General features: G+C 42.0%; 1 long non-coding RNA gene across 1 annotated transcript; it reads left to right on the forward strand.

Moving 5' to 3' along the window:
* Nucleotides 1-38,886: 38,886 nt before the first annotated feature.
* On the forward strand, nt 38,887-94,724 carry LOC126143579 (uncharacterized). The gene is made up of 4 exons (XR_007529749.1): nt 38,887-38,980; nt 59,711-59,874; nt 60,439-60,527; nt 94,594-94,724. It is a non-coding gene; the product is annotated as an uncharacterized LOC126143579 (long non-coding RNA).
* Nucleotides 94,725-144,179: the final 49,455 nt, after the last annotated feature.

The following is a 144,179-nucleotide window of genomic DNA, read 5'->3' on the forward strand; positions in this document are numbered from 1 at the left end:
ACGCGTGCAAAAAATCTTTCAACGTCCCGTAATTTCTCTTGTGCTCAGTGTCAAAATTGTACACGACGTTCAAAGTCGTCGCCATGCAATTCCTGGTGCATAGAAATATAGCACGGGTGCAATAGATGTTAATGTAGCATTCTCAACACCGACGTTTTTTAGATTCCCGATTCTCGCGCAATTTGTCTGCTACTGATGTACGGATTAGCCGCGACAGCAGCTAAAACACCTACCTGGGCATCACCATTTGTTGCAGGTCGTGGTTGACGTTTCACATGTGGCTGAACACTTCCTGTTTCCTTAAATAATGCAACTATCCGGCGAACGGTCCGGACACTTGGATGATGTCGTCCAGGACACCGAGCAGCAAACATAGCACACGCCCATTGGGCATTTTGATCACAATAGCCATACATCAACACGACATCTACCTTGGTAAACGGTCCATTGTAACACAGGTAATGTATCACGAAGCAAATACCGTCCGCACTGTCGGAATGTTACGTGATACCACGTACTTATACGTTTGTGACTTTCACAGCGCCATCTATCACAAAGAGTAAAAAAGTGGTACAATTAAAACATTCATATTTCTTTACGTACTGTACGAATATGTATAAAAATGGGGGTTCGTATTTAAAAAAACGCAGTTGATATCCGTTTGACCTATGGCAGCGCCGTCTAGCGGGCAAACCATAGTGCCATCTGGTTTTCCCCCTTCAAGCTAGACGAGTTTCGTTCTTTGTAGTTCTTTCGTTTGATGCTTATTTCGTAAGATATTTGGTCCGGTCATTATCAATGGACCACCCTGTAAATGTCCTACTTTACGCACCACAACTTCCTACAATTTCTGAAACTTCTCTGCAGCCACATAATTATACAATGTTAGCGAACAAAGAAAAAAAATCCTCATAAATTCACAAAAACACGGTGCAGACACATCCTGGTGTGCATCCAAAACACCATGTCACGTCCATAAGCGTCCGGCCGGAATGGTCGTGCGGTTCTAGGCGCTACAGTCTGGAGCCGAGCGACCGCTACGGTCGCAGGTTCGAATCCTGCCTCAGGCGTGCATGTCCTTAGGTTATTTAGGTTTAATTAGTTCTAAGTTCTAGGCGACCGATGACCTCAGAAGTTAAGTCACATAGTGCTCAGAGCCATTTGAACGTCCATAAGCACATATCTCTGCTGGCTACCATCAAAAAGTGCAAACAACACTGCTGGCCATTAAAATTGCTACACCTAGAAGAAATGCAGATGATAAACGGGTGTTCATTGGACAAATATATTATTCTAGAAATGACATGTGATTACATTTTCACGCAATTTGGATGCATAGATCCTGAGAAATTAGTACCCAGAACAACCACCTCTGGCCGTAATAACAGCCTTGATACGCCTGGGCATTGAGTCAACAGAGCTTGGATGGCGTGTACAGGTACAGCTGGCCATGCAGCTTCAGAACCGTACCACAGTTCGTCAGGAGTAGTGACTGACTTATTGTGACGAACCAGTTTCTCGGCCACCATTGAGCAGACGTTTTCAATTGGTGAGAGATATGGAGAACGTGCTGGCCAGGGCGAAAGTCGAACATTTTCTGTATCCAGAAAGGCCCGTACAGGACCTGCAGCATGCGGTCGTGCATTATCCTCCTGAAATGTAGGGTTTCGCAGGGATCGAATGAAGGGTAGAGCCACGGGTCGTAACACATCTGAAATATGACGTTCTCTGTTCAAAGTGCCGTCAATGTGAACAAGAGGTGACCGAGACGTGTAACCAATGGCACCCCATTCCATCACGCCGGGTGATACGCCAGTATGGCGATGATGAATACACGCTTCAAATGTGCGTTCACCGCGATGTCACCAAACACGGATGCAACCATCATGATGCTGTAAACACAACCTGAATTCATCTGAAAAAATGACGTTTTGCCATTCGTGCACCCAGCTTCGTCGTTGAGGCGCAGGCGCTCCTGTTTATGATGCAGCGTCAAGGGTGACCGCAGCCACGGTCTCCGAGCTAATAGTCCATGCTGCTGCAAACATAAACCGCAGTCGCGATAGGCTACAATCCGATCTTTATCAAAGTCGGAAACGTGATGGTACGCATTTCTCCTCCTTACTCGAGGCATCACAACAACGTTTCACCAGGCAACGCCGGTCAACTGCTGTTTGTGAATGAGAAATCGATTGGAAACTGTCCACATGTCAGCACGTTGTAGGTGTCGCTACCGGCGCCAACCTTGTGTGAATGCTCTGTAAAGCTAGTCATTTGCGTGTCACAGCATCTTTTTTCTCTCTGTTAAATTTCGCGTCTGTAGCATCTTCGTGGTGTAGCAATTTTAATGGGCAGTAGTGTACTACTCCTTACTGCGGCTGGTCGCTGACCTAATTCGAATGTGTGCCAATTCTTTATCACTGTCGTAAATTTTTCTATAAAAAATTTTGGTTCAGCACATAGTGCACTGCTACCCTTTCACACAGTTTTATTGTCTTCATTTTTTTCTGTGTGCACTTAGACGCAGAACTTGTCTTTACTGAACGCTAAATTCACTTGTGCTTCTACGTAGGGTACTTCAAAGCCACCGTACGGTGCGTGTTGGAGGGTACCCTGTACCAATATTAGTAATATCCTTTCCTGTTCCACTCGCAAATAGAGCGAGGGAAAAGCGACTGCCTATATCCCTCCTTATGAGCCTTAATTTCTCGTTCCTAATCTTCGTGGTCCTTAAGTGGAATGTATGTTGGCGGCAGTAGAATCGTTCGGAAGACAGATTCAAATGTCAATTCTCGAAATTTTCTCAATGTCTTTCTCAAAAATAACGTCGCCTTTCCTTCAGGGATTCCCATTTGAGTTCCCGAAGCATCTCTAGAACACTAACATGTTGTTCGAACCTACTGGTAACAAATATAGCAGCCCGCCTCTGAATTGCTTCGATATCTTTCCTCAATCCGACGTACGGATCGCAAACGCTCAAGCAGTACTCAAGAATAGATCACTCCAGCGTACTATATGCGGTATGCTTTACATGTGAACCACACTTTCTTAAAATTCTCCCAATAAATCGAAGTCCACCATCCGTCTTCCGCACTACAGTTCTCACGGTTCGTTCCATTTCATATTGCTTTGCAGCGTTACGCCCAGATATTTAAACGACTTGACTGTGTCAACAGGACACTAACATTACAAGTTTGTTCTTCCTACTTATTCTCATTAACTTACATTTTTCCACATTTATTGCGAGCTGCCATTCATCACACCAACTACGAATTTTGTCTAAGTCGTATTGTATCTTCCTATAGTCACTTAACTTCGAGACCTTACTGTACAACACACCATCATCAGCAAACAGCTGCATATTGTTCCCCATCCTATCAGCCAAACCATTTATTTATTTACAGAAAAACAGCGGTCCCATCACACTTCCCTGGGGCACTTCTAACGATGCGCTTGTCTGTGATGAATACTCGCCTTCGAGGACAACACACTGGGTGCTGTTACTTAAGAGGTCAAATGTCGCTACATGCCTCGTTACCTGAATACAAATCTCACATTTTTATCGCATGCATGTTATTGTCACACACCGAAACAATGAAAATTAAATAGAAACACAAAACGTTTAGACACACAAACAAATGTCTGCAATTCCCCTTGTTCTGCTGGCGAAATCTGTTTCCCAGTTGTTGAATTATTCTAAGAATAATTTGACATATCTGATGTGGTGGACGCAAATTGACCTCTTGCTGGTTAGCGATTCCATTTTAGAGGCATTGGCGTACGCAAATCTCTGTATTCTGAATGGACCGCTGTAAATCGAAAAGAACTTACGGCATGGTTAATTCTGCTTGTTTTAGGGGCGGTGTCATTTGAGAAGGGTTTTTTGTCCGACCTGGAGTTGTCTCAGTTTTGTTCCTCTGTCTTCCTTTTTGTAGCCAATGCTTTTATATAACTCACCGGCACATCGGGCCGGCCGTGTGGCCGAGCGGTTCTAGGCGCTTCAGTCTGGAACCGGGCGACCGCTACGGTCGCAGGTTCGAATCCTGCCTCGGGCATGGATGTGCGTGATGTCCTTAGGTTAGTTAGGTTTAAGTAGTTCTAAGTTCTAGGGGACTGATGACCTCAGGAGTTAAGTCCCATAGTGCTCAGAGCCATTTGAACCATTTTTGAACCGCCACATCGACAACTGTTGCATGATTCGTTCGATCACGGTACCTGAAGTCCACTGACTCGCTGATGTTGTCCTTAGGTTGTCATTTCTTAGTAGTGTAATCAGCGAAAGTTTGATTGTGGAGTGTGGCAACACGTGCGTCACATGCTGGAAGGATAACAGAAGGATGTCCCAGTTTATGTGCTCTTTTGCACAATACATACTGCATAAACTACGTATACCCTTCGTAACCCGTTCTGCGGAATTCGACGTGGGACTAAATGAGGAAATGAAGATAGATTTAATCCTATGTGTCTTCAAAGAAGCTATGCATTTCCGAGAGCGCCCTACTTGCACCAAAAAGTCCTTGCTGAGTGCCTTGGATATTGTCAATGCTGTAGCTTTTCGCAATGATGTCAATGTCACAAACTTAGATGTTAGTTCTATAGCTACGAAAACAGAGATTTACCCTCTGCTTGTCGTGGAAATGGGACCTAAGAGTTCTGTGGCCTCTTAATGTTTCCATTTATCGCGAATGGTCGGATAAAGAAGCACCTGATAGTTTCCATTGTTGTGTTTCGTTCTTTGGCAAGTCTTGCATATGGAAAGGATGTTGTGGGTTGGCAAGACAGCTAATCCACTATGACAGGAAGCCGAAAGGCACGCGTTTAAGCTCACGCAGGCTGGCGTGAGGTCTGGAACAGGACAAGGAATTTATAGTAGCAAAAATAGTACGTAGCTGCTGGAATACTTAACTTTAATCCATAATTGGTGAACATCGCTCTTGACGGTACAATGTTTTACAGCATCAATAGTAACTGGTAATGGCGCCTTGCTAGGTCGTAGCAAATGACGTAGCTGAAGGCTATGCTAACTATCGTCTCGGCAAATGAGAGCGCAATTTGTCAGTGAACCATCGCTAGCAAAGTCGGCTGTACAACTGGGGCGAGTGCTAGGAAGTCTCTCAAGACCTGCCGTGTGGCGGCGCTCGGTCTGGAATCACTGATAGTGGCGACACGCAGGTCCGACGTATACTAACGGACCGCGGCCGATTTAAAAGCTACCACCTAGCAAGTGTGGTGTCTCGCGGTGACACCACAAAGGACCTTACCGTCTTTTTAAAGTGGAACATCGTTTTTAATTTTATGAGCCCCTTTCGTGAGACAAAATATGCATAACTCAAATGAGTGTACCACATGAGTTCGTATATCAGGTCTTCAGGTACGCAGAGGACCCTATACAGAGTCGTACACGTTCCTTCTGCATGATAAAATATCGTGCTACATAAAATTAGTGAATCATAGAGGCTGTTATATAATTTTCTGTTGCCATCTTCCAGAGACACAAGATACTGAATTTGTTTTGTTCCAGATCATACTGCATTGTAACTACATATCCAAAAGAGGATCTGGACAAGGCGGCAGCAATGACATTCGTAGAGGCTGGTATGTGTGTCAGTCTCCGTAGTTTTCCGTGGGTTCGTTTGATGTAAAAAAAATCGTGAAGTATTTTTTGGTCAGTGTAGATCATCGTTTTGCGTCTAAGTAGAAAATAACAGAAGTTTCGGAGCGCCCAAACTGCCGCAAGTGCTTCCAGCTCCGCGACTGAGTGGTTCTCTTCACGTTCAGACAACACCCGAATGCTGAATCCGATCGTCCTCTGACCGATGCCATCTTCGCTCTCAAACTCCTGAAAACACGCAACGCGTAACCCGTTTTAGCTCAGTCAGCGGCCATACAGAAATCCTTGCTGAGATCAGGATGTGACAGAATTGGCGCACTCACCAGTGCTGCTTTCAACGCCTGGAATTCTCTTTCCGGTATATCGTCCCATATCTAAGAAGTTTCCTTCCCGGTCAGCGCGCATGGACTGGGAGAATCAAGACTGTTGATTTGAATGAACCTTATACAGAGGTTGACTAACCCTAGAAGTCGTTTCAGCTGTTACCTAATGGTAATCGTAGCAAAGCGTTTAATTGTTTCTACGTTGTCTGGTGACATTACTTTTTCTGAAATTATGTGTCCCAGAACGTTGATCAATGGTCTGTCGAAATGAGATTTTCCTGCACTTACCGCGACACCGTATTCATTGAACGTACTTAATCAAAACATTTAGGACTCTACTACGTTCTTCACAGGTGCTTATCGTGATCAAGATATCACTGGCATATGTAATGATTCGCTGTTTTACGCTTTCGTCGAGGATTCTACGTAGAATGCGAATAAACGCTGCGGATGAAACGTTTAGACTGCAGGGTAAACTTTTACACTGATAGCGTTGGAGTGTTGCGTATTAAAGACAAGAAGGATGGAGTTCAAAGTGTCAGAAGTAAGGAGTGAGTATGATAGAAGAAAATACTAACACACTGAGTTCTTCTAGACTTTCCGGTCTGTCTGTCCCTGGAGCAATAATGGTATTAAGTTGGCACGAATCTACTACAGGCCTAATCGACCTATTCTTCCTTTCTACAGCCTGTAATGGTCTGCTGCATGACGACGAAGTGTGTTCAGTTATGTCTTTTCAGACATTTTAAGTTATTTCTGAATCACCTCATAGATAGTGGGATAGAATAAGATGATACTGTGAATTTGCGGTGTTCTTTAACTTTTAATTCACACTGAAGTTCTCGATTTGCCCTGGTTTTGTCAGAAACACATCCTGTGTACCACGCAGTTCTCTAGCTGAGTCTTGCCTGTCCTGTCTCTTTATATTTTCGCACGCCTGTATTTTGTTCTGAATTTCTTGATCAGGTTCATATTTCACCACTTTCTGTTCTTCTCTCCATCTTCTTACTTGACCCTAGAATCATGCTCATCTTGATTCTTATAACTCTCATTGTCTACACAGAGTTTCAGAAAACTCGCTGGAAGTCCTTCTCTGTTACCTTGTATAAAGTCAGTATTCCTCTACCAGTATGAGGGGCTGTTTCGTTTCCATTCAAGGAATAATAAGTTCAATTCCTAATTTTGGTGTGACTCGGAAGTTACCTTCCAGAGAATGTCCGTGGAGTACTCGTATAAATTCGATTGGGGTCCGTTGTGGAACCTCCGTGCATTTGCTTCAGATCGCTCCTCTTACCTTCAATCTCTTGACTTTGATTGAGGGCCAGGAATTTCTTTTTCAAATGCTGCATCTGACATAGCCGAAATCTGGTTTCTGCTGTCCTCGATTCACCTAGCATTACATTGCTAACTGATATTTTAATTATGAGATGGTGATCTTCAGTGGAATTGTCCTTCATTTCGACAAGCAATCCTGCGTTATGTCAGCATAATCTAGAGCATAATCTAGCATACGGTGATGACTCAGTGCGATGGTTTCTGCAGCTGTTTGTGTAGTCAGTCTTGCGTCCGTCTCCCATCATTGATGCGAGGGACGAGGATTCCTGTCCTCATTTCTCTGTTTTGGCAATCTAAGTTCAGTAACTTCCACCCGTTAACCACCTCTACTTCCACTGCGCCGTTGTCGTATTGAGGCTGGTTCCACTTTCCACTGTTATTTTACTGCAGATTCCACTCCCTCACGTTGTCTGGGTAACGACACCCTGGACGCCGGGTATAACACTGCTGTGGGGAGCTGTCTCCTCCCCCTCTCGTCTTGTTCTTATACCCTTCAGGGCCATTATTATGATGTGGTGCTCTGCCAAACTGGTTGTTGTGAATACTGCTTTGTCCCTGGCCTCTACTACACTCAAGCGCACTGTCTTCTTCAAATGCGATCTCTGATTCTCTTAACAGGTTTTTGAATTCGACGGCATCGTTACCATACTTTCCTACTAGTGACTGCTGGTGTCGCAAAGGTAGTTTCATATAACAGAAGCGAAATATTTCTCTCGTTCTACACCGTTTGCCCAAGAACTCTTTCTTCTCCACTGTTGTGTCAAACAGCTTTACATCATGTATCTAGACGCCTCAAGATCGTTATACATTATTATCTCCTGTTATTACTCTTCCGTTGCTTTGGACCACTAAGTGTCCAAGCATGCCTCCCTAAATGCGTCATAAGTACTGGACGTGGCAGCAATGCCTCGCATTTTATCCGCTACGTTTCCCCGAGATGTTCACAAATAAAAAACAGTTTCAAGTTCAAACGTCATCTTGGTGGTAATGGTGCTTCAATCTGAGAAAACCAAATTCTTCAGATACAGCGTCATTCCGCTGTCTGTAATTTTGGAAAATTTGCATCGAAACAAAATGCTTGAAGTCATAATCCCCTACTTCATTCGTAGCAACGCTACATCTTGATTATTTGTGGATACTGGTGCTACTGGATTGGAAATCCATGACACGTTTGATCCACAAGCAGTGCAGATTCCTCCAACAGACCTCCACATCAGTATATAATTGTTTGTCGTTTATTATTCTACACTGTTATTCCTCAATTGTTAACTCAGGATCTGCAAGTCTTCTATGTTGGTCTTTAGACGTTAAATAATCTCTTTTGCCATTTACTATGCATGTCCTGTGTCTTTCTAAATTCCATCTGATATTAGACGTCTACCGTAGCCAGTTTAGTGCTATTTCAGCCTCCTCGCATTTCGTGAAACTGTTTCAACGAAATACCACGACTGGTTAACGATAGTTGTTCTGTGACCTCACTTAGTCTGGTCTCAGTGTGCTCTTTCATATCCTGAATTTTGTCTTTGTTTGCTTGAATAATCTGTTCGTCATGCGATTGCTCTTCCTGTAAGTTACGAATAGCCGTCTTGACCAATGGAATCCGATCTGTCTGTAATTTCACTGCCGACATCGCGTTTGTGAAATCTGTGGTGTTCTTAGAATTTGTATCGCATTTTTCTAGTGCTTTTCTGATTTTTTCGTTAAAATTCTTTTTTATCCATTCCTGAGTTCCTTTGATTTATTTAATTTGATTGCATTTTTCGACTGCACACTTATCTACTCTCCTAATCCTTTACAGCTTTTGCATTTACATACTTAGTTTGACCGGTTATCAGTTTGTAATTTTCAGCAAGGTCCATTACAGTTTTCGAATCACACGTTCAGTATGATTATTACACGTTTGTTATGTTCACCGAAGTCCTTGATGGTTTGCTTCATGAAATCAAACAACAATTGGAATTTATCGTTGTCATCTGCTGCACTGTCAATCCTGCTGACTGGTGACGAACCACGCGAGGTCACATTTTCGTGCCTAATGGATGGAGAAACTACCCTTTCATTGTAATCACCATGAAAATTTTGGACTGCTATCTCCACGTCAACATTTGGTGGAACTACATAATTCTCAGATTCGGAATTATCCAGAGAATTTTAGTTTTCTGGTTCCAGGATTCCGACATCAGATGTTCCCGTTTCTAAACCACTAGGCTCTGGGAGTTCTGCTCGTCCAAGTAATTCTTGCTCAGTTCTACCGTGCCTTGCGATTGTTTCATGTCTTTTCTGAACTTGTAACTTCCCCCTCACTTATCGACCTTAATGACAGTGAAAAATTAAACCGCATGTACCTAATGGAAATTTGGGAAAAGCAATCGTCACCGAAGTTAAAATGTCGGTAAAGAGGGAGGAAAGGGTTACATCTAAATGAAAGGAAAAATGCAAATGAAACTGGTGGAAATTAATTTGAAAAGCGGTAAAGTTAATAAAGAAAGTAAATGTGCGGCCGTTAAGTCAACAATTAACTAGCGGTAATTAGATATTTGAGATTTGGGGGAAATTACGGTCGCCAGTCCTAAGGACAATTACTATAGTAACTGAAAAAGAAAGATTATTACACATATAATTAGCACTAGAAGCGTGGCAACTGAAGGTTGACACGTGTAGTATGAAAACTGAAAGTTTGTCAGAAGTAATAAATTCCGCTACACCCTGACTTAATTTAGCAAAAGAATTAATAAAACCGGAAAATCGAAAGTTAATTTAGTGACTGAAGTTAATAGTGAGCTTTCTTTCTGAAGCACATCGAAATTCAGTAAAAAACGGTTAGTCTTGGACTACCTCAACAATCATTTCAAAAGCTACTTGAATCTACGCAATTTAGAAATAAGGGATTTAACTTTGAACTTGAATTAAATGATTCTGAACAATTAACAATAGTAAAATTTAGTACGTACCAAGCTGAGTTGCAGTCACAGGTAAGCTAAAATACGGTAACAAAACTCGCACTCTTAATTTGTGCTTGTGTAATCTGAACATTGTAGCCAGTTATGAATACTTTAACTGAACTTTGAAATTAAAGCAGTGAAATAAAATATTACTTTAATGCTGGGCGTTTGAATTTTAATGATACTCGGGTTCATTCCGGAAAATGAAGGGACCCTGCTTGGTAATGCAATTGGGACAATGAGCAACAAATGTTCACGCTAAGTTGCTGTAATTATAGTTACGAAAATGGTACAGTTTGAAAAGCTGAGGTCTGCCATACAGTTCTAAAACTTTACATGCTCCCAGTCTTCGTTGTTGGTTGATTGAAGGTTTGAAGCCGTCGACCGAGGAGGTGGCGACAGTCACTCATTGTCGGCCGTCGCTGTTGCAGAAGCTGGATGTTGGCGCGCCTTCTTCTCGACACGGTCACTAGACGAAACGGGCTCTTGATGTGCGCCAGCTAATGCTTCCCGTCCGCGACACCATGTCAGAAACTATCATCGCAAGTCGAGCGCAATTACATGCTGCCAAACCCCGAAAGCGCGGCAACTCGCGGGAGCTTCACACAACACACCTGCTCCACTCGCTACTCCAGCCAGACTCTCTGCTCAGCCCGCGCTCCACGCGACAGAGTTAACACTACCAAAGATCCTACACACTTTGATTCTTCACACGACCTATCGATGTAACCGTTCGATAGCAGTTTACCCTAGGCAAGACCCAGCGTAAAAATACAAATAATATTTACGAAACAAACCAATTATACATCGACATAAATGCATAAATGTATATATACAAAGACACAGAAATGTCATATATTCAGGTAACAAAAATAAGGAAACAAATTTATAGTATAATAGATGGAAATAGGAGGATATGCATTTCCGGCGTTACAAACTATCAAGTCGATTATCTTTTTGAAGCCTTATTTTACTTCGAGTTAACATACAATTTATGACAAATAAACATACACACATACAAACAATGCAAATGTAGTTTTTCTGACTTCACTCTGCGCTGCAACGAAAATTGTTATGAATGTTTCATATCGTATCTATGAGATGTGTTCTAAAAGTATATCCTACATATTACACAAGTATTTCTCCTCAACGGTTTTCTACGAAGAATGATGTGTAACAGGATGCAGGACAGAAACTACAAAACGACGCTGAAAATGTGGCAGTACTACAATACAAACATCGCGAAACTGAGGTCAGTTTTGATTTAACTTTGAAAACTGAATGTACATTCAAAGGAAAATCTGGAAACTGTTTCACAGGAGATCCACGAAACATCCAATCCCGGCAGAGTAATCCATTTCTATGTCCTTCGTGTGTTTGTGTATTCACGGTTTTTCAAATTGTTGTGCGTGTATGTGAAATATCAGACCATGCGCCGTAAGTTAAATGCCTAACAAAAGTACGCAACGGATGTGGGATGACGTGGAAAACAAATTAGACTAGGACAGTCAACCAAACGTTGGGTACTTTCACATATGAATAATCGCTTTCTACAAACTTAATGAAAAGTTAGGCACCTGACCAAAATACTTGTGTAAAATTCAGTGGCTGTATCACTCTTGAGGATCGTATACGGATGCTAACGACGACTAATAGTAGTAAATCGAAAGAAAGGTAGTATGTCAGATGAGTTTCATTATTTTTAACAATCAAAAAAAGCACATTGAACATATTTCAGCAACAGTGCTGATTGAGTGCTGAATATAAGCACGAGTTATTAAAAAATGAAGTTAATTAATTGCTTGATGAATGTTTTAAAAGCAAGGGAAAAGGAATGGAGCGACATTTCCTGCCGCTGATTAACGAAGGGTGATGCCCTTCGTAATCAACAATTAACGTGCGTCGTAAAATGAAATTGGGCAAGAAACTCCAAAGGCCAACTGCATCATGGCCAGAGCAAGAGTCGATAGTGTGATTTCCTAAACTGCCGGAGCTGATCTGTACTTATGGTTACGAAGCATGTGAGCTGCATCTTGACGAGTGCGACTGCTGATGTGATGGCATTGCTCGTATGCTGCATGACGGGCCTGTTTCTAATGACACGTCTGGTTGGCGAAAATGTGAGTACTCCAGCTCTGCGCTGAAATAGGTACCCGACAATCCCTGTTCAAATGCACGTTAATGAGGACAACTGTATGCGTCCATTCCAATGCAAAATCTATCTTTAAACTATCAAGCAAGCAAATCACAAAGGAATACTCTATTAGTGTGAATAAAGTTAGAAGGACTCTATTCACTGAAATAAGTGCTCCTGTTCATATGGTCATATTGAACCCACAGAGTGAAACTCTCATACTTGGATTTGAAAATGCTGAGTTTTCTACATTTTCAGAAATTTGAACCAAACTTCAATCAAATTTCATATCTAAAACAAAATTTAGTGTGACAAAGGGGGAGGTTAATCGCAAATCTGTCTACTTGGCTGAATGCTGAGGCAGAAGGTCATTCAGCAAATGTGTAGTACCAAGTAGAAATTGTCCATGAGCACACGCCAAGCCAGAAGTTTTCCTGCAATCGCATAGGGTGAGTTAGACAACTGTGTGATCGTTGAGTCTGACCAATCTGGCGTGTAAGTATCCAGAGGGGCCAGATGAGAGAGAAGAAGTGTGGTGCATATGTCTGCCGTGGGAAATTATGAAAACCCGTACCCACGCAGAGGGAAACACTTTAGAAGTGACTCTGTCTACAGAGTTGTCTTTCCTAGCGCGGAGAGAGAGAGAGAGAGAGAGAGAGAGAGAGAAAGGGCGGAGCCCTTTTCTAACACAGCGTAAGGAGTAAACCAATCTGACGGTTCCCCACACGATGACGGCGGGAACGACACCGCTGTGCCTCTCCAGAACACTGGAACAATGCTCTGCTGTAGTCGCCTCAATTCTCGCCGATGACAGCGGTGCAGCACCGCGATTCATCGTTGAACACAATGCGATGCCATTTATCAGCAGTCCGTGCTTCCCAGTCACGGAACGATTTCGAATGAAGCCGTTTGTGTTGTGGAGTCAACGACAGACTACCCGCGGGACGGTAATTCCTTTCTGCGGCTTCTACTAGTCTCCGACTAATGGTGTGCCACGAGAAGTTGTTTTGTAGAGAGTTTCACCTTTTCTTAGATGGCAGACAGAGATATGAAGGGGTTGAGATGTGAGTGGTGCACAGTACGGCGATCTTCTCCTGTGGTGGTCACGTTCTGTCGACTGGAACCCACCATCTCGTTACCGTGCAGTCCAGTGTCTGGTCGCTGTGATGTACTCATGCTCCAACGATTTGGAAATTGCACAGTTCGACCAACTGGCCAAGCCTACACCCGCTAGGATCCCCTTCCAGACTGCATTAGGTGCTGATAACGGTGCCTCATGCGAGCACGTGGCATCTGCGCCTCCTTCACAGACGCCACTCAACCCCTGCAGCTCCTTACACAGCCTGCCAGGTCTGGTAGCAACAAACAATGCGAGCAACACCAATGCACTCTGTCACAGATAACTGTATGTCTAATCACTCACAAAGCCGCCTATGGTGTGCACGTGAACGAAGATACATCGACATCCGACGACGCCTTCTGTGCTTCAACTTTTTATTGTCAGGCAAAGTATTTGCGGATTGCTGGAATGGAAACTCGGTGTCTTGTGAAGTTATCTGACCTTCGTAGATATGTGGATGAAGAAATTCACCCAGTATTTCATAATCCATACTTTTATAGTGTTTATGTAGCATTTCTCAGGTAGAACAATTTAGTGAAACGTTCAGTAACTTTCTGTTGAGTCATCTTTGCGAGCTTTGCAAATATGTACCCAACTACTGCCTTTCTTTGTGGAACAGAACCATATGTACATACTGTCCTGTGAACTAATGTGTCGTGAAGAACGCAAGCGGTTTCTTCTTAACGTCTCCCTCCTCTTGATGGATACTGCACAACGTTGATCTGCCAGCCATCCTCCATCCGACACTGGGTTGTGAAGAGCTGCAAACTAAATATAGTAACACCAGAACTGACCTTGTGCGTGTGTCAGTAATTTTCCTCAGATTTTTTTATGTTATACTGCCGTTACAGTGGTTCCATGTCGCCATAAACCTACACCAGGCGTTCCTTTATGCATTGCACTATTTTTGATCGAAGTTTCCACCGCAAAGATCTCTCTTTTAGTCTTAGAAGAAGCGTAGCTAAGAATTTTGATGACATGTAATTTACTATTTCGCAAGGAAAGAGGACATGGATTGCATTCAGTGACTGCATGCAGTACATTTCTTCCATTCCGAATCAAATTCCAATAGTATCTCTTTGCAAGCTGAACAGGTTTATAATTCACACTCAAGAGCGTAATTATTTTAGCGATACTTTCCGAAGTTTATTCCGATAGCTTTCCACGTTATATGTACTGGACTCCACACGCCTTACTCGAATTATGCCTACAAGGAATACTCTAGTTATACTAATGTGTCCCAACCCAACTGAACCATGAATCTTTCCGTCGGTTCGGTGGGTTGCGTGCCTCAACGGTAGAGATAGCCGTACCGTAGGTGCAACCACAACGTAGATGTGTCTTTTGAGACACCAGACAAACGAGTGGTTCCTGAAGAGGGGCAGCAGCCTTCTCAGTAGTTGCAGAGGCAACAATCTGGGTGATTGACTGATACGGCCTTGTAACATCAACCAGAAAAACCTTGCTGAGCTGGAACTGCGAACGGCTGAAGTAGTCCGCGCAAGGACTATTCTTAGTGGGAATTAGTGAAGTTCGCTGGCAGGAGCAACAGGACCTCTGCTCAGATGAATACCAGGTAATAGATACAATATCAAACAGGAGTAATGTAGGAGTGGGTTTAAGAGTGAATAAGCACATAGGAAAACGGGTAATCTTCCGCGAATAGCACAACAAACGCATTATCGTAGCCAAGACACGAAGCCCACAACTGCCAATGTAGTACAAGCTTCTATGCCTATTAGCTTCACATATGGTAAAGAGATTAAAGAAATGTATGAAGAGATAACAAAAATGATTCAGATAGTTAAGGGAGACGAAAATTTAATTGTGATCGGGGACTGGAATTTGGTAACAGGAAATTAAGAGAAGGAAAAATAGTACAAAGTAGATGAATGTGGATAAAATTGCAAAAAGGGAGAAAATTAAGGAAATGGGATCTGGATAAACTGGAAGAACCAGACGTTGTCCAGGGTTTCAGATGGAGCATTAGGCAATGGATGACCAAAACAGGGGAAAGGAATACAGTAGAAGACGAATGGGTGCCTTGAAGAGATGAAATACAGAAGGCCTAGCAGAAACCCTCTGATAATACTGAGGATATTGAATGTAATTGCTGAAAATATAAAAATGTAGCGAATTAAGCAGGCTAAAGAGAATACACACGTCTAAAAATGAGATTGACATGAAGTGCAACATGGCTAAATTGGACTGGTTAGAGGACAAATGTAAGGATTTAGAAAGGCATTTCACTAGGGCAAAGGTAGATATCACCTACAGGAAAATAAGTGAAGCCTTTGGAGAAATGGAAGTAGCTGTATGAAATCAAGAGCTCAGATAGAAACCAGTCCTAAGCAAAGAAAAGAAAGGTGAAAGGTGGAAGAAATATATAGAGGGTCTACACAAAGGAGATGATCTTCACGGCAATATTACAGAAATTGATAAGGACGTACCTGAAGATGAGTTGGGAGATACTACTGGGATAAGAATTTGACAGAGCGCTGAAAGACATAAGTCGGAACAAGGCCACGGGAGTAGACGACATTTCTCCAGAACTATTGATAGCCTTGGGAGAGCCAACCATGACAAGAACTCTCCCACTGGTTCACAAGATGTGTGAGACAGGGAAAATAGCATCAGACTTCAAGATGATTGTAGTAATTCCAATTCCAAAGAAGGCAAGTGCTGACAGAAGTTCAATAACTCACGGTTGCAAACACTAACACAAATTTCTTACAGGAGAACGGAAAAACTGGTAGAACCTGACCTCAGGGAAAATCAGTTTGAATTACGGAGCAATGTATAAACACGCGAGGTAATACTAACCGTGCGACGTGTCTTGGAAGACAGCTTAAGGAAAGGCAAGCCTACTTTTATAGCTTTTATAGATTGAGAGAAGGCTTTTGACAATGTTGATTGGAACATTTTCTTTGAAATTTAGAAAACAGCAAGGGCAAAATACAGAGAGTGAAAGAATATATATAACATGAGCAGAAACCAGATGGCAGTTTGAAGAGCCGAGGGGCACGAAAGGGAAGCAGTGGTTGAGAAGGGAGAGGGACAGGGTTGTAGCCTCTCCCCGATGTTACTCGATTTGTACTTTAAACAAGCAGTAAAAGAAACCAAAGAAAAATTTGAAGTAGGAATAAAAGTTCAGAGAGAAGAAATAAAAACTTTGAGGTTTGCTGATGACATTATAATTGTGTCAGAGACAACAAAGAACTTATAAGAGCAACTGAACGGAACGGACAGCTTTTGGAAAGGAGGATATAAGATGAACATCAGCAAGAGCAATAGAAGAATAATGGAACGTAGTCGAAATAAATCAGGTGATGCCGACAGAATTAGGTTTACAAACGAGACACTTAAAAAAATAAAAAAATAAAAAAGAAGGCCGGAGTAGAGAGGATATAAAATGTAGACTGGCAGCGGGAAGAAAAGAGCTTCAAAAAGACGCAAATTTCTGAACTTCTAATATAGAATTAAATATTAGGAATTCTTTTTAGAATATATTTGTCTGGAGTGTAGCCATGTATGGAGGTGAAACATGGAGGTCAAACAGTTTAGACAAGAAGAGAAGAGAAACTTCTGAAATGTTGTGCTACAAAATAATGTCGAATTTTAGATGGGTAGAATACGTAACTGATGAGGAGGTACTGAGTAGAACTGGGGAAACAAGAAATTTGTGGTACGACTTGACTAAAGAAGGGGACTGGTTGATACGATAAATTCTGAGACATCAAGGGATCATCAGTTTAGTATTACATGGACGTGTAGGGGGTAAAATCATATTGAGAGACCATAAGATGAGTACAGGAAGCAGATTCAGAAGGATTTAGGTCGCAGTAGTTATTGTGTTGCAAGGGCAACAGTCTGGATGATTGACTGATCTGGCCTTGTAACAATAACCAAAACGGCCTTGCTGTGCTGGTACTGCGAACGGCTGAAAGCAAGGGGAAACTACGGCCGTAATTTTTCCCGAGGGCATGCAGCTTTACTGTATGATTAAATGATGATGGCGTCCTCTTGGGTAAAATATTCCGGAGGTAAAATACTCCTCCATTCGATCTCCGGGCGGGGACTACTCAAGAGGATGTCGTTATCAGGAGAAAGAAAACTGGCGTTCTACGGATCGGAGCGTGGAATGTCAGATCCCTTAATCGGGCAGGTAGGTTAGAAAATTTGAAAAGGGAAATGGATAGGTTAAAGTTAGATATAGTGGGAATTAGTGAAGTTCGGTGGCAGGAGGAACAAGACTTATGGTCAGGTGACTACAGGGTTATAAACACAAAGTCAAATAGGGGTAATGCAGGAGTAGGTTTAAGAATGAATAGGAAAATAGGAACGCGGGTAAGCTACTACAAACAGCATAGTGAACGCGTTATTGTGGCCAAGATAGATATGAAGCCCACACCTACTACAGTAGTACAAGTTTATATGCCAACTAGCTCTGCAGATGACGAAGAAATTGAAGAAATCTATGATGAAATAAAAGAAATTATTCAGATTGTGAAGGGAGACGAAAATTTAATAGTCATAGGTGACTGGAATTCGAGTGTAGGAAAAGGGAGAGAAGGAAACGTAGTAGGTGAATATGGATTGGGGCTAAGAGATGAAAGAGGAAGCCGCCTGGTAGAATTTTGCACAGAGCACAACTTAATCATAGCTAACACTTGGTTTAAGAATCATGATAGAAGGTTGTATACATGGAAGAACCCTGGAGATACTAGAAGGTATCAGATAGATTATATAATCGTAAGGCAGAGATTTAGGAAGCAGATTTTAAATTGTAAGACATTTCCAGGGGCAGATGTGGACTCTGACCACAATCTATTGGTTATGACCTGTAGATTAAAACTGAAGAAACTGCAAAAAGGTGGGAATTTAAGGAGATGGGACCCGGATAAACTGAAAGAACCAGAGGTTGTACAGAGTTTCAGGGAGAGCATAAGGGAGCAATTGACAGGAATGGGGGAAAGAAATACAGTAAATAAGAATGGGTAACTTTGAGGGATGAAGTAGTGAAGGCAGCAGAGGATCAAGTAGGTAAAAAGACGAGGGCTAGTAGAAATCCTTGGGTAACAGAAGAAATATTGAATTTAATTGATGAAAGGAGAGAATATAAAAACGCAGTAAATGAAGCAGGCAAAAAGGAATACAAACGTCTCAAAAATGAGATCGACAGGAAGTGCAAAATGGCTAACTAGGGATGGCTAGAAGACAAATGTAAGGATGTTGAGGCTTATCTCACTAGGGGTAAGATAGATACCGCCTACAGGGAAATTAAAGAGACCTTTGGAGATAAGAGAACCACTTGTATGAACATCAAGAGCTCAGATGGAAACCCAGTTCTAAGCAAAGAAGGGAAAGCAGAAAGGTGGAAGGAGTAAAAAAACGGTTCAATTGGTTCTGAGCACTATGGGACTTAACATCTGTGGTCATCAGTCCCCTAGAACTTAGAACTACTTAAACCTAACTAACCTCTAACCTAAGGACACCACACACATCCATGCCCGAGGCAGGATTCGAACCTGCGACCGTAGCAGTCGCGCGGTTCCGGACTGCGCGCCTAGAACCGCTAGACCACCGCGGCCTGCTGGAAGGAGTATATAGAGGGTCTATACAAGGGCGATGTACTTGAGGACAATATTATGGAAATGGAAGAGGATGTAGATGAAGATGAAATGGGAGATACGATACTGCGTGAAGAGTTTGACAGAGCACTGAAAGACCTGAGTCGAAACAAGGCCCCCGGAGGTAAAATAGTCCCCCATTCGGATCTCCGGGCGGGGACTACTCAAGAGGACGTCGTTATCAGGAGTTAGGCCCCCGGAGTAGACAACATTCCATTGGAACTACTGACGGCCTTGGGAGAGCCAGTCCTGACAAAACTCTGCCATCTGGTGAGCAAGATGTATTAAACAGGCGAAATACCCTCAGACTTCAAGAAGAATATAATAATTCCAATCCCAAAGAAAGCAGGTGTTGAAAGATGTGAGAATTACAATCAGTTTAATAAGCCACAGCTGCAAAATACTAACACGAATTCTTTACAGACGAATGGAAAAACTAGTAGAAGCCGACCTCGGGGAAGATCAGTTCGGATTCCGTGGAAATACTGGAACACGTGAGGCAATGCTGACCTTACGACTTAACTTAGAAGAAAGATTAAGGAAAGGCAAACCTACGTTTCTAGCATTTGTAGACTTAGAGAAAGCTTTTGACAATGTTGACTGGAATACTCTCTTTCAAATTCTAAAGGTGGCAGGGGTAAAATACAGGGAGCGAAAGGCTATTTACAATTTGTACAGAAACCAGATGGCAGTTATAAGAGTCGAGGGACATGAAAGGGAAGCAGTGGTTGGGAAGGCAGTAAGACAGGGTTGTAGCCTCTCGCCGATGTTATTCAATCTGTATATTGAGCAAGCAGTAAAGGAAACAAAAGAAAAATTTGGAGTAGGTATTAAAATCCATGGAGAAGAAATGAAAACTTTGAGGTTCGCCGATGACATTGTAGTTCTGTCAGAGACAGCAAAGTACTTGGAAGAGCAGTTGAACGGAATGGATGGTGTCTTGAAGGGAGGATATAAGATGAACATCAGCAAAAGCAAAACGAGGATATAATGTAGTCGAATTAAGTCGGGTGATTTTGAGGGTATTAGATTAGGAAATGAGACACTTAAAGTAGTGAAGGAGTTTTGCTATTTGGGGAGCAAAATAACTGATGATGGTCAAAGTAGAGAGGATATAAAATGTAGACTGGCAATGGAAAGGAAAGCGTTTCTGAAGAAGAGAAATAGATTCAAATGTCAGGAAGTCATTTCTGAAAGTATTTGTATGGAGTGTAGCCATGTATGGAAGTGAAACATGGACGGTAAATAGTTTGGACAAGAAGAGAATAGAAGCTTTCGAAATGTGGTGCTACAGAAGAATGCTGAAGATTAGATGGGTGGATCACATAACGAATGAGGAAGTATTGAATAGGATTGGGGAGAAGAGAAGTTTGTGGCACAACTTGACCAGAAGAAGGGATCGGTTGGTAGGACATGTTCTGAGGCATCAAGGGATCACCAATTTAGTATTGGAGGGCAGCGTGGAGGGTAAAAATTGTAGGGGGAGGCCAAGAGATGAATACACTAAGCAGATTCAGAAGGATGTAGGTTGCAGTAGGTACTGGGAGATGAAGAAGCCTGCACAGGAGAGAGTAGCATGGAGAGCTGCATCAAACCAGTCTCAGGACTGAAGACCACAACAACAACAACTAGTTATTTTGAGGCGACGAGACTTGCAACGGACAGAGTTGCGTGAAGATCTGCATCTTCGGACTGAAGGCCACAGCAACGACAACAACAACATTGATATCTTCAAATGCAAAATGTGCATTTTGAAACCAGTAAGGTTTCATAGCATTCTTTACAGAAGCTGTTCACCGATGCTGCTTCTGCCTGCCAAAGGTACCCTCCATGATGGGATCTATGAAACGCGACGTGAAAAAGAAGTGGACGGATGCGGTATTTTCGTGGCGCACTCTGTACCAGTCCCGGTACCCGTACGCTGTGTCTGCGATCCTCCGCCGGCAGAAATTCGACCCGCGTTTTATATTAAAGTACTTTTCCCCCAGTTCTCAGCTGTGGAAATCGTTTGTGTGGAATATATGCTCACAATATGATCATACTTAAAAACTTCACGACTGCATGTCTAGCAAATGAAACTACCAAGCTCCAGAGCTGCGGGTTATCACTGTAAAGATTGCCTCATCTCTGATACACATATGATGTAGGTATAAAGAAACAGTGGGCACCTCGTATGCTGTGTAGAGAACATTCAACAAATAATTATATGCACCACCTATTTCGATATACTATAAGTAAATGTTATTTAGACTTAGACCAACTAATGCTAGGTCGCATAACGGGCAACAAATTTCTTCCTGCGAAGTGAATCAGCTGCCAGGTTTTCCGCTTCTTTCCATTGCATGTCCGTGCTTTGCAGATCCTTTGGGTAAGTTCAGTTTCAGGCCTTAGGTGGTTTTCCTCTACTTCTGTGTCTATCCTCTGCTTTCTAAAACAGTCCTGATTTCTGGGATTCTTCCACCTTTTTCATGGGTAGAACATGTCCCACGATCTTCAGTTCTCTTTCAGGAACGGTTTTGTACAGACAATTCTTCTCAAAGCATCATCATTTGGCAGGTGGTTGTGATGGCTGATCTTGAAATATTAGCTTCAAGCATAGTTGGAAAAAAACATTGAGCTCGTGTGCCGCTTTTGCCGACATTTTCCATGTCTCGCGCGCGTACGTGGCAATGATAGAGGAGTACAGCCGAGTACTGTGGACGTATTTATAGTGTCTCATCGACAAATGGATTGCCAAGATTGCAAAAGCTTTCCCAGTTCTGCTGGTGATGTCTGCATCTGCGTTCCCGTTATTACAGATAAAGCTCCCGATACATGGTAATTTGTCAACATCTTGCAATACCTTCTGTTGCACTACAGTTTGAGTAGATACATTTCCACTCTTTATGCACATTCTTTTCCTTTTATCACTACATATTTTTAGCCCTACACAACTGGCCATTGTATCCAGCTTGGTAGTCGTTAGTGTAAACTTCATGAGGTTCGTGTCAGAAGAACGATGTTATCATCAAAATCCAGATCCGCAATCCAAGTTTGTTCATTCAAAACTTATGCCCGTGTTGCAGTTAGTCACAATTTTTTTTTTAAATAGGAAGAAACCTTGTCATTAGCAAAGTAAGAAACATAAACATGTTTCTCAGTCCTGCTGCTGTGAAAAGAAGACTGTGCTCTGCACAAAATCCGAGATTTGTCAGTCAGAAACCGACTTGTTAAAGAAATTTGTCAGCAGTCTGCAGCCTGGTGAGCACCCCCAGTCGTCTAATTCCTTACACGCTGCATGGTCTCCTAGGACAATCGCAAAGAGCGACGTTGGACCGAAAGGCGTGTTAGCGAACCTGGTGAACAGACCTTGGATTTAAGGTAAAAACCTATTTTCTTCCTCACTAAATAAAAGTCGTACATACACAAATTACGGCAATTTATGATCGAAAATGCTAGTTTTATAGTCCCTAAAATACCCAATTTCATGTTAGAACCTGATTGTACCTCATTTTTTTAAAATCCTAAAAATACCTAAATTTCATGTTAGAACCTGAATTATCTAATTTTTAAAAATTCAGTCAAATAAAATTTGTATGACTAAAACTACTCTTCTGGCCTCCCCGGCTACTAAGAAAACAGTAATTGGATGATAACTGGTTTGCTTGCATGCGTGAACGCCAGTCGTGAGTCACACAGCGACAGTATTTACGCCAGGCTGTTACAGCCCCCCCCCCTCCCCCCTGCAACCGCATACATCATTGCTGCTGTTAAACTGTTTGAAGTATTTTACCCAGCCTTGGTCCATATCATATGTTTTGCTCATGCCATTAATCGTGTAGCTGAGACGATACGTTTCGAATTTCCACACGTAAATAAGCTAGTTTCAGCGGTCAAAAAGGTTTTTATTAAAGCACCTACAAGAATCCAGTTATTTATTACCACTTACACCAGAACCCATACTTACTAGCTGGGAAACGTGGCTAGAGACCGTGGAATATTAAGCGCGCATTTGGAAGACATTAAGAACAATGTTTTAAATTGCGAAGGGAGGCAGTGAGCATTACTTCAGCTAAAAATCTCCTAAAGCACCCAACAATTTCCAACGGCACTGAATACATAAAATCTCATTATGTTGTGTGGTCCCTATTATTAAAGCTCTAGAGTGTTCAGAGAAACCAGTCTACACGCAACTGCGATTAACAGAAGAGGTGACAGAAAAAATCAACTTAGTCACAGGTTCTACTGGTATGAATGTTAGTGACAAAAAAAAAAAAAAGAACAGTACTCAGCACCCTCTGCACAGTGGCTGACATATTATCAGGTAAATCTGCAGAACATGCGCCTAGCACCGTCATTTAAATACTCTCCGGTGACATCTGTTGACGAGAAACGCTCATTCTCGGCATATAAGATGCTATTAACAGCAAGAGATGCAATTTTTCAACGGAAAATCTAAACCAAGTGTTAGTTATTTACTGTGACTGTCATTGTGAACATGGACAATAACAAAAGGTGGATTTTTGTCAATCTATTTATCTTTCTAGACCAAAAAATGTCAGATTTTGGTCACCCATTATCTGATTTTTCTAACCTATTTTTGTAAATGATAGATCCTATTTTAGGTACCGAATTTAAGATTTTTAGAACATAAAAGTCCGAGATCTCCTGATGAATACTCGAGGGCTAAAAACTGTGATAGTTATTGGACTGGCAGGAAAAGCTTAGTGTGTTACTGATGACAGGGCAGACTCTTCTGCCAACAGGAATTTTATCACCACACGTCACACTTTCTGATGATAACACATTCTGTGTTTTAAACCGCTGATCCTCTAAAGCCGGTCGGTGTGGCTGAGAGGTTCTCAGTCTGGAATCGCGCGTCCGCTACGATCGCAGGTTCGAATCCTGCACTCGGGCATGGATGTGTGTGATGTCCTTAGGTTAGCTAGGTTTAAGTAGTTCTAAGTTCTAGAGAAATTATGACCTCAGTATTAAGTCACATAGTGCTCAGGGACATTTGAACCATTTTGATCCTCTAAACACTCCTTCGCCATCTTCGTCATAATTGTTGTTGTTGCGGTCTTCAGTCCTTAGTGTATTCATCTCTTGGTCTCCCTCTACGATTTTTACCCTTCACGCTGCCCTCCAATGCTAAATTTGTGATCCCCTGATGCGTCAGAACATGTCCGACCAACCGGTCCCTTGTTCTTGTCAAGTTGTGCCATTTCTTCTACAAAATTCTATTCAGTACCTCCTCATCAGTTACGTGATCTTCCCATCTAATCTTCAGCATTATTCTGTAGCACCACATATCGAAAGCTTCTGTTCTCTTCTTGTCCAAACTATTTATCGTCCATGTTTCACTTCCATACATGGCTACACTCCATACAAATACTTTCAGAAACGACTTCCTGACACTTAAATCTATAGTCGAATTTAACAAATTTCTCTTCTTGAGAAACGCTTTCCTTGCCATTGCCAGTCTACAATTTATATCCTCTCTACTTTGAACATCGTCAGTTATTTTGCTCCCCAAAACAGCAAAACTCCTCACTACTTTGTCTCACTTCCTAATCGAATTCCCTCAGCATCACCCGACTTAATTCGACTACATTTAATTATCCTCGTTTTGCTTTTGTTGATGTTCATCTTATATCCTCCTTTCAAGAGACTGTCCATTCCGTTCAACTGCTCTTCCAAGTCCTCTGCTGTCTCTGATAGAATTACAATGTCATCGGCGAACCTCAAAGTTTTTATTTCTTCTCCATGGATTTTAATACCTACTCCGAATTTTTCTTTTTTTTCCCTTTACTGCTTGCTCAATATACAGATTGAATAACATCGGGGAGAGGCTACAACCCTGTCTCACTACCTTCCCAATCACTCCTTCCCTTTCGTGCCCCTCGACTCTTATAACCGCCGTCTGGTTTCTGTATAAATTGTAAATAGCCTTTCGCTCCCTGTATTTTACCGCTGCCACCTTTAGAATTTGAAAGAGAGTATTCCAGTCAACATTGTCAGAAGTTTTCTCTAAATCTACAAATGCTAGAAACTTAGTTTTGCTTTCCTTAATCTATTTTCTAAGATAAGTATTAGGGTCAGCATTGCCTCGCGTGTTTCAACATTTCTATGGAATCGAAACTGATCTTCCCCGAGGTCAGATTCTTCCAGTTTTCCAATTCGTGTTTAAAGAATTAGTGTAAGTATTTTGCAGCTGTGACTTATTAAACTGATAGTTCGGTAATTTTCACATCTGCCAACACCTGCTTTCTTTGGGATTGGAATTACTATATTCTTCTTGAAGTCTGAGGGTATTTCGCCTGTCTCATACATCTTGCTCACCAGATGGTAGAGTTTTCTCAGGACTGGCTCTCCCAAGACCGTCAGTAGTTCTAATGGAACTTTGTCTACTCCCGGGGCGTTGTTTCGACTCAGGTGATTCAGTGCTCTGTCAAACTCTTCACGCAGTATCGTATCTCCCATTTTTCTTCATCTACATCCTCCTCCATTTCCTTAATATTTTCCTCAAGAACATCGTCCTTGTATAGACCCTTTATATACTCCTTCCACCTTTCTGCTTTCCCTCGTTTGCTTAGAACTGGGTTTCCATCTGAGCTCTTGATATTCATACAAGTGGCTCTCTTTTCTCCAAAGGTCTCTTTAATTTTCCTGTAGGCAGTATCTATCTTATCCCTCGTAAGATAAGCCTCTACATCCTTACATTTGTCCTCTAGCCATCCCTGCTTAGCCATTTTGCACTTCCTGTGGATCTCATTTTTGAGACGTTTGTATTCCTTTTTGACTGCCCCATTTACTGCATTTTTATATTTTCTCTTTTCATCAATTAAATTCAATATTTCTTGTGTTACCCAAGGATTTCTACTAGCCTCGACTTTTTACCTACTTGATCCTCTGCTGCCTTCACTACTTCATCCCTCAAAGGTATCCATTCTTCTTCTACTGTATTTCTTTCCCTAATTCCTGTCAATTCTTCCCTTATGCTCTCCCTGAATGTACAACATCTGGTTTAGTCAGTTTATCCAGTTCCCATGTCCTTAAATTCCCACGTTTTTGCAGTTTCTTTAGCTTTAATCTACAGTTCATAACCAATAGATTGTAGTCAGAGTCCACATCTGCCCCTGGAAATGTCTTACAACTTAAAACCTGGTTCCTAAATCTCTGTTTTACCATTATATAATCTATCTGATACCTTCTAGTATCTCCAGGATTATTCCATGTATACAACGTTCTTTTATGACTCTTGAACCAAGTATTAGCTATGATTAAGTTATTCTCTGTGCAAAATTGTACCAGATGGCTTCCTCGTTCATTTCTTAACCCCTTCACCTACTATGTTTCCTTCTCTCCCTTTTCCTTATCTCGAATTCCATTCACCCATGACTACTAAATTTTCGTCTCCCTTCACTGCCTGAATAATTTCTTTTATCTCATCACACGTTTCATCAATTTCTTCATCATCTGCAGAGCTAGCTGGCATATAAACTTGTACTACTGTAGTAGGCATGGGCTTCGTGCATATCTTGGCCACAATAATACGTTCACTATGCTGTTTGTAGTAGCTTACCTATATTCCTATATTTTTATTCATTATGAAACCTACTCCTGCATTACCACTACTTGATTTTGTATTTATAACCCTGTATTCACCTGACCAGAAGTCTTGTTCCTGCTGCCACCGAACTTCACTAGTTCCCACTATATCTAATTTTAACCTATCCATTTCCATTTTTAAATTTTCTAACCTACCTGTCCGATTAAGGGATCTGACATTCCACGCTGCGATCCCTTTGTCCTGATAACGACTCCTCCCGAGTAGTCCCCGCCCGGAGATCCGAATGGGGGACTATTTTACCTCCGGAATATTTTACCCAAGAGGACACCATCATCATTTAACCATATAGTAAAGCTGCATGCCCTCGGGAAAAATTACGGCTGTAGTTCCCCCTTGCTTTCAGCCGTTCGCAGTACGAGCACAGCAAGGCCATTTTCGTTAGTGTTGCAAGGCCAGATCAATCAATCATCCAGACTGTTGCCCCTGCAACTACTGAAAAGGCTGCTGCCCCTCTTCAGGAACCACACGTTTGTCTGGCGTCTCAACAGATACCCCTACGTTGTGGTTGCACCTACGGTACGGCCATCTGTATCGCTGAGGCACGCAAGCCTCCCCACCAACTTCAAGGTCCATGGTTCATGATTATCAGTTGAATTTGGGTGACTGCTTTCATAGAAATTCTTCGGCCGGCATTGCTGTTTACTTTTATTCAAGAACAGATTAATCGCTGTGATATAAACCGGTACCCGAGGTGGTTGGTTGCCCCGCAGTGCGAATGTGGGGCAAAATTTATGGTTCTGGCGATATCATCCGGTAACGAGGTGCATTTTTTTAACGTAACTATACCACAGTGGCGCATTTTGCTCCATGCACAAATAACATATGTCACCACTGTGCGCAAGATAGCAGCAGCTAATTTCAGATAAATCAAAACGGAAAAAAACAGAAAAAGTTGATAACACTGACCGCAATTCGCGCGACGTGCTGGTCGCTGCTGGTCTTTCCGCCGTTGATATCGGCTGAATTAATACGCGTCGCTGTGTTGCCGCAGCGGGCGTTATGGCAGACAATAGGGCCGCCTCGCCTACACCGCAGCGCCCTTTTTCCTTCTGACGTCGGCGCAGATACACGCCGCAGCAGTGCTGCGCCAGGAGCGAGGGGCCGCTGACCTGCTGGCCAAAACTTACCGTGTGCTAGCAGACCACGTCGTTGCTCTACTTCGGTGAGATTGTGTAACAAATCTGGCATTCGAGTAAACGTGTCAGCACATTTTGAAAATACTATTATAATACGGTATACTTGTTTTCTTCTCTTTCTTTGATTTTTCTTTTCTTTGCCTGTCAGCAGGCGTTGTAATACCTCAGGTTTTGGGTTAATTTCAATATACGTTCTGTAACTGTCATCTGTGAAATTGTTATTTCTCGCTTTCTGCCGTCATGTGCTTAAAATATTTCTATATCCATGAAGTTCTGTATTAATGTGAAATAGTAATTCCGCTTAAAAGTTTAAAATATTGTAATGTACGTAATGTTCTGCGAGAGACGAGCTATAAAAGGTATCGATTGGCCGCTGCGTGCCCTGGTACGCGACGAAAACCCAAAACAACGAACTTCGGCAGTTAGATTTGGACAGTTTGTCAGATGCCGAACTGGCGAAGCTACGTGCAGTGGACAAGAGAAAACTGTTGGCATGAAAAATGACTGAGTCCCATATTGGATGGTCTCCGTGTCACAAACTGTGGCAATTCTTTCGCCGTGTTACTGCTCATTACAAATTATACACGGAAGTATAGAGTGTCAAGACGTAAGGTACCTCTTCTGTTGAAGCCACGTTTTATTTCTTTATTTTTTAGTTTTACAATTTTGTATCGCGTCTGCCGATATCATGCAGCATTCAGTGAGTAAAGCGGCACTGCAGAACACACACACAGTCGGGAGTAACATCTCAGTTCCCACGCTGGCTTAGGCAGCCGGTGGACCAAATGGCGCTGCCAGCGGACTGTGGTGTCAGGCGCTGCGCCTAGGAGTGAGAATGCCCGTTGCGTCAGCAGGGAGATACCTAGGAAAGCGCAATTATTCCGGCGCGAAACAAGTAATCGTGCTTAATACACATTTGCCGATAAAATACAGATATTAGGAGAAGCATACAGGTCATAAGTAGTTCCTTAGAACAATACTACAACGTCAGAAATCGATCATCGTAAGAAGTAAATCAATAAAGTTCGAGCTATCTAAAATCTTCTAACGGCTATCAAACATCACGAGTGTAAGTACGAGTTAATGGCTGCGTGCCATACTCGCCAGTCACCGATAGGATGTCTTCCGATCTGCGAGGGTCGTACAGAGAGTAAAGAACGATTTAGCGTAATTAAGCAAAGAAGAAAGATATGGACACAAACTTTATTTACGAAGTTACAGTACGTCGCTCTACATTTCAGTGTACTCTCCACAGCTGTCAATGCACTTACTGTAACTACAGACCCATTTCTCCATTCCCATGTTACACTTCTTTCCCGCCAAAGATTTGAACCAGAATGTCACTGCTTGTTTGAGGTCTTCATCGTCTTCCAACTATTTGCCAACCAAAAATTCCTTCGAGTTCGGGAGTAAGTGGGATTCACTTGGTGACAGGTCTCAGCTGTAAGGACGTTGCTCAAAAATTTCCCTGTTTAAGACGATGGAAAGTACTTTCTGTGTTCATGCAGATGCTTTGTCCTCACCCTTGCCTACAACATTCCACACCTTTTAAGAGTAGTAAAGCAGTGCTCTTTGCCTTACTGCAGTAAGAATTTAATTTGAAAAAATGGACTACAACTAGAATTTAATTTGAGAAGGTGGCTGTTTAATTTCTGATTTGACTTTTATTTTAATTTACGCAACTGGTAGTATCGCCACTGAAAATGTTTTTGAATATAGAGGAAAGGTGCCTATTACAGGAGAGTTCACTAATGGAAGACAGCTAGATTCTAACTAAAATAACCGCTCAGGTTTCTTTTTCTCGGAAGCGTCACAACTTAGTCCTCACAGCGCGTGAGGCGTAGAGCAGTGAGGAAAACACCATTACGGGCATTGTCAAGAGTGCTTGAAAGTGTTGAATCTAAAGTAAGTGCTTCTAGGACCGTAATATCTGAAGCTGAGTAGCTGTTACAACAATATTCATTTGATTATATCCCTCAGTAATTACTCTTCCATTCGCTGCAGTGAACTGAACACTTTCAAATAGACAAGCGTAACTATGAAGCTAGGTTACTAGCGCAATATGTCCAGTTCCTAATATCCGAGTGTATGTGACATTAGGACACCCTATCTCAGCTACTAGGGTGGCAAGCTGAAGCTATCCTGTGTTCAGACTCAGCTTTACTAAGTGATACGACAGTAAGCTTTCTCTTTTTTTTTAATTTATTGGCTTCAGGAACGTGCCCATACAGCTATCTTAACCCTGGAAATGTTACACTACAGTTCGTTGTGAACTTCTGAGTATACATTATTTTACGTCGTAATCTGGCACGAAGTTCGTTTTGTAAGTTTTACGAAGTCGCCAGGTGAAGATGCTGTGGTGCTAATACTTGAGGGGCATCGTATTGCGTGATAAACAAAGCAAGAGGAAACCGTGTCCACATCATCTATTCTCACTATATTGCACGCATAAAATGCTATATACTGTGTGGAACTCATAGGACCATTTAAAACGCATTATCCCGAACACACAGAAACTTCGTGCACAAGTAACCCAGGTTTAGTACTAACCTCACTTTTGCTTACGATGTTATCTGAAGGGGCCTACTTGAGGGCGGAGACAATGGAACATGCTGTAAACGGTCTCGGTAAAACGGGACTCGTCCCATATAACAGGCATACATTTAGAAACGATGACTTCGAAATACACTAGGAATTTGACATAGAGGATACAAACAACGGAATAAGTTTGGGTGTGCATGGTATCCGACCAGCTCCCAACAACAGCAAGTCACATCAAGAGACACCGGCTCTACTAAAATCAGTACTTTTTAAATCTGTTAACTAGCTAACATCATCTCCATTCACGGAACGTTTGAAACAACTCAAAGAGAAGAAAGCGCTAGCGGGTCCGAAGGAGGCAGAAGTGAAAACATTTTTGATGGAAAAGAAAAAGTCTAAAATACAGGAAAGATACTCTCCAATCATTCAAAGTTGAATGTAAGTGACAACAATTCTTCAGATATGCAGTCTGAAGAAGAAGAACCTGAATGAATATTCTGCTGTGGTCGTTTACCTGCACGGATTTCTATCCTTGGTCTACCGAAGAATGTTAACATGAAAAGGAGCTTTTGTATGCCCTGATGCACTTCTTTTGATCAATAAACGCAAAAAAGTGTTGGAGGGGCGGTATGGAAGAGAATATTATTATTTCAGGTTTTGCCTGTTCTTTTATTGTTCGGTGTTAATCGGTATTAAGTGTTTTCTCTGACTGTCTCAATTAGCAGATGACTTGCATTTCGATTCAAACTGACTTGTTTGTACTTTATTTGTATTTACATGCATTGACTCTTGTGCAGAAAGGAGTGCAATATTCTGCTGCATCCATTTTCAATAAGCTACCACAAGAACTCAAAAATCTTAGCAGTAGCCCAAACTCTTTTAAGTCTAAACTGAAGAGTTTCCTTATGGCTCACTCCTTCTATTCTGTCGAGGAGCTCCTGGAAGAGCTAAAAAATTAAGCAAATTAAATTGCTACATTGTTGATTTTCTTCATTTAAACTTACGACTTGTCACCTGAATATGTTTTTTTTTATATTTCATTTTATCTGTTTCTAATGTGAGACGAGGAAATTTTCGCATCAGGCATGAGGATAATGCACTGAAGCGCCAAAGAAACTGGGACAGGCATGCGTATTCAAATACAGTGCTACCCACGCCATCCCATTGTTGTTGCCATCCAGGAGTCCGTTCATGCTCTTGAACAGCGTGGACGTTCAGTGGCGTTCATATGGACCCCGGGACACATTGGGATAGCGGTAAACGAACACGCCGACAAGTTAGCTAAACAAGCCACCCGCAAACTGCCGTTGGAGATCGGCCTCCCGGCAACTGATCTCCGATCGGTGTTACGCCGTCGGATCTTTGGGATTTGGGCAGACGAATGGCGCACTCTGTCTGTACCCAACAAGCTGCGGCGTGTAAATGAGACCACGACCGTGTGGGATTCCTCCATGCGGGCCTCTCGCAGGGATTCTGTTATTCTCTGTAGGCTCCGCACTGGTCACTCTTGGATGACGCATGGTCATCTGCTGCGTCGAGAGGACCCCCCCTCATTGTCGCTGTGGTGAAACCATGATGGTGACCCATATATTGTTGGAATGTCCTCTTTTAACCGCCCACAGGCGAACTTTCAATCTCCTGCGTGATTTATCATCTCTTTTAGGTGACAATGTCTCTATGGCAGATCGTGTATTAAGTTTTATTCGAGCAAGTGGCTTTTATAGGTCCCTCTAATTTAATTGCGTCACCCTCTTTCGTGCTGTCTCTTTTACTTTGTTTTGTGTTGAAATTTGACTCCATCCTAATCTTTTAGGCTGGATGTTTTAACGTGTTGCAGAGTGGCTGGCTCATCCTATTATTTTCGTGATCAGCCAGCCACAGTCCTCTGCTGTGCAGTTTTCATTCCTTCTGCCTCTGTTGCTGTGCTCCGTTTTCCGTGTTGTCTTACCATTGACCATGGGGCTTTTCTTCCCCCGGAATTTTTATTTTAGTGTTTCGCCTGACTGGTGGATGGTTTCACTGTGCTCTGTGTTTTTATGAAACAAGGGACCGATGACCTTTGCAGTTTGGTCCCTTTAATCTTTAAACCAACCAACCAACCGTGATCTGTTACCCCGGAATCTGCTACTGTTTCCCTAAAATAGTTGAGTACTACACGAACTGTTTCTCCTAAGCAGCACGTGGCTAGTCTGACTACCGCTCTTGCCAATGGACAGAAGACTTAATAACACACGCGCACACGTGCACACGCACACATAAGTAAAAACATAAAATCACAATTATAATTTTGTAATTATTTAGATACAAAAGCTACTCTACTGTTTTGACTGAATGGGTGTTTCATCATTGTAGCTATTCTAGATTTTCTGCCGTAAAATTACGAATGTTTTAACTGTTATGATCAAGATGAATCTGCTGAGTTACCTGTGTGTTAAAGTGAAGATCTGACAGAATCTGTACTATCAACGTAACTATTATGAATTTCCTTGAGTAAAATTGACTATTTTAACTGTTGTCAGCAAAAACTGTAAAACGTGATGTCAACCGAAAGATATGGAAACATATCAGCGAAACTCAGTTCCGTTAAAATATAACGATAGATCATTTAGCGACAGAACTTTTATATAAGGGCGAAACAAATAATATTTTGCATTATTACTTGCTATCAAGGATGTTCGAACTCACTGCTATTCTTAAATAGCTGGATAAAAAATACAATTGTAAGAAGGTTCTGTGTGAAAGTGTAAACTAAAATATATTTGGATTTATTGTTATTGCCTTGAGATAACTGATTCGGTTTAACGTTGTTTACTGTTGTTTTCGTGAAGTCTGCTACATTAAGTTTCGTTCTGATGTGAATAGTCACTGATGGTTTTGCATTAATGGCTGATACCAGCGATGTATGAAAGCTTCCTCAGGTGGGAAGTATCTTGTGCAGCAAGTGACTATTACAGGATCAATAGAGCATGAAATATTGTTATCCATAAGTAGCTGCTAAGATGTCAATGAGTCTTCGTGATAAAGAAACAAGTTGGTTTGAAAATTGTGTTAATTCCCACTGTCACTCAGATACATCATGTTGTGTAAACTGTACTGATAAAACCTTTTAAAACTCTTAAACTCTTTAGAAGGGAACCTGGAATGGGATGAACTGGATTAATATATAGACGTAGTTTTGAACATACCAATGGTCAGCAACGTACTGATGCAGTTGAGTAACATGTCACCTGCCTATTAATATTTCACTACTTTTGTCCTTACATTAAATACGCTGATTGGCCAGGACGTTGTGACCTTCTACCTCATATCAGGTATGTCTACTTTTGGCACGGATAACAGCGGCGACGCGTATTTGCATGCAAGCAATGAGGCCTTGGTGGGATGCTGGAGGGTTCTGGCACCTTATATACACACACTCAAGTCACCTAATTCTCGTAAATTTCGGGAAGGGTGGCGATGAGCTCTGACGCCATGTTAAATCACATCCAATACGGGTTCGATCGAGTTCAGATCTGATGAGTTGGAAAGCCAGCACATCAATTGGAACTGGTCATTGCTTGCCTCAAATCTCTCCTTCACACTCATAGCCTTGTTGAAAAATGCTACTGCTGTCGGGAAACGTGTTTGTCATCAAAGGGTGTAGTGGTCTGCAACCAGTGTACGATACTACTGGGCCGTCGTGGTGCCTCGCAGGAGCTCCACAGCACCCACAATGTATGGCCACGTGAACGTTCCGCAGAACAGCTTGGAGCGGCCGCCAGCTCGTCTCCGTCGCGCAGCACAGGCGTCGAGGAGGTGTTGCCCTGGAAGACGGCGGATTCGCGCACTCCCATCCGCGTGCTGAAGTAGGTTATTTATTTATTTAGCGTATGGCAAGTACAAATCACGTATGAAAAATCTAAAAGTACATAACTCTCAAAACAGTTACAATATCACAAACAAACATCTAGGTTAGAAATATAATCGATTGCACTGTTAGTCGCATCCATGAAGTCCCTTGTTGGCCCAGGGTAGGCCCTCAGAGGGCATTCTACCACGATATGGTGAATTGTCTGCCTGTCGGCGCCGCAGTCGCACTGTGGTGATGGCACTATGCTCCATTTGTACAAGGAGTCCACACAGCGGCCGTGGCTCGTCCTGATCCTGTTAAGGGTAGACCAGATTTTGCGGGGCAAGTCAAAGCCCCGAGGTCTGCTAGATGTTCCCAATAAGGTGTTAACCTGAGGCGGTGTCTTTTCCTCCCATTCTTCTCTCCAGCGGTCCTCAAAAATAAAAGCGTTCTTTACCAGATCTTTGGCACTTGCGAGAGGGGGGTGTCTGGATTTCAATCTATTTTGCTCTATTCCATTACTCAGGGTGTGGATAGGAAGATCTGGGCTATTTTGGATTTTTCGACACTCCCTGACAAGTGCGTGTTCTCTGCGCAAATGTGGCGGCGGGATATGGCTCAATACAGGCAGCCTTTGGACAGGAGTTGACCTGATCGTTCCAGAGATAATCCTCATCGTTTGGTTCAAGACTGCATCTACCTTCTTGATGTGAGCACTATTTAACCATATTGGGGAACAGTACTCTGCTGCAGAATAGACAAGTCCTACCGCAGAGCTACGCAGAACGGAGGCAGTGGACCCCCAACTAGTGCCACAAAGCTTTTGGACAATGTTGTTTCTAGTTCTGACTTTTTCAGCAGTGTTTACAAGGTGTTGTTTATAGCTCTATGTTCTATCGAGTGTCACGCCCAGATACTTTGGTGTTCTATTATATGGAAGAATGCCGCCATCAAAGCGGATCTTGACCTCTTTGTTTGCTAATTTGTTATTCAGGTGGAAACAAGTGGCCTCTGTTTTGGATGGGCTGGGTTGGAGCCTCCAGTCACGGAAGTATTTTCCTAGAGTGGTCAAATCGCTGGATAGTGCTGAAGTAGGTATCTGGAGTCATCAGACCGTGCGACAACCTGCCACTGCGCCGACGTCCAGTGCCGATGGCCACGCACCCTTTTCGTTCGTAGTTGGCGACGTCGTGGTCTTAACATTGCCACGTGCATGGGTCGTCGGCTGCGGATACCCATCGTTAGGAGTGTTCGGTGAACTGAGTGTTCAGACCCACTTGTACTGTGCCCAGCATTAAAGTCTGATGTTAGTTCCGACACAGTTCGCCGTCTGTCCTGTTTTACCAGACTGTCCAGCCCACGATGTCCGACGCTTATAACGAGAGGGGGGCGCCCAACCCCAGAAATCTGGACACAGTTTCATCTTGGTTTCGCCATGTATTGAAGGCACTCATCACAGAACTCCTTGAACGCCTGACAAGTCTTGCAGTTTCCGAAATGCACGAAGCGTGCCTCCGGGCCATCATAACCTGCCCTCGGTCACACTCAGATAGATAGCACGCCTTCCCCTTGCTGCACACAGACAGCACGCCTACTGATACTGTACGCCCCGTGCGTCTGTCTGACTAGCAGCCATTCCTCACCAGGCGACGCTGCTATCGCCTGTACGGGCGTATACCGATAAGAGGTCGGTGTCATGATGTTCTGTCTGGTGAGTGTAATTTGAGAGTAGTGCCCGTGTTCACAGACCGCTTTCTGAAATGAGGAAATGAACAAATATTCACTTGTTACATACAGGGTGTTTCAAAAATGACCGGTATATTCGAAACGGCAATAAAAACTAAACGAGCAGCGATAGAAATACACCGTTTGTTGCAATATGCTTGGGACAACAGTAGATTTTCAGGCGGACAAACTTTCGAAATTACAGTAGTTACAATTTTCAACAACAGATGGCGCTGCAAGTGATGTGAAAGATATAGAAGACAACGCAGTCTGTGGGTGCGCCATTCTGTACGTCGTCTTTCTGCTCTAAGCGTGTGCTGTTCACAACGTGCAAGTGTGCTGTAGACAACAATGTTTATTCCTTAGAACAGAGGATTTTCCTGGTGTTGGAATTCCACCGCCTAGAACACAGTGTTGTTGCAACAAGACGAAGTTTTCAACGGAAGTTTAATGTAACCAAAGGACCGAAAAGCGATACAATAAAGGATCTGTTTGACAAATTTCAACGGACTGGGAACGTGACGGATGAACGTGCTGGAAAGGTAGGGCGACGGCGTACGGCAACCACAGAGGGCAACGCGCAGCTAGTGCAGCAGGTGATCCGACAGCAGCCTCGGGTTTCCGTTCGCCGTGTTGCAGCTGCGGTCCAAATGACGCCAACGTCCACGTATCGTCTCGTGCGCCAGAGTTTACACCTCTATCCATACAAAATTCAAACGCCGCTACCATTGCTGCACGAGAGACATTCGCTAACGATATAGTGCACAGGATTGATGACGGCGATATGCATGTGGGCAGCATTTGGTTTACTGACGAAGCTTATTTTTACCTGGACGGCTTCGTCAATAAACAGAACTGGCGCATATGGGGAACCGAAAAGCCCCATGTTGCAGTCCCATCGTCCCTGCATCTTCAAAAAGTACTGGTCTGGGCCGCCATTTCTTCCAAAGGAATCATTGGCCCATTTTTCAGATCCGAAACGATTACTGCATCACGCTATCTGGACATTCTTCGTGAATTTGTGGCGGTACAAACTGCCTTAGACGACACTGCGAACACCTCGTGGTTTATGCAAGATGGTGCCCGGTCACATCGCACGGCCGACGTCTTTAATTTCCCGAATGAATATTTCGATGATCGTTTGATTGCTTTGGGCTATCCGAAACATACAGGAGGCGGCGTGGATTGGCCTCCCTATTCGCCAGACATGAACCCCTGTGACTTCTTTCTGTGGGGACACTTGAAAGACCAGGTGTACCGCCAGAATCCAGAAACAATTGAACAGCTGAAGCAGTACATCTCATCTGCATGTGAAGCCATTCCGCCAGACACGTTGTCAAGGGTTTCGGGTAATTTCATTCAGAGACTACGCCATATTATTGCTACGCATGGTGGATATGTGGAAAATATCGTACTATAAAGTTTCCCAGACTGCAGCGCCATCTGTTGTTGACAATTGTAACTACTGTAATTTCGAAAGTTTATCTGCCTGAAAATGTACTGTTGTCCCAAGCATATTGCAACAAACGGTGTATTTCTATCGCTGCTCGTTTAGTTTTTATTACCGTTTCAAATATACCGGTCATTTTTGAAACACCCTGTACATGGTGTGCGCTATTTCTGTAACTCAGTCTCCTTTCTTCCTAGTTAAAAGAAAGCCATTATCCACTTAGTACGCACTCTCAGTGCAACGTATACTCGCGTTTTGTGATGCTGACTGTGCCCTTCACGTACGTCTAACGTACTGATCCTTCGTCTTGAAAAGTTTTTGTCTCCTGCTTCGACTAATGAATTTTCAGTTTCTGAATTTGTCTCTTCTGTCTTCCTTCTCTTCAGCCTTCCCTTCTCCGTTGATAATTTCGAGAAGTCATCGTCTCGTCTAAAATTTTCGCATTTCTCTGCAAAAACACTGGAACGATAACTCGTCGGTCACTTCTTCGCTTTTCCCGTCTCTGCACGCTCAACTGCTTCCACTGCATCCGCGTTCGAATTCTCTCTCTAAATCACACCTTCCAACTAATACTACAAAGCAAATTGTCTCTTTTTCCACAAAACTGTATACATTCCACTGACAGAACATCATCTCATTTCTGTCCGTCTTTACATTTCGATGCCGCAGCCTCAGCTGTTCACTGATCATTATTTCGGTTGTCATTCCAAATTTCTCCGTCTCGATTCTATACCAAGAAAACATCTTCTTCTCGGAAAACAGTACTGATTTTTGCGTTAATAATGCGCGATATCCCTTCGATCCATGTTTACGTCTGAGCATCCAATCATCAACTTTCCACTGTCACTTGTCAGTTCTCTCTTAATAAAACTTCGCACAGTTTACATTTCTCCAAGTCCAAGCATTCTCTTGTGCATATAAATTACATGCAGTCGAAGTAACATAGAACACAACTACATATTTACAGAATACACTTAATTCCTTCACATTTACTTTAGAAAGAAGAGCCAATGACGTACGAATTACCTTAAACAGTGGATACATATAATGTTATCATTGAAATTCCCTGTGTTAGTTTGTGATGAAGAAAATCTCGCTCACAAAACCATTAAGAGATGAGTAAAGAGCTAAATGATATGTTGAAAACTCAAGAAACATGTTGGTCATGGCTCCTTGGAAACATTCCTGAACTTGATACTGATTGCTGTGACTCGTTTTAAATCAGGATTACTGGATCTGAATTCGCAGGTGACTTCATTTCATCCACGGAAGTCACGGAGCGGCTACGCTTTTTTTTCTGACAGGGAGAACGTTCGTTTTCACGGTGCCGACAAAAGATTTCCAGCGCACAGCCGACGGCACGGGCACCTGGCGCCCTTGACCTGCTTCAGTATTGACGGGGTCGCAGCCCAGCCGTGTTATGTGAAACGAAGTCGCCGTGGCAACGGGGCCCGGCCGTTATGCCTTTTGTGTGGCTGACGGCCAGTCACGCACGGGTCGGCGACCACGCGGGCTGCCCGTCCAGCGCCGCTGACGCCCAGCCAGAGCCACAGCGAGGCGCTCGCTCCAGGCAGCCGGCTGGCGCACTTGCAGTGAGTGTACTGGACAGCTCCACTGTTTATCCTGCACGAGCCCCCGAGTAACGGATGAAGTAAAAGTGTTTCTAAGAGGTCCCTCAGGTGTCAAACGAAACAGACCAGAAACCAAGTGTCGACTAAGATTTGTTCTTTTGCACTGTAAGACCGGTATAATATGTCGTCAACATAGTCCGCAGGGCGCTGTCTGAACCGAGACCTTCCTGTTCTGCACTGGAGCTTCAACTTGTTGTAGTCGCAAACGCAAAACCGTGCGGATACGTTAGGGGGCAGTAGGAGAGACTGTTCGTTCACATGAATTGGTTTATGTTTTATTTTTACGCCCTTCTGGGAAGAGGTATATTTCTGCGAATTTTTGTGTTGACTGCTGTATACTAACGTATTCTAATTTCGTTTGTGTAAACTTAAGCACATTTGCTTTTTGTAACCCTACTGTCACCATAGTAGCACAGCAGAAGTACTTAGATTGCACGTGGCGACTGCTTCGGTTAGGGTTATATTCTTCGTGGTTACGAAAACAACGATGGCCTGGAACACAGCTCGCTCTGTCCGGCGACCAGTATTACGTCGTGTTTCTTGACTTTCGGAAGGCGTTCCATGCAGTTCCACACTGCCACCTAATAAGCAAAATACGAGCGTACGGAATATCAGATCAATTGTGCGGTTGGATTTTAGAGTTTGTGTCAAAAACTCAGCATGTTATGAACGGATCTTCAGACGTAAAATTGACTTTGGATGTGTCCAAGGCAGTGTTACAGGGCCATTACTTTTAGCAATGTGTATAAATGACCTACTAGACAACGTTGGAAGATTCGTGAGGCTTTTCGAGATTGGTATTACATGCAGAGAACATAAAACCGACTCATTATTTTTGAAAAACTCTTGTTTATTTGTAATTACTGTTTGTTCTGCTGAAGGACATACGGAAACATGTGACGTTTCATCTATGACAACAATATAATTATGATTCGGAACAAAAATAAATTAATTACTCTTCCTACAAATCATAAAGAAATCAACTCCCAAGTATCTGACTGCGAGTTTTAAAAATTCCCTAACAACTCCTGACAATCGTTCTGCACTACTCCTCTGCGCAACAGACAAATTACCTCGTCTTGCCACTGCAGCTACGTGAAGAGCAACATGCTAAAATATTTCAAAAGCAATACTGCAATCCATGCAGAGTTCAGTGCGTGGTCGTAATAACTGCAATAACTACTCCCATATTTTGTTTCTAGAGAAATTGAATGATCAGGAAGGGTTTGGTCGACCAGCCTTTAAACGACGTAAAAAATAAAAGAAACCAATAAAGACTTTACTTTACTACACTCTCAATATAGATTATTTAAACACTTACAATGTTTACACAGATTTAACTATTCCACAATGTCTATAATCAATAAACATGTCTCTGGGCACAACAAAGATATGAATATATGTATGGATTCACAAATCCTACAAAATCCCTCCAGCGTGCAAGCAAGCAACAACTACTTGTAACAAAAAGTTATATTACTAAAAATCTTCAGTTAATACCCAAGTCTCCTCCGGCGTTACCAGCACGACCACGGCAGGCTGCAACTTCCTATATCGCGCCGCTTCTATTCACCGCAGGCAGCGTCCAACCACTGCCAACTCCTCTCAACAACTGTTCGCTCGTTGTTACTCGCGATAATAATATCTCAGACTCAGAGTTTGTGCATACACACCACAGCAGAATCATTGGTCTATTCTGCAAAGAAGTATTAACATACAACTTTCATGATCCCCACTCTCCATTTTTAAGAATTTTGTGGGATGATCCTCGTCTAACATATTCGCAAGGAGCAAATCCATAATTCTTATATAGCAAAACTGAGAAAAAAATATCAGATGTTTTACAAAATTGGTCGGATAGGTAAACATAAGCATAAGATTACAAAAGTCATGTACATAATAGGAAACTGATAAGCTGTACAATGCAGTCAAGAATAAACGATAAACAAGCATCATCTTGTGCATCTAAGTGAGCATCTCCACCTGACACCGATAGTAATTTGTTTGACAGGATAACAAAACGCTACTTATAATTCACCAAGAGCGTAAAAAAGTTTTTCAGTTGTGTAGCTTTTCGATTGAATTGCAAAGGCAAGCACTCGTATCTGCATGCCTTTGGCTGTAGTTCATTTGACACGATAAGGAAATGTTATTTACAGTTCTTCAAGATAGTAAAAATCATCTGGCAATAGTAAACTGGGTAAAGAAACACATTTTCGGTTCAGCTGACGCAGGGAGACCTCACACTTTTTCCACTGACAACAACACCAAAATATTAATATATTCGTTTGACGACACACAAGTTTGTTGTGTAAGCAGTCTGAAACTCAATACATACGTTATATCCTCTGACAACCAAATCAAAATATTTTAATGTGGCAATCCATTTCATATTCAGGTAAAGATACTGAACACAATCAGTAGTAATTGTATAAGGCATTACTGTAGCATGTTAAGTACCAAACAATTCATAAAGATCATAAAAGCACTGGTGTTGTATACCTTTGAGAGAACAGGTTCTCATAACTGACATAAATCAGTGTCGTATATGACACAACAGGAACGAATCAATGATTAAATGAATAACAGGAGGCTATATACACTTGAATATAAGTCAACATTATGTGAATAGGAATATAACCTCAGTGCTCAGTTAACGACTCAAAACACGATATAACCACAGATAATTCCATATGGGTGACAGGTTTTTTGAAGTACAGTTGTAAATATGAAGTTTAGGCCGACCACACAGTGACAAAGTTGTCCTATATAAATTCATTTTCTGATGTTACAGTACACAACGTACAATAAAATACAAGTTTTTATCCAGAACGTACGAAATGTGACATATAGCATCACTGGATGACATACAGATTTGACCAAAGACATCAGTGGTGTCATATTCAAACAATATTACAATTAATCATAGATCCCAATGTTGATATATATATATATAGTAGTTACAGTTGGTTTAAATTATCACAGTCAGAATTACAGGTCAACAAAAAAGGTAAAAGTTCATGCAATCCAATTTCTGTATTGCATACATAAGAAAATATGTGTGTGAGCATACATGCAACTCCTTCATACAGGTTATAAGGGATTTGAGCTCAAGGTATTGTAATGTTGTTACATTAATTTATTCTGAAAGCAGTGCTAATATTAAAGACCATAAAAGTGGGTTAAAAGCTGTGAGCTATGTGAGGAAGTTAACCTTGCATTACTGCGCAACTGTTTCACCAAGTATCCAGTCTAGCTTACCAAATTCCCAACGAGACTAACATTAATTATAATCTTTTAGTATTCATCTTACGATAACCGGTGATATATATATATATATATATATATATATATATATATATATATATATATATATAAAGACAATTTAAATAAAAAGAAATAAATCAGTTTATATTTGGACATTTATTTTAACATTGATCATTGTTCCGTTAAAATTTCAGCATATCAAACTTGATTCATAACTAAACTGATGCCTTGTTTAGGATTGTGTAAACATGAGTTTGTAATCTTACGGAACACATCAAATAGGGAGCCAAGATTGGGAGACTACATACAACACTGCATTCATAAAATAACACACGAAGAGCATTGAAACATATGCAAGAGGAAATTAACAACAACAAACCGATTAAATTTTCACCCAAAGGAGTTACGTTCGTAGCGCAATCCTGTCCGTCATGAAATTACCACACACTGGTATACTAAATTCATACTAACTCTCTGTGAAATCTTCCCGAAAAGAATAGCTGAGGTCTACTTTGATGTTTACACCACATGCTTCACGTGGTCAACTTGGTTTACACAAAGAGTGTAACTCCACAATAATTTTGATAATTAAAATAAATTACATCGAAACTCAATTTACAAAATAAAAACCTCAAACTGGTTACTATCGTCTTACTGTTAAACTGATGGGTCAAACAATTGTATAAGCACATGGTACTGGTCTCAGAAAGTACACCCCACGTGGGTTTAAAATAAAGAAAAGTTGCTATATTGAAAAATATTGTCAAGATGAGACGTTATAATCTCACGCACATTCGCATTTAAGATTGATGATCTTAGAGTTACTGATCAACACGTGGTTCCACTTTACTCACAAAGTAGTGTCAAAGCAACTACCAGAAGATATTCTGAACTTCACACTCGAATTACACTGCATTGCAATTTAAGATAACATTAGACATTTTAGAGCTAAACCTGAAATAAAGGTGATTAAATTTTCAGTTATCCTGAACTTAATAAATCCATTGTCCTACGGACTTATTAGACACGCGCTTAGCCGGAGATCTGACCACTTCAGACACACGCCGCGGACAGACTGCTCTGGGATCCTACCGAGCGTGCTTAACAGACACAAACGGAAGTGACCAGAGAGGCAGCTCCCTATACGAAAATGACAAGGGATGGACAGGACCATACTAAGAATAGAAACCTCTCTGCTTTTAGAAAGCGTAGCTACCTGTTCCGACGTTGGTCCTACTGTTCTCTAGCAGACAGCTTTGTCTGCTACCATCAAGCATGCAACTACAAATACATTTGCCCATTCATCCTCTCACACAGAAGGGAAGGGGGGTGACAGTATCTTATCATATACAGTATATAAAAGAAATCGGATGTAGGTTACGTATGAGACTGTGAGACATGAATTACATATAAACTGTGTTTTAAAGTGTAGTAGTGTGACAGATCGTTCTTGTTTATGTGTAAAAGTAACACGTTTCACTGCTCAGTCTCCTCCCAGATAGTCATAAACACCACAGTAAATTTAGAAGAGGAATTTATGCCGTAATTGAGAACATATTTAAGAAATTAACATGAAAGGAATCCAACAGAGACATTTCAGTATCACTGTCAGTTCAGATTTAATAAACACTTTTTCTTACAAATTTAACCATTCAGTAGGGGGAAGTGAATATTACAAGTAAATCCTTATTATTACAGAACAGTTATTTCATTTTTCAAAAATCATAGTAATGTCTGCACGATGTTCATCGAATATAAAACTGCAAGTAGCATCACAAAGTCACTATCGTCAGATGTTAAATGTCAAGTGGTCTGCGTGTGTAGAGTCAGGATTATATAGAGTTATAATCTTATGAAATCAGAATCGTATGGTGTCAATCTTATGGAGTCACAATGGAGTCATAGTCTTATGGAGTCAGAATGGTATGGAGTCAGAATCGTATGGCCATACAGTGTTAATCACAACCGCAAAATAAACACAGCACTCAAAAGACATATCTTATAAAGCAACTCATAATGACATAATTTACTCTAAGATGCAACACAAAAATGATGTATCCTCGAACTGTACAGTAGTAACTGAAAGAAATGATTTATTAACGGAAAATGAAGCAAATAACTTCCCTTGAGCTTCAGTGTTGATAATAATAAGGATAATAATAAGAGAGAGAAAAAAATCTTCCTCTTACAACCATTATCATGATAGAATCAGCACTGTATCACTGCTGTAGCAGAACCATAATAAAAAACCCGAAATAAAATTGTTTAAATAGAAAGACACTAAAGTATTGAAGTAACTTATTTTACAAAATTATTTACAATAGGCATGAAAGGTAGCTGACCAGCTTGCATCAAGGCGTAAAAATACTACAAGCTGAAAAGAAAAAGTTTTAAAGTGCATAACATATTTTTATATACAAGTCACAGATCAATGTTTTTAACGCGACAGACCACTGCAACATTTGTATTGTTAGAATGTAGCTTGCTCGCTATGTACGTTATCCTCCAATCTGAAAATATTGTTTATTTCATACAAATGCACAGAGTTCTGTGTTTTTTTTATTACTTCTGCAATAGGGGAAATTCACTTATGACCACGTCATGCACAACAGAAATACCTTTCTCAATTCAGATTCACTCATACACAGTATCTCATATAAAATGGAGCAAGCAGTTACACCACTATAATTCATGACCCACTTCACAAAATATGTACCTACAGACAAAATCATCTCATGTGATATCCTCAAAAACAACACAGTGCTTAACACAGTGAAGTCTGGACTCTAGATTATTAATATCAGACTTGAGTTAATCGCATACCTGAGATTTTAACTGTTCTTATTTCTTCGAACTTACGATTTAAATTGTTGCTAATCTCACTTCGAAACAAATTGCAGTTCTATTCCTGTTTGCTACTAGATTCCTTGATCTTGCCATTTATCTCGTCACGAAAAAATTTGAGCTTCTCTTCCTGTAGCTTGAAATTTTGTTCCTGTTTGCTACTAGAGTCTTTGACTTCACTACGAAATTCATCGTTAAATTTGTTAATCTCATCATTAAATTTGTTAATCTCATCATTAAATTCTCTAATTTCTTTACTGGATTTCCTAAACCATTTATTATTAGATTTTCTAATCTCATCAAGTTGAGGTAGTATTAACTATGTAGCATGATTATTGAAACAGGGTACGATAATATTATTTTGCTCTGTAGAAGTAGAAGCAATACCTGAATCTGTCATAACAAAATCGGAATGTGCTACCGTGTTTTGACTACATGAACTGAGTGTTGTTCCCTGCAGTTCGTCACGCATCACCGGCAAATAATTAATATAAACTCTGATTATTGACGATATTGTTCGTATGTTCCCTGAGGTCATTATGCCAAGAAGAATTTTCTACATTGTGCCTCAAAGTTTCCAACACTTCATTTGAAGCTACCTCTACAGCCGTGTTAATTGCTGCCTACGCTCTAGTATTCTTTGTAGTAGTAGCAATAAAGAAAATAACACAAAATGCAAAACAACTATCTTACGCAAAACGATTAACTTCATTGTTATAAAATTAATCCTGAACTAAGAAAATTGCTGAAATAAAGAGTTCTTAATTAATGTGAAGCAGTGCGCAAGCAACAAAAACGCTATGCAGCAACTACTGTCCAATTAGTATTGCATAAAATGTAAATGTAGTAGCAACACGAAGCATCTCTAATATGAAATTGTACAACGAATCGAAATCCTGTCAGGGTTGCCAGGTGAAACCCACTATTAATTGTTTTTAAGAACTTGTATATGTTTGTAATTAATATTTGTTATACTGAAAGATGTACAGAAGTATGTGATGTTACATCTCTGACAATAATACAATTATTATTGACAACAAAAAGTAACAGAAATTGATTACTCTTCCTCAAGTATCTGACTGCGAGTTTTAAAATATTTTCTAACAACTCCTAACAACTGTTCTGCAATTCTGCTGTACGCAACGATCAACCTTCTTCATCTTGCCGCTGCTACCACATGATCAGCAAAACGCTAGATATATTTCGACAGCAATACTGCAGTCCATGCAGAGGGCAAAGCGTGGTCATAATAACTGCAACAACTACGTTGATATTTTTATAGGGAAATTAAATGATCGGGTGAAGTGTGATCAACTAGCTTTAAACAGTGACCTTCACGTTCACACACGATCTGACGCGATCATGTGTGTGTGCCTCCGATACCAGCTGATCTATCCGACTGTAGAAACAATTTTATTGCAACAGTTACTCCTGACACAATGATCAAGGTTTCGGAACAACTATCCTATCGACTCGATGTGTAATCGGTGTTCACAATGAATAATTATAGGAAAAACTGTTTGTGTTTCTCTTTCATTTGGTGTATTATTTATAATTGTAAGGTGAATGTAATGCTACAAAGCCTTAAAATCCGTATATTCATTTTGAAACATCCTGTATTTCTGAAACACAAATTCAGGACGATTTTGACGCTGCAGACAGAAATTTGTTTACAATGATAGTTTTCAGTTACAGTTATTCACTCTTCAATCAACATTCAGAAAATGCTGAAGTGTCGTGTTTTGCTTTACTCTATGTGTCCTGTGGCAGGGTTCCTCAAATTTTTCCTGAAACCCTGAGCGATTAAATTCGTCCGCGGAACATTTCACGAAAAGGTACTTTACCTAAATACTTAGTTAATACTTTATGATGAAAACAGTAGATTAAAATACCAACAACTGAAAGGAACAGTAAGAGGTGGGTAGCAAAATTAAAAAAGAATATGCTATTCAATAATTTGTCGTATACTATTTGACCACAACGAAGGATAGTTTACTGAAAGGTGGGAGAAGATAAATTTGATTTTAATGCGATGGATGTGGCTGCCTGTTCCCTCACGGACGAATGACCGTCCCTTCTGGTATCACGTGACTCTGTGTGTCTGAAGGCTTCCGTTTTCGGAAATGACAACTAAGTGCCTGGAAACATCAGAACGGTCGCTCCTAATTCCAGTACTAAGAGAATTCTGTAATAACGTCAAACCAAAAAAGTGTCCAACATTTCCCTGAGAATTCATATTTGGTTTGAGTAACAGTACCGTTTCGCAAACGTACTCTGAGACGTTAGCGGGAAATGTTTAACATGTTGCGTTACTTTGGAAAAGTCATTCTGAATCCAATGTAATCGCTTATTGTTGAAGATTCAGGTACCACATATTTCAGGAAATTATTTTCAATACATAACAAAAGTACATGAAAACATTTCATATTACTTATTTAGTTTAATTTCGTCATATGACAGCGCCCGACAGCGCTTAACTTCGGTGATCTGACGGGAACCAGTGTATCCACTGTGGCAAGGCCGTTGCCATCAGTGTAACGTACAATGTGAAAAATGAAGGACCATTGCTTCGATATACATCTTCAACATGAAATCCAGCTATTCTTCCTGTCATTGCTGCTACTCCCGTGGCGCACACTAAGAGGTATTTAGTTTCCAGCCCCTATCAGTCAATATTTAGATCGTTTTTTTTAAATACCTTTACCTGTAACAGGCATCATTTGTGGCCCAGAAACAGCGAGTCTTGCTGCGCACTTTCTGTATAATACAGTCTGGCACGTGTCAGCAACTAAGCGAAGTGATTGCTAATATCCAAAATACGTCTACTTCCTGTATAATTTGATTTTTTTTCATTCGTCTGTGAGATGATGACCTCGGATATTGTCATACGTTCTTACTGAAGCTGGTAGCTTGATATTTGGGCCTACAATAGAAAGTCTTCAAAGTTTAACACTGAATGCTTATGAAAAATTCTGAACGTGTCTTGTCATTAAAATTACCCCGAAATTATCGGCCATAGTCCGCTGAAACTATTGTCCGAATTAGATATTAATAATTTGGATGTAGCGGCACCTCTATGCGCGCAACAAAGGGCTATGCTAGAGAGATTCTGAAAGATTTACGTTTAGAAACTACATAATTAACCATCGTGGTGTGTTGAGCCTTCAAATACAGACTCAGCTCCTGCAGGGCAAATGTTCTTACCATCTGTATGTAGCCTTCAGTGCATCGATAATATGACAATTCATGAGCTGGAATGGCAGAAAGACTGAATTTTGGTGATGCTGTTTCTGAAAATGCATGTTTTCAGAAGCAGATCTCGTTGCCTTACCAATAATCGTGTGAATTCTAAAGAAGACAGTAGCTAAGGTGCTGTACAATTAAATGCTGTTGCCCACAAAAATAAACCAATGTGGGAAAATGAGATATGTTTCCATGAAGCAACTCTGACATGATTATGAACAGGCTAGGAACACGTATCCGGAAGGATATACAAAGAGAAGTATGTGGAGTAATGAATTTATGGACACCGAAAGTGCTGAATAAGCATTATAATTATCCCAATGGTAGTACAGAATTAATTACCATCGTGCGCGAATAGAATGCATCTGAATCATGATGTTCAACATCCCAAATTTAAAGGGTGACGGTGATTGAACTCTATAAAATCAAATCGTTATAACTTCTTAACGGTTTGCGTTATGAAGTTTAAACTGCACAGTTGGTCGGGGGGCATGATGGAAATCTGCTTGCGCATGCGCACGTGAAGCTCACTTTTATTTAGAACGGTTCGTCAATTAGCAAAATTGGCGCATTTGGAGGACTGAGAATCCGCATTTCGCGATCGAGAAGTCTCATGTAGCTGTGTGGTGTGCAATGTCCAGTCACAGAACAATCTGTGCAGTATTCTTGATGGCACGGTGATTACCGAACGGTACGTGATGGTTTCGGTAGATGGTTTCACCCTCATTATCCAGAGTGACCATGATTTCGATAAGAAGTGGTTCATGCAAGACGGAACACGACCCCGTCGAAGCATGAAACTGATGTTCTGGGGGAGCACTGCATTCTAGCTCTGGGGCCACTCCGCTGCTCGACTCGCTGCGGCTCGCACCGTTCGTTCCCGCTCAGGCTGCGGAGGTGAGCTGATCGCTGCATGTTAGCGCTCGCTCCCCAGCATGTATGGAAGACGCGGAAAGGCAGGCAAAGCTGCTGCCCTGCTGCAATTGCTGAGCCTCGTGCTCGGTGCATCAGAAGACGGGGAACGCAAGAAGACGGCGGAGCGGAAGGAGCAGTGCTATCGCTGCCAAAAACTTGGCCATGTTGCCAAGTACTGCCGTAATGCAGTGGCGTGCCTTCGCTGTGCGCAAGCACACGATTCGCGCCACTGCGCCAAGAAAGACGCCACACGCTGCTGCGCCAATTGTGGCTGCCCTCATGCGGCGAATTACCGCGGGTGCAGCTACATCAAGAACTGGAGTCGCGGCGACAAAGCTAGACGGAGACACAAGACCACCAAGAACTTGGATACAGCCGAGGCCGTTGCGTCCTCGTCACCCCCCGCCCCCGGCGGATCCGTGGTGGCCGATGACGTGGCTGTACCACCGGACGCAGTCAGCGAGGCGTGCGCCAGGGTCCGCGCCGCCGCCGATGAAGAAATTGCCGCCCTCAAAGCCGCAATGGCGGAAGAGAGGGCAACACTCCGAGCCGAACTAGCCGAGGCTCGGCTGCTGGTGCACAGTCTCCGTGATGCATTGGGCAGCCAGCCCCACACAGCACAAAGAAGGATGCTGACACGCAGACTGCCGCCCCCGTGGAACCTGTAGTAATACAGGAAGCCACGAGGGTGGAAACACGAGACGCAGCCGCACAGACAATCATCGCGGCGAAGAACATGGCAACCCAAGTTATCACGGAGGAGGCCCCTTGCCCCCTCTCCAAGACGCAGTTGCAGAAGGTCGTGTCCATTCACTTGGACACTCTCAGGTCCTACAACGCCCGCCCTCCTCTCACGCCTGTCCAGTGGGAGGCTCTCTTCGTCTCAATAGAACAACAAGAACCAGAAGAAGAGAACACAAGCCAACAACAAGGGGCGAGGACCGCCGAGGACGCCGAAGCTGCCAACTGGGAGGATGTGACACATCCTAAAGTGTCACAAGCAGACACATACTAGAACAAGAAGAAGAAGAAGGACAAGAAGAGGTACCCTGACACCAGGAGGACTTAGAAGACTCTCCTCCTCACTGCGCCCGACACCCATCACCATCATCATCATCATCAAATATCCGCTCTGTCAGTCGCTGACTGACAGTCCCACGCGTTGACAGGGCCAGTCAAGTATAGGCCCCTAGCCGATGCATACCTGTCAATTCACATGACCTACCGCCAGTCTCTGACCGGCAATCATATGTACCCAAACGTGCACAACCGTCCCAGTTATTCCCAAACGTCCCAGTAAACTTCAACCCATCTAAGTGGAGTAAATGTCTAACCACAACAAACTCCCCCTTAACATCCTCAAGAAGAGGAATTCAAGTGCAAAGCAGCAGCAGCAGCTCTGGGGTACCCAGAGGCCACTGGCAAGAGCCTCGATTGTCTGGATCTCAACACATGCAACTCCTTTTAGTGGGGCCACATAAAAGGCAAATGTACAGCAATAACCCGAAAACCATTGTTAAGCCGAAAACAGCCATTCACGAGATCATCGACAGCATCGGTGTTCCGACACTTCAGCGGGTCATGCAGAATTTCGCTATTCGTTTGACCCACATCATCGCCAGTGATGGCAGGCATATCGAACATGTCATAAACTAAATCCGAATATCTGTAGTGATGTTTACATGCTGAATAAAGTTTTTTTTTAAAACCCAAGTTTCTAACTAATTTACGTTTTCTTCATACAGTTCAATAATTGTCACCCTGTGTGTCGTCGCACAAACGTTTATAATAGTAACACATAGTTCATCACCGTGATTTTAAGAGACAGAGACAGGGAGAAATCCAATACGTCACGCCTGTTCACGGGTAGACATAAAAAAAACTGGATTCTGGGTTCCCCTAGCAGAGCCGAAATGAAATGGAGCACAAAGAACACTAGATCCCCCAACATATCAAATGCAAAATGCGATATGGGCAGTTAGTTCGATTTGGTGTAGCTTCGAAAGTACATGAAGTCTTAGCAACGTCAATGAGACGCGGACGGACGTAGCAAGCAGCTATCTCATCACACACTTTGAAACATCATACCGAGTGCCTCCATCTCGAGACAAGCGTCTCCACTGAACACATTCGACGAACATGCGGCAGCCAGCGTCCGGAGCAGAGACCAAAGCAAACCGGAGTACGGAATCTATTCCACAACATGCCGTCCCTTAATTGAATTTTAGCAGCCACTCACCTCACTACCTGTCAAAGGTCAAAGTTTCGCGAACGACGAAGAAAGTTCTTCGAGAATGTTCATGTTTACTCCTTACGATATTCTGTGTAATATTTCTAACGCGGTTTCAGTTTTCTCGCCTTTGTGGTATTGGGTTTACAGTAAAATTGGTGCGCTGATGTCAGCAATGACCGGCCATGAAGTAAATAATTAATGTCGTTCCTGCTCTATGGTTGACAGGCTCTTGTGTGTATCGTTGTCCACTACGGAAATTAATTATCCTCATCAACTGAACATTTCATACTGAAACATTTGCGTAAATATGAACTTCACATAATTTCTAGGATTCTAAGCTCTTAGTCAACATTAGCACTCTAAGCCACCGCTGCCGTAAGTAAAATTTAACCAAATTTTTGGGTCTATATGGAAGCTTGACGAATTACTATCACTGATTCTAATGCGTTATTCAAATATGGTGATAAAATTTCGTCCTTTATGGTCAATGTAGAAATTGTTGCAATGGTCATAGTTGATTTTATATACTCCAGGAGCAGCATATTCTGCGATTTATGTTATGCCTGAATGCTTGAACCCAATTTCGTTATAAAATTATTATTTGTACGAAACCCACTTGGTCCAAGAATCATGAAAGAAGGCTCTATACATGGAACAGGCCTGGAGATACTGGGAGGCATAATGGTAACACAGAGATTTAGGAACCAGGTTTCTTATGAATTGTAGATTAAAAGTGAAGAAACTGCAAAAAAAATGGGAATTTAAGGTGATGGGACCTGGATAAACTTGAAGAACCACACGTTGTAGAGAGTTTCATGGAGAGCATTAGGGAAAGATTGACAGGAATGGGGGAGAGAAATACAGTAGAAGAAGAATGGGTGGTTTTGAGGAATGAAATAGTGAAGGCAGCAGAGGATCAAGTAGGTAAAAAGACGAGGGCTAATAGAAATCCTTGGGTAACAGAAGAGATAATGAATTGAAATGATGGAAGGAGAAAATATAAAAATTCAGTAAATGAAGCAGGCAAAAAGGAATACAAACGTCTCAAACATGAGATCGACAGGAAGTGCAAAATGGCTAAGCATGGATGGCTAGAGGACAAATGGAACGATGCAGAGAAATATCTCACTACGGGTAAGACAGATACTGCATACAGGAGAATTAAAGGGGCGTTTGGAGAAAAGAGAACCACTTGTATCAATATCAAGAGCTCAGATGGAAACCCAGATCTCAGCAAAGAAGGGAAAGCAGAAAGGTGGAAGGAGTATATTGAGGGTTTATACAAGGGCGATGTACTTGAGGACACTATTATGGAAACGGAAGAGGATGTAGACGAAGATGAAATGGGAGATATGATACTGCGTGAAGAGTTTAACAGAGCACTGAAAGACCTAAGTCGAAACTAGACCCCGGTAGTAGACAATATTCCATTAGAACTACTGACGGCCTTGGGAGAACCAACCTTTACAAAACTCTAACATCTGGTCAGCAAGCTGTGTGAGACAGGCGAAATATCCTCAGACTTCAAGAAGAGTATAATAATTCCAATCCCAAAGGAAGTAGGTATTGACAGATGTGAAAATTACCGGACTATCAGTTTAATAAGTCACTACTGCAACATACTAATGCGAATAGTTTACAGACGAATGGAAAAACTGGTAGAAGCCCACCTCGGGGAAGATCAGTTTGGATTCCGTAGAAATGTTGGAACAAATGAGGCAGTACTGACCATACGACTTATCTAAGAAGATATATTCAGGAAAGGCAGACCTAAGTTTCTAGCATTCGTAGACTTAGAGAAAGCTTTTGACAATGTTGATTGGAATACTCTCTTTCAAATTCTGAAGGTGGCAGTTGTAAGATACAGGGAACGAAAGGCTATTTACAATTTGTACAGAAACCAGATGGCGGTTATACGAGTCGAGGGGTATGAAAGGGAGGCAGTGGTTGGGAAGGGAGTGAGACAGGGTTGTAGCGTATCCCCGATGTTGTTCAACCTGTATATTGAGGAAGCAATAAAAGAAACAAAAGAAAAATTCGGAGTAGGAATTAAAATCCATGGAGTAGAGATAAAAACTTTCAGGTTCGCCGACGGCATTGTAATTCTGTCAGAGACAGCAAAGGACCTGGAAGAGCAGTTGAACGGAATGGACAGAGTCTTGAAAGGAGGATATAAGACGAACATCAACAAAAGCAAAACGAGGATAATGGAATGTAGTCGAATTAAGTCGGGTGATGATGAGGGAATTATATTAGGTAATGAGACACTTAAAGTAGTAAATGAGTTTTGCTGTTTGGGGAGCAAAATAATTGATGATGGTCGAAGTAGAGAGGATATAAAATGTAGACTGGCTATGGCAATGAAAGTGTAGTCTGTACTGTAAGTATTTGTATGGAGTGTAGCCATGCATGGAAGTGAAACAAGGACGATAAATAGTTTGGACAAGAAGGGAATAGAAGCTTTCGAAATGTGATGCTACAGAAGAATGCTGAAGATTAGATGGGTAGGTCACATAACTAAATGAGGAGATACTGAATAGATTTGTGGAGAAGAGAAATTTGTGTCACAACTTGACTAGAAGAAGGGATCAGTTGGTAGGACATATTCTGAGACATCAAGGGGTCACCACTTTAGTGTTGGAGGGCAGCTTGGAGGGTAAAAATCATAGAGGGAGACCAAGAGATGAATACACCCAGCAGATTCAGAAGGATGTAGGTTGCAGTAGGTTCATGGAGATGAAGCAGCTTGCACAGGATAGACTAGCATGGAGAGCTGCATCAAACTAGTCTCTGGACTGAAGACATAACAACACATGAAAGCGAGTTGTATGTACGTGGATTTGAATAGTGCATCTTATTTGATATTCGTCCTAGGTAAATTGTAAGTATTTAGGTTGTTCTATGTTTTATTAAGGTTTGTCTAGTAAGATGTATTATGTATTGTGATCGGTTTCGGTATATTTTTAAACAACACTGTTACGGTATCTGGGTCTGGATCAAATTATTGCTGTGTGCTGTGTAACAGAACGTTTTCAGTTGTTTTTGTGTAGCTGGTTGTTTTAAACGCAAACAGATTATTCCATTAACCATAGAGTGGAAGAAGGTGTGCTTTTGTGTTTTACAAAGGAAAGAGTTGGCATTTATTATATTATCTGTGTTGGTAAGTTTCCTGTATATGTCAAATATGTGGTGATTGTTGCCTTTGCTAATTTCAGGTCAAGGTAGCTTGTTGAATTATCTATGCCCAGTTCCACAGCAAATCTAGTATTGGGATGGACGTTGTTAAAAATGCCAAATGGCTTAATATTGATGCCTGTATAGTTTCCATCAGTCAGCATTAAAGTGTCATCTACATGTCTATAACAGTAGGTTAATTCACTGAGAATTGTCCACTGTGAACTGAAAAATGTTTCTTCTGCTGTGTTGAGAGATATATCTACAATTGTACCAGCTACACAGTTTCCCATAGCTGCTCCATTTGCTTGGGTGTAAATTATTCTATTGAATTCGAAATAATTTTGGGGTAAAGAAGTCTTAAAGAAATCTATTATTTCATAAGTTACTGTGATAGAAGTTTCTTTTTGTTGTAAAGTATTTTCTTTTATAATTTGTATTTTTACCTGTACTGGATTGTTAGTATATAGGTTTTTAATGTCAAAAGAGAGAATTATGCCATTACATTTGATTGCTTTTACCAAAGTACGAAAGTTTCTTTTGGTATGTTTCTTATTGTAGTATGTTCAATTTTTTACTTATCAAGTATGTTGGCGTTTTGAGACAGCTTACAACTAGGCACATCTGAGTCGATATTTTATGTCTCTTTGCTTGAGCACATAACATTGGCTAGTATGGGTTCATAATAATACAGGATTTATGTCATTAGTATTTCATCACTATTTTTGATATTTTTGTTTATTTGTGCTGCGTATTTGTTTGCTAAGTTATGTTGTAGGTCAGTGATATACTAACTGCTAGTTCACTTTCCTTTCTAATTGACACTCTTGTCATGTCAATTGCTATACTTTTAGTGGTTGTTAGATGTTTTGTGGAATTGTTGTGTAATCTGGGTTCTAAATTACATGTCAAGCCTTTGGTAAGTTGTTTTAGATTTGTGATATTTTTAATCCTTGTATGAAATTGGAATGGAGAGGGATAATCTTTCACCGTTTCCGTATGTAGTGTTGAGTTCGCTTTAGCTTATTAAACTTAATAATATAAAAATCCCTAATGTGTCTACTAGATAGCCACTTGTATACATTTAGAAATGTAGTCATACTTATATTACTACTTAAATGTAAGTGCGCAACGTTTACCTTCTGGTTTAACAAAACGCTCCTCAAAACCAACTCTTACAGACCCCAGGCAATAACTATAGGATGAACCACCCACATCTTCCACCTCCTTGACTTCTACCTGCCCGTTTAGGACCACTCTACCCAGTTAGCTAAAACACTAAAATATCTTCGACTGACAAGATGGAAACACCATCTACTGATATAATTGCGTAGGCTTTCGCGGCCAGAGTCAGACGACATAAAAGTGTTCTGCGTGTGGTACCGCGTCATAATGTGTAAACCAAAGCTGCTGGAGAAAAAAAACCAACGTTTCGGCCACGGCAGCAGCGGCCTTCTTCTGCTAGGCCGCATTATGATGCGGTACAACACCCAGAAAACTTTTATGTCGTCATCTAGTGATCATGCGCCAAAAAGCGAACAATACACTAAAGCGGGTAACAGGCCAAACTTGGGAACTGTGTCCCTCCTCTGTCCTACACACCTACAAAACCTTTATTCGATCCATCCTTCCCTACGCCAGTGTTACATGGATATGTTCCCTTCAAAGTTCTGTAAGTCCCTCCGTATCCTTGAACCTCATGCACTCCACCTCGCTTTCTGGATCCGTTTACCTTCCCCCACATGGATACTTTACCATCTCGTCAAATTCCCACTTCTCCTCACTCACATTCAACACCTACACCATCCACAATCTTGACTCCAATAAACCTTCAGTTTTCCCTCTAATTTCCAGTCGAAGTACGCAGCCATGCCTCTACGTGTATGTCCCAACAAGCCTACACCTGCATATCTTCCACATCCTCTGCCACAGAAACTACACCCGTTTCCCCCTCCTAGACCAGGAACTCCGTCCCGACATTTACCCTTCCTACCATCTTTTTAAACCACCCCACCTATTCTACCATATCAGAAACCCCTTCCCCTCCCATCCTCACATTTCCCTACCCCTTTTCCCCTTCCCCTTTCTCTCCACATCTCCTTTCGCCTTTAAATTATAGCCTCACCGGTACCCCTCCCTACACCTCTCTTCTTGTCTGGGCGGCCAATCCTACCACAACGATCCGAGGCAGCAGTTCTCCATCTTTATTCCATCAGTCTCCTACCCTCCGCAGCCACCAACGTTTTCGCCCCTCAACAAAATACTAGCTGTCCCAGGTCAGGTCATTCCCGTTTTAGTGACAGAGAACAGCTTGGTGGTAAGATGAGCATTTTTTACATCGTATATTATGTGAACTTCTGTTACTTTTCGTTTAATAGTTTACTATTACTGTCTTAAATTAAACATGAAGCAAGCCATGTTTCCTCCACATGTAAATACTTCGACTACTATCAACCTCATTTTTTTGGGGGGGGAGGAGGAGAGGGGGCAAGGAGGAGGTAAATATTAATAAAAAAATAAAAACACTACAGCAGCGAAGGGCCGATGGAGAGCGCTGTGTCCGCTTATACCACGTTGGGGCACACGTAGCGCGTGCACAAGGTCGGACTTTTTTGTGCTTTCAGCAACTCAGTAGATATCATATCGTCACGTTTGTTGCACGTGGAATGCTGCGGCCCAAGTGACGATGAATTTACGCCAGCAGTTGAAAGTCAGCCAAAGCAGGGGCAACCGAGCCACAAACCGCCACAGTAGACGAGTTTTGAAGTTTCATAATTACTAACTGCTATTACTGTTTACAGTAGAATATGAAAAACTGTGAATTGTTACAGTTCTTTACGTTTTAATGCACAAAAAATGTTAGTACGATTGCTAAAAGAGATAGATAACTTTAAAATATCCTGATAACAGTTTTTTTCAGTTTATTACGCGGACCCCGCAAATGTCCACCCTCCCTCCAACCCCCAATCTGCGAAGCCTCGTTCAGTGTCATTGCGTCAGATCCCGATTTACGAAGTCTATGACATTGCCCTGGAGTAACTGCTGTGGTCAAGGTGCGTCGAAATCGAATATATATGGGTTTTTGCTCGAACGAAAGATCACGCACTTTTTTGGAACACTGGAAACAAAAAAGAGCGTAGTTGATATGAAAATTATGAGGAACACTATTTAATTCTACGCAAGTTCTTCAAGCTGAAAATTACATTGCTTTAATATGGCTGTCGAAAAACCTATAGACACATTAACTACTTGTGACAGAGCGACAACGTAATCCGTAAGTTAAATTCAGCAATGGAATGATTCTGCAGTGGTTAAACGATCTGTAACCCAGCATAATAAATTTGAAGTAGACATGTTACAGAAAAATACCACAGCGATGTCAGATACCTTAAAAACGATCTGTCTGCTAGTTTCTCGTCTAATCTAACCGTGTAGTAACATTTCCGTTTTTACTTATCACAGCAAACATCGTCGATAATCTGTTTTGCAGATTCCGGTATTTATTTGACCTCATAGTTTTTATTCTCTGCTCACCCTTCATGGTTTCGAATCAACAATTTCTAGGTGCTGCAATAGAAAATCAACTCAACCTTCCTAGGTGCTGCAATAGAAAATGAACTAAGACCTATCCAACTTTCTGGTGAGGGACGACTATATATTGTTTTATTGTAATACCTGTTCACGTAATTGTTAACACCCTCCTGTAACTCCGTACGCCAAATAATTCGTTTACTGGCAGTGGTCCCTATATTCTGTACCACAATCTTTCGAAACTTCCTTCTGACGTAAGTACTAATATTTGATAAACGTGTAGAACAAAGATTACTTCTACCGCGAGAATTTACCTTTAATATCTCCCTTCATCCAACGTTATATGGCTTCCTAATTGACATAACTCGTCCGCTTCCCTGAGAACTGAGATTTCGATTTTAGATGTTCTTCAACTTTGTCGAAGCCTACTATGTTCTGCTCCTGTATTTTGCGCTACATGTAGTGTGCATAGAGAGATAATAGTACGTGACAACAATATTTTACAATGATTTAAAATCTACCTTATTATCAGCCAGAAGGGTATCTCGTTCATGAATCTTGATAGTTGTGTCTTTTCCGCTTAGATTTCTAATGTTCTACAATTTTGTATTACGTTCTTCGCTGTAGCAAGGAGATAAGTATCACACAACTTTGGCGATAGCTTGCAACCCTCAGTTAAATTCAAAATAAGTTGCTGATCTTCCACTTGTATTACACATAGTATTTTGCGTGTATAGTATATTACTGGTCTGCCTCTCTACATTGATCGTCTCAGGATTTTATTCCACAACCCTATACATAAGTTGACGAAGGCTTGTTCAGATACTGGACTCTCTCCAGTCATCCTTCTATTACTACTATCAATTGAGAGCTACCTGTCTGCTATCTTGTATGTAAACTGGCACTTGATAACCACCATCCAAAATTTCCTTTTGTTAGTACATTATTATAACAGCCTACAAGCCTAAGACGTCAATAAGTTCGTATCTTTGCTTCAGAATTAATTGCTATTGGCTTCTGAATTAATGTGTTGGTAACGCTTTGTTTGGACTTCCTGCGCAGTACTAATAACCTTCTAGTCGTCACAATTTCCCATGATTTTACTCGTTTCTAAAGTGTATCATTCACTGTTGCTAATCTACCTAAACTCTCGCTATTTTTTGTTTAGATTTGCTGGATCACCTTTACCACTCGTACCACGTTTCTCCTATTGCGCTACTTCCTTCTGTAATTGTAGTGTGTGTATTGTCATCAACGCAGTGCCTGAATACGATGGTTCTTTAGAACTCTCAGGAGAAACTTCCGTAGGCGTGTAACTGGCTGAACAATAGTTTTCTTTTTATATGTTGTATCTGTGTCTTTCAGGTGACATTATCTAGACTAAAGAAGGACAAAAGGACTAACGCTGTGTCTCAAAACATGTACGATGACTGCAGTTACTGCGAGTATGTGCTGTTCATGTGCTACGTATTTGTGCTGTTGAGGTGGGGCTGCAGGAACCCGCGTTACCGGTACCCACATACGAGCGACGTTCATGGTGTTCATCACATGGACACCAGTTGTGGTGATATGAAACAAGCCGTGGTGGACCTCTTCAGCTCAGAAATCGCAACTAGAGTTTTGTGGCCACCATAGAAGACGACATGAGGTTTGTACGTCAGCCTCCGCAATTTAAAAACTGCTACACATATCCATATAATATAGCATTGTTACGTTTACATCTTATGTAATGGGGTATTTCCTCTTCTTGTAGGAACTATTTTTAAGGATTTAGAGAAATTGTCACTAGCATTAACAGTAACAAGAAATGTTAATTGCCACTGAATAGAATAGTTTATCTTTTATCTTAATTGTTATTGTGATTTTCTCTTTATTATTTGTAAGTTGTAGCCTTCTATAACCTGACAGAACTCATTGACATAGGCGATAACATAATAATCTCTAACCAAGAGAAGGATTTTACATGTAAGGAATAATTAATATTGAAAAATTGAGGCGTAGCGACGTTTAGTCATCTCGGCCAGTAACGCTCAGAACAGAAATATAAGTCCTGGAATCACACCACCTTATCACAGCCGATGCTATCCCTAGGAATTCCCTGGTCCTCGTTATGGTTTAAACACCCAGCCATCTGTTTGATCAGATATCAGACAACACACTGCCCTTCGCGCTAGCCAGGTGGTGACTGAGTGGCACAGTCGCTGTGTTCCAGGGGAGGGCAGCTCGGCCTCTTCTGCCTGGTCTGCCTGCTGGTGCTGCTCATCGTGCTGCTCCGCTTCTCCAAAAGGCTCCGGCAACAGCGTGAGTTCAAGCAGCAGTGCAAAGTTCTCTCCGCGGTGTGAAGCATTTCGGTTTTCATACACTCCTGGAAATGGAAAAAAGAACACATTGACACCGGTGTGTCAGACCCACCATACTTGCTCCGGACACTGCGAGAGGGCTGTACAAGCAATGATCACACGCACGGCACAGCGGACACACCAGGAACCGCGGTGTTGGCCGTCGAATGGCGCTAGCTGCGCAGCATTTGTGCACCGCCGCCGTCAGTGTCAGCCAGTTTGCCGTGGCATACGGAGCTCCATCGCAGTCTTTAACACTGGTAGCATGCCGCGACAGCGTGGACGTGAACCGTATGTGCAGTTGACGGACTTCGAGCGAGGGCGTATAGTGGGCATGCGGGAGGCCGGGTGGACGTACCGCCGAATTGCTCAACACGTGGGGCGTGAGGTCTCCACAGTACATCGCTGTTGTTGCCAGTGGTCGGCGGAAGGTGCACGTGCCCGTCGACCTGGGACCGGACCACAGCGACGCACGGATGCACGCCAAGACCGTAGGATCCTACGCAGTGCCGTAGGGGACCGCACCGCCACTTCCCAGCAAATTAGGGACACTGTTGCTCCTGGGGTATCGGCGAGGACCATTCGCAACCGTCTCCATGAAGCTGGGCTACGGTCCCGCACACCGTTAGGCCGTCTTCCGCTCACGCCCCAACATCGTGCAGCCCGCCTCCAGTGGTGTCGCGACAGGCGTGAATGGAGGGACGAATGGAGACGTGTCGTCTTCAGCGATGAGAGTCGCTTCTGCCTTGGTGCCAATGATGGTCGTATTCGTGTTTGGCGCCGTGCAGGTGAGCGCCACAATCAGGGCTGCATACGACCGAGGCACACAGGGCCAACACCCGGCATCATGGTGTGGGGAGCGATCTCCTACACTGGCTGTACACCACTGGTGATCGTCGAGGGGACGCTGAATAGTGCACGGTACATCCAAACCGTCATCGAACCCATCGTTCTACCATTCCTAGACCGGCAAGGGAACTTGCTGTTCCAACAGGACAATGCACGTCCGCATGTATCCCGTGCCACCCAACGTGCTCTAGAAGGTGTAAGTCAACTACCCTGGCCAGCAAGATCTCCGGATCTGTCCCCCATTGAGCATGTTTGGGACTGGATGAAGCGTCGTCTCACGCGGTCTGCACGTCCAGCACGAACGCTGGTCCAACTGAGGCGCCAGGTGGAAATGGCATGGCAAGCCGTTCCACAGGACTACATCCAGCATCTCTACGATCGTCTCCATGGGAGAATAGCAGCCTGCATTGCTGCGAAAGGTGGATATACACTGTACAAGTGCCGACATTGTGCATGCTCTGTTGCCTGTGTCTATGTGCCTGTGGTTCTGTCAGTGTGATCATGTGATGTATCTGACCCCAGGAATGTGTCAATAGTTTCCCCTTCCTGGGACAATGAATTCACGGTGTTCTTATTTCAATTTCCAGGAGTTTACATTCTGTGTGCTCGTCTCAAAATGTGAAATTACACGTAAAGCAGAGATAAACAGTAACACAGCAAAAATCATAAAACAAGAAACATTAGACACGTTTCGGATTAGCTTTAATGTTGCTTTGCGGACTCTGTGCAAATTTATCTACGTTATGATTAAAAATAAGCGATAGGCACATAGAGAACAATTATATACATTTTTACGTTGTCATTGTGTGAAAGAAGGCGCCAATAAAAAGCCTAAAGGAAACAGTGAACTGAAAGTTAGGGTGAAATTTATATGGCATTAATACGAACAGCACAAACTAGTACAGTGGGCGTCCACTGTAATTCTACTGCACAGATTAAATTCGAGTGATGCCTTGTCTCACGTTAATGCATATCTTGATTCGTTACACATCCCTAAGGTTTTCCATTCTTCCTGGTATCTATGAAAGATGATGAATAAATGAATGAATAAATAAATTATTTGTAATTAACGTAGCGTCAACCACAAGGTCATTTTAGACGAAGAGCCAGCTCGTGTTACATCACGATGGGGAAATAAACCTAGGGTGACCGTTTGGAATGAACTGCAACGAAACTCTGGATGCACGGAGAGGAAGAGGCCGTTCGTCCTGAACTGCAGCCAGTTCTCGTTGTGTGAAAGCAAAGGACAAAGTGAAGGGCTTAACATTTAGGAGACTATTAGATGCGAAATAACCCAAAGGTAATAGGAGGTGAATGGGGTGTCTTACAAAACTCTTCATTATATCGAGACAGTACTTGGTTCCGCCGGAACTAATCTCTGAAAAGCAGGCGTGTGTAGAATTTCCCGTCTGGGTTTCCTCCGTTATAGAGACCAATCGAACTGTGAATCGCCAATGCCTTGGTATCAACGGTATAGTTATCTTTTCAGTTAAGCAGAGACACAACAGTCATGAATTCTCCATATTGAACTATTTACAGTTATTTCAAAGTAATGCCCCAGACTTCTGCGACGTGACGGCCAGATAACCTTCCGAAATTCTCTTTGTCACATTATATACTTCCATTTACAATCATACACGATTCTAATTGCTTACCCGGAGTTTTACAAAGCTTGGGCGAAACTACCGATATTTAATCACTATTCCACTGAGAAGAAATAGAGAAATTCAGTATATACTCGAACCTTCCACATTCATGACTTACACGAAAGTGTCTTCAAAGCCACAACTATTCTTGAGTTCCTTCTAAATTCGTGTGCTGATGTAGGGATCTGTTATCGAATAACACTTGATCCTTATTACGTTTCTGTATCCAGAACACAGACAACAGAGTGTCTTATGTGTCAATCTGCAGTGTTTTCTTACACTCAAATGTTTTATTTTCCTCGGTATTTCTTTGACAAATTTCTAGGATTTTATACATCATAATAGTAAAGTGTCTCAGTTCTGCACTTTATCTGACTCATGTAAGAGAGATCGTAATGACGTTATAATCTTGTCAGGATAAGTAAACAGAACTAACAAAAGAAATTTTCTTATTAAATGTCGCCTCTTATTTAAGATGAAAAGATTTATTTTGTTTAAGTGACTTTTCTATCTGTGCCATAGTGTTATTTAATCGTCTTTCTTCATTTGCACATTATCTGCATAACTCTCTGTCAAGAAGAAGTAGTTCATTGTAATGGGCAAAACAACTAGTCTCGTAATTTGCGACGATCTTATTCTTCCTTCTTCGCCTGCTGAATCATCTATACATTTCACTAACAGACGTTATTGAGATAATTATGAACCAAAGCACAATTTGGTTATTGTAGAGCACTCAATGAACTATTCGAACTGTATATAATTGGTATTATCTAGTGATAGGATTACGATACGTCAAATTAAAGATCACCCGTCCAAAACTGCTACAGGAGCAGAAGGAAAGGCTATGGCCTTGTTGGAGGACGATAAATCTATTACTATAAGGACGTCCCACCAGATAAATACATAAATATCGTAATTATGGTGAACCTATTAAGTTAAATGAATGTGCGTTTTCTCTTACTTCAATATTATTATTGTTGTATTTTTATACTTCGTCGGCAAACAGCGACATCAGGGGTTTATCTCTCAGAAATGCAGACTAGCTAGACTGCTATGTAAAACTCTTAGATCTTATTTCGGAGTTTATTAAAGTTTTCGTCGAGGTCACAACTTGTATTTGTTCAGTTAAGGTTGCACAACGCACTGCAGCGCATGTACCCGTCTGGAGATACAAACAGTACACGGCCTCTTGTCCAAAGCGTTGGGTGCGTGTCATTTAACGAGCGTTAGCAGCCTAACCATCTCACAGTATATCCCAAACGGCGTCTTCGTCTTATACCTAATTTTGCTGTACCCTGAAAGAAGTCTATCAGGAATTAAATAACTTAAAGGGGTCATTCAGAGACACGAATGCCAAGCGACATGTAACGTGGACTCACACGGCTTTACGGCATTCCGGCCCTGTCAGTACACAGTGGACTGACTGTCAACATATCAGTCTTCATGGTGTAGCAATAGCATCCCATCTTCCATTTACATCCGTGTTAAATTGATGTAAATTTGATCTTGTCTTTTGAATTAAGTGTCAGTTCCAGTATATCAAGAAATTTCAAACATATTACTTACTGTTCATAGAGGACTTTTAATTTTAATTACATTTTCAAATCTGATTAGAAGAACTACGGAGGAGAGGTAATTCACATGTACTACTCGGTATTATACCGGATAAAAGAATAAAAAGAAATAGACACAGGAATGAACGCAACTCGAGTTTTGAGCAGGAAAAATAGTCTAGTTTGGAAAAACAGCACAAGTTTTATTGATGCGTTTCGCTTTTTTGAGGTATCTTCAGAATTCGTGTAGGAACTGCCGGTAAATAATCAGTCTTAAGCAGTCTAAATTTTGGTATGCACCTTCAGCGAACGCATGCAGCTATGCTTAGATAGAGCCCCAGTCCCGTAAATATTGATGTACAAATTGTAGTGGCCGTGAATACGAAAATGACCGCGCGGACGCACGCTAGGCGAGACCGGCGGGCAGGCTGCCGCCGATGCAGCGGACAGAAACTCCACTGGCCTCAAAAGGCGAGACGCGCCAGTAAAGCTTATGCTCCCTTTTTGCGGTGTAGACCGTTTTCCCTACTGAAAATACACTGAAGAGCCAAAGAAATTGGTACACTTGCCTAATGTCGCAAAAGTCCCTCAACATGACGTGGCACGGACTCCACTAATGTCTAAAGTTGTGCTGGAGGGATCTGACGCCATGTACCCTGCGTGGCTGACCATAAATCGAGGGCGTGGAGACCTCTTCTGGACAGGACGTTTTAAGGCATGCCAGATATGGCCAATAATGTTCATATCACTGGAGTTTGGTGGCCAGTGGAAGTGTTTCAACTCAGAAGAGTGCTTCTAGAGCCACTCTGTACCAATTCTGGACGTGTGGGGTGTAGCATTGTCCTACTGGAATTGCGCAAGTCCGACGGAATGCAAAAAGGACATGAATGGATGTAGGTGACCAGACAGGATGCTTATGTACACTCTTTGGCATAAAACTCGACCGGCGGCCGACCGCTTCAGAGACTAACTCCGCGCCGATCGCGACATGGGACAAAAAATCTGGCCAACTCGCTAATTCTCTAAGTCCGGTTATCTGCACAATCTGGCAACACTGTAGACTGCGGCACTTCCTGGAGGAAAACTTGTCCCAAGATAGAGAGACTCTAGGCTTGATTACGCCTGTGGTCTAGTGGTAGCGTGCGTTGTTTCTGTTCATAATGTCAGTGGATCGAGAGCAGCTGGCATAAAATATTTTTATAGCCTCTTCTGTCTGAATGCTGAAGATGTGAATGTAATGGTAGCGCAGATTCAATCTGTTTCGCTTTGTGACACACCGATATCAAAATTTTATCTAGTAACGATTTTGCGGCAGATTTCCTGCAGACTGCCCTCCTCTGGACGCCGTATGCGGCAAAGCTCCGGGATCCATTTGCTGGCTACTGGCAGCGGCCGTGGCGACAGCAGCGGCGCTGCACTCCCCCGTTCTTTATCGAAAGCGCCTGCTACCGCTCGTCGCTTTTGATGATTTAAAACGCTTTATTATTAAATGTTGCTCCACAGAAAATTTCTACAATTTCCATTCACGCTCAAAAGCAACGGAGACAGACGCCCTGATTAGTAGGCGGGTAATAGGCAAGAGCTGAGTATGGCCCGAAATTAATTTTATAGACTGGGACGAAATTAAACCACCTCACTACATTCGATGAATTTATAAATGCTTCATACCTCGTTTCTTTTCCTTTCAAACTTAATTATTTGTGCAACTTTTGGTCAATGTTTGGATGTTTTCGTCAAGCCAGAGTGAGCGTCTGTGGTGTAAAGTGTATTACAGTTCTTGTTTCATTCCTTATGGTAAGTCTATGCGATAAACTGTGTGAATACCTTGCAATGCATGCTCTGTAGCAGTGCAGGCACACTGCACATTTGGAGTTCCATGTATGGGTTCATGAAGTATTTATTGTTGATCGGAAGTGATAGTTAATGTCATCAGATTTAAATCAGAAAAATTTGTCGTTTTGAAGGTTTCAGAGAACGGAAAGGAATTGCTAACGCCGGTGTTAGAAAACGTCTACAGTTAAATGCTATTGCAAAAATTTAGAAGATGGGAACTATATTAAAGAACATGTGCGCTTCATAAACAACCTTCTGACATGTTAGACCTATATGACGAACAAAGCTCAAATTTATATCGTTGACAGTCGGTTTGAATCTTTTCATGACCTATTTTACAGTGAAGCACCTTGGAATTTGCAAAGCAGAAATCCATGATATTAACTTAATTTACTAAGTCGAAATCGGACGAAGATTGATGTTTAAAGGCATTCTTCAGATTTCGCATAAGAAATTTTTACTAGCAGTTTGCAACTCCATTAATTAAAATGGAAAATAAAAGGTTGTAGTCAGCGGCTTCTACCGTGATTCGAACTTATAGTACAAGCACTGCAACGCACAAGGGAACCTCTGACCTAACGACACACTGGCGGCCAGAGGCGGACTATAGTCACTGCGATGTTGCCTGAGCCTCAAAACGCAACCTTAAACACACAAACAGAGGAGGTGGAGAGTACTGTTTTAACGTCCCGTCGACAACGATGTCATTAGAGACGGAGCACAAGCTCGGATTAGGGAAGGATGGGGAAGGAAATCGGCCGTGCCCTTCCTAAGGAACCATCCCGGCATTTGCCTGAAGCGATTTAGGGAAATCATTGAAAACCTAAATCAGGATGGCCGGGCGCGGGATTGCACCGTCGTCCTCCCGAATGCACACACAAACAGGTGTTACTTATGTGAAGAACGCCGTTCTTGGAGTCCAGAAATTAAATATACTTTCTAATTGTGTCATCTTGCAGTGGATTATATCGAACGAGTCTTCGATGTGGAAAACGAATGTCAAGTGAATTTAGCGAGGTAACGCCGACCTACACCCGGAAGTAAATGCACTATCAAAAATACTTGCTACGACGCTGCCATTTCTCGGCTCTCTGACGAGGCAGCTCTTCAGCGAAATGCTTGCCGTGATTCTCCGATACGGTTCTTCAGAGTGGAGACGAGCGCGCACGTTTGGTTTTTATGCGGCGTTCTCCCCTGATGGTTTCTGACGTCGCCTTGTGGGCTATGTATACATATGAGACATTCAATTATCATTAATCCAGAATGATACAAGTTTCAGCTTCCGGCGTGGAAGAAGGCTGTTGACGCCGACATTATATCATTTCAACGTAGGGAAAGCAAAACGGATCATTCAATGTTTCTCATTCAACATAAAGCATGTGAGATAAATTTCCGTAACGTTCATAATCATCTAAAAATACAGACGAAGTAAAAATACACCGGAAGCTTATTCGAATTTAATATAATGTAAGATACCAAACGCTTTGCACCTCGATGTCGAATTTGTCCACTTGCAATCGTTTGCAGCATGCACATAGAATGTCATGATTACCACGAGAATGAAGAAATATGTTGGTATGGATGGAAGCAAGAAGAGACGCAGTCAACAAATATTCTATTCCTCATGGCATTCATTTCATTTGACACGTAAGAAGAGGTAAAGCGGGAATTTACTTCCGTTAACACGAAAGATATGCCGCACATATTGATAACGAGGAAGTCTGCGTCTTCATACGTTTCCTCCTTGAAATCTGTATGCTCTATTATATACTAAGTAGCCCGATCATTGTTTCAGTAATGTTACCCTCTTGTTTGACCCCGTAACGATGAACAGATTCCAAATGCATGTCTCTGCGTGAAAGTAGCTGTTCGAACCCTTCCTGGGTTGTTTTTTGTGTTTTATTGCTTGGAATTCCTGAAGCAGACCACTGTGCCTTCCCCCCTCGTGGGTTAGGTCTCAAAACTAAACCGCTTTGTATCCAATGGCATAATTTATTCATACAGCATCAGCATAAGACTCTTGCGAGTAAGAGAATGACAATAAAAATCGTAACAAGAACAAGCAAATAATGAATAATGTTTATTCCAACGCAGAACGAGAATGGCTTTAAATATAAAAATCTATATCTATATCCATATCTATTGATCTTTGAGTTGGCACAATGCAAATATATTCTTAGCATTTAGTTACTGAATTTAGTTCTGGATGTTTGCAGAGAAAAGGAAAAGTCGGTACTTCTCGCTAGTGTAATATAATGTGAACCAGCAACTACCCTTTCCTTAGAACACGACTCAAGCAGGTCCTCAAGTAGGCACTGCTGCATTCTGTTCCCTGACATAGCTCTGATGACGGTTAATGCAGATAGTTCCGATTATGAAATACAAAACGTATTGCAGGTTAGTTCCTAGGATAGTAACATTAAATTTGTAGACGGCACATGAACGTCACGACTATCCATATTACTCATCAATATAAAAAGACAATATTTTGGGAATTTAGCAGGATTACTCAAAATGAATTCTGAAATTGGGTGACTGACCGCACAGGTGCTAAACGTCGTCAAGAGTATACGATGTCCTAATCGCATTAGGAATATGAAGATCGTCTTCGACAGCTCGCAACTTTCACATTGCTATCTCCACCCTACTCCAGACAGCTCTCGGTGGAGTTGCACTACGTTGCCGATGTTATGGAAGGCCTTCAAACCGACAACAGACCACATATTGAAAAATACAAGCGAATTCTCTTGCAGCGTAAGCTTATTGTAACTAATCTACAAAATTATTGGAGAGGAACATTGTCCTATTCAAAAAAAGTAAAATGTTACACACTGTTGACGTTAAACGGACATTATCTATGTCCTGTCTTGTGTCCTACTCATCTATAATATCAAGTGTACTATGAAATGATTATATATAATGGATTATAAGGTAATGCATTGATACCAGATGGTGGGGGCCGGCCGATGTGGCCGTGCGGTTCTAGGCGCTTCAGTCTGGAACCGCGTGACCGCTACGGTCGCAGGTTCGAATCCTGCCTCGGGCATGGATGTGTGTGATGTCCTTAGGTTAGTTAGGTTTAAGTAGTTCTAAGTTCTAGGGGACTGATGACCTTAGAAGTTAAGTCCCATAGTGCTCAGAGCCATTTGAACCATTTGAACTATTTAACACAAAATGACATTAAAAATTTAAGTTATTCACGAGCAGCTAGTTGAGAATATGTATGAACATTAAATGACACGACGAACCGTCTTGTTCTGCATATGGATTCAAACCCAGCTCATGCAGACTAAGCAAAGATTTCGTGACTGACAGAAACTGACAGTCATTCCTGATTAGGCATACAGAGAGTGATATACCTCGATTTTAGACAGTATCAGTTAGCAAATATCAACTTTAAATTGCATAACGCAAACATTTTTAACAGAAGCCAATTCCTACCCAGCATCTATTGTCCCTGTTAACGAACTACGAGAGATGTTAAATATTGCTTCTTCACAAGTAACTTACTTGAAATGCCGTGAGGTAAAGCTGTGTGTTGGACACGGATTCGAACCCGGAACCTAATCGGATTGCTATCGAAGCACAGTCAAATGTGACATATAGGAATTTCGCGGCTGTAACTAGATGTTTTAACTGAAATGACGAGACGAAACATTAATTTTTTCCTTCCCAGGACTCCAACCCGGCACCTATCGCTGTTATATTCTAGAGAAAACTAACGTTAAATATGGGTTTGTTGCACCAGCAGTGACATGTGAGCATGTTTGAACTGAAATAATATGACGAAGAGTTCAGCGCTCACTGGGAATAGAGCCCCACACATATCGTTGTTGACTACACACAAAGAGACGTCAGCTACCGAAGTTTACTCCACCAGCTGCTCAGAATAGCATCTTGAACTTACAGTCATCTCGCAAATAGTTCTGTGTCTCACTGGGAGTTAAAAACGTCGGATATCGTTAGTGTTGACAGCGAATGAAAATACATTAAAAATCAAAATTATTATCCACCAGCAGATAGGTGTTCTCATGCTAGAGCTTGATAATACATAATTAAATCTTTAGTGCCGGGCCAGGATTCGATCCCATTCACGCATAATATGTGAAGGTGTTGAGGAATCTGCAGTTTTGAACAAACAACAAATTGTAGCCGAGCTGTATTGCCACGAAGGGATCAAATTCCGCGTTAAGGGCGGTCTGAGTTGCATTCCCAGTTCAGAACCAATTTTATCGACATACAGAAGCTCAAATAAAAGATGGAATAAGTGTCCTGTGACCATACATAGCGTTTGTGTCGTCACTTGAAATAAATAACTAGTATAAGAAAGGTTACTGGTGATAGAGTTTCTACATGTCGCCACTCCAGACTTTATTGTGGTTCAACCTACCGTCTACTTGGTAAAGAAGGAATATCATCTTTAATGTGAATTTTCAGACCACGCAGCCATTATATCTCCTTCACTTGGTGTAGCCAGGAGAGAATGGAATCTGTCTCTCCCTATCTAAAATCATTGACAGAAGTGGGAATCGAACCCAGACCATAGGTATAACAACCTACCATCCGTCCAACAGACCACGAAATCCTCTTCTCTGCGAGTCATTTTTCTATCGTAACGCAGTTGCGCCACACTGGATGAGAATTCTGACACACAGGCTCCCTGTAGTAATTTGCAGCATGTTCAGTAAATTCATTTACTTGGTTGACCGAATCACCATGAACTAGCTGCCTCGGCTACCCAGTGCACACATTCGACTATTTTGTAATCACAGAAATAAAATCACGTTACTGCCACCTACACACAACTGCCAACATTGTAGGATGCAGAAGTTTAAATAGGAAGTGTTCCTTTCCACTTGAGCTATTCTATTGCGCTATCTGTTACTAGAAAACGTCGTTCAGTCCAAAAGAAAAGCTGTAACTGTTTGTCTCTCAGAAGTCAAGACCTGGCCGTATGCATAATCTCACAGTGCTGTGGAATCCAAAAGTTCTGGAGGAATAGTTGCCGAGCTCTGGAGCTGTTGTAGCTACGTGTCAGCTTGTAGCATAGATAAGATGTCGCGAGTTCGAATACATTCAGTGCTACATTTTTTAAAACGCAATTCTGCTCTCTGCTGAAGTTATCAATCTAATGGAACTTTGAACATAATTCCCTTCACTTCTCAACCCAAAGTAGTCGCATGTGGAAAAAGGACTAACTACTGTGACATTTTGTTCTATTCAGGTTTAATAGACAGCAGGCAGCAGATGCATCTCGAAGATGTGCAGGGAGAGCGCATCGTGCCATAATATGTCAGAAAAGTATTTTCTACATTAGCCGTCGTGTGGTAGTGATATTTTATTCTTCTTCAAACTTTGATTGACAGCTTTAACTCAGAACAAATTTTCTACATGCATGTAATCAATAAACTGCATGTGCATTGTCAGATTGTCATAGGTAACATCAGAGAATTCGCATATATCGTTGATGATTAATTTCTCTCTCATGTTTACTATTGTTTTAACAACACTAAAGGAAACCTTACGAAAATTGTGCACTGTCTTATAAGAAATGAAATAAAACTAACCATGATAACCTTACGACGAAAGTATCTGTACACAAGTATGCCTCTATCGACACGAATTAGTAAAATACTACTCACTTAGATTTTGATTGGGTCTGTGTTTAATTGGTATGCTGTGTCATACTCAAGAGGTTTGCAAATGTGGCATTTCATAAATATAGTTACGTATTCCTAGAAACCCAAAATTCGCTTGTCAGCAGCGGAAACAGGCGTTACCTGTTGTGCAGCATTGTAAGTTTTTCAACATTGCACTATGAGCTGAAAGCATTTTCTTGCGATTTCCTTGTTGATGTTAGATCTGACTGCTTGTAGCTCTTTCACAGAAGGGATAAAAACGTTTCAGTCAGCGAGACTGGAACTGCGAACCCTAACAGACGCTGTTTCACCGGTCAGCACGTTACCACAGAGCTGGCGAGGAAGTATGGGTCTCAGCTTCCTATTACGACGGGAATAGTAACTAGAACTCGTAAACCGCTATTTAAAGGTCGAGATAGGTTGCGATTTCCACCTGCAACGACTTTCCTGGGCTGAAAACCGTAAATTTTCAATCTTTTGTTACCCTTCAAGCTATAATAACTCAGATTATTCAATGGAAATGACAGGTAAAATCAAGTGAACTTTGAGGCTTAATTCCGTGCACACCAGGAAGTAACTCGTCGATCACAGAGTTGCCAAACATACGTTGCCTTGTTGCCAAATCTCAGTTACAGTACCAGCAGGAAGAAGACGAACCGATGTGATCCTACAGCGGTCTGGGAAGTGACCATAGCTGGTGTCTCCAAGTCGCGGCTGCTACGGCCTGGAATACGTAATGCGTCTGATTCGCTTTCTGTAACTAGGTTTAGGGACTGGAGCGTAGTTACTAATAATACTCAGAACTGACTGCAAACTGAGCATCATAAATCAGTAACTCTCATTGTTGTTTTTATATTTCTTTCGTAAGTGCACTCAAAACTAAGAAAGTCATTCACAGGCGTTTTCGTGCCTCGCCGATAGTCGAGCACAACATACAAATAAAAATAAAAAAGAATGTATGTGTGTGTGTGTGTGTGTGTGTGTGTGTGTGTGTGTGAGAGAGAGAGAGAGAGAGAGAGAGAGAGAGAGAGAGAGAGAGAGAGAAATAAAAAGCAATGAGAGAGAGTGTAAAAAGTTGTTGTAAAGAAATTGAATCATGGTATTTAAAGAAATCTTTCATTAAAATGACACGTTCCACATCATTACGAAATATCGTATTCATGATCTATGGAACAAGAGTTAATCTAATGAAATCTAATCTAATCTAATCACATCATATTGATGATTAGCCATGAAGAGTCATGAATTACCGAAAGTTTTGCCAATACCAGTAACCAAATCTAAACTTGAAAATAAAAGACAACAATTTTTGTTATAAACCGTGACTCCTATCAAGACCCTTTCATCCCTGTTGTCTAACCACGAAAGATGTCTGATATACCTCCATTCTGAAGTAACAAAGTGTGCATGCATTTAAAGATGAAGTGCATGATGTGAAGTTCTGTGACGGAGATACGAACCCAACACGTAATCCGATTGTTAACTAAGAAAAATCAAATGTTACGTATCGGTTTTTCTTATGAGCCGCTAGGTGTCTGAATCTAAAATAAGGATACAAACTTTTGTGCCTAAGCGACAATCGAACTGCACACCTACCGTGCATCCACGAATATAGCTTAAGTATCAGTTGCTTACTCATGAACAGTAAGATGTGTGCGTGTTTGACCAGAAATAACGACACCTGTTGCGATTGTTGGCAACACATGAACAGACATTGAAATTGCGCGTTAATTTTCAGTAGCAGGTGGGTGTGCACTTGATAAAGCTAGAAATGAAATTATGAATATTTTTGTACTGGATCAGGTTTCAGACCCACATACTTACCTTTGGAGGAGACCTAGAGAAGATTGCAGTCTTGGGAAAAGGAACGAAATGACTGAACTATACTGTTCCGAGAGATTCAGATCCTCGAAAGAGGAGATACGAATTCGAATCACAGTCCAGCACCAAATTTTTAAACGTCTCTAGTTCAATCAAGTACAAGTAAAATAAGAGCCCTGTCCCTTTAAATGGCTATCGGTTCATCAAAAAAAATAAAATTTTCTAATGTAAGTAAGCTTACTGGCGACTGTATTTCTTTTTACCATGACTTCCGCTGTGTCATTTCCCAACGTAAACCGGCTCTGCCCAGTTGGTAATGAAGGAACGTGATGTTTAATGCGGATTCTGTATTTCTTTCTCTTGAGGTTACCAGAGGTAAAATAAATCTGTTTGTGCCTCTTAAAAGTAAATGCCTGAACCCACGCATTGCACCTGTGATAGCTCGTTCCACCAGACCATTGTGGCCACATTACCCAGCCCCAGGAGTGTGCTGTAACGGATGATGTGCGTAGCTTACAAAATTAGTCACGGTGGAAAAAATGCGAGTCCATTAAATGGTCAAGTAGAAGCAAGCTTCTAACGCAGAGATTATGCTATTCTCAGGTCAGCAGGATGTAAAGACTCTTCTAGGCATCATAGGCTGGATGTGAAGCCATTTTGATTTTTCACAAATTCAGCAAATTTCTTAGTTCGAGAAAATCCGCTGTGAAGTGTGAAGTTGCCGGATAATTCGATTATTACTGTTATTATTAATATCATTTTATTCATACCGCTGATGGAACACGACCGTAGTCTTGAGGTAAAACGCGAGACCAGCTAATATGACGTCTGGCGACCGAAAGCACAGTCTGACAATGCACATACAGTTTATTGATTACATGCATGTAGAAAATTTGTTCTGAGTTAAAGCTGTCAAAGTTTGAAGAAGAATAAAATATCACTACCACACGACGGCTAATGTAGAAAATACTTTTCTGACATATTATGGCACGATGCGCTCTCCCTGCACATCTTCGAGATGCATCTGCTGCCTGCTGTCTATTAAACCTGAATAGAACAAAATGTCACAGTAGTTAGTCCTTTTTCCACATGCGACTACTTTGGGTTGAGAAGTGAAGGGAATTATGTTCAAAGTTCCATTAGATTGATAACTTCAGCAGAGAGCAGAATTGCGTTTTAAAAAATGTAGCACTGAATGTATTCGAACTCGCGACATCTTATCTATGCTACAAGCTGACACGTAGCTACAACAGCTCCAGAGCTCGGCAACTATTCCTCCAGAACTTTTGGATTCCACAGCACTGTGAGATTATGCATACGGCCAGGTCTTGACTTCTGAGAGACAAACAGTTACAGCTTTTCTTTTGGACTGAACGACGTTTTCTAGTAACAGATAGCGCAATAGAATAGCTCAAGTGGAAAGGAACACTTCCTATTTAAACTTCTGCATCCTACAATGTTGGCAGTTGTGTGTAGGTGGCAGTAACGTGATTTTATTTCTGTGATTACAAAATAGTCGAATGTGTGCACTGGGTAGCCGAGGCAGCTAGTTCATGGTGATTCGGTCAACCAAGTAAATGAATTTACTGAACATGCTGCAAATTACTACAGGGAGCCTGTGTGTCAGAATTCTCATCCAGTGTGGCGCAACTGCGTTACGATAGAAAAATGACTCGCAGAGAAGAGGATTTCGTGGTCTGTTGGACGGATGGTAGGTTGTTATACCTATGGTCTGGGTTCGATTCCCACTTCTGTCAATGATTTTAGATAGGGAGAGACAGATTCCATTCTCTCCTGGCTACACCAAGTGAAGGAGATATAATGGCTGCGTGGTCTGAAAATTCACATTAAAGATGATATTCCTTCTTTACCAAGTAGACGGTAGGTTGAACCACAATAAAGTCTGGAGTGGCGACATGTAGAAACTCTATCACCAGTAACCTTTCTTATACTAGTTATTTATTTCAAGTGACGACACAAACGCTATGTATGGTCACAGGACACTTATTCCATCTTTTATTTGAGCTTCTGTATGTCGATAAAATTGGTTCTGAACTGGGAATGCAACTCAGACCGCCCTTAACGCGGAATTTGATCCCTTCGTGGCAATACAGCTCGGCTACAATTTGTTGTTTGTTCAAAACTGCAGATTCCTCAACACCTTCACATATTATGCGTGAATGGGATCGAATCCTGGCCCGGCACTAAAGATTTAATTATGTATTTTCAAGCTCTAGCATGAGAACACCTATCTGCTGGTGGATAATAATTTTGATTTTTAATGTATTTTCATTCGCTGTCAATACTAACGATATCCGACGTTTTTAACTCCCAGTGAGACACAGAACTATATGCGAGATGACTGTAAGTTCAAGATGCTATTCTGAGCAGCTGGTGGAGTAAACTTCGGTAGCTGACGTCTCTTTGTGTGTAGTCAACAACGATATGTGTGGGGCTCTATTCCCAGTGAGCGCTGAACTCTTCGTCATATTATTTCAGTTCAAACATGCTCACATGTCACTGCTGGTGCAACAAACCCATATTTAACGTTAGTTTTCTCTAGAATATAACAGCGATAGGTGCCGGGTTGGAGTCCTGGGAAGGAAAAAATTAATGTTTCGTCTCGTCATTTCAGTTAAAACATCTAGTTACAGCCGCGAAATTCCTATATGTCACATTTGACTGTGCTTCGATAGCAATCCGATTAGGTTCCGGGTTCGAATCCGTGTCAAACACACAGCTTTACCTCACGGCATTTCAAGTAAGTTACTTGTGAAGAAGCAATATTTAACATCTCTCGTAGTTCGTTAACAGGGACAATAGATGCTGGGTAGGAATTCGCGTCTGTTAGAAATGTTTGCGTTATGCAATTTAAAGTTGATATTTGCTAACTGATACTGTCTAAAATCGAGGTATATCACTCTCTGTGTGCCTAATCAGGAATGACTGTCAGTTTCTGTCAGTCACGAAATCTTTGCTTAGTCTGCATGAGCTGGGTTTGAATCCATATGCAGAACAAGACGGTTCGTCGTGTCATTTAATGTTCATACATATTCTCAACTAGCTGCTCGTGAATAACTTAAATTTTTAATGTCATTTTGTGTTAAATAGTTCAAATGGTTCAAATGGCTCTGAGCACTATGGGACTTAACTTCTAAGGTCATCAGTCCCCTAGAACTTAGAACTACTTAAACCTAACTAACCTAAGGACATCACACACATCCATGCCCGAGGCAGGATTCGAACCTGCGACCGTAGCGGTCACGCGGTTCCAGACTGAAGCGCCTAGAACCGCACGGCCACATCGGCCGGCCCCCACCATCTGGTATCAATGCATTACCTTATAATCCATTATATATAATCATTTTCATAGTACACTTGATATTATAGATGAGTAGGACACAAGACAGGACATAGATAATGTCCGTTTAACGTCAACAGTGTGTAACATTTTACTTTTTTTGAATAGGACAATGTTCCTCTCCAATAATTTTGTAGATTAGTTACAATAAGCTTACGCTGCAAGAGAATTCGCTTGTATTTTTCAATATGTGGTCTGTTGTCGGTTTGAAGGCCTTCCATAACATCGGCAACGTAGTGCAACTCCACCGAGATCTGTCTGGAGTAGGGTGGAGATAGTAATGTGAAAGTTGCGAGCTGTCGAAGACGATCTTCATATTCCTAATGCGATTAGGACATCGTATACTCTTGACGACGTTTAGCACCTGTGCGGTCAGTCACCCAATTTCAGAATTCATTTTGAGTAATCCTGCTAAATTCCCAAAATATTGTCTTTTTATATTGATGAGTAATATGGATAGTCGTGACGTTCATGTGCCGTCTACAAATTTAATGTTACTATCCTAGGAACTAACCTGCAATACGTTTTGTATTTCATAATCGGAACTATCTGCATTAACCGTCATCAGAGCTATGTCAGGGAACAGAATGCAGCAGTGCCTACTTGAGGACCTGCTTGAGTCGTGTTCTAAGGAAAGGGTAGTTGCTGGTTCACATTATATTACACTAGCGAGAAGTACCGACTTTTCCTTTTCTCTGCAAACATCCAGAACTAAATTCAGTAACTAAATGCTAAGAATATATTTGCATTGTGCCAACTCAAAGATCAATAGATATGGATATAGATATAGATTTTTATATTTAAAGCCATTCTCGTTCTGCGTTGGAATAAACATTATTCATTATTTGCTTGTTCTTGTTACGATTTTTATTGTCATTCTCTTACTCGCAAGAGTCTTATGCTGATGCTGTATGAATAAATTATGCCATTGGATACAAAGCGGTTTAGTTTTGAGACCTAACCCACGAGGGGGGAAGGCACAGTGGTCTGCTTCAGGAATTCCAAGCAATAAAACACAAAAAACAACCCAGGAAGGGTTCGAACAGCTACTTTCACGCAGAGACATGCATTTGGAATCTGTTCATCGTTACGGGGTCAAACAAGAGGGTAACATTACTGAAACAATGATCGGGCTACTTAGTATATAATAGAGCATACAGATTTCAAGGAGGAAACGTATGAAGACGCAGACTTCCTCGTTATCAATATGTGCGGCATATCTTTCGTGTTAACGGAAGTAAATTCCCGCTTTACCTCTTCTTACGTGTCAAATGAAATGAATGCCATGAGGAATAGAATATTTGTTGACTGCGTCTCTTCTTGCTTCCATCCATACCAACATATTTCTTCATTCTCGTGGTAATCATGACATTCTATGTGCATGCTGCAAACGATTGCAAGTGGACAAATTCGACATCGAGGTGCAAAGCGTTTGGTATCTTACATTATATTAAATTCGAATAAGCTTCCGGTGTATTTTTACTTCGTCTGTATTTTTAGATGATTATGAACGTTACGGAAATTTATCTCACATGCTTTATGTTGAATGAGAAACATTGAATGATCCGTTTTGCTTTCCCTACGTTGAAATGATATAATGTCGGCGTCAACAGCCTTCTTCCACGCCGGAAGCTGAAACTTGTATCATTCTGGATTAATGATAATTGAATGTCTCATATGTATACATAGCCCACAAGGCGACGTCAGAAACCATCAGGGGAGAACGCCGCATAAAAACCAAACGTGCGCGCTCGTCTCCACTCTGAAGAACCGTATCGGAGAATCACGGCAAGCATTTCGCTGAAGAGCTGCCTCGTCAGAGAGCCGAGAAATGGCAGCGTCGTAGCAAGTATTTTTGATAGTGCATTTACTTCCGGGTGTAGGTCGGCGTTACCTCGCTAAATTCACTTGACATTCGTTTTCCACATCGAAGACTCGTTCGATATAATCCACTGCAAGATGACACAATTAGAAAGTATATTTAATTTCTGGACTCCAAGAACGGCGTTCTTCACATAAGTAACACCTGTTTGTGTGTGCATTCGGGAGGACGACGGTGCAATCCCGCGCCCGGCCATCCTGATTTAGGTTTTCAATGATTTCCCTAAATCGCTTCAGGCAAATGCCGGGATGGTTCCTTAGGAAGGGCACGGCCGATTTCCTTCCCCATCCTTCCCTAATCCGAGCTTGTGCTCCGTCTCTAATGACATCGTTGTCGACGGGACGTTAAAACAGTACTCTCCACCTCCTCTGTTTGTGTGTTTAAGGTTGCGTTTTGAGGCTCAGGCAACATCGCAGTGACTATAGTCCGCCTCTGGCCGCCAGTGTGTCGTTAGGTCAGAGGTTCCCTTGTGCGTTGCAGTGCTTGTACTATAAGTTCGAATCACGGTAGAAGCCGCTGACTACAACCTTTTATTTTCCATTTTAATTAATGGAGTTGCAAACTGCTAGTAAAAATTTCTTATGCGAAATCTGAAGAATGCCTTTAAACATCAATCTTCGTCCGATTTCGACTTAGTAAATTAAGTTAATATCATGGATTTCTGCTTTGCAAATTCCAAGGTGCTTCACTGTAAAATAGGTCATGAAAAGATTCAAACCGACTGTCAACGATATAAATTTGAGCTTTGTTCGTCATATAGGTCTAACATGTCAGAAGGTTGTTTATGAAGCGCACATGTTCTTTAATATAGTTCCCATCTTCTAAATTTTTGCAATAGCATTTAACTGTAGACGTTTTCTAACACCGGCGTTAGCAATTCCTTTCCGTTCTCTGAAACCTTCAAAACGACAAATTTTTCTGATTTAAATCTGATGACATTAACTATCACTTCCGATCAACAATAAATACTTCATGAACCCATACATGGAACTCCAAATGTGCAGTGTGCCTGCACTGCTACAGAGCATGCATTGCAAGGTATTCACACAGTTTATCGCATAGACTTACCATAAGGAATGAAACAAGAACTGTAATACACTTTACACCACAGACGCTCACTCTGGCTTGACGAAAACATCCAAACATTGACCAAAAGTTGCACAAATAATTAAGTTTGAAAGGAAAAGAAACGAGGTATGAAGCATTTATAAATTCATCGAATGTAGTGAGGTGGTTTAATTTCGTCCCAGTCTATAAAATTAATTTCGGGCCATACTCAGCTCTTGCCTATTACCCGCCTACTAATCAGGGCGTCTGTCTCCGTTGCTTTTGAGCGTGAATGGAAATTGTAGAAATTTTCTGTGGAGCAACATTTAATAATAAAGCGTTTTAAATCATCAAAAGCGACGAGCGGTAGCAGGCGCTTTCGATAAAGAACGGGGGAGTGCAGCGCCGCTGCTGTCGCCACGGCCGCTGCCAGTAGCCAGCAAATGGATCCCGGAGCTTTGCCGCATACGGCGTCCAGACGAGGGCAGTCTGCAGGATATCTGCCGCAAAATCGTTACTAGATAAAATTTTGATATCGGTGTGTCACAAAGCGAAACAGATTGAATCTGCGCTACCATTACATTCACATCTTCAGCATTCAGACAGAAGAGGCTATAAAAATATTTTATGCCAGCTGCTCTCGATCCACTGACATTACGAACAGAAACAACGCACGCTACCGCTAGACCACAGGCGTAATCAAGCTTAGAGTCTCTCTATCTTGGGACAAGTTTTCCTCCAGGAAGTGCCGCAGTCTACAGTGTTGCCAGATTGTGCAGATAACCGGACTTAGAGAATTAGCGAGTTGGCCAGATTTTTTGTCCCATGTCGCGATCGGCGCGGACTTAGTCTCTGAAGCGGTCGGCCGCCGGTCGAGTTTTATGTCAAAGAGTGTACGTGTCACCTTTCAGAGTCGTATTTAGGCGTGTCAGGGTCACGTATCACTCCAACTGCACACTCCCCACACCGTTACACAATCTCCACCAGGTTGAACGGACCCCTGCTAACATGCAGAGTCCACGGATTCATGAGGCTGTATCCTTACCCGTACACGTCCATCCACTCGATAGAATTTGAAACGAGACTCGTCCGACCAGAAGACATGTTTTCAGTTATCAACAGTCCAATGCCGTAGTCGACGGGCCGAGGCGGTGTGTAAAGCTTTGTGTCGTGCAGTCATCAAGGGTACAGGAGTGGTCCTTCGGCTCCGAAAGCCCATACTGATGATGTTTCGTTGAATGGTTCGCACACTGACACTTGCTGATGACCCAGCATTGAATTCTGCACCAATATGCAGAAGGGTTGCACTTCCGTCACGTTGAACGATTCTCTTCAGACGTCGTTGGTCCCGTTCTCAGTGAGATATTTTTTCGGTTGCAGCGATGTCGAAGATTTGATGTTTTACGGATTCCTAATATTCTAAAATACACTCGTGAAGTGGTTGTAAGGGAAAAGTTCCACTTCATGGCTGCCTCGGAGATGATTTCCTCCCATCGCTCGTGCGCCGACTGTAACACCACGTTCAAACTCACTTAATAACTCGCTACTGTAGCAGCAGTAACCAGTCTAACAAGTGCATCAGACAGTTGTGTTATATAGGTATTGCCAAACGCAGCGCCGTATTCTACCTGTTTACATATCTTTCTATTTGAATACGCATCCCTATACCTGTTTTTTGCCCCTTCAGTGTATATCAGTTTTATACAACATAAAATAGTGCAGAAAATATATTGCTCTATTCTGCAGTATATAGATGTGCAGTCGTATGGTTCGGGTTACTTTAATCCGATCGGTCGTTATCTGAGCCCTGTGCACCGGGTGGAAGGGCAGAACAGATGCTTCTACAGGTGCCTACATACTCAGCGCCGTGTGCTGCAGGACAAACGCAGAACAAAGTTAGAGCCGCGCTTCCGTAGTCGTGTCGCAATGCAGGCGACAGTACTCACTTTAGTGCGCTGTGCTGTGACATAGCGTAAACTCGGCTTATCCGCTAAATCAGAAACGCGACGACCGTGCTACGCTACCTCCTCTTTATAAATTGTTGTTTCCAGAAGTATTTTCTTGCACGATAAACGCACGAAATCACAGGTGGCTTTGTTCCGGGCAACAAGAGATGGCAGCTGAGTGCTCTGTGGTCTTCGACCACCGGCCCCAGCGGCTGCTATCTAGAATGCACCGTCATATCCTCGTGAGATCAGCGGGTAGCACCAGTGAAAACGAGCCGCGGCTTCAGATTCACCTTTTGTGAGCAGCAGCTCTGTAGACGTGTGTGTCACATCCGTCATGGGCGACCCTCCCCTCTAACAGGGGAGACGCGACTCGCCGAAGTGAGACACGGTTCGCAGTGCATTCAGCGCAGGAGAGTGACGTCGGTAAGAGGGCTTCCTACTCAACGCAAAAATTATTATAAAATAGGCAGTGGGTGTCGGACACAAATGCCTTTAACTGGACTACAGCCGGCTTCCTCCATCGAAACTAATACATTTGGCAGTCGTGTCCCGTCATTACAAGGTCTGCTACTCTACTCGTAGTGAAAGAACAGACGAATTGTTTCTGAAAAAAATTTATATCAATAAGAATTTGTCAAAATATTTTATGTGAAAAATACAAAAAGTTCAAACAAATACAGAGCCGTGTAAGTCGAATGAGTTTCAGCTGCCTTTGTCGTTTCGTTTACAACATTTCTTTTTCTCTTCCTAAGCGCTGCACGTCTATTTGCAGGCAGTTGCCCTTTTACATTACAAGGACGTTCAGCTATCTGAGCGTAATAAACGTCCTCTTCTCAGTCAGCGCCACACCTTTTAGTCACATATTCATCGACCTTTGTCTTTCCACCACTTCTGCTGTCTCACTCAGGGTGTAAGACGACCTTACAGATTTACTCTGTGCACACTTCTCATAATAAACAATACTGACCGTTTCATAGCAAGACAATTTAAGTCACACGTAAGATAAGTACTGTACCTTCAGCTGTGTATGTGTGAAATGCAGGAATTCAATTAAATGATGTAATATCATCAAGACTGATGATTGTGTGGTCAGTGATTTTCAATGCAATCGTCAAAGACAGCATAATATGCAACAACGTACCAGCTAGCACAATAATTAGACATGACAGTGACAGCTTTTTAATACTTAATACTTTCAAAGTATTTCGTAAAGCGAAAACACGGCCCTCCAGAATGAATTTTATTGCAAATATCATTAATGAATTTCAATTATGCTAACCAATATTATCATATCATATCAATGCAACAGTTAATTCTTTCAGCCACTTTTATGGCATTTCATTACAGATATAATGTTTCATGAAGAGAGAAATAGTCATTGAAACTCTGAAATTATTCACAACTATTTAGTTGAAACACAAAACCGTTCAGCAGAGGTCGAGAGATGCACTGTGAACTTTTATACGCTTGTGTGTAATGTTGGAAGTACGCGTTATTGAAGTAATTTTACTGTCGGACTGGCATATTCCCTTCATCTCGCAAGCAGCCCAGTGAAATTTTGTGGCAAAAACTTCACGGAATTTAACATCGGCCTCCACTCTCTTAGCATATTTCCACTGCATTTTCGGGAATCTACGTTTCTCTCACAAGATACCGCTATTGCACAGCTCTGCTGATCACGCATACACTAGAACCATTGCCACTGAACGTTCGTCTTTTTGCTCCGCAATAAATAATACCTTTGACCTACACTCCTGGAAATTGAAATAAGAACACCGTGAATTCATTGTCCCAGGAAGGGGAAACTTTATTGACACATTCCTGGGGTCAGATACATCACATGATCACACTGACAGAACCACAGGCACATAGACACAGGCAACAGAGCATGCACAATGTCGGCACTAATACAGTGTATATCCACCTTTCGCAGCAATGCAGGCTGCTATTCTCCCATGGAGACGATCGTAGAGATGCTGGATGTAGTCCTGCGGAACGGCTTGCCATGCCATTTCCACCTGGCGCCTCAGTTGGACCAGCGTTCGTGCTGGACGTGCAGACCGCGTGAGACGACGCTTCATCCAGTCCCAAACATGCTCAATGGGGGACAGATCCGGAGATCTTGTTGGCCAGGGTAGTTGACTTACACTTTCTAGAGCACGTTGGGTAGCACGGGATACATGCGGACGTGCATTGTCCTTTTGGAACAGCAAGTTCCCTTGCCGGTCTAGGAATGGTAGAACGATGGGTTCGATGACGGTTTGGATGTACCGTGCACTATTCAGTGTCCCCTCGACGATCACCAGTGGTGTACGGCCAGTGTAGGAGATCGCTCCCCACACCATGATGCCGGGTGTTGGCCCTGTGTGCCTCGGTCGTATGCAGTCCTGATTGTGGCGCTCACCTGCACGGCGCCAGACACGAATACGACCATCATTGGCACCAGGGCAGAAGCGACTCTCATCGCTGAAGACGACACGTCTCCATTCGTCCCTCCATTCGCGCCTGTCGCGACACCACTGAAGGCGGGCTGCACGATGTTGGGGCGTGAGCGGAAGGCGGCCTAACGGTGTGCGGGACCGTAGCCCAGCTTCATGGAGACGGTTGCGAATGGTCCTCGCCGATACCCCAGGAGCAACAGTGTCCCTAATTTGCTGGGAAGTGGCGGGTACGTGCACCTTCCGCCGACCACTGGCGACAACGTACTGTGGAGACCTCACGCCCCACGTGTAGAGCAATTCGGCGGTACGTCCACCCGGCCTCCCGCATGCCCACTATACGCCCTCGCTCAAAGTCCGTCAACTGCGCATACGGTTCACGTCCACGCTGGCGCGGCATGCTACCAGTGTTAAAGACTGCGATGGAGCTCCGTATGCCACGGCAAACTGACTGACACTGACGGCGGCGGTGCACAAATGCTGCGCAGATAGCGCCATTCGACGGCCAACACCGCGGTTCCTGGTGTGTCCGCTGTGCCGTGCGTGTGATCATTGCTTGTACAGCCCTCTCGCAGTGTCCGGAGCAAGTATGGTGGGTCTGACACACCGGTGTCAATGTGTTCTTTTTTCCATTTCCAGGAGTGTATTTCGAGCAGCTCTCTGTCCTATGTTAACAAAATATCTCTTGTAAAGTATTGACTTTCATACTACACTTTCTACAATTTCCATATTGTTAAAATATTTACTAAAACAAATGAAAATGTTTCACTGAAGAATAATAAAGAAAATTTTGAGAAAAACGACAGTGAAATATTTTGTGAAATAATTTGTCTGAAAGTGAAGTAAAACAAAGGCAACATTTGACGCACCTTCGAATGATGCTGTAAATCACGAAGAGCAAGTCAGATACCGATTGAGAGTTTAAAGTACAGTGTTTAACTTTGAATATTAAAGAGAACTTGAGAATAATCTTCTGGTGGATCACGTAGGCCGTGCAGTTTGCTTTTGTGTGGGCTTCAGGTACGATTGCTACATGGAGTCAAGCGGCAAAATACAGTTTCTTGTGAGCTGATATACCACTGCTATGTAAAGCCACGCAGTTGAATAAAACATTTTACCAAAAGAGATGTTGTGCCTATGCAGCTGAAACGCTCGTACATTACTCATGTAAGGAGAGCGCTGAGTGAATTCCGGCAACCGTTTGCAACTGCTATCGGACAATCTTTAGTGGGTACGAACAATGTTTTCAACACCAATGGGAAGAGATGCACTACTTCTTGACCACACGAAGCCGGCCGCGGTGGTCTAGTGGTTCTAGGCGCTCCGTCCGGAACCGCGCACCCGCTACGGTCGCAGGTTCGAATTCTGCCTCGGGCATGGATGTGTGTGATGTCCTTAGGTTAGTTAGGTTTAGGTAGTTCTAAGTTCTAGGGGACTCATGACCACAGATGTTAAGTCCCATAGTGCTCAGTGCCATTTGACCACACGCATTCCTTTTTCTATTATTTGTACAGTTCTATAATGAAACATTTCTTAGTGTTTTAACAATGACTGAAGTATTTTCACATCCATTGTTACGGATTAAAGATACATCCCATAGCCACACAGTGGCATTGAGTATTATGAACAATATCCATCAAACAAATATTTCTCAGATATCGAAAATTTTCAGCTCAAACACCATAAACAAAGAACTGTAGTAACCACATTGCTCGTGCGTTCGTGGCGTGGGAGGATCACATAAAATACTTAGAATTCGCAGTTGGACTGGAACTGCTCTGTGATTTACGTTACAAATTTTCTTCTATTTCTTATATTCCCTGTTTTTTATCAGGAAAAATGAGTGTTTAAGAACAATGATACCAACAGCAGTTTTGTGATATTTGAAGGATTCTCTACTGAAAAATTTTTCGAACTGAAAAACTATTGCAATTCATTTTGTACCTTAGAGTATTGATGACAGAAATCTATCAGAACTACGCAATAATAGACTGCATGGGTTACATCACTCACCAGACAAATATCGTCTAGTGCGCTAGTAATTTTAAGATTCTAACGCTCAGATATAAATTCTCAGTTGGCACCTCATCCGCAATATATGATTTCAAACATCATTCAAAGGCGCCTCAAGTGTTTCTCTAATATTTCTCTTTTAGACAAACCATTTTGAAAAATTTTGTCCTTATTTTCGGATTTTTAAATTCAATTTTTTTAAATACACATATGTGTAGCACGTTTTATGCGAAAAATAAATAGATCTTGAAAAGGCAAATTTCCGACACTTCTTTTACATAGCTTTTCTCCAAAACTGCACCTTACGTGTGTCAATTTAATACCCCATTTGTCCACTTCAGACACTTCATTTGGCTACGAAAATTTGGACAAGAATCTCACTGGGTAATTCCCGGAGAGTCTTGATTTGGTTCCGTTCAAACATTTGACCAAAAATAAAATTATAGTTCTGCAGAACGATACAGAAGACAACGTACAGAATTAGTACACACCATTAAAAGGTGGCTCTGGTTGTTAGTTTCATGGCATATACTGAGATATCTTGTAATAAATGATATAATCGATTGAGAGAGAAAGGAAACAATAATCATTTGTGTGAGTGTCGTGAATTCATCGCGTCATTACAAGGGATCGAATTTGACTACGACTCACTGAGAACCAGAGTCCTAAACAATGGTCCTGCTTCGCCAGTACTAATCTCATAGTTCTCTGAAAAAGCCAGAGTTTGAATAATTCTGTTCATCTGGACTGCGCAGTTTGTAAAATCTAGTCTCATTCACTTCATATATCCTCACCTGGTAACGCTGTAAGAGACCGATGAGTTTCTGCTTGCCACAGACCCACGAATGTTTACTCCCACTTCTTTACCACCCTCCCCAGGTTGCTAACCTATGGTGACTGCACATTGTTTGTGGCGAGATTTTAAGAGAAACATAAATACGAAAATATACTTCATTTGCTTCTTTTTGCAGGCCTCATAGTGCAATTTAATAGGAGGAAGTCCATCAGTTTGACGTCATGCAATAAAATCATAATTTTTATAAAAGGGTACGAAGCGAACGTCATTGCTCTTTCAGCTTCCTACTTTCAACTACTTTTCAGGGTCATCCACTTTCCAAAAACGCACAGACAGGGAGCTGGAGGAGGGGCCGCAGTGGGTAGTTGGATGACATTGAAAACCATTTGATACTAGGTGGTTGAAAGTGTAGTGACCCTCGTTTCGTACCTGTATGAAGCGTCTCTTTCTTTTCTTTTTCTTTCCTTTCTATTCCCTCTATAATTAATCAAATATTCTGGGTATTATGCAGTGGTCTAATGGATTTCGTATTAAAACCCAACGTTTCGCCCCCAGGCGTGGAAGACGTTTTCAAAGGAGATCGTAGCTTGTGCTTCACGCACACCCTGGCTCGTTACTGGCTGCAGAAAACTTGCGGTTATCCTCACTCCGGCACAGCGGCGTGACGTAGCATACATTGAATACCCGAGCGCAGTTGGTCGTTGTCGGTTGCCGACGTCTGCTATCGCTATCAGCCATGGTGGCAGACTAGTACACATTTTATTCAGCCCTATGATCCAAATGTCATTAAATTCCAAGCCCTCCTCTTTCCTACTGAAATTCCTGGGGTACTTAGCAATCTCTATGGGATCCCTGTGCAACCTTTCATGGTATCCACTTGTGGCTGTCAGTACTTGAGTCCTATCAAAATAAATTGATGGTCTCATGGCTGCAAAGCATATTGCGCAACTGTTGATCTGTCAATATCGCCCCATCTACAGTTGCCGAAGTGCCTTTCTAGTCGTTTTTTGACTGTTATTTTTGTAGCACCCACGTCCATCTCCGCACAACTACAAGGAATCCCAAATTTCCTGATCTTTCCAGCGGTTTTCGAGCTTCCTTGACTAATTATAGGGGATCCTATATCTTTTGCGTGGATATGTAAATTCCCTCTCTGTTCCATTTTTCAAAAGTTTTTCTGTGCGGTCAATAATTACCTTAATGAAACGCAGGATCACTTTCGATTTCACAGTCACTTGTGTATCACTATGATTTTTACGTAGCGGTCGTAAAGCTGTTTCAGCGGACGAATAACCATTCTTGAGCAATACAATGGCGAGGTGTTTTACTTCAGCGTCAAGCAGCTGTGGTTCGCAGATTTTCCTTGCTCTATCTCCGAAGTCATTTGTGATGTCTCTCTTTTGCCGTGGGTGGGTCATCTTCTCTCTTGAAAACTAACACAACAAGAAAATATAATCATTCGCCTACCTCCTCCATCGTAAATGGAATCTTCGGATTAATCCTGTTGAGATGCTTGCGAAAACGACCAAACAAACGATTGAATCATCGACGTAGCGGAACCAAACCAAATATTCAGGGTTCTTTTTTTTTTTTTTTTTTCTAGCTGTTTCCAATGCCTGCTCCTCGGATATTTCCGTAAAGAAATTCGTTATCAACAGCCTTACGGGGCTTCCATAGCCACGTCTTTCGTACGCTCATAGGACTAATCGTTCCATTTGAATAAGGGTTCGTGAAGAAAAATTAAAACAGTTCTGCAATAACGGGAGGAAAAAGTCCGATTTAACTGTTAGAACTTCTCATTGAATGTAACGATAGTAAACAGCGATACCATATCAAAACCAACTAATGTGCCTCCGGCTAGACCACTATGCCATTTAATTTACTGATAAAATTTGCCGAATTCGTGATGTAGAGGCTTCTTCGGCCCACTTACGGTTGTAACCAAATTTTCAAGAACTTGGCAGTCGAATAGGTGGGCGAAACAACGGCATTCGCCATGTTCTTTGTGCACCTCCGCGACTCATTAAGTCTTAGTCGAACCGCTGCTGAATTAAAGAGATTTTTCTCTGCACTCTGTTCGATAGAAGATTTGTTTATCAACCGCTTAAAAGGGTAAGAACTTCGTCAGTGGATGTTACCTAAGTTTCCTAAACGTCTGCGGATCTAGTAGGTCGTTAAACTTACTGTAATTATCGGTCACATTCAAAACAACTGTCTCATTTCCGTTGTCAGCGAGCAGAATTAGAAAACTGTCATCCGCATTCAGGCGTTTTATGGTGCTCCGCTCAACCAGTTACATTTTTGGAGGCTTTGCGCTAGCCAGTACTGTTACAGTTTCTATACTGGTTTCTTCAGCCGTCGGACACGTCCGAAAGAACAGGTACCATCTTCATATTGGTAAGGCTAACCGACCAATGATATTCTTCAGTGCGGATGCATTCACATTGCTCAAACTCTTACGGGAATCGGTAGATTGACTTCCGCGAGTAGTGAGCATAGTGGGCAGAGGCACTGCAAATGTAGTGTGTGGACAGTAAGTTGGAAGTGTGGGTCTCACGGGGAGCGTGCCAGAGATAAGCCCCTGCAGTCGCACTGTCCTCAGTGTCGTCGATTGCTCAGTGGATAAAGTGATTGCCATGTAAGCGGAAGATTCTGGGTTCGAATCCCGGTCAGGGCATACTTTTCGAACTCTCCCCGTTGTTATTTATCAACCCCTGTATGCAGATAATGGTCTGGATTTCACTGTAATTTCAGAAATATTTGTGGCCGAAGCCCTCATATTTCGTTGTTTTCCATCATTCGTTCCGTTGCTTCTGAAATACGGATTCATTCTCTATGGTGAACACCAGATGTCACTACAAATTTCTGCGCTACTTTCCCGATAATGTATCATACACGTCTCCACAGTGGTGCACAGTTATGGGACATCTCGGATTCACAGTCGTGGCTCGTGACTCGCTTTGCGTTTAGTTGTAGCGGGCACGCAACGGCCGCACGACACAATGGAAATTCTGTGCTATTCACAGGTGCCGTTTTATCTGACAGCGTTCTTTCGGTACACTCTTCTTGTCTCATTCGTTTTCTGCTATGGCTGTCCTCCAAAAGTCTTTTCGTGGAACGACGTTCAATGCGTTTCACTCGATCTTGCTTCCCTTTCACGTCTCTAACTTATTCATAGGTGATTCTCCCGTACTTCCATTACTTCTTCATGCTGCTGCTCCAGGTGACTTATACTCTCCGAATTTTACGATATTTGTTGCTGCGTTTCTATTTCACTTTTCTTCCCGTGCTTCTGTACTGTAGGTAGCGCCTTCTTCCTTCGGCAAACTGCTTGTTTGGCTTGTCTCGCGCGTTCTTTCGCGACTAGTGTTTCCTTCCTTGCTCCTAGCGCTTCAGTACGAGCTGCCCTTGCGTCTTCCTTCGCGCCAGTTGCTATATGTTTTGATTCAGTTCCTATCTGCCAAATTTTCCTTTTTTGGTCCTAGATATCGCCTATATCTCTTCTTTAGTCTCTCTCGAACTTCCGTTTTTTCTCTTCTGGTTCTTTAAATTTTTTTTTACTTTCTTTACTATCTCTCTGTCATTTTTCCTCCACTTGTTTTAAAAATTCCAAAATTTCTATTGATTTCCATACTGTTTCCTTTTGCTAATCCTGATGTAGGTGCTCTCTTGACGAACCCGATCTCTCATTATTTCTTGCCGTCGCCTTTTTGATGCTACCTGGTGTTTCTACATCGTCTGAACCTGTTCCTCCTTCATCCTCACTTTTATCACATGCGTTGACAGTTCCTTGCACTCTGGTACTACCTTCTCGTCCTTGCTTCGCCCAGTCTTGAGTATACGGTCTCTGCTATTTTCTTTATCATTCTGACTGTATTCCTTCTTCCTGCCAATGCTTTCTCTCTTCTCTGGGCTCGATACCTTTTGTTCCAGACAATCTCTCCTCCTGTCCAATCTCGCGTAGGTGTGTCAACCAATACCTGGATTCTGTATATGGTTTGTGCTATCCGACCCTTTGCCTCAGACCAGTTGGCTTACTGTGCCTCCTGCTGGTGCACCTGTTGGAGAAAATGGTACCCCACTGCATACAAGTAAGCCTCGCAGATGACATGTCGGAGCACTAAAATTATAAACTGTGTAGGTGATATACCCACAGACCAGTTTAATGCAAAAAAATGCGGTACATAACAAAATAGAGATCCACTTTCCGAAATTCCTCTTATAGTTACTGCCGTCGTGTTCCGAATTTTTCTTCACACCTGTTGGTTCACACATATAATTTTTTGACTCTCGCTCAGCTTCCCTACGACCACTGATGGTGTCTCTTCTGCAAGTGATTTTTGCCGGTATAAAATAGTTTTCTTTCCTTGCAACAAAATATCACAACAATAAAATTATGACAAAACTTTCTTTAATTTTGCACAACTACAATCTTATCTTATTATCCTCATTACTTTCTTCTCCTCATACACATCCATGCACTACAATCGCATTGACAGGCAGTGTGTCCTACTGTTGGTATTTGCTGCAAACATCCTGTTTTGCGTGGTTACATGGTGCACTATGACCAGTCTAGTTGCATTGTGCGCATTTCGTAGGACATAGATCATTGACTTCCTACGAGTTTCCTTTGAACTGGCTCAGATGTGGTTGGATATTTTTACAAGCGAACATGACGCGAAATATCGGGCTTTGATCCATAATCGCTCCAGTAGAATGACACACTTGCAAAAAATATGCTCTCCAAAAGAAGAATGCTGGTACCAGCACTGTAAACAATGCAATACATGGTGCAGAAAACCACAGGGCATCACACACAAAATTATTCACCTAACGAAAGAAATACGTGGGTTAGTAAATTCGCACTAGCCATTACAGTTATTACAAAACTAAAGGTTCATAATCCTATCGTATGAAATTGAATGGTAATTAATTGGAAAATTATCAGTCAAAAAATTAAATTTATTAAGAAAAACTCAATCCTGACAGAATGACTTCTACGCAAGATTCATTCAACAATAATGGCTTCACTTCGTAGCAAAAGTACCGAAAAATGTTAGACCGTGACAGGGTCGCCAACTTATACGAAGTGTCTCCCAGGTTGGTAAGCACTGGGTATCTCTGTGAACCTCTGTCTTTCAATAACTTTTATGAGACAGAGCCACCACGTCAGTGACACAATTAAAAAAAAAGAAACACAGCAGATTATAATGCAAATCATTATAAAATGTGGATCTGTGTAATGATACTGTAGACCATACATTCTATTGCTCTTCACTTCAAGTAACTGCATGCTACGACTAAATTCAACATTACACCGCTGTCAACCCTCTCTCATAGTCTCATTGACCAGAGAGTGTACGATCATCACAAAGATTGATTAAATGAAGAGCAAGAAAGGCGGGTCGAAACGACCTGCCATCTTTTAGTGTTTTTTTTTTTTTTTTTTTTTTTTTGCATTTTCCGATTCTGAACGCCCCACTGGCTCTCCGTATCCCATTCAGCCATAATTTCACACAACTCATTTTTGCTTGGAAGGGAATCATAACCAAAGGAAAATTAGCCATTTCTATCACGGGGCCAATCAATTGCATCCACCACAGCACACTGTCAGAGAGCTGTCTCTGGTTTCCGTCACTTGGCCAACCACTAAGTAATACAAAGCACATACACAGAGCCAGGAGATTGGCGGGCGTGCCACGAAATTGCACTTGACCTGTCAGCGGTGGTCGAGTGTGTGACGACAGTTCAGTAATCACTAACAGTGGAGACGACCCTAGTACAATGAAAATATCTGACGTGGATTTTACAGGTAGTATTATCGCCGAAGTCAGCATACTGCCGACGTAACCACAGTGGTAGCGGCGTAGAGTCTGTGACTTGGTGTCGTGTCCGGGCTGGCTGAAGCTGGCATTACAGAATACAGCGTGCTTAACGCCTGATGTTGCTGCGCGGCTGCGTGGTACCAAGGTGAGAGCATTCTCATATCTGCAAATTCTTGGCCACTTCTGTAGAGCAACTTTGAACATGGTGGTATGTGTCGTACTAATACGTGTGACTGATCACCCTTGCACTGCTTTTGGATTATAGCTAAAGAAATTGAATTTCTGTCCTGCAGTGGCGGGTGTTTAAATCAGCTCTACTGAACTGATAATGTAGGTTGCTGTGGGTAACGAGTTAGAACTGCAGATTGAATGACAGTGCATACCTGAGCTTCATGTATCATTCGCACTCAAGAGCTTTTGTTTGCATTATTTTATGATCAACTCAGATTCTGTAAGGAACTGCTGTGGACAGCGACTGTACATTGTTTCATTCGAGTTACAATCCAACGAGCTCGAGGCAGTACATGTCGCCATACGATGTTACTGGTGTTTGGGCGTGCCCGTACATCAGTGAGAGCGTATGGTGACACTTACTAGCTCAAATGCAATGAAGAAGACTACTTACAGCCGGAATCTAGATATACAAGCTTAGTTAAATGTAATGGAATTGCGACTGATGGCTGTGTGCCTCTCCTTCCTTATTTTGTAATCATCGCCTGGTCACTGTTAGAGCCGTTGTTCGATTTATCTTCTAGTCACTGTCTGCTGACTTTAAGAGCTATTATCTACTCCTTTCGTAATCATTACCTGGCCACTTTTAGACTGAGTACGTCACCTTTGGCAGTGAGGAAGATCCGAGGATAATTCTATTTTTAGGACAAGTGTAGAGACAGTGAAACTAACGTTGTCTTTTGCTACAGCATGTACTTTCGTACCAGTGGACGAAACTGCCAAAAAATGTAATCGGCAAGTGCACAAAGCTTAAAAGGTACGACGATAATGTACTGAATTACGTTGTTAAGAAAGTGAATATTGTTGAGTCTCGAACCAGTCATTTTTTATTCGAATTAATTTATTAATTTTTTTTTGTTTAAGTTTTTGTTACCGCAGATAACATATCAGCTCTTAAAATTCTTATTTTCTAGAGATAGATAGTACCGTGAGCAACTGTACTTTTAACAGTAGACACATGGACAGGCAGTTAGTGGTTCTTGGAAAATGAAAATGTATGCTGTAATTGGTGGACAAATCCACCATCACTTCCTTACTAAGCAATTCTCTACGGCGATTCAATAAAAGCAAAACAGTTAATGACGTGCTCTGCTCAGTGTACATCGTGTAGAGACATTCGCCGCCTGTCTCCGCTGTGTCCGCAGTGGCGGTGGGCTACGTGCCGGCGGTGGTGTGGCCGGCGGGCGTGTGGCTGGTGCGCCGCCCCCCGGCCGCCGCCCACCAGCCGGCGCAGCTGCAGCTCGTCGCCGTCCACCCCCACCTCCGCCCCCAGGCCGCGCAGCCGCCAGCCTGGCGGATACCGCAGCCGCAGCAGCCGCCGCCCTGGCCGGACCCGCCGCCTCCTTACGAGCACCCGCCGCCGCCCCCACCGCCCCCGCCACCTCCGCCGCCTTCGGAGACCACACCGCGTCCCTCGGCGCCGCCCATATCGCCACGCAGGGCGTAACACTGCGGTGACCTGGACCTGGCTGTCGACTGCAAGTCCACTGTCACGAAACACCTTGACATGTTTGTCTGTGATGCTAGGATTATGATTTCCTTGCACCTGATTTGTGCACCTTTGATTAAAATACAGAGAATACATACGGAATTTTATATATATCCCGAAAATTGTTTCCTTGTTTGGCTCTCCAATCTAGTACAAACTTACGCTCAATTACCACAGCTGCGTCGCTGAAGAGAGACCTCTACGTCCCCATTAGGAACCAGCTAGGCCTACATGAGTCTGTCACGTGAGTGGGGTGTTGCGAGACCTGCTGGCAGCAGGTGTGGCAGCCGACCGCTGGATGTTTCGGACACCAGCTGTGAGAGAATTTGGTTGCGACCAAAAGCGTGGGTACCCGAAACGTGGCTTACTGTATCTCCAAATTAATGCATTCACTGCCTTTTACATGTCTCATGATGTCAACTGCACCGTTAAGCTGATTTTACTTGAGTTGTCAGCTGTGGTTCCATGTGCTACACCTCTCGTATATCCGACACTTTGCATCAGCCTATAAATCAACTGTTTCAGCCAGAAGTAATTTCCTGAAAACGAAAGACGTTACTAGACTGAAACTCTAAATGATTGCTTCCAGACTATGTTAATGAAGTGATGATCAAAGAAGAAGACAGCTAATGATTTATTATACCTGTCGGGTCAGTCCGTTAGTATGATGGGCCTACAAGCTTCAATCAAGCATTCAACATTCAACTGAGAAACAAATTCAATTCGCATAAGTAAACTGCCTGACAAAAGAAGTGAACAACCACAACACACGGACGAATGTCAATACTGACTTCCTACAGGTACACAGCAACTATGGGTATGTAACTGAACAGAGTTGTAATTCTATGTGATAGGTAGAATGGGCCAGAGAGGGCATTAGTGTTGTTACCAGGCCTGGCAGGATCTATAACGGCGTCAATATCATCAGTTGTTGGGTTATAAGTGAAGTTCATGAAAAAGATACACTCCTGGAAATTCAAATAAGAACACTGTGAATTCATTGTCCCAGGAAGGGGAAACTTTATTGACACATTCCTGGGGTCAGATACATCACATGATCACACTGACAGAACCACAGGCACATAGACACAGGCAACAGAGCATGCACAATGTCGGCACTAGTACAGTGTATATCCACCTTTCGCAGCAATGCAGGCTGCTATTCTCCAATGGAGACGATCGTAGAGATGCTGGATGTAGTCCTGTGGAACGGCTTGCCATGCCATTTCCACCTGGCGCCTCAGTTGGACCATCGTTCGTGCTGGACGTCCAGACTGCGTGAGACGACGCTTCATCCAGTCCCAAACATGCTCAATGGGGGACAGATCCGGAGATCTTGCTGGCCAGGGTAGTTGACTTACACCTTCTAGAGCACGTTGGGTGGCACAGGATACATGCGGACGTGCATTGTCCTGTTGGAACAGCAAGTTCCCTTGCCGGTCTAGGAATGGTAGAACGATGTGTTCGATGACGGTTTGGATGTACCGTGCACTATTCAGTGTCCCCTCGACGATCACCAGTGGTGTACGGCCAGTGTAGGAGATCGCTCCCCACACCATGATGCCGGGTGTTGGCCCTGTGTGCCTCGGTCGTATGCAGTGCTGATTGTGGCGCTCACCTGCACGGCGCCAAACACGCATACGACCATCATTGGCACCAAGGCAGAAGCGACTCTCATCGCTGAAGACGACACGTCTCCATTCGTCCCTCCATTCACGCCTGTCGCGACACCACTGGAGGCGGGCTGCACGATGTTGGGGCGTGAGCGGAAGACGGCCTAACGGTGTGCGGGACCGTAGCCCAGCTTCATGGAGACGGTTGCGAATGGACCTCGCCGATACCCCAGGAGCAACAGTGTCCCTAATTTGCTGGGAAGTGGCGGTGCGGTCCCCTACGGCACTGCGTAGGATCCTACGGTTTTGGCGTGCATCCGTGAGTCGCTGCGATCCGGTCCCAGGTCGACGGGCACGTGCACCTTCCGCCGACCACTGGCGACAACATCGATGTACTGTGGAGACCTCACGCCCCACGTGTTGAGCAATTCGGCGGTACGTCCACCCGGCCTCCCGCATGCCCACTATACGCCCTCGCTCAAAGTCCGTCAACTGCACATACGGTTCATGTCCACGCTGTCGCGGCATGCTACCAGTGTTAAAGACTGCGATGGAGCTCCGTATGCCACGGCAAACTGGCTGACACTGACGGCGGCGGTGCACAAATGCTGCGCAGCTAGCGCCATTCGACGGCCAACACCGTGGTTCCTGGTGTGTCCGCTGTGCCGTGCGTGTGATCATTGCTTGTACAGCCCTCTCGCAGTGTCCGGAGCAAGTATGGTGGGTCTGACACACCGGTGTCAATGTGTTCTTTTTTCCATTTCCAGGAGTGTACATACTCGCCTGAGGCAGCGCCGTTAGGATTTCACAGACCCTGAAAGGAGTCACACCGTGGCTCGCCATTTCGCCAGCTGGTCGGATCGTGCGTTATCCAGATGTTTTCGGCGTTCAGACAGTGCTGGTGGTCAAATGTTGCACTGCATGGGATCTCGAGTGCGGGCTTACTCGTCGGTACGGTTGCAGGATCACCATGTTGTGCACCGAGCCTGTGTTAACCCAAACATACCTGCACCTGCCATCCGAGAACGGGTAGTGGATTGCCTGCAAGGTTCTGCGCCGTCCCGCGCCGTTGCTGGGCGACCGGCAGCGGCCGCAGTGGGACGTTACCGACCGGTGCGTCGGCTGCCGTTACGACCACAACACGAAAGGCTGCTTTGGGGTGCTGCGTGTCGGGAAAGCACGGGGACGGCTGACGAACGGCGCCGCACGGTGTTCGACGATGAGTCGCGGCTGCGAACCACCCCAGGTGACCGCCGTGGGGAGTACAGCAGCGCCCTGTGCAGAGGTCCCGTGCTTCTGACGCTTTTCAGAAGGACAGCGTTGTTACGCCGTCACGGTGTTGCGAGAACGGCGAAGTTTGGTTCAACCTGCACTCTGTTCACGTACACGTATAATTCTTAGATCTGCATATCGTGCATCCTCCCCCCATGAACCATGGACCTTGCCGTTGGTGGGGAGGCTTGCGTGCCTCAGCGATACAGATGGCCGTACCGTAGGTGCAACCACAACGGAGGGGTATCTGTTGAGAGGCCAGCCAAACGTGTGGTTCCTGAAGAGGGGCAGCAGCCTTTTCAGTAGTTGCAGGGGCAACAGTCTGGATGATTGACTGATCTGGCCTTGCAACACTAATCAAAACGGCCTTGCTGTGCTGGTACTGCGAACGGCTGAAAGCAAGGGCAAACTACAGCCGTAATTTTTCCCGAGGACATGCAGCTCTACTGTATGATTAAATGATGATGGCGTCCTCTTGGGTAAAATATTCCGGAGGTAAAATAGTCCCCCATTCGGATCTCCGGGCGGGGACTACTCAAGAGGACGTCGTTATCAGGAGAAAGAAAACTGGCGTTCTACGGATCGGAGCGTGGAATGTCAGATCACTTAATCGGCCAGGTACGTCAGAAAATTTAAAACAGGAGATGGATAGGTTAAAGTTAGATATAGTGGGAATTAGTGAAGTTCGGTGGCAGGAGGAACAAGACTTTTGGTCAGGTGATTACAGGGTTATAAATACAAAATCAAATAGGGGTAATGCAGGAGTAGGTTTAATAATGAATAAAAAATAGGAGTGCGGGTTAGCTACTACAAACAGCATAGTGAACGCATTATTGTGGCCAAGATAGACACAAAGCCCATGCCTACTACAGTAGTACAAGTTTATATGCCAACTAGCTCTGCAGATGATGAAGAAATAGATGAAATGTATGATGAGATAAAACAAATTATTCTGGTAGTGAAGGCAGACGAAAATTTAATAGTCATGGGTGACTGGAAATCGTCAGTAGGAAAAGGGAGAGAAGGAAACATAGTAGGTGAATATGGATTGGGGGGAAGGAATGAAAGAGGAAGCCGCCTTGTAGAATTTTGCACAGAGCATAACTTAATCACAGCTAACACTTGGTTCAAGAATCATGAAAGGAGCCTGGAGATACTGACAGGTTTCAGATAGATTATATAATGGTAAGACAGAGATTTAGGAACCAGGTTTTAAATTGTAAGACATTTCCTGGGGCAGATTTAGATTCTGACCACAATCTATTGGTTATGAACTGCAGATTGAAAATGAAGAAACTGCAAAAAGGTGGGAATTTAAGAAGATGGGACGTGGATAAACTGACTAAACCAGAGGTTGTAGAGAGTTTCAGGGAGAGCATTAGGGAACAATTGACTGGAATGGGGGAAAGAAATACAGTAGAAGAAGAATGGGTAGCTCTGAGGGATGAAGTGGTGAAGGCAGCAGACGATCAAGTAGGTAAAAAGACACGGGCTAATAGAAATCCTTGCGTAACAGAAGAAATATTGAATTTAATTGATGAAAAGAGAAAATATAAAAATGCAGTAAATGAAGCAGGCAAAAAGGAATACAAACGTCTCAAAAATGAAATCGACAGGAAGTGCAAAATGGCTAAGCAGGGATGGCTAGAGGACAAATGTAAGGATGTAGAGGCCTGTCTCACTAGGGGTAAGATAGATACTGCCTACAGGAAAATTAAAGAGACCTTTGGAGAGAAGAGAACCACTTGTATGAATATCAAGAGCTCAGATGGCAACCCAGTTCTAAGCAAAGAAGGGAAAGCAGAAAGGTGGAAGGAGTATATAGGGGGTTTATACAAGGGCGATGTACTTGAGGACAATATTATGGAAATGGAAGAGGATGTAGTTGAAGATGAAATGGGAGATAAGATACTGCGTGAAGAGTTTGACAGAGCACTGAAAGACCTGAGTCAAAACAAGGCCCCGGGAGTAGACAACATTCCATTTGAACTACTGATGGCCTCGGGAGAGCCAGTCATGACAAAACTCTACCATCTGGTGAGCACGATGTATGAGACAGGCGAAATACCCTCAGACTTTAAGAAGAATATAATAATTCCAATCCCAAAGAAAGCAGGTGTTGACAGATGTGAAAGTTACCGAACTATCAGTTTAATAAGTCACAGCTGCAAAATACTAACGCGAATTCTTTACAGACGAATGGAAAAACTGGTAGAAGCCGACCACGGGGAAGATCAATTTGGATTCCGTAGAAATGTTGGAACACGTGAGGCAATACTGACCTTACGACTTATCTTGGAAAAAAGATTAAGAAAAGGCAAACCTTCATTTCTAGCATTTGTAGACTTAGAGAAAGCTTTTGACAATGTTCACTGGAATACTCTCTTTCAAATTCTGAAGGTGGCAGGGGTACAATACAGGGAGCGAAAGGCTACTTACAATTTGTACAGAAACCAGATGGCAGTTATAAGAGTCGAGGGGCATGAAAGGGAAGCAGTGGTTGGGAAAGGAGTGAGACAGGGTTGTAGCCTCTCCCCGATGTTATTCAATCTGTATATTGAGCAAGCAGTAAAGGAAACAAAAGAAAAATTCGGAGTAGGTATTAAAATTCATGGAGAAGAAGTAAAAACTTTGAGGTTTGCCGATTACATTGTAATTCTGTCAGAGACAGCAAAGGACTTGGAAGAGCAGTTGAACGGAATGGACAGTGTCTTGAAAGGAGGATATAAGATGAACATCAACAAAAGCAAAACGAGGATAATGGAATGTAGTCAAATTAAGTCGGGTGATGCTGAGGGAATTAGATTAGCAAATGAGACACTTAAAGTAGTAAAGGAGTTTTGCTATTTAGGGAGTAAAATAACCGATGATGGTCGAAGTAGAGAGGATATAAAATGTAGACTGGCAATGGCAAGGAAAGCGTTTCTCAAGAAGAGGAATTTGTTAACATCGAATATAGATTTAGGTGTCAGGAAGTCGTTCCTGAAAGTATTTGTATGGAGTGTAGCCATGTATGGAAGTGAGACATGGACGATAACTAGTTTGGACAAGAAGAGAATAGAAGCTTTCGAAATGTGGTGCTACAGAAGAATGCTGAAGATAAGGTGGGTAGATCACGTAACTAATGAGGAGGTATTGAATAGGATTGGGGAGAAGAGAAGTTTGTGGCACAACTTGACCAGAAGAAGGGATCGGTTGGTAGGACATGTTCTGAGGCATCGAGGGATCACAAATTTAGCATTGGAGGGCAGCGTGGAGGGTAAAAATCGTAGAGGGAGACCAAGAGATCAATACACTAAGCAGATTCAGAAGGATGTAGGTTGCAGTAGGTACTGGGAGATGAAGAAGCTTGCACAGGATAGAGTAGCATGGAGAGCTGCATCAAACCAGTCTCAGGACCGAAGACCACAACAACAACATCGTGCATTGTTTGTCTCGATACTGTACATCTGAAAGTGACAGACTTGGTGACAGTCTTCTACAAACATTTTTCTAAGGTAAGAAATTCGAATAAATTTAAACTGGCCAATGAAATATCTCGATATACAGTTTACTGTGACTTCAGGTGAAGGCTGGTAGTGGTGACGAAACTCTGAATGTATTCCCGACAGTCCCGTAGTGTCGCTTCTCAACTGAACAGTGCTCGTCAATGTATGACAGATACCTCTGTAAGCTTCCTGCTTGAGGTTGTGTAATCTTCCTGCTTGAGGTTGTGTAACTGAGGTAGCACTGACAGAACACGTGTGGCACCAGTTCAGAGAATACTACAGCTGTGAGTCAGCTTGCTCCAGGTGAGGAGAGAACGGCCTCATCACACACATTCCAACCACATAAGTGCATGCATCTAGGTCAGTGAGGGTGTAACGTCGTGCTGGTAAGTTATTTGTTCATTTGACTCGATTCTGTATTCACTGAAACGACATCAAACACCTTCTCAACCTGTGAACTTTCATTTCATTTCCTTCACTCCTTCTGCGATTCACTTCTTTTTGTCGAGCAGTGTATACGATGTGCTAATGAAGTCATTACTGCTGCACTTACTGCGTCAGTAAGCTACAAATCAATAATATAACTCACCGACATGCTGCACCATTACTGCCTAACTGCAGTCGTCCTTGGCCGAGGACACTGTGAACGATCCCTCGATTTGTAAAAGGGAATGTTGTACTGGCCAGTGTCCATCCTAGTTCTGCGAAGGTCCTTCAAACTGCGATACCACCGCATGTAGATTCACACTGAATTTGTCCGTTTGAATAGTTCCATTTCTCGCAGGGACCGTTTCGTCTTCGCCCATAAGTTTTCGTAGGAGTTGAAGCTAATAATGTCATATTTTTATATTTTATACCTTCATCATTTAAATTCAGTGTCTCTACGTTATCCACTTATTTCTACTTGGCCTTCTCTTTTTTTTCTCTAGTCCCACCGCTGCTTTCACTATGCGAGGTCGCAAGCCTATCGGGGCGTTACTGTTGTTTTGCTTTTACCCGTTTCAGTCAGTCGCTGCCTAACGATTATTTGTAATTCTTAACGATCTCTGACCTTCAATTTATCTAGGTACCATCTCGGTAATTTCTTACCCTTTTGCTATTTCTTCACTTTTAAACTGCAGTTCATAAGCTATAAATCATAGTCACAGATCACGTTTTCCCACGAGTATGTTTAGCAGTTTGAAATCTTCTTGCGTTATCTCTGTGTTACTGTTACAGAATCAGTCTTAAACCTCGTGGTGTCTCCAGGTCTGTTTCACGTATATAACGTTCCACTATGATTCTTAAAAGAAGTATTGACAATGATGAAACTATGCTGTGTACGAAGTTGTGGGAGGCGGCTACCTATTTTATTAAATTCCACCAGCCCATTTACAAATATGTTTGGCCTTCTCTCCCTTTTCCTGACATCGAATTAAAGTCCCCTGTAATAATTAAATTTTCATCTGCCTTAACTATCTGAATAATTTACGAGAACCATCAATGCAAAACACATCTTTCTCGGCCAGTTCAGTTAAAAAAGAAAGAAAGTAGAATCTGTTGTGGGACGTCGTAGACTATTCCGGCTTATCTATAGTTTAATGAACTTCCGCTAGGTGGCTGCACTATACGTAGCCTAGAAAGTGGCATCTGTGAAGGAGGTGCGTTCCAAGCAGTAAGCTCTCATCAAGTTTCTCTTAGAGGAAAACCATAGCATCGCAGATATTCGAAGGTGCCTGTAGCATGTGTAAGGAGCCCTGACACTGAACAGAAGCACGGGGAGTCGTTGTGCGTCCTGTCTGTCACCATCGCAACAAGGTTGCGCAAACCTGTCAAACGTCCCGCATGACGGCTGGCCACACACAGCTGAGGGTCCTGCAACGTTGAAACGTGCGGACACTCTCGCTGGTTGTGGTCGATGTATCGCAATCGGACACCTTGCTGCTCAACTGGACGTCTCTGTTGGCGGACGCTGACGTACTCCTCCATCTTATGGGGTGTGCCTATCGGGATCCTCGCTGCCTAGCAGAAGGTATAAAGAGAAACAAAGGACGGTCTGTGCGCAATTGATTGTGCGTTAGCAGGCAGACTGTGGCAATTTTTCGTAGAACATCGTCACAGGCGATGACACATGGGTCCGTCACTTTAAATTGGCAACAAAACGTCAATCAATGAAGTGGCACCACACCCCCACCCCTTCTAAGAGAACGTTCGAAGCCGCACCCTCTGCCGGTCAAGTCGTGGCTACGCTCTTCTGGGACTCTGAAAGGGTAATTCTGTTTGATGTACTCCCTCATGGTGCAACGATCAACTGCAAACTGTATTGTGCTTTCTTCAGGAAATTGAAGAAACGACTTCCGCACGTTCCTCGTCACAAAAATGCGAACGCAGTTGTCCTTCAGCATGACACTGGAACACCTCGCACAAGTCTGCACACCCGAGAGAAGCTCACAAAATTTCAGTGAACTGTTAATTCACATCCATCCTACAGCCTGGATCCTGCATCTTCCGACTTTCATCTGTTTGGACCAATGAAGGATACACTCTGTGGGAACCAGTAGGTGGATGATGGGGAGGTTACTGATGCAGCAAGATGTTGGCTCAGACGTTGACCAGTAGCATGGTACCATGCGGGCCTACGTGCCCTCACAGTAAGGTGGCGTAAGGTCATTGAACTGAACGGAGATTATGTTAAAAATAGGGTTTGTAGCCGAAATAGTGGGTGTATGTAATGTATAACACGTGGAAGTGTGATTACCTAAAGTTGCTTCCACAGTGGAATTCTCGCTCCTACAAATGACTGAAACGACCTTGTCATTGAGAATCTACTCCTCAGGATTTCCGTAATACGAAGTCTTGTGGTTTTACTTCAGTTTAGTTTAGCACATCAAACCTAGTATTCCTACTGGGATGTTACCAGAAGGAATCACAACTTGGATACCGTAAAAGATTTCCTGTCAAAAAAACAGGTACAGTGCAAAACATTGTATAAATATGAGGTACACAATGTCAGATTCTATCTTAACTTTAATTTCGAGTTTTTAGACCGCTCACCCCCCCCCCTTTTCTTTGATGAAAACAAAGGCGGATGGTACTGATTAGCGGTGAGAAATAAATGATCTGCAGCCTGAATGAGAGTTTCGGAAAAAGCTCGGCAGGCAAACAAACGGAACCACACTGTGAGTGTGAGTGGCCCTGGCGCTACTCTGAAGTTTATTTGACCGAGGAGAATGCGGCCACTCACCCACACTCTCCGTGCTATGGGCTCCTGCAGCCTCCAGCGTTGTAAACCGCCCCCTCCTCGCTCTGCTTTCCCTCAGGGCGAAAAATATTTGCTCCTGCAGAACACAACAACTCTCTTTCCAGCCCCTCCCTAGCTGACACTGACACTGACTTCAGAGGAACGCGTTGCCACGTGGCCCTTTCTGTCAGCGTTCAGCTCTAATTACCTCCCTAGCCAAGCAGTACTACAGAGATTGTTAATACGTTGTACTAACCAGTATCAGCCAGTAAAATGATTAATAATCTAACTGTGCATTGTGAACAATGATCTAATATACACGTAAATCGAAAACAATTTACAGAATATTAAATATATGAAAATAAGATATCATATGGGAAAAATATGGTGTATTGAAATCCTGAATAGAACCAACCTTCGTCCACAAAAAAAAAAAAAGTGTTGCGTTACTTACTCAACGCCCCTCTCGTTTTGCTGCATTATACGCTGTTTCAATCTTTTCGTCATCTGCAGTACTAGTATGCATTACTGTAGTGAGTATTAGCATTGTTTCTGCGTTGGTTACGAAAATGCGCTCAATGCAGTAGCTAACCTGCATTCCCATTTTCTTGTTCGTTTTTGAACCAATTGAATTTTATGAGATAAGCCTGTACTGACATGCTATAATCGCACTATTTCACTCCCATTTACGGAGCTTGTTAGCACTTGATGTTAGGTTGGCGCCATTAAAATGCATTGTGTTGTGGTAATCGCTGCTACTTGCTGGATCGCTGCTGTGTCTCGATGCTGATGCTGGCTCTAAATCTGGTTGTCTAGGGTTAAAAACATGAGGTCCCGTGTTTTTTATGTGCTTTTGATGATAAAGAACGAGCGAAACCAACAAATATGTGAACTTCAAATATTTATTACTCTGGTGGCCATCTTAATGCCACTGTCCACCAAAGACCATGACTCAACACAAAGTAATACTTCCGTTACATGTTCTTTGCATTGTTTATCCACCTCAAACAATAACACACAAACACACTTTACCAAAGTGACATTCCGACTGCCTCCCGACCCTTCTTTGCTGCTTGTATTTATAACATTGTCAAAGAACTACTAAAAAGAGATATAGTTTACAAGTCACATGTACATCTGTTATCATAATTTGTGCAGAAAAGTTATTAATTTGCATCGAGTGACATAATTTAACATGTTATTAAAATGACAGACAGATTTGTTGACTTGACAGAATAATTCTTTGTTACAAAAAGGCCGTTTTTTAGAAGTTTGTCAATTGACTTCTCTAATTTGCATAAATAAGTAAATAACATGAATTATTAAGAATTACATTGGTTTTAGTCTAAAATAGGATTGCTTACGTGAATACTGAGTGAAAACGCTCCTAGTGAACAAATAAGTTTCAGTGGGTGATTTTTATTTAAGGAGATCCAAAATACCTAAGTTGGCCACTATTTTTCGTACTTCATATTAATTACTTAAGATGAACTTAGTGTTTTTACATGATGACATTTGCTGTATCAGTGATCAAGTGATATAAACTTTTGTGTGGGTCAGTTATTCAGTATAATTTAATGGGTTGACTGTTTATGCAGACACGTTATGCAATCATTGTTAACATACACAATAACTTTTCTATAATCATAAATACTCATTAAACTGGTTAAATTTGGAGGGTATAGCATACTTCGGTAAAGTAAAGTCTTTAATATGTTCCGTTACAATACCCCCCTCGGGTAATATCATTTACAGAACGTTAATGATATTAGCCGACTAGGACAAATGTGTCAAATTGTTAAAATTTGGAAAAGTACTACTTTAATAAATTTTTTTGTTTTGTTTTACTATGCATAATGTGTATGTATACAAGGAACATTACTACGTTTCAAAATGACTTTTTCCTGCAAGTATTTTAGTTGTGTTGTTTCAAATGCACTTTGTGTTATGTCATTCAGTATGACAGCATAATAAAAAATATTTAGTAATATATGAAAGTAAAAAAAATGTTAATCTTTGCTCCCAGTGAGCCACATGGAAAATGATCAAAAACAGACACAAATATATCACATGCGATTTTAAGATATTTAAAAAATATATTTAAAATATTTCAAAGTCAGTTCTCATTGAGTCACAGATTAATCAAGATAATAGAAGGAACATAAATATATTACATAGATGGACAGGTCATATGTCCATAAGAAAATATTGCAACTGTCTGCTCCTTTTGAGCCACATAAAAGAAATGAAAACAAATAACAGAATTATAAGTATGGACATGATATATAAACACAAACACTAGAGAAGTCACATGTATGAGTATAATATGCATTTGCAAAAAAAGGAAGAGTTTTTTAAATATTGTCTCCCATTGAGACACATAGTCAAGATAGTACAAGAACATATGAATACCAAAATTGGACACTTAAATTGGTCACAACATAACACAAACATCAAACTTGGTGAACATCTGATTAGCTGTAGAAAATTGCACACAAATCTTATGCCTAAGAACACAATAGTAACAAATGGTGGGTCTTGCACAACAATTTTTACATTGTCTTTTATTTGGTGGAAGTATGTTCCATATTCAACAATACAAAAGGAAAGTAATAAATGTTTGTCACCTTCTTGCCCATTGCAAGTAAAGAAGATGTCTCAAAATTTAATATTCAATAGTGACAATAAAAAATATAAAAACATTCTCGCAGAGATCTGGAACTTTTCCAGGGTCTGTAGGATGAGTGGTAGTTGCTATTTGACACACCCAGTAAAAATCAAAAAAATGGTTCAAATGGCTCTGAGCACTATGGGACTCAACTGCTGTGGTCATAAGTCCCCTATAACTTAGAACTACTTAAACCTAACTAACCTAAGGACAGCACACAACACCCAGCCATCACGAGGCAGAGAAAATCCCTGACCCCGCCGGGAATCGAACCCGGGAACCCGGGCGTGGGAAGCGAGAACGCTACCGCACGACCACGAGATGCGGGCAGTAAAAATCTTTGCTGATAACATGCTTTATGGAAAATGAGTAAGTAACTGTATTCAAACAGGGACATGTGCATAATCATGTTTATATGGTTTCAATTCCGTGATGTTTCTTAATCCAAATAACCTTCTTGATCTGGGAAAGCTAAGTCTATACGCATTAGGATGTGGGCTTTCTTTTATTCCAAATGGACAAATGTCAATGTTTACTTTAACATATGGACAACCTAGCTCAACATCTTTGTCTATTTCAGTATTTTCAAACAATAGATCATTTTCAATTTCTTTAGTTCATAAGTCTAATGTCTCTTTCCTACACTTAGACACACTCCTCTCTGTTTGCAAAGCATTGACATTTCAACATAAGCCTTTGTTTTCATCTGTTCCTTTTAACACTGTGTTGTCACTTAACAAACTACTGTTTTCACCCCCTTTTTTATAAAGTCCACTACGGATTCATGTCCACAACCTTTGTTTTCATCTGTTCCTTTTAACACTGTGTTGTCACTTAACAAACTACTGTTTTCACCCCCTTTTTTATAAAGTCCACTACGGATTCATGTCCACCATGTAGGATACAGGGTTGCACTTACCTTTGCTAATTCTTTCCAAAAGGCATCTTTGTATATACAGTTTCCATAGTTGTTCCACCAAACTTCTAAAAACTTTTCCCCTTTTTCTTGAAAACACAGATTTACATTCTATTCCTTTATATTTTCTTTAATATTATTATTATTATTATTACCATTCTCATAGATTAGTGTTTCATAGTTCCCAATAGGCAATAGCTTGTCCTCAGATACACATTCCCTAGTCTGCATTTCACTTACATTAACCTCATTATTACCCATGTTTGTCACATCACTTACCTTTACCTCATCATCACTTTTCAATTCTATAAATACTTTTATTTCTTCCTCCACACTCTCATCAATAACATCACTTGATTTAGGATCATTATTTAAATGTCCCTCTATTCCTTCTTCCTCCTCCTCCATAACAACCCCATCTTCAGTTTCCTCCCTAAGTATCTGAATCTCAGCAATTGAGTCTTTGGCTCCATTAAACACTTCATCATCCCCCTTCTTATCAAATAAACCCCCCAAAATAGATTCTATTTGTGGTGTGTCTGACTTGTTATTAACACCAGTATCTTTTTCAGCCAAACTATGGAACTCTGCAATACCTTCAACTTCTGCACTTTCACTAACTACCTGTGCTTGAACACTGTTTTTATTAACTGTATCACTTTTACTCATAGTATCCCAAAACCTTTTATTAAATTCTAATTTATTCATTCTAACAACATCAGTATTTTCATGGTACTTACTCTTTACATTGTATCCTCTCCTTTTCCAGTTTCGGTTATGTGTTGTCCTGTCATAATATTGTCTAGCCCCAAAACTACGGACATCTAGTGGGACTGTCCACCATTTCCTGGCTGGTTCCCTTGGTCTGTCCGTTTGTAGTTGTCGTTTTGTTCACTAGTTTCAACAAACCCCCTTCTATCTTGTTCTCTTCCGCAATACCTATTTCTATCATTCCTGTTATCTCTCCTCCATCCTCCCTCCTGTGTATTGTTTCTGAAATCATTTTCATATCTCCTATCTCCCCTATTTGGAGCATTATTTCCAGAATTTTCAAAGTCTCTCCTCCCATAATAATCTCTATTTAAATTCCTGTTCCACCCCCCATACTGGTTGTTGCCAGAGCCAAAACTTTGGTTATTTTCTCTTTCCAAGGCCCTATCTAATCTATCTACAAGTTTCAGGAACTCTGCCATTGAATCGTCTGGTCCATGGACCAATTCCCACTGCAGTCTCTCTGGTAACCTTCTTTTTAAAACATCAATTTGTGTCATAATATCAAAAGAGTTATTCAAGTGAGCAAGCTTTTTCAATTGATCTCTGCAAAATTTTTGCATTCCCCCTACTTTCCCTCTATACACTGGTCCATTTAGAAATTCTGACTTTAATCTGGCTTGTATGGATTGTGACCAAAATTTGCAAATAAACTTAGCTTCAAACTCTTCAAAAGTATTCCAAGAATCATTATTCTCATTTGCCCAGGATAGGGCCTCCCCTTCTAGAAACCGTTTTACTAACTTAATTTTTATGTTATCTGACATTCCTACAACAAACATATCCTTACATTGGTGAATAAAGTCAATAGGGTGCAGATTTTCACCAGGAAAGCATTTCACTTGGATGTGCCCATACATTGTATTTTGATTGTAAAACATTTGTTTTGACATCAATGCATCTTCCAATTGTGTATATTTAGTGTGTATATTTTCTACTTTTGTATCTACATTAGTGGTATACAGGTTGTATTCATGTTTAAGGTTTTCTGATGTTTTGTCTATTCTCTGATCTAATCTTTCAGCTTCAGTATCTACTCTGTTATAGATGACAGCAATGCTGTCTGTGTTAGCTTGTATGTTTTCATTTAAACTTTCAACTTTAACTTGAAATTCTTTTCTGAAGTGTATCAACTGTTCTCTAGTGTCCTTACTGAGGGTAGTTTTAATTTCCTCACACTTCTCATTGAGATGAGTATTTAATAGATCAAAATTCAAACTTAACTTATCCAGTCTATCTGTGTTTTCTTTAAGTTTCAAACTTACTTGTTCACTCGATTGTTTAATTTGGGGGCTTATTTGAGTTGCAAACTCTGCTAGCCACTCAGTTAAGTTTAATTGTTCACCATCCCCTGGTTCAAATTTTACATTTCCTACAATCTCATCACTCTCAGGTAGAGACATGTTAACTATTAATTATTTTAAATGACAACATAAACAAAATACCTTGCTTTATGTAGCTATGCTATGATGTCGTGATCGGTGTTCCTGTTGGCTTTCTTCACTTATATTCGGTTTTATCGAAGCTGAAGTCTTGATTGATGAATTCCATTGACATAATCCAGACGTTAATCTTCCGAGCGGTGTCATGATAGTTTTTGGTAGTCGCACAAACACACTTTATTTATTTACTTATTTTTGACATATTTTCACTGTTGCCACACTGCACAAATAAACTTTTTTGGAATGCTAAGCGCTTACGAAATTTATCGCTGCACTATTATCATCAATGCACTTAAAGATCCCGAACGAGCCCCCACTTTTGTAATGGTCGCCTGGTCGTAGATATAGCTAATTGCTATAATCGCACTATTTCACTCCCTTTTACGGAGCTTGTTAGCACTTGATGTTAGGTTGGCGCCATTAAAATGCATTGTGTTGTGGTAATCGCTGCTACTTGCTGGATCGCTGCTGTGTCTCGATGCTGATGCTGGCTCTAAATCTGGTTGTCTAGGGTTAAAAACATGAGGTCCCGTGTTTTTTATGTGCTTTTGATGATAAAGAACGAGCGAAACCAACAAATATGGAAACTTCAAATATTTATTACTCTGGTGGCCATCTTAATGCCACTGTCCACCAAAGACCATGACTCAACACAAAGTAATACTTCCGTTACATGTTCTTTGCATTGTTTATCCACCTCAAACAATAACACACAAACACACTTTACCAAAGTGACATTCCGACTGCCTCCCGACCCTTCTTTGCTGCTTGTATTTATAACATTGTCAAAGAACTACTAAAAAGAGATATAGTTTACAAGTCACATGTACATCTGTTATCATAATTTGTGCAGAAAAGTTATTAATTTGCATCGAGTGACATAATTTAACATGTTATTAAAATGACAGACAGATTTGTTGACTTGACAGAATAATTCTTTGTTACAAAAAGGCCGTTTTTTAGAAGTTTGTCAATTGACTTCTCTAATTTGCATAAATAAGTAAATAACATGAATTATTAAGAATTACATTGGTTTTAGTCTAAAATAGGATTGCTTACGTGAATACTGAGTGAAAACGCTCCTAGTGAACAAATAAGTTTCAGTGGGTGATTTTTATTTAAGGAGATCCAAAATACCTAAGTTGGCCACTATTTTTCGTACTTCATATTAATTACTTAAGATGAACTTAGTGTTTTTACATGATGACATTTGCTGTATCAGTGATCAAGTGATATAAACTTTTGTGTGGGTCAGTTATTCAGTATAATTTAATGGGTTGACTGTTTATGCAGACATGTTATGCAATCATTGTTAACATACACAATAACTTTTCTATAATCATAAATACTCATTAAACTGGTTGAATCTGGAGGGTATCGCATACTTCGGTAAAGTAAAGCCTTTAATATGTTCCGTTACACTACAAATTTTGTTTCTTCAGCTGAACTTCTGAGACCTGTTCGCTATTGATCTCAGAATGTTTATTTCAGTGAATTCTTCTGTCACATCCTTGGGAACTATTGCACAATTGTGTGCAAAAGCCAGGTAGATTACTCTACTTTCCTTCACAGAATTATTATTCGGTTTTTGATATTTAGCTCCAAACATTAATTCTTAATAATTTTTTTTCTAAAATACATTTAAACAGTACAGAGACACGTCTTCGTCTTATATAATGACACTTCTAATTTAAAATTGCTGTGATACTTTCGTATAAACTTCGCTTTGGATAATGAATTTGTTGGAGTTCCACGAATAATTTCAGCTATTGTCTCTCTGTCTACAGAACGCTTTCTCGAAAATTGCTACTTCCTAATTTTGCCTTAATATCAAATCCATTTATCATTTCAGCTATTGTCTCTCTGTCTACAGAACGCTTTCTCGAAAATTGCTACTTCCCAGCTTTTTTGTAGAAGTCAGAGGGCTAACAGCGAAAGTTTCCACAAATTTTATCGTTCTTGTCACTAAACGTGAGATTCCTTGATTTACAGTCTAAAATCTGCCACACCCACTGTGGAAAATTAACTGCATATCACTGGAACGTACCATGGCGTGCTTAAAGACAAATAACCTCATAGGTCGCGCAACCACAGTTAAAGAACTTGTATATAGTGTGACTGGCAATCACACAATTTAAAGTGTCTTATTGTCCGTCACATTTTGTACAAAGCTTAGCTTTATTAACATTCTACATCATTATTCTTGTTGGTACGGCAAGTGGAAAAAGAGAGAGAGAGAGAGAGAGAGGGAGATTTATATACGTGCGTCTGATAAACCGTTTCTCTCGAAAATTTCTCTCCTTCATACCTGCTCTATGTTATCACAGATGACGTGTCACTGATACTATTTGTATTAAGATTTCAGTACACGCGAGGTGCCTATTTGCGTCCACCGCCTTGAGTGGAATGCACAAGTTCTAATAAATGTTCACCAGCCTGCAGTCTTCTACAGTTGTCGTTCATGTAATGACTGTGTATTTTCTGCTGACTTTCGTAGACGACCATATACGGCCTTTTCAAAGTATTCGTTCTCCTCTTGAATAGAGTATTCGCAGTTACTAGCTGAAATTTATTACAGAACTCAATTAGTCTTTCTCCTCTCTCATTCCTTGACCCAAGCCTATATTTTTCTGTAAGCTTTCCTTATACTGCTTCCCCTACAACTGCATTCTACTCCCCTATGACTACTAAGCTTTCATCTCCCCTTACGTATTGTATTACCCTTTCAATATCCTCACATACTTTCTCCATCTCTTCATCTTCAGATTGTGACCGCGGAGTCTATACCTAAACTATCGTTGTCGATGTTGGTTTGCTGCCGATTCTAATGTGAACAACCCTATAACTGAACCTGTTCACTGTAACACACTCTTTGTCCTACTCTTCTATTCATAACGAATCCTACTCCTGCTGCTTTTGATATCAACCTATACTCATCTGACCAGAAGTCCTTGTCTTCTTTCCACTTCACTTCACTGACCTACTATATCTAGGTCGAGCCTTTCCATTACACTTTTCAGACTTTCTGTCTTCCCTACCACGTTCAAGCTTCTGACATTCCACACCCTGACTCATAGAACGTTACCTAGTTGTTGGTTGGCCATGTTTTTTTTCACTTTCCCTTTAGCAGTCCCCTCCTGGAGATCCGAATGCGAGACTATTCGGGAAACTTTTGCCAGTGAAGAGACCATCATGGTACTTTTTCAATTACAGGTCACCTGTGCTGTGAATACACGTTGTGTGTCTGATGCAATGATTTCCAGTGCCTTCTGCATCCTCATGCCTTTGACCATTACTGAATCTTCTGCCTGTAGGGGCAATTTCCCACGTCGAAGACAAGAGGGTGCCCTAAACTTCCGTCCGCTCCTCCGCCCTCTTTGACTGCTTATGACGGAAGTCTTCGGTTGCCAATGCTAATTATTAATCATAACTTAAATGGTGGTGGTTTTAGAACTCGGGACAGAGGATGTTTTGATTATGAAACAAAGACGCTACCCCTAGACAACAAGTATGAATGTTTATTGATATCTTGACGCCATTGAACTTCAGTACGGGAACTTATAGTATCTTACAGCTATCAATTTGTGGTATAATGACTTATTCACCATCAAACCTTCTGTCCACAATTACTTCTGCTCTCGCTCTGTTTTGTGAGTTGCAAGACTAGTCTAGATTCAAGAATGCTTGAACAAATTCTTTATATTTTTTACACGTGTTACAGACCCCTGTTCCCCATGATTTTGCTTCTTCTAACCTGCTGGCCACCAATTCGATTTTTTGTTGTTCAGTCATGTTTTCAGGAATGATGCCTTCAAATTGTCAGATGAAGGCTACTGGGTGTATAGTTCCTTTTCTTTTTCTTCTTCGCGGATGGATCATTTAGGACCACGCGTAATCAACATTTGTTGGCCTTCCTTTTCACCCAATATTCCTTCATACGCAACGAATGGGCTAGTTTACGTTGCGCAGACCACGTATTTCGGTTAGTTTTCTCTCTTCTTCCTCCAAACCCTGTGTGTGTGTGATTTTTCTCATTTCATTTCTGTCATGTAGATTTGGAGGCCCTAATTCTCTCAGGTCTTTTTCCGTATGTTTGTGCCTGTTCGGTCTTGTAATTTTGCTCTTTAAAAATGTGTAGATTTTGTGCGTTAGCCTGCTTGAGTCCATTCTTCCTAAATGCCCATCAATTGGATTCTACTCATGCGCATTGTGTCTGTTATTTTTGAGATATTTTTATATATTTCTGCATTGGGTTTTGGATAATGTACACCTTCTTTAGTTCTCGGTCCTAGGACTTTCCTTATTATTTTATGTTCTTTCACTTCTAATTCCCCTTTTAGTGTTCTGTGTTGAAGATTAAATGTATCAGATGCATAGAGAGCTTCGGGTTTAATTACTGTTGTGTAGTGTCGTATTTTGCAGTTTCATGAGAGACTATTTTGGTTGTAAACGTTTCTTGTTAACTCAAAGGATGTCTCCATTTTCTGGACTCTTAGTCTGACAGATTTCTTTACAATTTTCTGCAATCCATTCACCTAAATATTTAAATTCTTTGACTCGAGAGATGAAGTTATTACCAATTTTGAAATCAGAAGGTGCATCTTTGATATCAGTCATAAATTTTGTTTTTTCAAATGAAATTTCTAATTCTATTTTTGCCGCCTGCTCTTCTTCCTGCTTCTGTGTATCGGTAATGTCTTAGGCGATCAGTGCCATGTCGTCAGCAAATGCTGAACAGTGTAATTCTATGCCCTCAGGTTTTGGTTCCAGTCTCTGTGCCGGTGCACCTGCTTTTCTCCATTCTCGAACAACTTTTACTAGATAACAGTTGAAGAGCAGTGGGGACTGTCCGTCCCCTTGTCGTACTCCTGTGTCTATTTGAAATTCTGTACTCAATTCTCCCACAAATTTTACTTTGGATTTGGTCTCAGTGAGTGTTTCTTTTATGATGTTTGTTGTCTTTTGATCTAGTCCAAATTCTGCTAACACTTCAAAAAGGGATTCTCGGTCTGTACTGTCATACGCTTTTTTAAAGTCGGCAAACGCGATGACGTAACTTTTGTTTGAAGTACTATGCAAATATTTCATCGAGTTATTCAAGTTAAGGATTTGTTCTACGCATGATCGACCTTTTCTGAACCCTCCTTGGTTTTCGCCTAGTTTTGAATCCAGCTGAGGTTCTGCACGGTTTAGTAGGGCTTTACATAGAATTTTGTATGTTTCTGTCAACAAAGAGATTCCACCATAGTTGTTGTAGTCTGTTTTACTTCCTTTTTTGTACAGAAGATGTATGACTGGTGTCTCCCAATCTGTGGGGATTTCTTCAGTTTTTCAGATTTCATCTATAATTTCTTTGAGTTTTGCAATAAGATTTTCTCCCGCATTTTTCCATAATTCTGCGATGATTTAGTCTTCTCCTGACGCTTTGTAATTTTTCAGTGCCTGAACTATCTCTTTAATCTCCTGTAAACTTGGTGGCTTTGAGTCTGGGTTTCGTTGTGTATGACGGAAATCAAATTTTTCTGCAGGCTTTCCACAATTCAGTTATTTAGAAAAGTATTTTGCAAGAATTTCACAGTTTTCGGGGTTGTTACGGGAAATTTCCCAATGTTCATTTTTGAATCGGAGTGATGAAGGAGAGTACTTTGTTAATTTTTGTTTGAATACTCTGTAGAAATTTCGGGAATTGTTTTCTTGGAATCATTTTATATGTCTTGCATATTTTTATCTTCGTGTTTTTACGGACTGTTCGTATTGCTTTTGTGACTATTTTCCTGGTATCTTTGAGATCTTCTAGGGTCTTTTGATTTTTGTTGCATAACCATTTTTACCACGCCTGTTGTCTGAGCTTTATCAGTTGGTCACACTCATCTGTTCACCATACGTGTTTATGTGTTTTTGTTTGCAGTGCTACAGTTTCAGCTACTTTTAAAAGTCCTGCTTGCAGTTGTTGCCAATTTTGTAGTTTTAAATTTTGTGTTTGTCTTGTAAATCGTTCATTACCATTTATCTTTTGTACATCATATTTACGGTGTGGAGATTTCTTAGTGAATTTTCTTTTTTCTGGAATGACATCTAGGGAGAATTTTGTTGGGTAATGGTCGGAGTCTAGGTCTAGTCCGTTATGGACTGCTGTATTTACGAGGAATCCAAGTTTTTGTTTTCGAGTCTCTTTTCTTTAAAAATGTCGATTTGAAAAATAGGTCGTGGTTTTTGCAGATTTCAATGAGTCGCATGCCATTCCGGTTGGTTTGTGTATGTTCTGACCATTTACCTACCCAATGTCGATATTTCTTTTCTTTACCAATCTGTGCATTGCAATCGCCCATAAGGATTTTGACATGGTTATTAGGGAGTTTTTGGAGAATATTATCTAATTGGTTCCAGAATTCTTCTACTTTTCCTACTTCGTTTTTGTTAGTGATGTCCGTTGATTAGAATGTATATCTTGCTAGCTGATTTTATTGTCATCGTGGAATGCCGACCCGAGTAAAATTTTAATGCCGTGACTGATTCAAGTATTGATGTATCTGTTATAACTCCAGTTCCAAATAGTGGACAATTTGCCATGGCTCGTTTTCCAGGTTTTCCTTTGCATATCCTTTGTCCTTCTGAATCAAAAGTATTTTCATCTGTATATCATGATTACGGAAATGTGATAATTTTGACTTTACGTTCTCTGCATTTGTCCAAGATGTGTTTTAGTTTTCCCAATTTTAAGAGATAATTTACATTGAACAGCTGGGAGGCGTTGCCATGGGTAGTCGTCCCAGTCCAGTGGTGGCCAACTTCTTCATGGAACAATTTGAAGCACAGGCACTGGACTCGGCTACTTGCAAACCTAAGGGTTGGTACAGGTACGTCGATGATACTTTCGTGGCGTGGAGCCATGGTGAAGAACAGCTCGGTGACTTCCTAAGACACCTGAACAGCCTCAATGCCAACATAACATTTCCCATGGAAGTAGAAAAGGACGAGAAACTGCCATTTCTAGATGTGCTGGTCACAAGGGACGGCGAAAACCTGGGACACAGCGTGCATCGAAAAACGACACACACGGACCGATACCTGCACAAACTGTCAAACCACAACCCGAACCCGAAAATAGGCATGATTAGTACGCTCGTAACGAGAACAGGACGAATACGAGAGCCGCAACACCTCAAAGGAGAAATGCAACACCTGGAAACTGTTCTGAGGAGCAATGGGTACTCCACAAATTATTTTAGAAGTGTAACAGAGCCAAACACTCGGTGAAGTAAGGAACCAGAAAAAGAAATGTCGGGTACGGTCTTTCTGCCATAGATCCCCAGAGTAACGGACAGAATCGGCCTATATTGCGCAAACATGGCGTAAAGACGATTTTCAAACCGACAAGGAAGATCAAAGAGTGTCTTAGATCGGCGAAGGAGAAAAGAGACCCACTTGCAATGTCGGGAATATACCGTATACCATGCACATGCGGAAAAGTTTATGTCGGAATGACTGGACGATCAATTAACACCAGGATCAAATAGCATAAGCGACATTGCAGGTTGGGGCAGGTGGAGAAATCGGCCGTGGCAGAGCACGCACTGAATGAGACCGACCACGTAATAAAATTCGCCGACACGGAAGTTCTGGCTGTAGAGAAGCACTATCACACGCGCTTGTTCAAAGAAGCTGTAGAAATACAAAAACACGCGAACAATTTCAACAAGAAAGAGGAAAGCCTTAAGGAAAACGGATCCTGGCTTCCCGTACTGCAGCAAACGACCGTCACAGGTAGCAAGAGGAGAACCGCACCGGAAATGACTGCGGAGAAGCCCTCGGACGTTGGCACGCCAGGTACATATAGTCTGCGGCCGCGAGCTCGGCTCCAGTTCACCACCGGCAATGGAGGGTGAAGCTTTGACAATACCAGCCACTCGTGCTGACGAAACGTCAGAAAAATCATTAGATGAACGTCGGCCGAAGAACCCGAGGCAGAAGCCAATAGGCAGTTTGTCACCAAGTGGCCACGAAAGCCTTAACAATTTTGTATAATTTACATTAAATGTGATTAGCCAAATTATGTATTTTGATTTGATTTTGTTATTACGGGGTTTTGAGGCACTCCGATTTACCTCCACGCACTCTTCTGTGGTCTCACCAGAATCCGAATAGACCACTTGCGGTTTTTCAACCGTGGGATTTGACTCATTGGGGTAATTTGTCTTTGAAGGTGCTGTATCCATGTTGATGTATTTGGACTGGGTTTGTGATTGAAATTAAGATTTCAGTCTTGTTAAGCTGAAGAGTTCCACTTCTGAGTTTTATAGATCAGCCGCCACTAACCTATGGAACAGACGCTGTAGGGGTACCGCCACTAACCTGTGGAACCGTCGTTCCCTTCGTCCAAATAACCTTGGACGCTAGCTTTTATAGTATCCCAAAAAGCAAGGTTGCCTCTTCCACCAGTTCCGCCGTGCCGATGATCTTCATCTCCGTCTTGACTGCCGTTGAGGTCTTCACCGTATCCCTGGCAAGGGGTCCTCACGAGGTTCTATCACCCGGGCCAGGTGAACCAAGTTTTTTTTACGAGGTGTTACTCCTCCCCCTGCTCCTTTTTCAACCGGGCTTTACTACACAAAATGGTGGAATTTATCAGCATTAGCGTAATTTGCTAGGTAGTTTATAGTGACAACTATTTTCTTTCATGTTCACACCAAATTTCTACTTTTTCTCTAACTTTATTTTCTATTTTGTCTTGCATCTCAGGAAATACTTCCTGCTCTATTTCTCTCAGCTTGCCCTGAATCGCACTTGTGTTGCCTGTGAAGTATTACAACTGAGTGTTTCCCGGACATTTTTGATACTCGCGATGGCTTTGCTTCGCTCTTGTCTTAAATTACTACTATCATTAATTGTTTGTATTAGCCCATTTTGATTTTTAAAATCCTTAAGTAACTTTTAGGTTTCATGGTCAGTCTTTCGATTCATTTCTGTCTTACAGACTTGTAAATTTTTTCCCCGTTCTTTTGTTTCATAATCTATTTCCTTACTACATTCCTCACTTTTAGCTTCATAATTTGTACCGTTAATTTGAGCTATTCCTACATTGACTTCTATTAACATCTTATCTATTTTATTTTGAGTTTTTCTTAATTCTTCCTTGTATTCTTTTTGCACTTTTCTTAATTCCTCCTCACATTCTTTTTCTTCTTGGAAAATTAATTTTAGCGTAGAACTTATACCCTGACCGCCCTGAGTTGTTAAGGTGTCAGCTATGCTATATTTCCTTTACCCCAGACATTTTACTAATGCTAATGAACCAATCACAGATCTTAGATTGCTGTATGCAAGCGCAACACTTAACCACTTTTCTTCCTCGACGTACTGCCGCTGATCCTCGCAGCTGTTGGCTGCACCGCTGGCTGCAACTCCGCTGTCGTGCTGTGCTTGAAGCTGACACATCAGACGCCCCCAGTGCTGCCAACCGCACCGGCCGCTGCCTGCTGCCGCCGCACCTGCTGTCCGTGGCTGCCCCGCACTGCTCTGCATGCTGCTCCGTCTTGTAGCGTGAAGGATCTCGAAGTGATGACTAATAACGTAATCCCGTGGACCGCGCACACAACATTAACGTTTTCATATTCCTCAATCACCGATACTACTCCCATTGTAACGGAAAAATTGATTTTGCGGCATCAGATATTATAATTCAACTAAAGTGCAGAAACAGTTCAAACACATTTCAAAGCTTACTTATCACAGTCCTGATGCAGTTCTCTGGTCATTCACAGTCCACTAGTACCGCAGTCCTTACGCAGTTCGCTGGTGCTGGTCAGTTACAGATCATACAGTTCTCGCTGGTAAAATCTAGTCTTTTAATTCCGAAGTACTTCGTCTTCACAGATCTTCTCCACAAGGGATGCCATGTGCGGGAATTTGAAAATAGAGAGAGAGAGAGAGAGAGAGAGAGAGAGAGAGAGAGAGAGAGGGCGAGAGAAAGAGAAATTTATATACGTGCGTATGATAAACTCTTTCTCTCGAAAATTTCTCTTCTTCATACCTCCTTTGTGTTACCACAGCTGACGTGTCACTGATCTCATTTGTACTAAGATTGCAGTACACGCGAGGTGCCTATTTGCTTCCACAGCTCTGAGTGGAATGCATGTTTTTTGCAGTTTTTGTCCCTTGCGCAGAAAACACCAGAGTGTAATAATCTCTCAACGAGGAACAAATATTCTAGAAATAATTACATTTCCAGTTAGTTTGTTTATACGGGGTGCCAGTCGCTTTTTGTTATCAGAACACGAGGAACTGCAGAGTTACCTTCCACTTTAGAGACCCAAATAATTTCCATTCTTCAACAAAATAATGAACTGCCTATTTTCGTAATTACTGTCACACTGTTGTTCTCAACTATGTGTCCGAATAACCAGAGTTTACTAATGAAGTCTTGACACCGACTGCGGTAGAAAATCTGTCTGCCCTTCGAGTCTATCCAACCAGCTCTCACGTTTACAAACTACACACTGCAAATTGTCTCAGTTGATCCTCGGAAGTGTCCTTTAAGTTCTGGAAACAGATAACAATGGAATGGAACCAAGCCGGGACTCCATGGAGGACTATCGATGGGAATGAACCCAAGCCGCTGGATGGCTGCAAATGTTGCAGTGTTCTGTGTAGTCTGGAACTGTCATACTGAAGGAGCCAATCTGCTATTGGCAGTCTTCGTGAATGAAGGGTTAGCGCTGTTGAAAGCTGATGTCTACAGATGTCATTTACTTAATTCTGTTCTCTATTTCGACTGCACATGACTTTGGATTTCTCCTAGTAGCCGGCCGGTGTTGCCGTGCGGTTCTAGGCGCTTCATTCTGGTACCGCGTGACCGCTACGGTCGCAGATTTGAATCCTGCCTCGGGCATGGATGTGTGTGATGTCCTTAGGTTAGTTAGGTTTAATTAGTTCTAAGTTCTAGGCGACTCATGACCTCAGAAGTTAAGTCGCATAGTGCTCAGAGCCATTTGAACCATTTCTCCTAGTAGTGAAACACTGATTTTTAATTTTTTTTAATTTTTTGTGAAATCTTATGGGACTTAACTGCTAAGGTCATCAGTCCCTAAGCTTACACACTACTTAACCTAAATTATCCTAAGGACAAAAACACAGACACCCATGCCCGAGGGAGCACTCGAACCTCCGCCGGGAACAGCCGTGAAACACGGAAACTGGTCGCATAAATACAGGGTTATTACAAATGATTGAAGCGATTCCACAGCTCTACAATAACTTTATTATTTGAGATATTTTCAAAATGCTTTGCACACACATACAAAAACTCAAAAAGTTTTTTTAGGCATTCACAAATGTTCGATATGTGCCCCTTTAGTGATTCGGCAGACATCAAGCCGATAATCAAGTTCCTCCCACACTCGGCGCAGCATGTCCCCATCAATGAGTTCGAAAGCATCGTTGATGCGAGCTCGCAGTTCTGGCACGTTTCTTGGTAGAGGAGGTTTAAACACTGAATCTTTCACACCACGACCGATCCATCGGTTTTCCAATCTCCTGTTTAAGAAATGCCGAACATCATGATGGAAGTGCGGTGGAGCACCATCCTGTTGAAAGATGAAGTCGGCGCTGTCGGTCTCCAGTTGTGGCATGAGCCAATTTTCCGCGGGCTACGCGTGAATCTTTCCCGCACGCGTTCAACCGTTTCTTCGCTCACTGTACGCCGACCCGTTGATTTCCCCTTACAGAGGCATCCAGAAGCTTTAAACTGCGCATACCATCGCCGAATGGAGTTAGCAGTTGGTGGATCTTAGTTGAACTTCGTCCTGTAGTGTCGTTGCACTGTTATGACTGGCTGATGTGAGTGCATTTCAAGCATGACATACGCTTTCTCGGCTCCTGTCGCCAGTTTGTCTCACTGCACTCTCGAGCGCTCTGACGGCAGAATCCTGAAGTGCAGCCCCAGCCGAACAAAACTTTATGAGTTTTTCTACGTATCTGTAGTGTGTCGTGACCATATGTCAATGAATGCAGCTACAGTGAATTTATGAAATCGCTTCAATCATTTGTAACAGCGCTGTTAATTACATTCAAAATATAGAGGTCTGAAGGTGATTTTAATTTTGCATTTTATATAGAACCGTGTTGCACGGTGCTGGACTAACAGAGACTTGCTGAATGAGAGGTTGCTTCATGTGTGGACGAGTTGGAATTCATGCTTCCATTGTTTTGAGGGTCTCTCATGCACCGACATACTGCAGTTCCGCCACACACCGCCACGCTACGTGCTGCAACAGATGGACCTCCGGTGGCAAAGGGTAGCTGCTTGCGTCAGCGAAGCGGCCGATTCAGCCGAGTTGTGCGCACGACGTGGACTGCCTCAACCGATCTTGAGAAAACAATTAAAACTCGTAAAAATGTTTTATGTATAGAACGAGTTTCTCACAGCGAGGGGAAGAAATTTAGCAATTGTTTTTATTTTGAAGTTCAGGTAGAGAATATCAGCCCGAGTTTACTTAACTGAAATTTCCTACTGCGCTTGGCAACTTCCCTGTGTCGCCGAAGCATGCTGTACGTGTTTATAAGTGATGAGTATGTTGATATGGTATTTGTGGATAGGTTTTGTTGCTGACGTCTGTTTCACATCTGCTGTGCAACGAGCTACGTTAATTTAAGTATTAACTGTATATTTTTTTTTACTTGTCACTTCTTCTTTCGTGTGTTTTTGCTTTTAGGAAGGTTTAATTTTCGAGTGCTAGTAATAGTGTTCCATAGATTTCGTGTTTGTTTTGAATACAGTCAGAGAGAGTCCCTTTAGTCAGCTGTAGTGCCAGTGTTTGTTTTGAATACAGTCCAGAGACAGGTAGTGCTTATTTTCATTGTTTTCAACAAGAAGTGTCTAGTAACCACAGTTTAGTCAGATATGAGCCGCCTTTAGTGAATTAGCAGTCTAGTTAAAAGTTAATAAACTGTCTACAGTAAATTGATTTCTTAGGATGGATAGGATGTGTGACTGCTGTGTACGGACGCAGGAGGAGCTGGCCACTGTTCGCGAACAGCTGAACGTGTTGATGGCCGCTGTCAGCCGTCTTCAGGCTGCTGCCTCGGAGTGTAGCGGCAGTGGGAGTCTGGTGCTTCTCCCACTGTCCCCGCTGTCGAGACATCTTCGCGGGTACCGGGAGCGGTTGGGCCACCCTCTCCCCAAGGGGAGTGGCGGGTTCAGCGGCGTTCGCGGCGCACGAGGCGGAGGGTCAATGTGTGGCTGGCTGTGTGGCATCGCCCGCTCTGCCTGTTAAGAGGACATGTGGCCGATCCTTCAGCAAGGTCTGAGCAGGCACACAGGGGCACGTTAGGCGGGTGATGGAGCCCCTTAGGGAAATAGCGGAAAGGTCGGTGAAGAAGGCCAGTGTTCACTCTGTCTGTCTGCCGCGGGGTCTCATCCGAGATGTGGAGGAGGCCCTGCCGGCGGCGATAGAGAGCACTGGGTGCACCCGACTGCAAATTGTTGCTCATTTCGGCATCAATGACTCCTGCCGTCTGGGTTCAGAGGTCATCCTCAGTTCATACAGGTGGTTGGCGGAGTTGGTGAAGGCGGAAAGCCTCGCTCGCGGGGTGGAATCTGAGCTAACAGTTTGTAGTATCGTTCCCAGAACCGATCGCTGTCCTCTGGTTTGGAGCCGAGTGGAAGGCTTAAACGAGAGGCTCAGACGATTCTGCGGAGATCTGGGGTGCAAATTTCTCGACCTCCTCTATCGGGTGGAGAAATGTAGGGTTACCCTGAATAGGTCAGGCGTCCACTACACGCAGGAAGCGGCTACAAGGGTAGCGGAGTATGTGTGGAGTGCACATGTGCGTTTTTTGGGTAAGAGAATTCCCTCCCTAGGCCAGACAAGACGCCTCCTGAGACTCGACAAGGTAGCAGTAGGCAAAACGCAACAGGGAATAAGTATATTAATGTGGTAATAGTAAACTGCAGGAGCGTCTATAGAAAGGTCTCAGAACTGCTCTCATTAATAAACGGTCACAATGCCCACTTAGTACTAGGGACGGAAATTTGGCTGAAACCAGATGTAAACAGTAATGAAATTCTAAACTCAGATTGGAATGTATACCGCAGAGACAGGCTGGACAGTGAGGGGGAAGCCGTGTTTAAAGCGATAAAAAGAGCAATAGTATCGAAGGAAATTGACGGAGATCCGAAATGTGAAATAATTTGGGTGGAGGTCACCGATAAAGCAGGCTTAAACATGGTACTTGGATGTCTCTATAGACCCCCTGGCTCAGCAGCTGTTGTGGTAGAGCACCTGAAGGAAAATTTGGAGAATATTTCGAGTAGATTTCGCCACCATGCTATAGTTCTGGGTGGAGATTTTAATTTGCCGGATATAGACTGGGAGACTCAAACTTTATAACTGATGGCAGGGACAAAGAAACCAGTGAAATTTTTTTTAAGTGCATTATCTGAAAACTACCTTGAGTAGTTAAACAGAGAACCGACTCGTGGCGGTAACATATTAGACCTTCTGCTGACAGACTGACCCGAACTATTTGAAACAGTTAACGCAGAACAGGGAATCAGCGCTGATAAAGCGGTTACTGTATCGACGATTTAAGACGTAAATAGAAATATTAAAAAAGGTAGGAAGATTTTTCTGTTTAGCAAAAGTGACTAAAAGCAAATTTCAGAGTACTTGACGGCTCAACACAAAAGTTTTGTCTCAAGTACAGATAGTGTTGAGGATCAGTGGACAAAGTTCAAAACAATCGTACAATATGCACTAGATGAGTATGTGCCAAGCAAGATCGTAAGAGATGGAAAAGAATCACCGTGGTACAACAACCGAGTTAGAAAACTGCTGCGGAAGTAAAGGGAACTTCACAGCAAACACAAACATAGCCAAAGCCTTGCAGACAAACAAAAATTACTCGATGTGAAATATAGTGTGGGGAAGGCTATGCGAGAGGCTTTCAATGAAATCGAAAGTAAAGTTCTATGGACTGACTTGGCAGAAAATCCTAAGAAACTTTGGCCTTATCTCAAAGCGGTAGGTGGATCAAAACAAAATGTCCTGACACTCTGTGACCAAAATGGTGCTGAAACAGAGGATGACAGACTAAAGGCCGAAATACTAAATGTCTTTTTCCAAAGCTGTTTCACAGAGGAACACTGCACTGTAGTTCCTTCTCTAGATTGTCGCACAGATGACAAAATGGTAGATATCGAAATAGACGACAGAGGAATAGAGAAACAACTAAAATCGCTCAAAAGAGGAAAGGCCGCATGGACCTGACGGGATACCAGTTCGATTTTACACAGAGTACGCGAAGGAACTTGCCCCCCTTCTTGCAGCGGTGGACCGTAGGTCTCTAGAAGAGCGTAGCGTTCCAAAGGATTGCAAAAGGACCCAGGTCATCCCCGTTTTCAAGAAGGGACGTCGAACAGATGTGCAGAACTATAGACCTATATCTCTAACGTCGATCAGTTGTAGAATTTTGGAACACGTATTATGTTCGAGTATAATGACTTTTCTAGAGACTAGAAATCTACTCTGTAGGAATCAACATGGGTTTAGAAAAAGACGATCGTGTGAAACTCAGCTCGCGCTATTCATCCACGAGACTCAGAGGGCAACAGACACGGGTTACCAGGTAGATGCCGTGTTTCTTGATATCCGCAAGGCGTTCGATACAGTTCCCCACAGTCGTTTTATGAACAAAGTAAGAGCATATGGACTATCAAACCAATTGTGTGATTGGATTGAAGAGTTCCTAGATAACAGAACGCAGCATGTCATTATCAATGGAGAGAAGTCTTCTGAAGTAAGACTGATTTCAGGTGTGCCGCAGGGGAGTGTCACAGGACTGTTGCTATTCAGAATATACATAAATGACCTTGTGGATGACATCGGAAGTTCACTGAGAGTTTTTGCGAATGATGTTGTTGTATATCGAGAGTTTGTAACAATGGAAAATTGTACTGAAATGCAGGAGGAGCTGCAGCGATTTGACGCATGATGCAGGGAATGGCAATTGAATCTCAATGTAGACATGTGTAATGTGGTGCGAATACACAGAAAGAAAGATATCATTTAGCTACAATATAGCAGGTCAGCAAATTATATCTGGGAGTAGGCATTAGGAGTGATTTAAAATTGAATGATCATATAAAGTTGATCGTCGGTAAGGCAGATGCCAGACAGATTCATTGGAAGAATCCTAAGGAAATGCAATCCGAAAACACAGGAAGTAGGTTACAGTACACTTGTTCGCCCACTGCTTGAATATTGCTCACCAGTGTGGGATCCATACCAGATACGGTTGATAGAAGAGATAGAGAAGATCCAACGGAGAACAGCGCGCTTCGTTACAGGATCATTTAGTAATCGCGAAAGCGTTACGGAGATGATAGATAAGTTTTAGTGGAAGACTCTGCAGGAGAGACGCTCAGTAGCTCGGTACGGGCTTCTGTTGAAGTTTCGAGAACATACCTTCACCGAGAAGTTAAGCAGTATATTGCTGCCTCCTAAGTATATCTCGCGAAGAGACCATGAGGATAAAATCGGAGAGGTTAGAGCCCACACAGAGGCATACCGACAATCTTTCTTTCCACGAACAATACGAGACTGGAATAGAAGGGAGAACAGATGGAGGTATTCAAGGTACCCTCCGCCACACACCGTCAGGTGGCTTGCGGAGTATGGATGTAGATGTAGATGTAGATGTAGAGAATTCGGCAGACGATGTCCTAACGCTGGCGTACCAGATTCAAGGGCGTTTAGTCGGATTTTCTGTAAGGTGCGTGAGACTGGTGCTCTGCCCAGCAGTCATACATCATCTGAAACATCAAATCAACAGAGTGTGGACGAAGTAGAAGACATTACTCAAGTGGTAGGACATACTGCTTCAACAAGTAAATGCATAATTTCTGCATGTATGGGTCTTGACATACAAGAATTAGCACACATTACGTATGTACGGCCTCTATAATTTACAGTGGATTCAACACTTTCTAGAAGTAAATGGGGTAGGCGATTAGAATTTTGTCTTTGGCTGAGTGAAAATCGTCGACTAGTCCCATCAGCAGCATTTACCGACAAAGCCACTTCAGTATCCACAACAGTCGTATCTCGCATCGGTAGACTGACGAAAACCCCCAGGCCTTTTGGAGGGGGGGGGGGGAGAGGGGAAAAGGTAGGGGAATAGGGAGCTTCTGTGTAAAAGAGTGGTGTGGCATGATAGACAGTTAATTTGGCCTGTTGTGTTACCGAACGGTCTTACAGTGGCCCATTACCTAGAGTTCTTTGAAGGCGAACTTCCGGCATTGCACAAAGAGGTTCCTTTGGCTATGTAGACGGGTGTGTTCTTCCACCAAGACTCCAATCCTGCACATTCTAGTCGCCAGGAGACACATCATCTATACCAAAAATTGCACGGAAGAGGGATCGGCAGAAATAGCCCACTTTTTTGGCTCCTTAGCTTCCTGGACTTTACCTCTGTAGAGTATTTCTTGTGGGAATGGGTGGAAGCAGAAGTCTGCAGATGAAAGGTAAACACGAGAGACAACTGATCATTCGATTAGGAACAGCGCTGCCCACGTAAAAGAACGCCGGGTTAAACTCAGAGAGCTACGTGTGATGTCAGGGGAACTCGAAAGTACATTGAAGGTGGAGGTGGAATTAATGAAAAACGTTTTTATCTGAATCGTATTTTTTGTGGCTACATACAAACAGGTGTATCTCTATTTAAAAAATCTGGGCACATGTTAAAGGGATTATTTTTAGCGAGTTGTTATTCAATATTACTAACTCCTGAAAAGTTTGCATTGACGCATCCCCTGTGTAGTGTATGTACGATTCATAACAGGGAATTTTATAAGAAGGAAAGGTTTTTCGTATTCTCGGGGAAGGTATAGAACAAAGAAAGGACCAATTTTGCGTGATATATGACATAATAATTTCTGTTCCGTGCGTTCTCAATACAGCCAGGAAACATCACACTTCATGTTTAACTAGCGACGCTGCTGTACCGAATGCCGACTGGTTGGGATATCACGCCCCGCCTTCTTTGGTGTCAAGACTACCAGGGCAGGGTGTTCTGATATCTGTTTCCTTAGAGCTGTGAGTAGAGTAGCTTGCTAGTTGTCATACTGAATACGGACTTCGTGCCGGCCTTTCTCTGCTCTTTTGTGGGAGCTTCAGGTGTCTGATTGGAGCAAACAGAGAAACAGTGACCGTGGGTGTCTTATCGGAGTCCGGGATGAACGCTTCTCCGGACTACACCGCGGCAGCAGCTGCAGAGCGCAGTTCATTCCCGTGACTGGGCGCTGCCTGCCGCGCGGCGTGGTTTGGCTGCGTGCGTCTCTCTTTCACCTCAGGCCGGATCCGATGACGGTACAGCAGTTCGGTGTTATTGAAGTGGGAAACGTTTAAGAAATTAGTGAGTACAATGAACAATATTACGTAAAAATGGAAGTGAAAGAGTACTTTGTGTGTGACAATGGAATCTTGACGACGTAAGACCTCGCAAAAAAAAAAAAAAAAAAATTAAAGACAAAGAAGACATGGACAGTTTTTGAATACAAATTCATACGTCATCGGCCGGTACGTTCATGGCAGAACCTGCAATTCTCTGTGAGAGAGCCGCCAACAGGCTGCATTCGTAGTGTTCCGGTTCAGTGCCATTACCAGGCCACGTAATAAATGAAATGAGCGTGAACACTGTCACATAATGAATGATCACTGTGACGGACACGGAGACGCTTAGTACTAGTGTGGGAGAGCGCGATCGGCTGGTACAGCATGAAAGCGACCTCACTTGGGGCTCTCCATCTGCCCGGGTGGTCGAATCGGGCAGTATACAGATTTGTGGGGCATTCGGATGTGGCAGTGCCTCGATGCTGGGCAGCGAACGAACGTGAGGGCAGGCTGTCTGGTCGTGCAGTTCCACGTCGGTCACGTCTCACCGCCACAAGGGAGAACGTGAGGGTGGGCTGTCTGGTCGTGCAGTTCCACGTCGGTCACGTCTCAACGCCACAAGCGAGGATCGCTACAATGTACACCGAGCACATCTGCGTCGGCCATTTACAGAACAAGTAAAGAAATCCCAGCAACATTCCAAGTCATCCCGAACCACTGTCCAGACTCTATCGCCCGCCAGACTACGGAATCGCGTAGGCTGCCGTTAACACCACACGCAGACGGCTTCGTTTGGAGCGGTGCTGTGACTGGGAAGCACGGACCGCTGATGAATTTTGCCGCATTGTGTTTAACGATGAATCACGATTCTGTTGTAATCAGAACGATCATCGTCAGCAACTATGGCTGCGACCTGGCCGGGGGTCCTGTTCTCCCAGTGTTTTTTTGAAGAGCGGCAGCAGAGTTACTCCTGGCGTCGCTGTGTGGCGAGCTACCGCGTGTCACCTGAGGCCGCAGCCGGTAGCGCTTGACGGAGTACTGGCGGCAGGGACGTACCGCGGCCTCGTGTCTTGCCTCCCACATGACGGTATGCTGGTGGAATTTTTTTTTTAGTAACTCAGTGTTTGTCCACACATGAGACCTGTCTCCATTAAGTGTCAGCGTGATGTTGGGCTACTCAGTGCTCAGCGACCTTCCCAGGTCTATTCCTGACACGACGTATGTGGGCGCAGCTCGGGCGTGCACTCCGTCTGGGCGCCAGTATTCAGGATGTCAACAGTCGTGCGACAGCTTGTGTCAGGAGATAGTACAACGGCTTTACGGCAGGCTTTGCAAACTAACCAGTTCACTGATCCAGGCCAGAGGGGATATAGTCATGTTGATCAGTGGCACCATACGCCAAGATTTTTGTACATTTGATCCGGTATTGTAATCACTGAGATAACATCACATACACCTGTGAAGTGTCATTTCGGTTCCTCCTCATCTTCAGTGTGGTTCACTCTTCTTGTCATGCTGTGTATATTTGGGCACCCTCTCTAACACACTATAGTTCAATGAAGGCTTTCTCCTGGTGCTGCAAGCTAAGCTCTTCAGTATGTGGATAAGCACTCAGAAAAAATTGAGACGGTTTCTAGACAATAATTTCTAGAGCAACTCACAGAGTCATACTGAGCTGTGCTGCAGCTCACGCAGGTGCTGTTTGTAGGTTTCCGCCCTCTCTTGGAGGCCACACGCTATCGTTTAGTTGGCTTTTTGTCTTCTTCTCGTGCTGACTGGCGCCACTCCGTTTCGTAAGCGTGTCCTGTCCGCTAGTGGCAGCACCGGTGGCTATCGGTATGTAGTAACTGTTGCCCTATCTTTGGAGCGACATCGTTGTTTTCCCGGGTCGTGTGAGTGTAGCAGTTCGGTTGGGGACTCAGGAGGAGCCAGGTCCGCGCAGTGCCACAACACGCCGAGACCGCTGGTGGATGGAAGGGCTGTGGTCACGACGGTGCACTATCTCGTCGTAAACCGGATCCAGAAAGCTTTAAGAAGAGTGCATTTCGATCCAAGCAAAAAAACCTCCACCATTGTGATATCTAGCGATTCTCCAGTGACTTGGGTTCGTGTTGGTGCTCGTAGTGTCGCCGAGGCGAAGAGCAGCGTGTGGAGTGCTTGGGGAAGGCGGATCTGATTAGCTTTCCTCGACTTCTTATTCCTAGTTACTGCGTTCCCCTCGTAACTTGTTAAGTTCAACCAGCGGTAATTTTTCTTGCCTGGTGGCCGCTAACGCCACAGTTACCTGCCCTGGGGGTTACTGTATGTAACGGCAGTGTACGTTTCCTCGCCTTGCCGCTGCTGTCCGGTAAGGCGTGTAGTTTTGACAGCTTTCTTGATTGTAGGCCGGCTGATGATTCTTCTACTCTGGTGGTAGTGGTTCCTTTCTCGTTCCGGGCGCTCTAAACACAGTATTCTGGGGACTTAATGCAGGCCGCCGGGTCCGGCTTTGGCGTATTGTTCCATCGTTGCATTTGGTTTTCGAACGTCAGGTAGCTTCAGCAACATTATCATTAGTCATTCGCTAGACTGCCACTAGTCTGAGTTACCATCTTCTGAAGTGAATGCAACTCTTGGCTTCCTGTCTCATCGCTAGCGAAAGTGTTTGTTACCGGAACTTCTCAGAGGTCGATTGATGGAGCACCGTCTGTGGCCTCTTGGCTCTTGTAAGACATGTGTGCTCTAAAAGGAGGTCTCATGGCCAGTAGTTCAGCGTAACGCTCCTTCAGCCCACGTCTTCTGCGGGTGTAATCTGCCTCAGTACCCTTTAAGGAACTTATGTACGGGTCCTTTTGTTTTATTATTGTATTATTTATCACAATACCTTGTAATGCCTACATTAAAAGTTATATATGTTTAGTTAATAGTTCTGGTCGCCTTCTGGAATAAATTTAGCAGTGTAGTGTTTGTGGATGTTAAGGGTTGTGTTACAAAGTTTACCATCATCTTATTTCACCCGTTTGGTAATCAGTTCCTTGTTTTTTAGTTAACCTTTGCTACTGTTTTTACTGTTTTACATCAGGTTTCAAAATTTTTTATATTATTGCCGTTCCTGGCGCGTAAGGCCTTCAGCCATGATTGTGGTCATTTGCCTCAAAATTCTAATTTGGTATGTGCATTTTAGCAGTATGCCTTAAAACCTTATTTACTGCAATTCCTGGCGTCGGATCCCTTCTGCTGTGTTTGTGGCGACTTACCTTTAATATTTGAATACCTGTAATTTGTAAGTTGCAGCGAGTTCTAAGCAATTCTTAATTTATTTCCATTCCTGCCGTGTAAGGCCTTCTGCCCAAATCACAATTGCTTCCTTTTAAAACATTATCTGCTGTATCTGTATTTAATGGTAAGTTGTTAAATTCTAACTTACTGAAAACACTATTATTTATACAGTTGGTTATTCCTTCATTAATATCGTGAGGTATTTTTATTTATTGTTGAGTCTGGAATTACTGGTTTAAAATAAATTGTGTGTAATTGTAAAAGGCAACCAATAGTAACTGATTACCGCCCCATCCACAATCGTAACCGAATCCTGCCTTCACTTGACTACCAGGTTGCATATATGTCGCGTGTTTCTGATCCTGATAACGAAATGTCGTAGTATGTCTACGTTCCCATTTGGATTAGATATCTCGATCTACTGTAACTGGGACATCTTTTCCCCGTTTACTTGATTTCTTAGACAGTGTGTCCCATTTATCTTGACCACCTCAAATAACTTCTGGACTAGAAGCAAAGTAAATAATTTATCGAGCAAAGGGTAGAAGGATTCAAGTACCAAGAGGATATTAATTAGCATTACAGTTTTTCTCATATGTCAGGTACAACTCCCAGGCCGACAGGCCATGGTCGATATGTAAGCCTTACCCCGAACATTTCGTCTCCGGCTGCGGCAGATGTCGTCAGAGGAGAAGCGCCGAATCAGAGGAGAAGCGTCGAACTCCGATCGAAACTCAGGCGAGAGCCGAATATACAGGAAGTACAAGGAAACTTAACATCAGAATTGGGGATCACGAAACAGACGAAGTTAAGATATTCTGCTACCTACTCAGCAAAAGAACCCATGATGGACGGAACAACGAGGCATAAAAGGTAGACTAGCAATAGCAAAAAGGGTGTTCCTGGGAAAGAGGATTCTACTAGTATCTAACATGGGTTCTAATGAGGAAGAAATTTCTGAGAATATACATTTGGACCATAGCATTGGATGGTAGTGAAATACTGACTGTGGGAAAACAGGAAGAGAATCGAAGCATTTGAAATGTAGTGCTATAGAAGAATGTTGGAAATTAGGTGGACTGATAGGTAAAGAATGAATATGTTCTCCACAGAATCGACGGGGAAAGGAATATATGCAAAACGCTGTCAAGAAACAGGGACGGGATGATAGGACATCTATTAAGACATCATGATGGAATAACAGGAAGCTGAGGAGGGTAAGAACTGTATGGGAAGATAGAGACTGCATACATCCAGCAAATAATTGAATCGAGTACGTAGGTTGCAAGTGCCACTCTGAGATGAAGAGACTGGCACAGGAGAGGAATTCGTGGAGGGCCGCTTCAAACCAGTCAGATGGCTGGTGACGTAGAGTCACAACAGCCCATCAAAGGACACACTAGCTACGATTGAAAGTGATCAATCATCATACTGCCGATGCAAAGCCGACATCCATACTTTGCAAGCTGCGCCTTATTCTCTTCTGTTAAAATTATTATTGTGTTTACAAATGTCATTAGCTTTTCTATACACACGAGGTTAGTAGTGAGGTTTTTTCAGTAAGATGCCTGTCTCACTTAATTTTATTTCATGTTTACCTCCTTCATACACATATTCCGGTACGGGCGATTTCCCAGACTCCAATTCTTCTTATGTTCAATTAAACGGGCGGTAACACTTCTTTTCGTGGTAACAATATGTACAAGGAATTCTATTTACAACCGGTCTAGATAAAACATGTCGCATATCTTTTGGCGTTCTTAAATATTCTTTTATCTTCCTGGTGGATCTTAAAATAGTTTCACGTTTTCCAATGCAATCTGTGATCGTACTAACAAACGGAAGGAAAATTCTCCCTTTGGATGGCAACTGGCCCTCGTTGATTCTGATTCTCTCACTAGAATGAAGAGATCGATCAATCTCCTTGCCTCGTAACGGTTCACAAATTTTCTTACCGTTATCCACCACGAATTTTATAACACCGCCTTATTTTCTGGGGTGGTTGTTAGAATTCTCATTCTGTATTCAAAAAAAGATGTGCTTAAGTGGTATGGTGCCCAGCATACGTTAAAAATGGTTGATACGAGGACAGGTCGACTACGTATGTAATTGGTTCGCAGATTGGGCCTCGGCTTTTAACAAGTTATAACTACAAATGACAGAGGCAAGTGCCAGAGAGTTCTTTATGGGAAAGGGATAATGTCTCACTATGGGTTTGTAACGCTTCCGCCCTTTCGGACGTACGTTAACTCTATAAAGCCTGTACTGTAATAAGTTCACGGGCTTCACCTTGTAAACAAGGATTTTAGTACATAAATTGACCGCGTGTACCTAATGGAAGCAAGATCGGACCTATACTCAGTCAGTAACTACAGTGATGCGTCAAGCAAATGTAAAGTATAATTACGCGTTCGCATGGACAAGAAGTACACACAGTAGATACTACCAATGATTAATAATACGGTCGCCAGCCTAATTAGGCATTGAGTGAGTTTTTCCTTGTACAAGTGTGTGCATGTGCAAGCATAATAATACGTAGTAATGTTGCGTTTTATGGCAAAATTTGGAACCAGAAAGAATCTACTGAACTAAGGTTTTCTTCTTTTGTACTAATTTGGACGAGCTAAAATTACACAACACCACACAGCAATGATTACTACGAACTGCATTTTGTATATTGATCAAACTGAAATCGGGCATAGATTACCCTAGAATTAGTAATTTTGAAAGCACACATACAATGTCACTATTAAAATTGGAAAAAACACTAATACACTTAGGTTTAATATAGAACTTTGCTGTTCAAATCTGATCAGTACACTTCAAGATGTGAAAGAATGGACAAGAGAAGGGGGGACCCTGAAACTGGTCGTTATACTGAAACTATTAAGTCCTGAAGGTAATTTAACACTCAAAATTATCAATCTATGGATAACTACTCTTTTCTCTTATTTCTGAATTATTTAATTGTCATTATTTCTGTCTCACATTAATTAAATAACATTGCTAACTCATTTCAAAAAACTCTCTTCCAATATAGACATACTTTTGTTCTTTATCAACATTTGCAATAACACACTGAAATTTAAACTTCTTTATAGCATAGCTTTGTCTGCTGATAATTCTCGTTAATACTATCTTTAAACTTTCAGTTCGGGATACTCGGGTTGCACAATATGTGGTAAGGACCCTGTCTAGGTCAGTGATAAGGATAAGTAACGGCTAAGGCGATTCTGGTAAAAGTCACGTTATTATTGAACAGTTAGAAACAGTTTCGACACTGGTCCACACAGATACACTTCTAAAGATGAAATAAATGTTTGACCTGTGCAAGTCGGTGCGGCGGTTGGCGGGCAGCGAGATAGCGAGAAGCACAGCACACATGCAAGCACGGCTAAGGCTCTCACTGCATCGGCACTTTTCTTCTTCTTAGCGTCGTAATCTTTCCAATTTTGTGCCTAAGAATATAGCCATGCCAAGTAGTCATCGGAATCGGCACATCCGAGGCTCAATGGAAACCACTTTTCCTGGATAGCCTCCTCGGTACAGTACATGTTCCTCTGACCGATGCCCAACTCCGACTGTTAACTGAGCCCGTTGTGCCGAACCGCGCCAGTGTGCGTTTTTCCCGCGCTCGCCTATATCCACCTTTTCCCGCTCCCCCTCAGGTTTTCTACTACACATATCCTAATGCATTACCTACGTATGGACCAAGTGTATAAATTACAATTTTCACATCTTACAATAGTTTTAACATTAAGTACACTTCCTTTTGATTATCACATTATTTGAAATCTAACATACATAATAATATTCATTTCAGAAGTTGCTCACAGTTTCTTTAACATGACACGAAAAGAAAAAGAAATTCAAAACATTACTTACATTAATTTATCGAAATTCAGAAAGAAAAAAATTATTATATGTCAAGTTGTCGTTACAGGTTATGCTGCATTTGCGAAAAGAAAGAACTTGCGCTGACAAGCCGAAACTTCTACAAAGCAATAGAAAATGCCATCGCCGTCGGGGAAGGCATTAAATATGAAGGGGTGCAGGTGGTCCGCATTCATGTAACGGTCAGCTCTAACGCTACCTTCAGTTACTTAGGTCCCACGGAAGATTCTTTCCCACGGCACAATACTGTCACCATCAGCCAGCAGTCGTAGCACGGGATTCAGATAGCTGTTCGTCTGGATGACGACGTGTCCGGACACGATCAGCGAAATGACGTAAGAAGGAACGTGATCCGCGCGACAATGCACACGTTTTCATCAGTCAACGGGCCAGTTTAGATGATCCCGTGCCCATTGAAATCGTAAGTGGCGACGTCGTTTGGTCAACAGGACATCACGTAGGGATCGTCTGCTGCGAAACCCACGTCCAGTGATACGCACTGAGGACTTTGCCAACACCAGCGTTTTACTCGGCCGCTTATTCGTGGTTTCACCGACCCCCACCACAGTCCAAAAATTCTCACGACAATAGCACATAAACAACTGACCAGCTTTGCCATTTCCGACATACTCGTTCCCAGGCACCGGGTAATAACAATCTATCTTTTGCCAAAGTCGCTAAAATGACTCCCCTCTGATTTTGTAATTTCCTTACGACGTCACGTACTCACAGCGTCAAAGGACGCCACCGTAACTGAGCGAGCAGTTCAGGGACGAAAACGACAACAATGTCATCTCAAGTAATGAGAAGTTAGCCTTGACTTACGTGGTCGGGGCCTACCAGCTTGCTTGAAGGTACAGTGCTATAAGAGCGGTAAGTAAGATATCCTTAAATTTATGGTTGGTCTTTTTACTCGAAATCGATGGTGCCTAAAAAACAAACATTTAATTTTTATTTGTTTATATATTCAACCTGATCTCATTAGGGCCAACAGGCCTACCTCGGACGAGGGTTTCATTGATACATTAAGCTTTTCACATCACAGCCACCTAAAAAATAATGATTTTAATATGACAAATAGCGTTAAAACGATTTGAGTGGATGAAGTTGCAATGTGAGTAGATAACACTGCCTACGAACGCATAAAGATAATACTGAAAGTAACTTGACTACTGCACTAACTGTGATGGTAGCAATAATAATAATAATGGTAATGACAACAATAATGACAATCAAAACAAAGCTTTCAGAAATCTATCACCAGCAACAGCTCACAATTTTTGGTTTCTCTTTCAGCCGACTGACAACAATAACATTGAAAGACACATTCAGTATTAAGGGTAGTTACGAAAATTTAATTTATCCAAAAAAGTACAGGAAGACTGCAACTTAATAACCAGTTCTAGTTCAGTATCTTCCAAAATAAAAGTGCTTCCATCAAAAGGTACACATGCAAAAAGATGTCTTTAGTGAACAAGTGTAGTTATTGTTTTTGATCTCATTCTTAAATATGTGAAATCTGAGGATGCTTATTGTAAATTTATGTCAATTATTTATATTTCCGTAATGTGCTTCATTTCGCTTAAATTACGATATTGTTAATTTAGTTTCCCGGTCAGCACTAGCATGTGGAGACAGGAGATTCGCAGAATATAATTCTCAGTTATACATTATACAGCCAAGCAAAGCAACGGACACTTTGGCGCAGATTTTGAGTCCACCAGAAGAAATGAAAGGACATTTATCAGTCAGTAACCCAGGAGAGCGTTCTCTGATAGTCCATCTTAACAACTGAAAGCGTTTTATAGCAAACTTTGTTTAACATTTTTTGCTAGCTGTGGGCGATCTCTTTGGGTAACAGCCACCAGACTATTGCTACTGTAGCGAGTGAAATGCTATTTGTGAACAAACTCATGTTGTAAATATAACCACAATATACAAATTCGTAGAATTCAAAAACAAAACCTTGCACCTAGAACTGCTTTTCTTCTAAGACTCAATTTATATATGAGAGCCGTTTCGATACAATGATTTTTATTTATTTATTTGGCTCATGGAGATTCTGGTCAGTTGTTTGTTAGAAGTATCTTCAGCGGCCTATAATGCATGAGTTAAATATGAGTATCCATATAGTTATGTGAAACTAAGTGTGCCTAGTAAACAGGCGTTATTACGACGCTTTGTAGAAACACCATCATCAGCAACGACAATCGATGGTTCCTATATGCGTAGTTGAGTATTTTACGTGATTATAAATGTTCAAAAGATTTCTGTTATTGACTAACTTCCATTTGGTGCTGTTCTCTGAACAGCCGTCTCATGATGATCTGTAGATGGATGCTATTTTAAGTACAGTCTTACATATAAAACATAGTGAAAGGCGTTTTGTTGGTGATTGATATTTCATTATAAATCACACAAAAACCTGGTATTTCCGTTGTTGTCGAAATGAAGTATGCCTTTTCTAATGGGAGCCGCCCTTACTACCGAAAATAATCTCACTACAGTCAGTAGCGTATTCTCACGACTAGATAGTAGCATATGGCTCACGCTGATTGTAATTCCTGCACGTTTATTTACCGCGAACCACTTCTTTAGTATACTTCGTGCATTCTTCCACCTTCGTTGTCTAATTCTGGTCCACATTCAACACAAGACGATCTCCTACGTATCCTTTTTGTGAATATTCAAAGTATTGTGTACGTTATTTTGTCAGCCTATAATTTTCAATAATCGAAATAAGAAGCGGTTCTCTCACAACACAAAATTTTAATTTAAAAAAAGTTTAGTTTTGGTGAATAATATATTCCTCTCAGAATATATAACAATATAATTACCCCAAACAATTATTTGGGGATGTTAAATCCAAAAGTTTTCTTTCTGATCGTTCCGCACCACGTATAGGTCCAAGAATGGTACATTACGTATGTTCTTCCAATCTTTGCTGCAGTTAACAATGAACTAGGTATATTTACATCACGATTAGTTTCTTTTCGGAAACTTTTGTCATTTGTTATTGATCCTGGAATGATGTTACATTCTTTCCTAATACTATATGAAGAAATTCTATAAAAAGTTTATTTCACTCTGGAAGTAGAACAAAACAAGTCAATAAATTTTATGAACTTCACAATTAGTAACAGTAACAACCACCACAGATCTGAAATATACACGAACACACCACAACAGACATTATCATAAACGAACTCTAATCATCCAGATCCGCATAATTATACATTTTCACGTCAATGATTAATAGAGTTACAAATTTTCCACTTGACTCTGACACAGTACAAAAGGAAATGAAAACATGGCTACACAATTCATAGCAGAGTACGATTAACCCAACAATGTTGTGCAAACTGTACGAACACCAGTTCACGAAGCTGAAAACACACGACACACGCAAAGAAATAACGCTAAAAGGAGAGGAAGGTATCACAAAGAATCCTACCTACGTCACAGCACCACACATTTTCCAAACTTCAAAAAACTGTACAAACTATTTATTAAAAAAGGAAGCAAAACTAAGATTTCGTACTAATAATAATTTGAAAACAAAAATACAATCAGTGAAAGCCTATTTTCCCAAATCCTGGAATTTACAGGGTCTCATATGACGATTTTAGTATATTTTACAACACACAAACAGAAATCTCAGAGTAAGGTTCAAGGAGCACACCCAGCAGTGTGAGCGTTGTCAGTCCACATTTTACATGTACCTACAAAACCAAATTACAATGCAGCAAAAATAGGAAAGAGAGTACAAATTCTATGTAAAATATCTAAAGGATATGCACGAGTATGCTGGAAGAACTTGAAATGTACACCCACACATACATTCTGTAAACGGCATCCCCGTGTGATACAGAAATAATACGAGCTGCAGTGGAACCACCAAAGAATTTTCTATTTTTTATCTATGTCATTCAAACCATAATTAAAATTTACGTTAAATTGATTTCCAAACCAATATAATAATTAACATTTCGTAAATATATTTATGTTGATTAAAATCAGAGACATAAATGCGTTCATCTGTTTCTGGAGTATTACACAATAGATCTCATCATTCAGATTTGATGAAATATGCGGAACTACGTGTCCATTACAATTAACAGGACAGCTAAATGAATGTGCGCTAATAGGAAACTGTAGCTTAACGGATTAACCTTGTTCAATACAGAATGTCGAAATCGTGGCGAAAATATCTCACAATTATCTGATGTGAAATGTTAGTCCTCTTTAACGCGTTTGTTTAAGAACTTAGCAACTAACTGCAAAAATATTCATGTCGTGTCGTGCTGTACTGTGCTAAAGAAGGGAAGTGTGGAACCATCAGATTCAAGTTGGAAGAGCACCACAAAGTCATACATATGAAAAATACGGTAAATAACACTAGCAGAAAGATTGAATATATATCAGCAAGAATCACAAGTGTCTAGGCGTCGAATTACGAATTACACACCACGACTTTGCAAATACTTTGTCAATGCAATAAATACCACAAGAACGCCATGTTATCGGCGTTAAATTACCGACCTCCTATTTGACAGTATAATCGTCAAATTACGTGAGAGTACATGGAATTTGATAGAAGTCATATAATTTGAAAATTGAGGTGGGCTTATGATAATTGACTGTTGTATGTTCTCAGACCGTCAGTAAATGTACTGTAGCTAATATTCTACAAACTTTTACTGATTCTTTGTAGATGGTGATAGATCAACAGTAAGAGTTGAATTCACGGAATGATAAAGAATTGAGTGCTGTATTATGTTAACTGTTTTTCTATGAGTAAGGTGTTGTAACACCACTCAAGTAGACGACATAAACGTTGCCTGACATGTGATGGCTCTCTCATATTAATAAAATCAGAGATATATTAGACGCTGTTTTGAAATCGAACACAATTATATCTTACCGAATAATTTTCTGGGGTAGCTCATCACGCAGAAACAAAGTTCTGATTATATAAAAGCGAACAATGTGAAGTTTACCAGCGGGTGTAATGGAGACACCTCTTCAAGAAGTAAGACATTTTAACTGCATCAGTATATACAGGGTGAGTCACTAACTATTGCCGTCTACAATAACTATTTTTTAATTGGGATGCTGTAGTTTGGTACTTATTTTCTGATAGTGGGTATAAAGACGAATTCGGTGATGTGTTACAGTATGGTCTTTGAAGGTCAACGAAGGTCAAAAAGGTGGCGTGAACGTCCATTTACATAAGGTGTTCCAAGTTATGACCATTGGTATCAATGCAGTGCGCCAATCTTCCTATCATGGATTGACTGGTATTCCTTATCAGTGCGGCACTTATCTAAGCACATGCTCTGACAATTGTCTCTTGTGTATCGTGCAAATAGTAAATATTCGCCGAATACGGCGTATCCATCTAACGTGACACTGACATGTAAACACCATTCGTAGGTTTCGCAATACAACACTAATAGGAACGGAAGACTAGTATCGTCGAATCAAGGGAACGTGAATGATGTATTCCTTCGAAGAAGAAGTCGATATGCTTCTCAGTGACGGAGAATGCCAACGAAATTCAGTGAGAGCTAGAGATTTATACGCTGAAAGATATCCTCAACGTACTCACCCTACACGTCGTACACTTAAATATGTGTAGGATAATTTGAGAACAACTATATATTTAACGCATCGGAAACAATATCGGGCAAAGGAAAGTTACTAACGAGGAAACGGAAATTGGTACTCTTGCCGCTGTGGTTCGAGATACTTGTGTTAGTTCGCCTCAAACCGCAAGGGAGTCTGGCATGAGTCATAGCAGTAGTGTTCGTATTCTGCATCGCCATAAATGTCACACTTACCATACCAGTCTCCTCCACCAAGGAGGAACTGTTACGGATTGAATGCGTCACACTGAATTCTGCCGACGGCCTCAACTTCAGGTTCAGAGGGATGACACATTTATTAATTTAATTTCATGTGCTGACGAGTATACGTTCAAGAACCATTGCACAACATGCATTATTCGGCAACTGAAAATCCATATTGGCTGCTGCCAGTTGCACACCGAAAACCGTGGTCGGTGAATGTATTCAGTCACTTACAGGACAGAATTAGATGCCTCTATTTCATCGAAGGAACTCTTAATGGCAGGAAGTACACCACATTCCTGCACGAAACATTAGGTCTGTTATTGGAAGAAGTACCTTTAGGAACAAGGAAGAGAATGTGCTTTCAACACGATGGGTGTCCGGCACATTTTTCACTGATGGCTAGAAATGAGTTGCTGATACACTTCCCAAATCGTTGAATTGGACGCCAGAGCATTTCTATTTGACTTCTCGGTTAGAAATATAGGAATAAATGTTTCAGTGTGTGTTTCTTCCATTTTTTTTAATTCGACCCCCAAAGCTAAATCTAAGAATAAGTGCTGATGTGATAAGGAATACCACTCAATCCACGATAGGAAGATTGCAGCACTGCATTGATACCAATGGTCATCACTTCGAACACCTTCTGTAAATCGACGTTCACGCCACCTTTGTGACCTCTTAGTTAATCTTCAAAGACCTTAGTGTTACACATCTTTGGTTTTGTCTCGATAGGCGCTATCAGAAAATAAGTACCAAACTATAGCATCCCCTTCATATCTCTGAAGCGAGCGCACCTAGCAACAAAACAACCAACCTCATGGCCGCCGTTGTCCCATGCAACTTTTGTCCCACAAACTTTTCAACTCTTATCATACTGTCGGAGTTATTCTTGGTGGCAATAGTGACTCACCCTGTATATTCTCTGATGAAATTCGTAATCAATAATTCGTCACATTTTTATAAGAATACTAATCTCCATACCTACAACAACAGAGGAAGACTGACCTCTCTTATCCTTTGCGACCGCTACGGTCGCAGGTTCGAATCTTTCCTCGGGCATGGATGTGTATGATGCCCTTAGGTTAGTTAGGTTTAAATAGTTCTAAGTTCTAGGGGACTGAAGGCCTCAGATGTTAAGTGTCATAATGCTCAGAGCCATTTGAACCATTTTCCTATCCTTTAATTACGCTGTTAGTGGCTGAGAAAAATGGATCAACAGGCAGAAACAAAAACGTTTGATCATTTGCCTAGTGACGTTCAATGTGTGGCAGGTAGCAAAGCTCGTTTTAAATCTTACCTATGATCATTTCCACTGAATAATTTCAGTTTAAAAACTGGTAACGTGTAAAAATATCCTAGTTATTTAGGTACAGTTGCATGAGTAGGAATAAAAAAGTTCGTTCATTATTTGTATTGAAGTATACGTATCCTATAACTGACTCGTTCCACTTCATTTCGAAAAAATATTTCAAATGATCTATGAGAGATGTAGGTAACTCTAGGACGCTTCACAAGAATGATTTAATAGACATATTTCTACCGGTTGAATAAGAACAGTGAAGACAGTACACACAATATGAACAGCGTCCGTCTTTCGGCCAATAGCAAGTAGTGCTTCTGTTTGAGTGATGCACGCGATGTTATCGATCTCTCTACCCGTCGTAATCTATACGAACACGAATGTACGTTTCTTTGAGGGCGTGAAACGGGATACGAGTCTAGCAGAATAAAGGACAGACTGGACCATGGCTTTATCAAAGGAAATGTCTCTTCAGTCACTTACACTGATTTAGGGAAACCACTGAGCTTTTAAATCACAGTAGATGGATACGGATTTGACCCGTATTTTTTCCAGTTTCAATTTTCAGTACTGTGCTCTGTCTGCAGATAATCATGTAGTGGACTTCTGGTGGATCTGTGCATTCTGGTAATGTCACGAGCATGTGGGAAGGGCAGGCTTCATCGTCCTACATTTGCATATAAATTTCAGGGAGAATTTTTTCCTATGTGGTGGATTCTTTACTCTACAAAATCCTCTACAGCTGAGGAACCAACCAAGGAATTCCACAAACAGAACTGCATAAAGAACAATGAACACACTGCTATCTTAAAAAATTCTCTGTGTAAATATCGGAAAGCCCGAAACGATACTGACCATGTGACTTATTTTAGATGACAGGGTAAAGAAAGCAAACCTATGATTATAGTATTTGTACGGAGAAGGTTTTGGCCATGTTGACTGGCAGACAATCTTTGAAATTGGAAAGATAGCGTAGATAAAATACAGGGTTACTTGCAAAGTAACCAGACCGCAGTTACGAGAGTCGGAAGACATGAAAGAGGGCGATCGTTGAGGAGGGAGAGAGACAGGACCTCTGCCCTATGGCCGATGTTGTTCTATCTGCACATTGACCAAGCAGTAAAAGGTGCCAAAAAGAACTTTGGAACGAGATTTA

The sequence above is a fragment of the Schistocerca cancellata genome, chromosome 2 (assembly GCF_023864275.1).
Source record: "Schistocerca cancellata isolate TAMUIC-IGC-003103 chromosome 2, iqSchCanc2.1, whole genome shotgun sequence".
Classification (NCBI taxonomy): Eukaryota; Metazoa; Arthropoda; class Insecta; order Orthoptera; family Acrididae; genus Schistocerca; species Schistocerca cancellata.